The sequence below is a fragment of the Populus trichocarpa genome, chromosome 12 (assembly GCF_000002775.5).
Source record: "Populus trichocarpa isolate Nisqually-1 chromosome 12, P.trichocarpa_v4.1, whole genome shotgun sequence".
Lineage (NCBI taxonomy): Eukaryota > Viridiplantae > Streptophyta > Magnoliopsida > Malpighiales > Salicaceae > Populus > Populus trichocarpa.
In genome coordinates this window covers 4,221,928-4,366,106 of record NC_037296.2, presented here as the reverse complement: position 1 = coordinate 4,366,106, position 144,179 = coordinate 4,221,928, and the positions used below count along the sequence as shown (strand labels likewise).

General features: G+C 31.6%; 9 protein-coding genes, 1 long non-coding RNA gene and 1 other non-coding gene across 27 annotated transcripts; 4 read left to right on the top strand and 7 right to left on the bottom strand.

Annotated features, from left to right (window-relative positions):
• Positions 1-29,446: 29,446 nt before the first annotated feature.
• LOC7486726 (probable auxin efflux carrier component 1c) lies at positions 29,447-33,452 on the bottom strand. The gene is made up of 6 exons (XM_002317838.4): positions 31,715-33,452; positions 31,304-31,556; positions 31,084-31,169; positions 30,574-30,731; positions 29,950-30,026; positions 29,447-29,816 (listed from the first exon to the last, which is right to left on the bottom strand). The coding sequence occupies exons 1-6, from the start codon at positions 32,901-32,903 to the stop codon at positions 29,750-29,752; spliced, it is 1,830 nt and encodes a 609-aa protein (XP_002317874.1). The 5' UTR covers positions 32,904-33,452; the 3' UTR covers positions 29,447-29,749.
• A 28,925-nt stretch (positions 33,453-62,377) lies between these two features.
• LOC7493491 (protein C2-DOMAIN ABA-RELATED 4) lies at positions 62,378-65,751 on the bottom strand. The gene is made up of 3 exons (XM_002317837.4): positions 65,573-65,751; positions 64,516-64,611; positions 62,378-63,030 (listed from the first exon to the last, which is right to left on the bottom strand). The coding sequence occupies exons 1-3, from the start codon at positions 65,681-65,683 to the stop codon at positions 62,740-62,742; spliced, it is 498 nt and encodes a 165-aa protein (XP_002317873.1). The 5' UTR covers positions 65,684-65,751; the 3' UTR covers positions 62,378-62,739.
• A 9,224-nt stretch (positions 65,752-74,975) lies between these two features.
• On the top strand, positions 74,976-78,000 carry LOC7486725 (uncharacterized). Its single transcript, XM_024582270.2, has 7 exons — positions 74,976-75,471; positions 75,549-75,631; positions 75,841-75,903; positions 76,034-76,135; positions 76,336-76,401; positions 77,049-77,133; positions 77,302-78,000. The coding sequence occupies exons 1-7, from the start codon at positions 75,048-75,050 to the stop codon at positions 77,808-77,810; spliced, it is 1,332 nt and encodes a 443-aa protein (XP_024438038.2). The 5' UTR covers positions 74,976-75,047; the 3' UTR covers positions 77,811-78,000.
• A 2,069-nt stretch (positions 78,001-80,069) lies between these two features.
• Positions 80,070-88,742, bottom strand: LOC7486724 (outer envelope protein 64, chloroplastic). Of its 2 annotated transcripts, XM_002317836.4 has the most exons (13): positions 88,114-88,734; positions 87,850-88,002; positions 87,610-87,734; positions 86,932-87,057; positions 85,858-86,040; positions 85,601-85,745; positions 83,742-83,910; positions 82,617-82,751; positions 82,255-82,452; positions 81,160-81,287; positions 81,034-81,085; positions 80,755-80,824; positions 80,070-80,473 (listed from the first exon to the last, which is right to left on the bottom strand). In XM_002317836.4, the coding sequence occupies exons 1-13, from the start codon at positions 88,317-88,319 to the stop codon at positions 80,382-80,384; spliced, it is 1,782 nt and encodes a 593-aa protein (XP_002317872.4). In that variant the 5' UTR covers positions 88,320-88,734; the 3' UTR covers positions 80,070-80,381. The 2 variants fall into 2 exon arrangements, with proteins under 2 accessions (XP_002317872.4, XP_024438567.2); XM_024582799.2 differs by lacking the exons at positions 80,070-80,473; positions 80,755-80,824; positions 81,034-81,085 and having other exon boundaries at positions 81,193-81,341; positions 88,114-88,742.
• Positions 88,743-89,437: 695 nt separating this feature from the next.
• Positions 89,438-94,541, bottom strand: LOC18103688 (uncharacterized). The gene is made up of 3 exons (XM_052446057.1): positions 94,526-94,541; positions 94,336-94,365; positions 89,438-91,738 (listed from the first exon to the last, which is right to left on the bottom strand). Exons 1-3 carry the CDS (start codon positions 94,539-94,541, stop codon positions 90,723-90,725), a joined length of 1,062 nt encoding a protein of 353 aa, XP_052302017.1. The 3' UTR covers positions 89,438-90,722.
• Positions 94,542-95,863: 1,322 nt separating this feature from the next.
• LOC7486723 (uncharacterized) lies at positions 95,864-99,825 on the bottom strand. The gene is made up of 2 exons (XR_008056876.1): positions 99,665-99,825; positions 95,864-96,306 (listed from the first exon to the last, which is right to left on the bottom strand). It is a non-coding gene; the product is annotated as an uncharacterized LOC7486723 (long non-coding RNA).
• A 6,651-nt stretch (positions 99,826-106,476) lies between these two features.
• Positions 106,477-111,915, bottom strand: LOC7493490 (uncharacterized). The gene is made up of 6 exons (XM_002317834.4): positions 111,435-111,915; positions 111,202-111,336; positions 110,973-111,066; positions 108,781-108,875; positions 107,234-107,401; positions 106,477-107,022 (listed from the first exon to the last, which is right to left on the bottom strand). Exons 1-6 carry the CDS (start codon positions 111,763-111,765, stop codon positions 106,862-106,864), a joined length of 984 nt encoding a protein of 327 aa, XP_002317870.1. The 5' UTR covers positions 111,766-111,915; the 3' UTR covers positions 106,477-106,861.
• Positions 111,916-113,306: 1,391 nt separating this feature from the next.
• LOC7493489 (uncharacterized) lies at positions 113,307-119,171 on the top strand. Of its 14 annotated transcripts, none has more exons than XM_052446151.1 (11): positions 113,307-113,826; positions 113,982-114,099; positions 114,234-114,580; positions 115,630-115,746; positions 115,925-116,041; positions 116,222-116,254; positions 116,552-116,635; positions 117,601-117,717; positions 118,410-118,502; positions 118,576-118,668; positions 118,747-119,171. In XM_052446151.1, exons 1-11 carry the CDS (start codon positions 113,321-113,323, stop codon positions 118,856-118,858), a joined length of 1,737 nt encoding a protein of 578 aa, XP_052302111.1. In that variant the 5' UTR covers positions 113,307-113,320; the 3' UTR covers positions 118,859-119,171. The 14 variants fall into 14 exon arrangements, with proteins under 14 accessions (XP_052302111.1, XP_024437709.2, XP_052302108.1 ...); XM_024581941.2 differs by having other exon boundaries at positions 116,222-116,338; positions 116,519-116,635; XM_052446148.1 differs by lacking the exon at positions 115,630-115,746 and having other exon boundaries at positions 116,222-116,338; positions 116,519-116,635.
• Positions 119,172-122,952: 3,781 nt separating this feature from the next.
• Positions 122,953-129,346, top strand: LOC7486722 (protection of telomeres protein 1b). Of its 3 annotated transcripts, XM_024581961.2 has the most exons (11): positions 123,043-123,190; positions 123,291-123,365; positions 123,477-123,613; positions 124,106-124,292; positions 124,955-125,019; positions 125,140-125,228; positions 125,687-125,971; positions 126,093-126,169; positions 126,291-126,349; positions 127,213-127,362; positions 128,926-129,346. In XM_024581961.2, the coding sequence occupies exons 3-11, from the start codon at positions 123,545-123,547 to the stop codon at positions 129,145-129,147; spliced, it is 1,203 nt and encodes a 400-aa protein (XP_024437729.1). In that variant the 5' UTR covers positions 123,043-123,190; positions 123,291-123,365; positions 123,477-123,544; the 3' UTR covers positions 129,148-129,346. The 3 variants fall into 3 exon arrangements, with proteins under 3 accessions (XP_052301804.1, XP_024437727.1, XP_024437729.1); XM_052445844.1 differs by lacking the exon at positions 123,291-123,365 and having other exon boundaries at positions 122,953-123,190; positions 127,213-127,439; positions 128,926-129,051; XM_024581959.2 differs by lacking the exon at positions 123,291-123,365 and having other exon boundaries at positions 122,956-123,190.
• Positions 123,271-123,383, top strand: LOC112323699 (small nucleolar RNA snoR113). The gene has a single exon (XR_002977190.1). It is a non-coding gene; the product is annotated as a small nucleolar RNA snoR113 (small nucleolar RNA).
• Positions 129,347-129,478: 132 nt separating the features above from the next.
• Positions 129,479-134,459, bottom strand: LOC7493488 (ERAD-associated E3 ubiquitin-protein ligase component HRD3A). The gene is made up of 6 exons (XM_002317833.4): positions 133,846-134,459; positions 133,263-133,754; positions 132,309-132,524; positions 131,112-131,435; positions 130,758-131,000; positions 129,479-130,180 (listed from the first exon to the last, which is right to left on the bottom strand). The coding sequence occupies exons 1-6, from the start codon at positions 134,404-134,406 to the stop codon at positions 129,968-129,970; spliced, it is 2,049 nt and encodes a 682-aa protein (XP_002317869.3). The 5' UTR covers positions 134,407-134,459; the 3' UTR covers positions 129,479-129,967.
• Positions 134,460-144,179: the final 9,720 nt, after the last annotated feature.

The window sequence follows — 144,179 nt, the reverse complement described above, 5'->3', positions numbered from 1 at the left end:
TAACTATATATAACCTACATCCATATGGATTATTTCTTAAGTTTTTGATGTGGGATAAATATATTATACTTCACTTTTCTTTTTATAGTTTATATCCACATGAATTATTTATTAACTTTTCAATTTGAGATAATTATACTACAATTCACATTTTTATATATATAGCTTACATCTACATGTATTATTTCAAAACTTTTTCATGTTGGATATTAAAACCTCAAACATATTTTTTTTTCCCAGGTTCCCTAGGTTAACCCATGTAACTTAGTACCTGACCTCTTGGTCGGGTCAATCCTCGGGTCGAGTTTAACAACTATGTGTTTAATGTTAAATCTAACCTGGTTTAAACTCCAGATCAACCTATTTAGATCGAGCTAGATTTAATAATTATTTTTACCACTCATATGTACATCCAACATATTAAATCACAAATCATTCTTACATTTTAGAAATGTGTGTTGTCTTAAGTGTAAGTTTATTATGATTTATTAGAACTCGTGTTTAATTACCTAATATTAATTTCTAAATGTGACACATTGTCTTAATCATAAATTTGACACATTGCTATAACCCTTAGAGCATCCGAAGAGACATGGCCAGAACTATTCCCATCTCGTATCACCATATATATGCAAGGGGAATAATTAAACATATATATACAAGCAATGATGTAAGAATTTTGATTAAGAATGCATGTTATATATTTTCATGGATCCTAATTTTCCAATAATCTTTCGTGTTTTCCTTTTGTGTTCATATTGGTCTCAAGTGCTTGCTAGCCTGAAGTTGACAAAGAGTGCTATATGAACAGTAAAATCATCACCACAAAACCTAACATGATTAAATTCTCTACCTTATTTCATGTTCTTTCATGAAGATGTCTCTGAATGCACATTTACATATTGCCCGAAACCAACTGAAAACATTCATGATTGATAAGTGAATATGTCCCCCACTACCCTGTCTGAATGCTTGATTCTTCTGTGGTTTAAGAAAATGTGAATTAAAAGCTTGATATATATGCATTATGCATCACAAGACCTTATTCACTGAAGATCCAGTGACATGAAGTAAAGCCAACTTCTTGTCGCATGTCCTTTATGTGACCACAAGCTAGTAAACATAAGATTATAATAATTAATGTTCATATTGAATCATTTTACATGTAATCTTTTCCCATTTTACAAAGTGGAGTAGTTTTCTAGCATTCACCATCCTTTCCAGCATGGGTTCTTGTAAAATACTATAAAATATGAATAATAATACTGTTGGAAGTAGTTTTTCAAAGTATTTTGACATGGAAAACACCAAGTTGATTTTTCTTTCCAAATATTTACTAATAATTTTGATAACCTCTCATATTGAAACTATTAAAAAAAGAAAAAAAAATATTTTTCAATCTAAATACATTTTTAAAAACACCTAAACTACAACATCAAATGGAGCTACTGTTTGGAAATACATAAAAGAATATCAAAATATGTACACACACACACACACACACACACACACATTTGCTTTTCTTTGTCACATCTAATCAATTAATGCTTCATATATTAGTAGTCTCGTAGTCTGACTTATTGTTAAAAAAAAAATCAGGCTATCTGCCTAGGTTTTTAGGGCACATAATGAGGAACATTTTAGAGTGGATTTTGTGAAAGATTAATTAATTGATTAAGCAAAATCGCAGTTGGATTATGGGAATGCATCAGCCTAATAGGCATCATCAATCAGGAAACGTATCCCACTTCCAATATTAAATAAAATAAAATAATGGGGCATAAAGTTAACTTTTTCCCTTTATATATATGTGTCTGTGTGTCTCTGTGTGTGTGTGTGTGTGTGTTATGGTGTCTTTTTTAATTGATAGATGCTGGTTGATAATTGGAATGGTTTATTATAGTGTTTAACAATTAGACAACTAAGATATTATTAATGTCTTTCTTGATATATATTTTTTTAAATTTTGGCTGACATCATCAAAAATATCATTCTAGGTTAGTTCTTATGCCATGCATGAATTGAGAGAGCATATTCTTATGCACGATACTATAATTAATTCCATACATTAAAGCAAAATCTCATGTTTACTTGTCCTAAATCTGATTTCATCAAGTGGAAATTATATATGTTTGTGTGTTGTTGATAAGGTTGCATGTCATAGTTCCATTGACAACTTTTAATACATCTCTTCTTTACATATGATCTGTTCGCATGATCTTGGACCGTTGAAGGAGACCTTACTAATTTCTCCTACAGAGGAGAAACTATTGCAAAGAGTATATGATATAATTGTTTCTCATGTTTATATTGATTCGAATGGTGGTATATATTACGGAATAGTATTTTTAACTATTATGTACTAATATAAAGCTAGGATTAAGGCTGACCCATGTATCATGGAGTTTTATTTATAGTAAATACAATCCCTATAAATATTCTCCAATTAACTCCTCTTCCTTAAATTGATGCATAGTTATCTTTAATCTTCAATATCCAACTTGTAAAGTGAGTTTTAGAGGATTTTAGTAGAGACTGTCTTTGATTGTTAATTTATATGCTAGCTAATTGGTTTTTAAATTTTACAATTGAGAACTGGATTATCTTAACTTGAAGTTTTTCCTTAATGAAATGTCGATTCACCTCAACATGTTTTATATGGTCATATTGAACTAGATTATAAGCTAATTCTATGTATGCATTCTTGTTGTAAAAAAGTCACATCCTATCATTTGGTGTGTAACTAATTTTCATGAATACCTCCTTCAACCATAAGAGCTCACAGAATCTCTTGGTCATTTTTTTGAACTCAACTTTTGTACTAGATAATGCTGCTATCTTTTGCTTCTTACTTCTCCATGTAATTAGGTCATTTCCTATAAAGATGAAATAACTTGATATAAATCTCAAGTGATGCTTCCTTCCTAATTTACATCTATATATCCATCAATGTTCAAGTGCTTGTTTTTTTTATAACACAAGCCTTTTAACAAGTGTTGATTTCAAGTATCAGAGAATCTAATCTATTTGTTTGTATGTTTTTTCACTTGAATTATCTATAAACTAACTCATCAGGCTTATAGTATAAGCTATATCCAAAAATGTATGAGATAAGTACATCGGTTTCTAACTAATTGTTAATGCCTTTCTTTATTAGTGAAAGTGAAAACTTGATATGGGTATTCTTTAAGACTATAATTTGTATGATTGGAGTGTCAACTAGTTTACAATCTAGCACCTATTTTGAAACTAAGTCCACCATATACATTCTTTATAATAGGAAGATACCTCTTGCTAATCCAGCTACCTCAATGCCTATAAAATGTTTCAATCTCCTAAGATTCTTTAATTCGAATTTAGTTGCCATTTTTTTTTATTCTCAAAATATCTTCGTATCGTTGACTATAATTATCATATCATCAATATGAATTATCAAGGTCATTACCTTCCCTTTCCTGTTTGAGAAACAAGGTATGATCTAAATTGCTTTGTTTGAATCCATGTTTCTTTATAGTTGAACTAAAGCGTCTAAACCATGCACAAGGTGATTTTTTGAACCTATACATAACTTTTTGCAACTTATACATTAATCTAATTTGTGAGCCTGTAGTGCATCAAGGTGGAATGTACATATAAACTTGTTTTTCTATCTCCATAGAGTAAAGTGTTTTTGACATTGAACTGATGTAATTGGTAATCCAAATTTACTGCTACAAAATATCAAAACCCTGATTGTATTCAATTTCACAATTAGAGATAACTTCTTTTAGTATTTTATGTCATATGTTTGAGTATACTCTTTTATCACGAGTGTTTCTTTGTATATTTTAATATTTCCATCTACCTTATGTTTGGTAAAAAAAAGAACATTTTGCAACCTAGAGGTTTTCTTTTCCCCATGAGGGGGAATAAAAATCCACATTTGATTTTTCTATAATGCCTCCATTTCTACCATTATTGATTTAGTCCATTCTGGTTTCAATAGATCTTCTTGTAGCTTTTTAGGAACCTATATAGATGACAACAAGTGTACAAAAGCTTAAAATAGTTCTAATAGCTTCTATAATGATACATGACAATTGCAAACTTTTATTTTTCTGCCATGTGCCTTTAAGAATATTGATTTGGTGGTTTCTCATTATTATACTTGAAAGGTAATCTATATCCGGTAGAAGTATCTATTTTATTGATAGGTGAAGTGGATTGTATTAACTCAAGAATATTATTAGGAGATTATCTTTTTGGTATTCTTGAAGATATTCATGTATCTTCAACCTATAGTTGGATTGTTACATACCTAAAAAAACTATAAAGAACAACATATGGATCAAATTTTATACGTTGATTTTTATGAATAAAAACAAAAACATCACAATAACAAAATATGATGAGTATATATTAAGATAGATTGTATCGTTATGACTATTTCTTCATTCTAGTAATAGCATAGCATATAATCTTTGATAAGGCATGCTCTAGATGTTTCATAGATATGTTTGTTCTTTCTTTCTATATTTCCATGCTGCTAAGGTGTTTGAATACAAGATGTTTTATGAAGGAAAGCATTTGTCTGAAAGTACTTGTGAAATTCATAGTTATCATACTCTCTTACATTATTAATGTGAATAATTTGAACATTAGTTGCAAATTAATTTTGATCCGTTGTATGAAAAATCTTGAAATTACTAAATTCTTCATGTTTATTTCTCAATAAATAAAGGTGAGGGTCCTCGAATATCAAACTGAATCAAGTAAAATGGTATATTACCTGTATTAAAGCCTAAAGAATACATGTATCACATTTAAAGTCTGAATCTTTCAACAACAAAAAAAAACTAGAAAATAAATGCTTTAAATAGTTAGATGATGGATGCCCTAATCAAAGGTTCCATAACCATATATGTCTCTTCTTGACTCGTGTTAAGTCTTGTATATTTTTGCCTTGCTGGTATTGAAATCATCCACAAAATATAGTGTCTCTCTTTTGATACCTTACAAAACCACCTACACCCAAAACCAGTAGCTCCATGGCAAAACCAACTAGGTTTTAGCCTATTAGAACCCTAGCCAACCCATCTAGAAGACCTAAATTTGCCTATAAAATAAGGGGTTGAATAATATAGAGGGAAGGAGGAAAAACAGAGAAAAATATAGGGAAAGAGGTGAAAGAAAAGAATAAAAGAGAAACTTAGGCTAAGGTGCAAGAGTCCTATCTAGAAAGTTTTTGAAGCTTTAACTCTGATCTAGGAGGTCTGAAAACAAGAAGAAAGGCAGGCAACACCAAGAATTAATTCAGATTTGGATTTTCAAAGCTAAGAAGGTATACACATTCAAACCTAGAAAATAGACTCTATGAGGCTTGTTGGATCCTTCTTTTATGTTCAATATGAAGTCTTGAATGCCTTGATATGCTCTTGCTTGTTTTTCTGCCATTTCATTACATGAAACCTTGGTTTAATGGATGTCAAAGGTGGTAGCAAATAAGAAGGGGCATTTTCTATTAATAAAAGGATAGCCCCTACTTCTAAGTAGTTGGTTCGACCTTTTGAAGTGAAAATGGTCAGATTTTAAAGCTCATTATGTTAAATATTGATTACTATTTTGAGTTAGTAGCATTTAAGATTGAAAATCAATGCTTTTTTTTGAGTTCTTGTGTTGTTTTGTTGTTTCTTTGTCCATAATAATGTTCCTCACTACTAATATGGTCTGTTAGGATAAGAAGGATACGTTTTAGAGGCCAAAAAAGGCTATTCTGGGTGCATTTACTCTTTAGGGTTTCTAGTTTGCTTTTTTATGGGTTTTAGGCAGATTCATTTGTTGAATCTTGCCTTAGGTGCTAGTTTCAAAGCTTGTTTGGTTTTGTTTCTGATTCCCATAGGTTTGCCCATCATCGTTGATAAGTAATCTAGAAGTTTTTTTTTCATCAATAACAACTTTTAATAGATTTAAATTCTAGGGTTTTTGTTTCGAACCGAAACCTATTTTGGCAAAAATAGCGTGATTTTGATGATCATTAGAACAAATGAACTCTTGATTATTGATTTGTGGAGGATTATGAAAAAAAACATCCATTCCTTTGTTCGAAATTTGCTCTAGATTGAGAATTACATTTTGTGAGGAGACAGAACATTCATCTATTTTTTTTTGTCTTTACTATTTTGATCCATTTTGATTGAAATTTTTTTAAGTTTTCATGTTTTTGCCACTTTTGATCTGTTTCGGTTGTGTTTTCTTTTCATCGATTTTTTTTAAGTTGACTCGATCGGGTTAACCCGGCCATTTCAACCAGGCCGAGTCTGCCCGACCCGACTGAAAGAATAAAATAATAAATAAAGGATAAATAAAAAAGAAAAAAAATATAAAATCAAAATTTTCTTTTCTTTTCTTTAGTTTTTTTGGGTTTTAAGATGTGTTTAGGAAAACTCCTTTTAAACTCTCAGGATTGTTTTTTATTTTCAAGAAACCTACAAATAAAAAAAAATTAGTTTGTGTATTGCATATGGTCAAATCTCTCAAAAAAATAAAGTAAAAAACATATTGTTTAGTATCTTCATACGAAAATAGATATGTGTGTGTGTGTGTTTTGACATGCATTTTAGGATTTAATAATTAATTTATTAAATTCATGATAATTTGGCCAGTATTTTAATAAATCACCTTCTTTAATTCATGACAACTAATGGTTAAAAATCTGGGTATAGAACGCTAGACCTACAAGTGAGGTTGATATTTGAAATATCAGGAGTTCACCATAAAATTTTCAAAGTTATCCTAAATATTCACTAATTTTAATTATGAGTATTTTTCACCATAATACACAAATTACGAAGAACCTTTTTTTTTCCTAAGAATTTATTAGGGTACACGAGTCCATAATAAATTCTTAAACACTGGATTTATTCATACGAGTAAATCTTAATCTTAAACCTTTACACCACATCAAACCACACAAAGCAGCTTACCTCAGATAGGTTGTGGTAGGGGTGTTAATACCATTTCTAGCCACAACTAATTTCTTACCCTCGAATCTCTGATAAAACCAGTACACCCGGATTCCCTAATGATCCTGAACCGAACAATTAGGTGGCGACTCCTTCCGCCCCTACTCTCCTTTCACACACGTGGAACAACTTGGATGAAATTATCTATATAATTATTTAAAAAAAATTTACCTATGAATTTACAATCTTACAAAAGTTTTCGTTGTATTTTTCATGTCATGTTTAGAAAAGTGCTTTTGACAAGCTTAATAGATCTCTAAGGATCCACCCTCCTATTTCAATTGATTTACATGATTATTCATACTATATACATGAGATGTGTCATTTTTATTGAAGTAGGTAATTGTAATCATATCCCAAACTACTTTTGTTGTTGGGGTCTGTCTTTGAGAATTTGAATTTTTGTCATCCAAGAATATAACTTTTTTAAAAATAAGGATTAAGTCTTGTCATCAATTTCAGATTTTATATCACTATTTTGGATCATTACAGTATTTATCGTGAATAAAAAACAGACAATAATACAACTTACTTTAAGTAGAATATATAGAGTGGTTATTATGTTACACATTATATAACTATTTTTTTTTTTATCTAAAACCTTTAAAAAACTAATTAGAATTTTTTACTAACTATAAAATTAAATGACGATTGATTTTTCTATTTTTATTCTTTTTACATTGTGATTCACCAAGATGTCTGCTGCAATAATATTATGGAAGGTAAATACAATCTTTATAAATATTTCTCATCCTCTTGACAGGTCACGCTAGCTTATTGGGTAGATGAAGTTTTATTATTTTTAGATCACACTAATAAATATATGATATATAAATAAAACCAAATGATTATCATCTCACGATTTCACTGGCTATATATATCTATCTAGTCATTTCATCAATGCATATAAACATGATCACCTTTGTTGTTTTTCCCGTTCTGGCCATTCTAATTTCTTAATGTTGACTTACAAAAACATCATTCTAGGTTAGGTATTAGTAATCATTCATTTGTGCAATTTTGCCGGTTTAATTAACTTTTTTTAATATAAAAAAAATTCTAAAAATTTCTTGTGTGTTTTGTAATAGAAGAAAATCTAAACCATGCAAGTATTAACTTGATATGGCTTTATCAATTTAATGAATGAAAAAAAAACATAGACAATTAGTGAAATTGTAGTTTAACTATAAAAAAATTTCAAAACAATATTTATTTTTTAAAAAAAATATTGAGACGATAATATATTGGTTTGACCCAAGTCAACCAAGGTTAATATACTAAATTCATGATCTAGATTATGAGACTATGATAATCCTATATAAAAAATCAAAATAAATTCTCCATCAATGTAATGTTAAAGGATGAAATTGAAAAAAAAAATCAATTAAAAAAAAAAGACAAAAAAACAACTCGAGTCAATTCGGTTAACCCACCAAACTCACGACCAAAGTCATCTAATTTCTAATCAACCCAGTTTGAAGTATGAAAATGAAAAAACAATAATTAAAAAAAGAATACAATAAAAAACAATTCAAGTCAACTTAAGTTAACTAATCAAACTTGTGACCAGAGATATGAAACCATGAAATATCATAGAAAGCAAACCTAAACAAATTATGAAACTCATTTCCTAGTCAATTTAATGTTGAAAGATAAAATTAAAAACAAATCAATTAAAATAAAAGAGCAAAAATAATTATGAGAATTTGTTTTCTATAACATCGTATTTTTACATTGATTTTGATTTTTTCCTCGTATTATAATAGATATAATTTTTAATAAATATTTTTTTCTATAATATCACATATTTATTATGAGAATTTGTTTGCTTTTTTGCCTTTGTTTCGATTTTCTTAGGTTTAAATCAGGGTAAAAATGAAATAAAATAAAAAGATTCAATAATAATACATGATATTATATGAAACAAATTTTTAATTTTTTTAAATGCATATACTTATTTAAATCTAATTAACTCATATCTTATGTATAAACCCATTAAAATTGTTTGTTGACCGAATATGATTTGATATGTAGAAACTAATTTAAGAAATTTTTTAAGGACTTATTTTAAGAAAAATAAAATACATCGAGCAAAGTAAATTTTCAGAAGAAGAAAAACTTGCATCATAAGAAATTTCATAGTGTGAGGACATGACGCATGTAAATTTTTAATGATATTAATAACACTAACTAAAGAAGGGGCGTAATGATAACGAAAATGTGATGTACCATATTTATATTAAAAATAAAAATAATAAAGGGACATTTTGAATATAAAATGAGAAACGAGACACTCACATAAGGCAATGACTTGTTACATGCCATATTTCTTGTCGCACGTGCGTGGATGGCACGACGGAAAGTTGGAATTAAAAAGGTCTTATTTAATTGTTTAGTTTAAGGTTATTTGGAGAGCTATGTGAATTAGTTTTTTAAAAAAATTTAAGGATAAAAGGATAAAAAACTGATTATAATTAGGAAAAGTATTAGCATCCTTAACATATCTTACATGAGGTAAGCTTTATTATATAATCTAAATATAGTTTAAAGGTTTTAATGAGTTTCTAGCCGATAGTTTGTCTATGACTCAGAATAATGATTTACTTATTAATAAATTTGGCACTTTGAATTTATTATGAGCTTGTATGCCCAAATAAATTCTTATGGGAAGGGTCTATGTAGATACCCTAACAGGGTTCAGCTATACTGAAGGTAAAAAGATTCTCTACAACTCGTATATTGTGGTAAAAAATACTTTCAATTAAAATTGATGAATATTTAAAATAATCCTAAAAATTTTCTAGTCAACTCCTAGTATTTAAATATCAGTCTAATTATAGGTCCAACTTTTATACTAGAATGTTGACTATTAATTTTCATGAATTAAAGTTTTAGAGTTATTGAAATATTGACCAAATCTTTAAGGAATTTTACAAACTTTTTGTAAATTCCAAAAGATGCAAAGGAAAATCAACACAAGTATATTTCTAAAATCGTGCTAAAAAAAGATTTTTCTCTCCTTTTTACAAATAAAAATGTAATTTTGATAAGGATTGAGTCATATGTAACAAGAAAAAATCATTCTTTTAATTTTTGAAAGAAAGCATTAAGTATTTGACCTGGTTTTGACCCGACTGAGTCTACCAGAAAACACTAGTTCAACCATGAACTAAACAAAAAACCAATGTTTAACCTAGAACTAAACTAGAACATAGATTTAAACCGAAACATTCAAACTCAAACCTAGCAACGTAAACATCAAAATAAACTAGATTTCAAGCAATAAAATGTAATGTTTTGTTTACAATCAAGCATAGATAAAAAAATCACGTATTCATTTGCTTCAATTATTACTCAAACATCAAGATTTTTGTCAAAATGGGTTTCAGTTCAAAACCAAAACCCTATGATTAATACCTACAAAACATGTTATTGATGCACAAAAACCCTAGATTATTTACTAATAATGATATATGAACTTGTAAAAACTAAAATCAAATCAAAATAAAACCTAAAATTGACACTCAAGACAATGTTCTTCGGATGAACATGAAGAACATGAACCCAGGTTGCTTAGAAAATCCAGTATACACTGTCAAACCCAGGAATGTTTTCTTGAAAGTCAAAGGGGACATCTGAGGTTAGACCAACAATTAAGAGAGCTCATACTAGTGGAGAGCCATGTAGGTGCCTGTCATCTAACCTTTTTATTTAAAGATATGTTATTGTTAGAATTTCTTTATACATCTGAAATGAGTTTTGAAATGGATTAAAAAAGGGAAAAAAAATATGTTAAAAAATAGTCTGTCATTTCGACGGATACTAATTATTTATATGTTAAAAGATAATCGACCGTTTGAATGAAAACTAATTATATATATGTTAAAACATAGTCAATCGTTAGGAAGACTAATTAATATATGTTGTATGTTAAAGTTTGTTATTTGAACAAAACCTAATTATTTATATGTTAAAGTCGATCATTTGGACATAGGATAATTATTGATATGTTAAAGTCAGTTATTTGGATGGAGACTAATTATTATATGTTAAAGCCAACCATGTTAGTGGAGACTAAATGTGTTAAATTAAAGTTGGGAGCACTAGCAATGACTAATGGTATAAATGTGAGTTGGTCATGCTGGTGAGGACTAATTATATGGTGTTGAGTTGGCCATAATAGTGAAAATTATGTTAGATAATTGTTATAATCATAATGATGGAGTACAAGTTAAAAAGAAATAATTTGAATGAAATGGAACTATTGTAGTTGTGTTGTGCTAAGGTTTAACACCTTACACATTTGTGTAAGGTATATTTATATATTTTTATTCATTGCCCATATTAATATGTATTTTAGGTTTATCATACATACCACCACAACAATGATCTCATGATTGAGACTGCATAGGTTTTTTATTATTATTATTCTTATAACTTGTAGTTAAATTGATGTATATTTTAAGCCTAATATATTGAAATTGTAAGTAGGTAAAATGCTAGATTATTAATCATTCTAGGTTTCATTGTCATTATATATACATATGATTTCATGTATTTCATTAAATAATGTAAACTCTATTAGTGTATTAATGTGCTAAATAATTGGAATTGATGCAATTGATAGGTTGCATGTATGAGGTTGCTTATAAGCATTGCTTGTATAAATTGAATAAGGTTTGAACTATGGTTGTGTTGTGCAAGTATTAATTACGGGATATAATTTTTGTTAAGGCCTTATATATGAGTAATTCAGCTGAAATTTTGTTAAAATTATATGAATCCTTAAAATTTAAGTGGAAAACCCTTGGCATGTTTGATGGGTATGCATAAGTAAATCTTGCATTTGGTTTATTGATTGGAAATGTCTATGTATAAGGGAGACATTGTCCATTATATATATAAAAAACATGTACCCTAACTTTCACATACATGATAAATTAAAAAAAAAAATTACATGAAAAGGCTAAGGGTGTTATAATCGGTGTGGCTATTGACCATATAATCAAAGGAGAGATTAGTTCATCGATAAGGGAAAGGATCATATGAAAGACCCCTTAAAAGACACAACATTTTATTCATAAGTTGTACCATCAAAGTCATCTTATAGAGGTATGTCATTACCTAAAGGCGTTTTCCTATCATTGCTAGTGGGGAGGGCACGATTAGTTGCTTCCGACATGGCAAGACAATCTAGTAAACCTCTTGTCTATGGTGCCACCAGTAGCACCAATGCCACAACATAATCTAGCATCCCTGAAGCATATTTTAAGGGTTGTTGTGTCTAGTTTGATAGGGGTAGCAAGTGGTACAAGTAAGGAGATGGGATGCGCTCCATTTATAGGGGAAGAAGATGCTAAAGTAGTCTGGCACTGGATCCGAAAGGTAAAAGAGTCCGTCATTTAGATTCCTATGCTTTAGGTGTATGAGTAAATTATATGACATGATTACTTTTAGACAGTGTGCATTTTTAGGGGGTGACTGTTAGGCATAGAAGAACTATAGAGATACTATATTGGATTGATTTCCTGCTAGAATTTGAGACTAGATTCTAGTCCTAGCACACCAAAAGAGTAAAGAGTAGGAGTTTCTTGCTCTTAAGAAGAGGAAATGATGGTACTAGAGTATAAGATATGCGTTCAGGATGTTTTTATCTTCACTTCTACTTTAATGACTACAGACCACATTAGATAGAAAGAATAAGGGATGACTTTAGATAGGAGATCAGGAAGAAATTGATTACTTTTAGGCCAGTAATAGTCTAAGAGCTGGTAAAAGTTACCTAGTTTTTAGAGGCAATTCTGAAAGAGGAACAACAGGAGGTATTAGAATAAATTGATTACTTTTAAGCCAGTGATAACCTAAAAGCTAGTAAAAGTTACCTAGTTTTTAGAGGCAATTCTGAAAGAGGAACAACATGAGGTATTGGAACAAGAACAACAAATGATGTAGAAGAGGAAGAAGTCAACCTTACATGTGGGTATACCACCTCTCCCAAAAAAAGGTTTTGTCGAAGGGCAAGTCAAGTAGGGAGTTCAGCTAGGACTATATCCCATTGAATGTCTTTATTCCCATTGTGTAATTTTTCTAACTGGGAACATTTTGATGATTGTAGATCAATAACTGGAATATGATTTCTTTATAGATAAGAGAGACCGCTAGAGAGATTGTAAACACCTAGAGAGTAGGTGTTATGTGTATGGAAAATAAAGATACCTTAAAAGAGATTGTCTGGATCAAAACCCAATGCAAAGTCAGTAATAATCAGTGACTATTGACAAACCATAGAGAGAGCCAACAAGACCCACTTAGTTTGGAACAAGTGCTGCTAGAGGTCATCCCCGAGTACATAATGAAAGGACCCAAGAAAGGGTCTATAATGTGAATTAAAAGGAATTTTAGGGCCTTACTAGATATGGTGACAAGTATGATAATATTTTTTAATTCTCAAAATATGTATGTTTTATTAGATCTAGGAGCCGCACATTCTTTTATATCTTGTAAATTTATTAGTAAACTAAGTGTGCTAAAGCACAAATTAAATAAAAGTCATAGTATGAAAGTGAACTTACTATCTTTAGAGATATATTATTTTGATATTATACTAGGAATGCATTGGTTAACCAAGCATCGTGCTTTTATGGACTATTTTAAAAGGAAAATGACATTTAAGGTACCGATAGAGAAAGAAATTGAATTTAGGGGTAAGAGATGAGATGTGCCAAATTGCATCATTTTCAACAGTGACTACAAGGAGATTGTTAAGGAACGAATGTGATGCCTACTCGGTTATATTGTAGATACTATGAAAGAAGGCATTGAGTTGTCAAATGCACCAGTTGTGTTGTGCTATTATTTTCCTTCTCTTTTCCTTCCTTCTATCCCTATCATTTTTTATTCTTTCAAAAGCTTGCTAGAACTTTCTATGTTAGGTCTTTAAACCTTCAAAGTAGGCTTTTTTTTACTGAATAAATCCTCATGTTTTTTCTCTCTTCTCACTCTCTTTCTTTCTTTGATTTCTAAAGGTATTTGTAGGGTTTTTCTAAGTTTTTTTTTTTTTTGAATTCCCTCAAAGATTGATGAAAGCTTAGTATTTTGTTCACAATGAGAAAGCTCTGGATAAATGTTAACAGTTGGAACCTTTGCCTTTTAATGGTTTTTAAGGATGATGGTTTTGTCTATGTGGTTTTCTTTTTCTTCGAGACAAATGCATTTCTCACCTTATAATTTCAAATGAAAGATTTATGGTCTTTGAAAAAAACTCTTTGGAAATTTTTAAGTGTGAACACACAAAAATATTAGGTGGTTTTGCACAAATAGGTATCTTAGTCAAGGTTGACTGAGTTGGCTACTTTCGAGGCTTCATCGAAGAAAAACTGATGTAAATATCAAAGAGGAGATGCACACTTTTCATTTGGATTCATCCTTACTCCATTTATAGGTTTATAGCTCTATATTCATTCACTTAAAGGTGCCAACATGACCAGCCTAGAATTTGAAAATGCAGTGATGGCTGATTAGGGATAAGATGTTGGAGACTTCAAAGGAAGAATTGGGATGTAAACATCTAATTTTATGGAATTGACATTGTAGAGGGGATATTCTTCTTCTATTTGCCTAAAAAAACCTCGTGTTATTTGGAGGTCTAGAATTCCACAACGAGCTCTTAGAATGTGCCAACCAGATCATCCAAAACTATCAAGAAATAAGATGAACAATTGGTGAACGACATGTTCTTTAGATTAAACCCCTAGAAATTAGGGTTTTTAATTTGTGATATGGCATATTTCATTTTAGACCTTATTCTTCCAATTACTTTTAATTGCACCCGTAATTACCTCACAAACTCTTAATTTCATGCAATTTCACCCCACCAAACTCAATCATCAGCCCTAAAATTTAGAGTCATTTTCATCTTGATCCTTGGTTTCGGATTTGTGCGCACCATTAAACTTTTAATTTTCTTCAATTTAGCCCTTAATTTGGTCAATTTCAACCCATGAAGTCTCGCGCCTATTACAATTTGGTCATTGGTTTTGAATTCCTTCAATCAAACCCCTAATTGGATATCAAACTTTTTTTTCACAATTAAGCCCCTAATTTGACCAATTATACTTTTCAAAGTCTAATTTCAGTCCTCAAACTTCAATTTCTTCCTATTAACACCTAAATTGACTAAAAAAACTGATTTTCCTTGCAATTAAGTCCTCTTTAAAATTAATTAAGCCTTTCAAAATCCTCATTAAGTCCTTACTCATTCAAATTTGTATTTATTTACCCCAAATAAAAATATATTCACCGAATGGGTCTTTTATCAATTAGAATTGGGTTGCCAATTGGTAAAATCTTATACATTTTAGTCATCCAACTTTTTCACTTGTCATTTGGGTCCTTCACAGTAACTTTGGCAGTCTTCTAAGCTTTCTTCATGTGTATCTTTTTGTTTTTTGGATTTCTTTTTCTATTTTATTTTATTTTATTGTGGGGTCAAAAATGGATAACAACACTTCTATTAACATTTTTTAACGTCTCTCTCTTTATATATGATTTGCTAGCATTCTATTTATTGATTATTGATGCAGATGACTTTAGTTAGTTTTTCAGTATAAACTAATTTTATTATTAGGTTAATAAATATAAGACACATACGTAAAATACTTATAAGAATGTATATATTCAATATGATTTTGAGTATATGCCTTGTAATACAAGATACATGAACAATAATTTTTTACTATAAAGAAACCCTATAGAGACCGTATTCATCCTCGTTGTTGAGAGATTACGACTACTACTACTACTATGACCACTACTGCTACTACTACTGTGACTACTGCTACTACTACTACTTCTGTTGTTACTGTTACTACCGCTACTATTTCTGTTATTGTTATCGCTTCTCCTGCTATTGTTCTTCCTGCTCCTATTTCTCCTGTTACTGCTACTGTTATTACTGCTACTACTGCTACTGCTACTCCTACAACTGTTATTGTTATTACTGCTACTAATACTAATATTATTACCACTATTACAACTACTACTACAACCACTACCACCGTATTCATCCTTATTGTTGTAACATTACTATTACTACTACTATTACTACTACTACTACTACAGCCACTACTATTACTATTGCTATTGTGACTACTACTACTGTTACTACTATTGTTACTGTTATTACTCGTCTTGCTACTGCTACTGTTACTCCTTTTATTGCTACTACTGCTATTGTTACTACTGTTGCTTTTACTACTACTGCTACTGCTACTCCTGCTAGTGTTATAACAACCACCACCACCACCACTATTATAGAAATTTAAAGGTTAATTGTCACTCTCAAATTTACATGGCATACATCGCTATTACCAGGAGTTGTGCCTATTTATCATTCCTTTTATAGAATGGCTTAGTAGAGTTAAAGAAATTAAATATACAACTGCAAGTATTGCTAGACAAAGGATTCATCTAACCTAGCAATTCACTTTAAAAAGCTCTCGTACTATTTATGAAGACTTTTTTACTCTATATTGACCTCAAACATTTGAACAAAGTAACAATGAAAAACAAATATCTTCTTTCATGGATCAATGATTTGTATGATCAACTAAAAGTGGAACAAGTGTTTTTAAAGATTGATTTAAGATTGGAATATCACCAGTTAAGGATGAGGGAGGAAGATGTTCAGAAAATTGCTTATAGAACCTATTATGGGCATTTTGAATTTCTAGTGATGCTTTTTTGGGCTAACAAATGACCAAATAATGTTCATAGATTTGATGAACCGAGTTTTCTTACCATTGTTGGACAAATATGTGGTAGTGTTAATTGATGATGTTTAGTCTACTCTAAAAATCAGACGAATCAAGAACAACATTTAAAAATGGTGTTGAGAGTTTTAAGAGAAATTCGATTGTATACAAAGTTGAACAAGCGTGAGTTTTGGCTAAATAAAGTTATATTCTTGAGGCATGTCATATCTTCAGAAGGTATATATGTGGACCCGAATAAAGTATAAGCGGTGCTAAGATGGGAAAGGCCTATAAATGTAACAAAAATTCATATTTTTCTTATATTGGCAAAGTATTATAAACGATTCTTTAAAGGATTTTTTGTCATATCCACTCTAATGACTTAATTAACTAGAAAATAAGTAAAATTTAAATGGTTAAAAGAGTATGTAGTTAGTTTCCAAGAATTAAAAAAAAATTAACTTTAGCCTTAATGTTTACCCTTCTCGAAGGACAATAAAGGAAGGACAATAGGGGTTTATAGTGTATATCAATATCTCTGGAAAAATCCTTGGATATGTGTTGATGCACTATGAAAAGGTGGTAGCGTATGCTTCAAGACAATCAAAGAAGCATGAAGTAAATTATCTTGTAAATTTTTAAAGCACAATTTCCATATAATTATTAATACAATTAAATGAAATACCAAGGAATTTTTTATATATATAATTATGGCAGGGTTTCCCCTAAAAATTAGTACCAAGTTATCGAAAACACAACTAGTGAGTCATTGTGATCATTATATCTATAAGGTCTAACCATCATGGACTTTATTCATCTCATCATATCACCTGATTAGAATACATATATTCAGACAATTCAAACACTTCTCACACAATTCGAACACTTCTCGTTTTATATGACAATCTCAACAAGATAATAATAATAAAATTAATTAAAATATCAAATTCACAGAAATAGTTATAAAATAAATTCATGCATTCTCAAATCCAATATATATAAAGGTGAATTCATAATATTTTAAAAGTCTAATGAGTCAATACTAATGACAATATTACATGTATAATTAATTATAACATTGTTTACATATCAAAATTATTCTCAAAATTACATTGCAAAATAATTTAACAATACAAGATTACATATTCATTTCCTAAACAAAAGATATACTAAGAACATCTAATGCTACATATGAGGTCGGGACTTACCTGAAAATTTTATAACATGCAATATAAATTAGTTAAATAATTAAATTAGGAGATTCATAGAGTAAATTACTCTTTAATATCATTCATTTAATTCTAATTGAAAGCTTATTTTTCAGAGTTCAGTAGTTCTATATATATATCACCACATTCCTCAAATTAGTTAATTAAGTCGTATATCTCGATCATCAGTCTTGTTGATGTCACTAGTGTCCCTCAGGTTAACTAGTTGATAAAAACCAGGTCGTCAAACAAACTGACATCACTAGTACGACTCAAGTACTAGTCAATAATTCCCCGGTTGTCAGACAAATTACCATCACTAGTACCACTTAGGTACTAATAAATAATTCCTCGATTGTGAGACAAATTGGCACCAATAAATTTCTTGCTCGTCAGACAAACATACCCCATTAGTACCACTACTCAGGTACTAGTCAATAAACTACTTTAACATTATCCCTCTCACGATTGAGATATATACATTCATGTAATTAGGAATACCACATCTAAGAAAGACTACAATTGTTTACACCATTATAAAATTCTATATTTACTAATAAGTAATGGTGCAAAGCACCTATCTGGTATCTATGGTATCTGTGCTGGAGCGATGATCCACTGTTATTGGATGGATTCTCGTGTATCAACAGACATCCAAACATCCACGATATTTTAATAAAAAAAAATTAAACTATTTAAATCCAGGCCTTGGCAGGCTCGACTCCCAAGACTGAGACTTAAAACAGTGTTAGTATCTCCTTAATTAGGCAAATATCTCATTGACCGACTACCGTCTCTTTGACCGAGTAGTGTCGCCATGCCCATGCAATGTCTCTTCCTAATCAACTAGGAAAAAAATATTCTAAGCACCGCAAGCCTTGGAAGAGTTAATAGAGAAGGAAATTTTGTCTGACAGTTTGGCTAAGCAGCGCAAGAGAGCTCTTCGCTTTGTTTTAAATTTCTTTTTATCTCTAAACCATAATGGTTCAAGGCTTTTAAAAATGTTCTTGAGCCATAAAGTAAGATATTTTCCCACTTCCTCCTTAAATTTCTTCCCCATTTACTCATCCATGGAGAAAATCTAGCATTTTATATCAAATTGTTGTATATTGAAAATAATTTTTTAATAGTTAGCCTAGTGATTAAGTATGTGTCTTAAATTATTATTTTTTAATTCAAATTTTATAAGACCGACATCTAGAAAAAAAAATATTTTTTCATCAATGCATCAATTTCATACGGGATACGATTCGAGAATTGTTCTGAAAATAAACCTTCATTAATAGGTAAACTGGTTTTAAAATAGCTCTTATTAGCTACTTGACCCACGCTCTGTTGCGAGTCAGAAATTATTTTTCCTAAAAATAATTATATATACTGACTTTTTCAACATGTTTTTATAAATAAAAAAATTATATAAATCAAAAAACTCATACATATATGCAATCCGATAAATCAAGAACTATATGTGTTAATAAAAGGGGGGGTCTTTAATGATAAATACAAAAAATTAAAAAAATCAAGAGATATATATAAATTAAGATATTTATCCTCGCAAGATGGAATATTTACATGATTATACTTGTTGAACTTGTGTATTAAATTATATTTTTTATTCAATCAAACGATAATAGAAATAGACACACATTAAATTGATTGAATAAAAAAAAATATGTGAAGCTAAACATATTAGAAATATTAGCTGAAGATAAATATTTTTATTTTCAAAAATAAAGTTAATCTATATAAAAAATTAAAAAAATTCATAGATGAATAAGAATAATCTTTTCAAAAACTAAATACACACAACACCTTTAAAACACAATCTCTATCCAAAAGAGGTTAAATAAGGAAAAAAAACACAAAGGAGGGATATTAATTGAAACATAAATTTAAAAATTATTTAATAAAAAAGATATTAAAAAAGATGTCAATTAAAAAAAGCAATATTAGAAAAAAAAATTGTCTGAATGTTGTGACTTAACTCGTCAAACTTATGTTTTGGGTCATGGATTAAACCGGGTTCAATAATTTTTTTAAAAAAAAATTATATTTAACCTTAAATAAAAAGGGCCAAAAAATAGTTCAGGCTCTCACATGACCTAGTGCGCCTGGGCTATTACAAGGAAAAGCCCAGGCATGTGGGAGGGCCTTCAAGCCCAAACCACCCAGTGGTGGCCGGAAAATCAAGGTAGCATCTTTTTTATCCCAAAAAACCCAATTTGTAAGTCATTTTAACCTAACATTGAGGTTCTAAACAACCACCATCAAGTTCCTCTCGTCCTCACGAAACCCGTGGACACCAAAAAAATTCATTTTAGAGGTAAGAGATGGCTTGAATAGTAACCTCTTTCTCATCGCTAGAATTTGACGACCCTTCTCTCTCTGCTCTCTCTAATCAGGGATGTCCCTGGAAAATAGTATAAATAAACATTTATACCAAAAATAATTTTTGAAATCTAAAGGCACCTAAATTTTCTAATTTGTTTTGTTTTTAAAGTTTGAGGACCTAAATGTTTTTTAAAATACTTTTCTGGCACAACACCTATGTTTGGTGTCTTTTTTATTTTGATTTATTTTTTTAATTTTACCCTTGCCAAAACAATCAAAAGCATTTGGTGTTCAATTAGGATTAAAGGACCAAAATAAATTGTTGAAAAATATATAATATGTTTATAATGTTTTGTGTATATATAAAACAGTGCAGTTGAACAATGAAATGAACACGTACTTTAGAGTTTCTTATAATTATAATTTGTCATAATAAAATTATCAATTTAATATACATAAATAATGTAATGCATACAAAGAGGTCATGCTCATATATGTTCTTAAGTCGTAAATAAAAAACAATCATTTCTCTAAAAAAAACGAACAAACAATTATTTTAGTAATTGCAAATCCTCCTTGTGTATAAAGGCATACCTGTCATTAAAGCCATTAATTTACTAAAATATAGGATTTATTGGAGTACAAAAATTGCTTTTAATTTTGTACATGGAAAATGCCAATTCACTTATATATATAAAACATAAGGAAAAACAATGTGCGTGTAATATATATACATAAAATATAGTGCGTGGAGAAAACACCTAGCACTAGAGAGATTATTAGAGAGATTATTTTGGATTATAATATAAAATTAATAATTTTTTTTTCATCAAATTAACCTAAAAACTATATTCAGAGGTAAAATAATATTTTTCACGTGATCCATTTATTATTTTTGTTTTGATTAGAGTTAAAATAATTTATTTTTTTAACAGGAAAATTTTTTAAAGGAAAATAATCAGATAATTAGTCTCCAAGGTTTTTTTTTAGATTTCATATTTTTTACCACAAAGAATTTACTAAAATAACTTTAGTTTCAAAATTTAATTAAGATTTGTTTGGGGGAATTTTTGTATTTTAAATTGGTCTTTTTCTGTTATTATAAAGCTATTTGAGGGGAAAATTAGCACTGTTATTAAACCTGGACCAGCCCGGCAGGTCGACTAGGTGGCTAGACCGGTCCTGGTTTGTTAAAAGACCGGTTGATGCAACAACGCGGCAAAACCTGGTCGATCCGGCGGGTCGACCCATGACCCAGGCGAACCCGAACGAGGCCCTTTTTTTTTTTCAAAGGTGGATTTTCTCCTATACCCCTCTTTTTCATATTTTTTTAGTGAGTTATTAACACTTTTTAAAGTTTATTATATATATATTAGAAAAATATTTTATTTTTTCAACGTGGGATTTGAAACCCTGTAGTATATATATTCTATTTTTCTAAGAAAAAAAGTTATTTTTTCAATATGAGATTTGAAGTCATTTCATTTATATACTCTATGTTCACAAGAAAAAAAGTTATGTATTTTCATTACGGGATAAAAAACTTTTTAGTTTAAATACTTCAACTTAAAAGGATAACATAATATCTTTTCAATGTGGGATTTGAAACTCTTTAATATATATACTCTATGTTCACAAGAAAGAAGATATTTTTTCAATGTCGAATTTGAAGTCCTTTAGTATATATACTTTATGTTCACAAAAAAAATTATATTTTTTCAATGTGGGATAAAAAAAATTTGGTTTAAATACTTCAACTTAAAAGGATAACATAGTATCTTTTCAATGTGGGATAAAAAACTTTTTAAAATATTCTTTTAAATTTCATTATTTACAACATGTATAACATATATTCACATGGTTTTTTTCTTAATTTTTTCATATGAAATATTAAAACTTTAAATATTTTTTTAATTTTTCCGGGTTGACCCATGAAACCCGGAACCTGACCTCTTGGTCAAGTCAACCCCCAGGCCGGGTTTGATAACTATAAAATTAGTCTTTTACAATAATTAAAAAATATTAAAAACAACTTTGCCAGCTACATGGGAGAAGCCACATTGCTTTCACGATGCATGCGCCATCATACCAAGGTTGAAAATATGCTTCCGCAACGTTATTTGATTCATCGCAACGTCATTTTCCTCAATAGACGGTGCATGTTTGGTTTCAATGGACTTATTATTATTGGTGTTGTTTTCTTTTTTCTCTCTCCTTCCTCAAGATTCACACCGGATATTTAATATCTCAGAGCAGTTCCCTTGGTTTGGTATATTTAAATATCACTTCTCAATCTTTTACTATCAATATTTTATCTGTTAGGAATTGGATTTTGTGGTTTTTTCATATTTGGTACTTCTAATCAAATGGATTGGGACATGAGTTTTATGGGTTAACACAGGTTGAAATTATTTTTTTTATTTTTTTATTTATTTTTATCATTTGATTTTTTTTTCTCTTTCGATATTGTTTTTTCTCATTTTGAATATTATTTTTTAAAAAAATAATTTTTATTTGACTTGCAATAAAGCGCAGGTCATATAGGTATCACGTGTATACGTGTATAGAAGCACATGTTTTAATAGAATTGTGTGAAAAGAAAAAAAAAAACAAGAAGAAGAAGAAGAAGAAGCTGCCTTACAAGATAAGTTCATTTTCGCTAGGGGCAGCAAATGATTGAGTTTCATATCAATTCTCTATAGAACGCATCTTTTTCAAAGATTAATAACAACAATAATAAATAAATTAAGAAAAAAGAAGAAATCCAATGATTCACAATAAGATGATAAGATTATGAGTGGTTGTCCAATAAAATTTAATAATTTTTTTTTTTACTATAAAATCTGTTTTTAAACCAGTTTACATGTTAATTTCCTCAGTGAACCATTATAAAAATGCTTTTTGTTTTACTATAAAATCTGTTTTTAAACCTGGTCGATCCGGCGGGTCGACCCATGACCCAGGCGAACCCGAACGAGGCCCTTTTTTTTTTTTTCAAATGTGGATTTTCTCCTATACCCCTCTTTTTCATATTTTTTTAGTGAGTTATTAACACTTTTTAAAGTTTATTATATATATATTAGAAAAATATTTTATTTTTTCAATGTGGGATTTGAAACCCTTTAGTATATATATTCTATTTTCCCAAGAAAAAAAGTTATTTTTTCAATATGAGATTTGAAGTCATTTCATTTATATACTCTATGTTCACAAGAAAAAAAGTTATGTATTTTCATTACGGGATAAAAAACTTTTTAGTTTAAATACTTCAACTTAAAAAGATAACATAATATCTTTTCAATGTGAGATTTGAAACTCTTTAATATATATACTCTATGTTCACAAGAAAGAAAATATTTTTTCAATGTCGAATTTGAAGTCCTTTAGTATATATACTTTATGTTCACAAAAAAAATTATATTTTTTCAATGTGGGATAAAAAAAAATTTGGTTTAAATACTTCAACTTAAAAGGATAACATAGTATCTTTTCAATGTGGGATAAAAAACTTTTTAAAATATTCTTTTAAATTTCATTATTTACAACATGTATAACATATATTCACATGGTTTTTTTCTTAATTTTTTCATATGAAATATTAAAACTTTAAATATTTTTTTAATTTTTCCGGGTTGACCCATGAAACCCGGAACCTGACCTCTTGGTCAAGTCAACCCCCAGGCCGGGTTTGATAACTATAAAATTAGTCTTTTACAATAATTAAAAAATATTAAAAACAACTTTGCCAGCTACATGGGAGAAGCCACATTGCTTTCACGATGCATGCGCCATCATACAAAGGTTGAAAATATGCTTCCGCAACGTTATTTGATTCATCGCAACGTCATTTTCCTCAATAGACGGTGCATATTTGGTTTCAATGGACTTATTATTATTGGTGTTGTTTTCTTTTTTCTCTCTCCTTCCTCAAGATTCACACCGGATATTTAATATCTCAAAGCAGTTCCCTTGGTTTGATATATTTAAATATCACTTCTCAATCTTTTACTATCAATATTTTATCTGTTAGGAATTGGATTTTGTGGTTTTTTCATATTTGGTACTTCTAATCAAATGGATTGGGACATGAGTTTTATGGGTTAACACAGGTTGAAATTATTTTTTTTATTTTTTTATTTATTTTTATCATTTGATTTTTTTTTCTCTTTCGATATTGTTTTTTCTCATTTTGAATATTATTTTTTAAAAAATAATTTTTATTTGACTTGCAATAAAGCGCAGGTCATATAGGTATCACGTGTATATGTGTATAGAAGCACATGTTTTAATAGAATTGTGTGAAAAGAAAAAAAAAACAAGAAGAAGAAGAAGAAGCTGCCTTACAAGATAAGTTCATTTTCGCTAGGGGCAGCAAATGATTGAGTTTCATATCAATTCTCTATAGAACGCATCTTTTTCAAAGATTAATAACAACAATAATAAATAAATTAAGAAAAAAGAAGAAATCCAATGATTCACAATAAGATGATAAGATTATGAGTGGTTGTCCAATAAAATTTAATAATTTTTTTTTTTTTTACTATAAAATCTGTTTTTAAACCAGTTTACATGTTAATTTCCTCAGTGAACCATTATAAAAATGCTTTTTTTTTTACTATAAAATCTGTTTTTAAACCTGGTCGATCCGGCGGGTCGACCCATGACCCAGGCGAACCCGAACGAGGCCCTTTTTTTTTTTATCAAATGTGGATTTTCTCCTATACCCCTCTTTTTCATATTTTTTTAGTGAGTTATTAACACTTTTTAAAGTTCATTATATATATATATTAGAAAAATATTTTATTTTTTCAATGTGGGATTTGAAACCCTTTAGTATATATATTCTATTTTCCCAAGAAAAAAAGTTATTTTTTCAATATGAGATTTGAAGCCATTTCATTTATATACTCTATGTTCACAAGAAAAAAAGTTATGTTTTTTCATTGGGGGATAAAAAACTTTTTGGTTTAAATACTTCAACTTAAAAGGATAACATAATATCTTTTCAATGTGGGATTTGAAACTCTTTAATATATACTTTATGTTCACAAGAAAGAAGTTATTTTTTCAATGTCGAATTTGAAGCCCTTTAGTATATATACTTTATGTTCACAAAAAAAATTATATTTTTTCAATGTGGGATAAAAAAAATTGTGGTTTAAATACTTCAACTTAAAAGGATAACATAGTATCTTTTCAATGTGGGATAAAAAAAAATATTCTTTTAAACTTCATTATTTACAACATGTATAACATATATTCACATGGTTTTTTTCTTAATTTTTTCATATGAAATATTAAAATTTTAAATATTTTTTTAATTTTTCCGGGTTGACCCATGAAACCCGGAACCTGACCCCTTGGTCAAGTCAACCCCCAGGCCGGGTTTGATAACTATAAAATTAGTCTTTTACAATAATTAAAAAATATTAAAAACAACTTTGCCAGCTACATGGGAGAAGCCACATTGCTTTCACGATGCATGCGCCATCATACAAAGGTTGAAAATATGCTTCCGCAACGTTATTTGATTCATCGCAACGTCATTTTCCTCAATAGACGGTGCATGTTTGGTTTCAATGGACTTATTATTATTGGTGTTGTTTTCTTTTTTCTCTCTCCTTCCTCAAGATTCACACCGGATATTTAATATTTCAAAGCAGTTCCCTTGGTTTGGTATATTTAAATATCACTTCTCAATCTTTTACTATCAATATTTTATCTGTTAGGAATTGGATTTTGTGGTTTTTTCATATTTGGTACTTCTAATCAAATGGTTCGGGACATGGGTTTTATGGATTAACACAGGTTGAAATCGTTTTTTTTTATTTTTTTATTTTTTTTCATCATTCGATATTTTTTTTTCTCATTCGATATTGTTTTTTCTCAATTTGAACATTATTTTTTTAAAAAAATAATTTTATTTGACTTGCAATAAAGCAGGTCATATAGGTATCACGTGTATATGTGTATAGAAGCACATGTTTTAATAGAATTGTGTGAAAAGAAAAAAAAAAAACAAGAAGAAGAAGAAGAAGAAGAAGCTGCCTTACAAGATAAGTTCATTTTCGCTAGGGGCAGCAAATGATTGAGTTTCATATCAATTCTCTATCGAACGCATCTTTTTCAAAGATTAATAACAACAATAATAAATAAATTAAGAAAAAAGAAGAAATCCAATGATTCACAATAAGATGATAAGATTATGAGTGGTTGTCCAATAAAATTTAATAATTTTTTTTTATTTGACTATAAAATCTGTTTTTAAACCAGTTTACATGTTTTTAAACCATTATCGGGCATTCAAAGAAATTTAATACATTTTTTTCTGGGTGTTGCTCTTAAGGTTTGAATCCAAAAATTCAATGAAAGGAACTTGTCTTTGTACTCACTAGATCAACTACTTAGAGTTAAATTTAAAAATCTCAAAACACCAACTATTTATAGGGGTGAGTTTTTTTTATATAATTCTAATAAAAATTGTCAATTTTAGTAAATTTTATGATTTTTTTACCTTATTTTTTTTATGTTACTCGAATTCATGAGTAAGAAATTTCGAATCTGATTTGTCCCCACTACCCATTGAGTTTTCTTTTAACCTAAAATATATACTAAGAAAATTATAATTAACTAGTTAAAATTAGACCCAAGAAAAATATTGATTAACATAAATTAGATTCAAGAAAAATTACAAGCTAATAACTAGTTCTAAGAGTTTACAAATAAATAATATAATTTGAATTTTTTTTCCTATTAAATTTAATTAATATGTATATCTAGTTCAAATTGTGTACATCTTGATTAATTTTACATATCTGTCTTGAAATTAAACTCATCCTCAACTTTAACACTATTACATGTTGGTTCATAGAATACATTAAATTGCAAAATCTTAAAATTAACTGGAAAGCATTCTTCAATTATGTTTAAATCAAAAGGTAAACTAATATGCTTATATTGTCATTGTTTCTGTAGCAGTTATCATTAGGAAACAGTTAAATTCTTGGGGAAAGGTTTTTCCTAGTTCGAGGTCATGAAAATGAATGTTCACCAGGATTTTCATCGATAACGATGTATATATATAAAGCAGAAAATATCCTAAAAGGTGAAGCAACAGTCGCTTTCTGGGAGCCGACTACAGCACAGAAAAATGTGGTGAAAACAGCAATGGAGAGCCATCTTGACCTCATTGAATAGAATCTGCAAGTTTCTTCAAGCAGGCCACAGACGAGGGCAAGTGTTCTAAGCCAACGGCTCAATAATTTACTGACAACTGCATAATGCGTATAGTGACATCTTGTTGTGGTGCCACTCTCTCTTCAGGCAAAACCCATGCTATTTATTGGCAGCCGAGTCAGCGAAAGTGAGCGTTGGTCCTTCAACTTATTTATTGAAATTCAAAGCTTCAATTCCCATGTTTAAAAAATGATGTTTAAAAAAAAAATTAAAATTCTAACCGGGTCAATTCCCATGTTTTTTTTAACCATGCGTGTCCAAATAGTTAATTCATATATAATATATTAATATTTGTTTTTTATTAAAAAAAAAAGAAATCTTTGTGTTAATTTCCACTATAAGCTTCCAAAATGTCTTTCTCACGAACACAAATGGATTTTTTAATATGTGATTACAATAATTGAACACCTATATATTAATTAACGAGATGGGACTAATTGCAACTCCAAATTTCATACAGAAAAACTATTACATTTTATAACTATAATGAAGAGATATACCTAAATTTGAAGCATTAATTGAGAAAACGAAGATTTAGGTGACAATCCAATGATTTCAAGAAAAAGAACAGTGATTTTTACACAGTAAATGATTTCATTATTCATGAAGTCCTTTTCTTTTTCCTTCTCGTCCAAATATATATATATATATATATATATATAAGATTGTTTTAATGCAAACCTCATCCAAAAGAGGATTATGATATAGGAAATTGGATGCGCACATGATTTCACAGCAATGATTATGCATGACACCAGCGACATCTATTTCTTTAAGCAGCTAAACTTTACACCTCATGTGGGAGGAAAAACTTGTCTCGAACGTGATCCCTTTTGAAGGTATTTTCATGGGGGAGCTCTTGGGTTTGGGCATTTCATGCTCTAGTTGTGGAAGAATGTAATGATTTGAGGGACGAAAATAAGATGAATTTGGAATGACTGGTGTTCTTACGGTAGCCTTTTTATTCTATTGTATAATTAAGAACACAACATGCTTGTTCAAAATGAATTTATTCGTCGCACTAAGCATAGAGCAAGGATGAAAGGGAAAGGTGTCAAGAAAAAGGTCATGTGTGTAACTAAAGAATTAGGAGGTTGAAGAAGGAGGAGGAGGAGAAACTCTGGATGTGACTGTTGTCTCCCATTATTCCAAGGAGGTCTAAATCAATTTCGAAACCCCATCTTGTAATGGAGGGGCCCTAATTGCACTATCTCTTATACATGCAATCCAAAAGCATGGTCTAAAAAGTATCCCCAAATTATCATCTTAATTTGAGGTCAATAACTAATGTTTCTCTAATCCCTCTTAATCACCTCATCTAGTAACCCATCCACTCTTAATCACCTCATCTAGTAACCCATCCATTTAATCAAGGAAGTATTGGAAGCACGGTTTCTTAAAACCATGTTTCTTAAGAATTTTAATTTTTTTTAATTTTTTTATATTTTTATAACGTTTTGATATGCTGATTTTAAAAATAATTTTTTAAAAATAAAAAATTATTATTTTAATATATTTCCAAATAAAAAACACTTTAATCCTCTATTATACTCTCAAACACTCTCTAGATCAGATGTTCAAACACCCAGATGGAAATAAACGTTTTTTTCCAACTTTACCCGTAAATTACTAGAATTTATTTTGTCTCTGTTTCTTATTTCTTTTCTTCTTGGATTCTCTCTTTTTTTTTTTTTTTGTAAAGGCCTCGAGTTTTGAAGTTTTTCATGTCATAATTAATTTTAAAAAATTGAAAAAAAAACCTCATCATTAAAAATATATAAAATTAGCTATGAAGTTCAAGTCCGAGTCCTCTTAGGGTTACTAAAAGCTTACATAATCGTTAATTTCAGAACTTATATAATTAATCAATATACATGCAAGTTAGCCCGAATATCCATGTTAATTAAAAAAAAAACACTAAGAATGATCCCTTCCCTTCTTTTCATTTGTAATTTGTGTTGCACTTCTAGCATAAATGTCTGGGAACATGGTTAAAGAAAAGCTAATTAACTAGGGCATCATTTTTTTTCATTGATAACCTTACTACAAACATTAATTTTACAACTTCTCGAGGCAAAAGAAGACATTTCGCCAGAAAGATTCACCATGGCTGCTTTTCTCTGTCCTTTAAAATTTTGACTTTCAGTTTTTCCATGCACTAGCTAGTAGCCCAGATGGGGTCTGCATGGATTCCAATATCCGAGGTATTTTTCTTTCCTCTTCATAGCCCCATTAAGATGTAGTACACAAGAGTTATGGGCAATGCAATTAGCATCCCAAATATGACACTGCGATTTCAAAACCCAAAAGCAAGTGATGAGAATAAGAGAAAACAATGGAAAAAGATGGCGAATGAAAAAGAGAAAAAAATATAAATAATGGTGCATAAGCTATGATGCTTTGTTTGAAAAATATACTCACGCTGTACTGAGAATATCAGGATGCACGTTGTACTCCTTGGCAAAGACAAAGGGGACAATTCCTTGTGGTAGAGCTGCCTGTGTTTTTCGTTTGGGAAGGGAAGCACAAAAAGGCAAAGGGACATGTTAGTAAAGGTACAGATACTTGCTGTTCATCAGTAACCCCAAACAAATCCTTAAGGTTTGATTCATTATTGGGCTCGCTGTAATTACTCTTGTTCTTTTTGCTGTCATTCCTTTTTCCAGATCACTTTTAGCTACCTCCAGAATGCTTCAATCTTTTTCCTCAAAATATTAGATACAATACCCGACGAGTACAAACACCCATTTTTTACAAAGTTTTGGAGATGAAAAATATCTGAAAATAGTAAACAATATTTGTTGTTTTATTCATCTGGCAAGATAACAGATTCAATGTTTTCTGCACTAAGAGTCTAATTCCAACATGGGGATAATTTCAACCGAATAAAAAATCTTATCTGGAGATAGCAAACATTGTTTAGGAAGTAATTAAGTTTTTTGGAGCTTCTGTAGTTAAGTAGGATTGGTTGTGTCAGGAGGAGGCAAGAGAACGAGAAACAGCACAGCAGAAAAGAAAACACAGGAGATAGTGTGTTAAAGTGACCTGAACGATGGCAATGTGTAAGAGCGTGCCTCTTAGACCAACAGCAATAGAAGCAGCTGCCATGACAGCTGGACCTGTAAGGAATCTCACAGCCATAGCAAAAGCTGCGACGGAATTCCCACATGCTATGATCCTTGGTTGCAAAGCCATAAACAGACCTGTCAACACATCAAAAGGCAGCAGGCAATAAGAGCATGCTCGTCCACCATTTTTTTGATGTGATACAACTTTCATCATCACTACCACTACTATTCATCAGCACAAACTAGGCAAAAAGCGAGGGATTTGTAATAGAGTGAGAGAGAAAAAAGAAAACCCCAACAACATGATCACCCTCGGACTGTTTGGCACACTTTACTTTGCTAGTCTGCTTGCTTTCTTGGGACATTAATAATGAAAAAGTAGAAAGAGAGAATCAAAAAAGATTTTTAGAGAACAAAATGGTAAGAATAAAGGATTGTAAGCTGTAACGAAAGTAAAAAAAGGAGACGACAAGAGTCTGATACTGACCGAGACTGAACATTGCCATGCCGAGCCCTGCATCTGACAGAATGGAAATGGACTTAGCTATAATCGCAGGCATCTGTACATCCCACCTGTAAGAAACCAGAGATCCAAAGACAATCAATATCCCATTAATCAAAAATAAAAACAAAAAAAATACCCAGATACATTAACTACTGTGCTGTCCAGATACACAGATCTTAATGGATTTAGTGGTGTACCGTACCTGAAAGAAACCAAGGACCAGGTGAGACCAATTAAGCTGGAGTAAGTGTTGGGGTTTCTGATAAGTTTCCTCCAGACCATGATGAGTATAAGCCTTGTCATGACACTTGTTGGGGGCATTGGTTTTGGTTTGCCTGCAGCACCAACTTTCTCACCTTCAGGGTTATTCATTTCTCTGTCCATTCCTCTATTTCCAAAGCTAAAACCATCTCTCTCTAAATTATAGTCTTCCTGATTCTCTGTATGCCCCTCAACTGAAACTCCAAAGCCGACAAAAACAGCAATCAAGAAACGAAATAATAGTAAGTGTAAAGCAGATGAATAAAAGTAGAAAAACAAAGAGAACAATCTAAAATCTGGATTTATTGATAATATTTGCAAACTAATTAAGCAAACTGGAAAAATTAAGCACCTTTTCCAGGAGATACAGCGAGCCTAACATCTTTCTGGTCATGGGCACCATAATCATGACCACCGAAAACATCTGAAACAGGAGAAGCACTTGAACTCCAAACAAACATATGAAGGTCCCTACCATCTTCAGCTTTCTGTTGAGCTTGCCCATTAGGTTTCTTTGCAGCAGCATTATTGGCATTTGCTGCAACACCTTTAGATGCAGTTGTTGGCGAAAACATGCCAGGGTTTGGTGCTGGATAATGAGTTGCACCACCTGGCGCGTGGTAATGGAACCTTGGTTTGTTACTTCCACCATTCTCTTCTTCAAAATTGGATGGCCTCGGTGTTGGGCCCCGAGATGCTGATAGTCCATAAACATCTGAAGCACCAAAATTTGAGTTTCTACCAGCCGCCATCATTGAGTAGAAATCCGTGTGATTGAAACTAGACCCTCTCGGAGTTGGATTTCTTGATGATTGTAAGGAGTAAATCTCAGCATTGGTAAGGTTTGATGGCCTTGGTGTTGTTGATGATAGACCTTGAGACCTTCTAGAGAAAATATCCGATCTTGAAGCATTGGATTTCCTAACAGTGACATGTAACTTTCCATCTTCTTTGATCTCTGCTTCAGTTTCTAGAGGCTGTCTACCATCAAGTGACATGATATCAGAGTCTACATGGATTGACACAATGGAACCAGCAGTGTCTGGAAATTGCTCAGAGATGAGCAGTTTAGCACCCCTATATTCAAACAGAAACAGCATCAAAGTGTACCAAATGATGCATTGAAGGACCACAACTTGCACCATTAAACTACCAGAATAATCACCATACATTCCTTTGAGCAAAGGAATGCCCATAACAAGAGTGTTGGGCAGTGTTGAAAGTGAAAACAATGTAATGGTCCATTCCAAGCAACCCCTTTTACTAAACATAGTCCAAAATGCTAATACTACTAAAACTATGATCTTTTGTAGAGTATCAGCAGCTATGAAGCGAAAGTTCATTTTGTAAGGATCATTAGTAGATATGAAGTGGAAAGAGAGGAGAGGGACAGCAAAAAGCGCCACAAAACGGTTGATGCCCGAGCACTGATCAGGAGTGAAAATCTTCCACCATTTCACCGAGCCATAGGCCAAAATCATGGCCACGTAAAGTGGCACCATTGCAGTCATCACATGGTAGAAATCTAGTAAACTAATCATCTTTGGTTACTATTTGAAAACCCAAAACTTTGGCAGATTAAGTCTTTTGAATGAGAAGAATAGATTGATGTTGTTCAAGATCAAACAAAGTGTGAGCTAGCTAAAAGAGGAAAAAGAAGAAGATGAAGACGAAACTGGTTCTTGAACTGCTGGTGATGGTGATGGTGATGGTTGTGGTGATGATGAGAATGGCAAAGCATGTGGCTCTGGGGTTATGGAGTAGTGGGTGGTAATAAACAGAATTGAGGAATTCTTTTTGAACTATACAATATACAGCTTTGCTTTGAGAGTTGCGAGAGCAAGCTTGCACTTGCAGTCCCCAAAGCACAGGGTCTGCTTTTTTATTTTCTTTGTTTTTTTCCCTTTTGTTTTGAGTTTTGTTTGGATTTGAGAATGAGAGAGATGATGGCCTCGGGCAGTATTTTTATTATAATATAAATAATTATTTGATATATCTTGTTAAATTGGTATCTGGCTCGATCTTCAATGGCCTAAATTGCAGTACAAAAGTGTGTAGTAGAAAAGAAAAAGCATTTTGGTTGGGAGAGGGAGGTGGGTGTGTCTCCAAGTACTCGCTTGGAGAGTCCCCTTTTAAGCATTTGGTAAAAGACCCTCTACCTTTTTCTTTTCTTTTTTCCTCCTTTTCTTCTTGGATTCTCTTTTTTGAGCTCATGGGTTGTAGTAATTGTGTTATTGCTCTGTGTATATGTTTTGTTCTTTTCATTTCATTCTTTATATAAAAAAACCTATGTTTGTACCACTAATAAGATATTGCTGTAGAAATGAGGAACACAATATTCCTTCTCTTCCTAATTAGTGGTAAAACTAGTTTGCTATCCTTGCCGCGCTACAGATCGGACATCGTTGTTAAATCAATTCTATCGAGTTAATCTTTAAATCTCTCGATTTGATTTTTGTCTGGTTTGAGTTTTAAATTAAACCATATGAGAGTTGTCCTAACATGATCCGATCAATTCAATGAGTCTAAATACAATTTAAATGGGCAATAAAAATATGGTTTGACTTTAAAAAAAAAATTCAAAATGATATCTTTTTTTTATTTGAATATTGACAAGACAACATATTAGATTGACTCGAGTTTCGCGGTATAACCTGTCAAACCCGTGACCCAAATCATGGACTCCACTAGGTTTAATAATTTTGTTTCTTTAAACTATTTTTACTTAATTATATGATAACAAAAATAAACGCTCACAAAATCAAGCATCAACCAAATACTAAGACGTTTGTTTGAGACTACAATAACCTTATAAAATTCAAAATAAAACAAATTATAAAAGTCAATTCAAAATCAATAAATTGTTAAATTTAAAATTAAAATAAAATAAAAAAAGAACCTACTTGTACTGTTCATATGAATAGTGTAAGTGTTTATCCCTCAATTCTTTTAGTTTTGTTAGCAATATAAATAGTAATAGTAATTATTATTATTTTATGAAGGGAATAAAAATGTATCGGTAAAATAGTGTGGCCCTAGACTTATTATATTATGGAATGAAACAATATAATGATGATTTTGACCCTTACAAAAAAAAAAAAAAACACTCAAAAAGCTTGTTATTAGAGGTAATATAGTCTTTTTTCCTAGATCCATTGGATATTACTAGATTGATCAGAGTTAAATTAGACTGTTAACTTTTTTAGCATAGTAAATGACTTAATTACTCTTCAAAGCAAAAAAAAAATTATTAGCTTTCATCCAAGTGCTTTTTAACCTTTAGTTTTTTTTCACAATAAAGTTATTGAATTACCCTTGTAGGCAAAAGTTATTAAACTAGCTTTCAGGGTTTTTTTTTTTGCATTTTTATTCTGATTTTTTAGTTATAATCATGTTGGCTTAGGGAAATACGGTACGTTGATAAGTATAAAATATTATTAAAAAGAGGTTGGCACATGGAGCCACTCCGTGCTTTTCTGGAGGCGTGGAGGAACCTTGGCTTCTGCTACGGTCTTGGAAGCGTTGTAACACCTTTTCCTACATAGGGCGACATGTGTGGTGTTTTGGGTGACATTGTGTTGTTAGCGAACTCTCTTTTTTTCATTATTTCTTTTTTTTCCCTCGAAATTCACACTAGCCATTGAAAATTTCCCTCTTATTTACTGATATTTCAAAATTTGCCATCATTTGTTTGATTTCTAATTGTTTTTATTTTTCTTTTTATCAAATTTCAATTTGTTTTCAATTTCATCATTAGAGATCCATAATTGTGTTTTGTTATTTTTTTCAAATATGATCTTCATTCTTTTGATTTTATTTTTTGAATTGCATTATTTTTTCAATTTGATTTTTCTTTTCAATTTTCTCATTCAATTCAAAATTTTAGGTTGTCCTCTCATTTACTTTTTATTTCAAATTAGATCATTATTCTTTTTATTGCTATTTTTGTTTTGAATCCTTTGGTAAAATTGATTTTTTTTTAATTTCATCATTCGAATTTTGATTTGTCGAGAGTTAGGCTTCGTGATTTTTTCAAGTGGGTTCTTTTGGTTTAGTGACTCGAGTCACGAGTTTGAAAAGTTAACAAAAGTTGACATTGTTTTTTTTTAATTTCATCATTTGACAATGTTTATTTTGAAAAATGGGCTTTGTGATTTTTCTCGATTTTCTTTCAATCAGGTTATCATAATCTCATGACTTAGGCATCAGGTTTAGCCCTTTTATTTAGATACTCTTTTTTAGGTTGTTTTTTTTATGTTTTTTTTGTTTCATCCTTTAAAATTAGATTCCTTTAAAAATTAAGCTTTGCTTTTTTCTTGTTTCTTTCTTCTATTAGATTATCTTGTTTGCATGATCACCTCACAAGTTTTATCCATCATACTCGAGATTACAAGTATTTTGTTTTTTTTTTGGGTTTCTTTTAGTTAATTGATTTTTTTAATTTTATCTTTCTACATTTAGATTGTTAGGGATTGACCATTCTTATTTTTTTCAATTTGCTTTATATTTTTTTCTGGTTATCATTATCCTATGCCTTTTAAAATTTTAAAAATGAAATTATGATATATTTAAAGTAGCTTTTATGAAAAAATAAAATAAAAACTCGTCTAATCTTCATTTCCCATGCTTTCCTTATGGTGGAAAACTGGTTAAAAATATCTAGAGACATAAATAAATAAATAATAAATAATTATTTTTATTTTTATAACTAAACATGTTTTTGTTATAGATTTTTTATTCCAAGACAGTATCTAAACACCAACACAATGTAAGTGAGTGATATAGCTCAAGTACGTATCTCGTATATTAAAATAGGCAATGCCGAAGCTAAAATAGATTTAACTAGCTACCTGACCTTGGCTACTTTGCGGGTAGTAGTTAAAGTCTTTTTTTTATTATTAAAAAAAAAACATGTAAGTATCATTAACGTATATTTAAAATATATATATATATATATTAATTATGAATTTAAAATCTAATGTTTATATTAAAAATGTTAAAAAAAGGTGCTAAATGTTTTTACATTGCAAGTTTGAATTATTTGTTTATAGGAATATTTGCTTCTTAAACAATATTCTATAATTATTCTAAAAGCAAGTTTGAATTAAAAAACTATACTATTAATTTTGATGTGATTTTATTAAAAGCCATAAAACATTATACAACACTTGTGTGTTATTGTCGGGAAAATCTTTGTTAATATTGTTATACCAGACTGAGTAGCTAAATTTTAAAAAATTTAACCCTATTCTTTATCTAACTATATTTTTAATCAAATTATGTGGAGGTTAATCTAAAGTTATTGAACAATCCGTAAAAATCTGGTTTGACTTAAAAAAATAAGATAAATTTTTTAATTTTTTTTGAAATAAAGACATCTTGAATCGATTTAAGTTAACTCATCAAATTTATGACTTGACTCGTGAACCTAACTGAGTTTAATAATTTTATTTTAAAAAAAAAAATCTATTTAACAATATGATTTAAAAAAAGTGCTATAGGAAAACTATCAAATGATTTTAAAAAAATTGTAAAAAAATAACTCTTTTTAATATTATTAAAAGATTGCTAAAACTTTATTTGAAAACAAAGTTAAAACTGAATAGAATTTAATACAACAATATCTAAAATTTATTCTTAATTGATTTAAAAATTTATAAAATAATATACAAGATATATTTTAACTTAATGGATTTTAAAGAAATTAAATTGAATATAAGGAAAAATAAAAAATAAAAACAAAGCTAGGTGCACGGTCCTAAGTAGCTCTGCACACCTTGCCCTTTAAAAATAAAATCATGCCCGCTTGGTTGTGCCCTTTTAAAAAAAAAAACATGTCAGCTGTTTAAATATTTTTTTTTAAAGAAAAGCAGATAATTCATTATTTATTATCTAAACACACTTTTATAACCTCAATACATGAATTACTCAAATAAATAAAAATATCAAAATCTATTAAAAAATAAAAAATTAAACTAAAAACAAATTTTTTTCAAATCAACCTTTCTCGACAACAAGAAATATTAAAAACACCTTAATAGCACTCCCCTCGTCAAGTTAAATGCTTTAACACTAAAATTGATTTTTTTTATTAACAAAATCTTGCCAACAAATATTTTATCTTTTCTTCATTATTTTTCGGTGATTTTTTCTCTCCTCTTGCAAACTTGATGTATGATATATAAAGAAAATGAAGTTTTATATTAAAATATATAATTTTTAAATTAAACAAACAAAAACAATTATAAAAAATCTCAAGGCATTTTTTTAAGGAAAGGTATTGACAGCACAATATTTTTTTAAAAAAAGTTGTATATTTCTTTTATTGTTAAATTTGATTTTCAAAATTTTAATTTTTTTAATCAACAAAACCCAATCTAATGCTGAAAACCTTTTTTGACACCTCAATAACTCTATAGTAAGCTAGTTAAAATAAATTATGAATAAAAAAATATTTAATTCAATTTAAAATGATGAAATTTAAAAAAAAATCTATTGATGACTGAAATAAAATAAGATAAAAAACCAAACAAAAAAAAATTGCTTGCACTTTTCCAGTGAAATAGCACACTGAGATTTAGCTTTTATTTATTCATTTTAATTTAATGTTTGATTCAATTCGGATAATTCATTGGTCATCAATTAGCTAAAAGTTTTAGATCAATTATGAAATTTAAAACGCCATAAAAACTTCAGAATATAAATTTACACTCAATTAAAATAATAATATAATACCTGTCCATTAACTTAAAACTTTTGGATTAGCGACTTTTCAAGCATCACAGAATTTGTTAAAGAAAATAAATTCATACTCAATTAGGGAAGCGTTTGAGGGTATTATTTATAAGAAGACATGTATCCACTTGTTTTAAACTTCACCGGAAGGAATTCACCATTCACATTAATTTGGACCATTTGTAAGGAAGTGATCAATTGGTTTAAAATAAGGATAAACTCGAATTAGTTCTTCATTTATTAAAAAAATTTAAATCAATCGTATAGTAGGTGGTTCAATGGCAAGAACTTGATATTAAAGGGTTTGCTCCCTCTGTGGTTGTCAATATGATAGTCATTAGAGGCTTACATGTTCGTTAATTTCAGGACCCGTGGGATTAGTCGAGGTACGCGCAAGTTAACCTGGACACCCATGTTAATAAAAAAACAAAAATTTAAATCATCCCCTAAAAAATCAATTATGTCAATTAGAACACTAAAGATTTACAGAATCTTATATCAAAGTCCTTACATCTGACATCTTAAGATTGTTTGGTTTTTTCTTCAATATGCTCTATGGAGTTGTTGATCCTCATGTTGGGAAAGGGAATGGTGGTGTATTGACAATCTTTCTAATAACATAAAGCTTTGTTTTTCATAAAATAAGTAGTTTATGAAAGATATCATGGAAAATAAATCAGTTTTATATATTTGGTTATGATAATAAAAATCCATAGCTATATATAAAATTATAGTTGTGAATCAAGGTTAATGATTAAGGACAAGGTTTGGGTCATATATTAAAACCAGGTTAATTTCTAAATTTTTTTAAATAAAAAATGTTAGATTATTTTAACTAAAAAACTTTTTTTAAAAAATCAATAGGTTGCGGGTAGAATTTTGACCGGGTCAAGTTTGGAATGATTAAGTCACGGGTCAACCATGATTTTTGACAGGGTTAACTAATTTTTTTTATTATTATTTTTTTTTCAATCCAAGTCGGTTTAGACCTTAAGTTAATTAGGTCCGAGTTGAACTCATGGTAGTCTGAATTTTATAACAGTGTATAAAATCACAAACTCCTTAAAATATTTTCATTTACTATTATACTCTCAATAACTGCTAACAATGTAATTTACTCCAATATATAAATCCAACCCCACCTCTAATTAAGATCAGAGACCAACATGAATAAGATTCTTAAAACAATATTAATTTCAACAAAATAGACCAGTCCTTTTTTTTCCCCCATTTTGTCCTATTTATATACCATATATAACCATAAATAAGCTTCTAATAAAATCACTCCTAACTTAGATGATACTTAACTTTTACCATCAAAACAATAAAAATACTTAAAATAAGAAAATAAAAATGAATAATATTAAAAACCGAAAATACTAAAATTGCATCAAATTAATAAATTTTATTTCTATTTATTTTTATAGAGATTTCTTGTTTTATTGAAATTGTAAATAAAAAAACTTCATTTAATTATAAATTATAAGAATTAGTAATTTTTGAAAAATACAATATTTTAATTTTCAATAAATAATACTTAAAAATTTATTAATATAAAAATAATTCAAACAATCCATTAAGTAGTATAAAAATAGTATAAAATATAATAATTGAATGAAATACTTGAAAATTAACTATGTGTCGAAAAAACTAGTTTTAATTAATAGTTTTTCTGGAGTTTCGTTTGTGTTAAAAAAATAAATGTTGATAAAAGATAAAAACAAAGGTTTGTTGGTGATGGTGGTGGAATCCAGGTTTTCATGACAATAGTGGATTTGTAAGATATTTTTTTCAAGTTGGAAAGCATAAAATATATTTTCTAACTTTTAATTCAACAGATACAAAATTATTCTAGAGATTTGTGTAATAGCTTGAGGTTTAATCTGAGCCCCAAATGAAGACTGAGAGCACGTTTATTATTATTATTATTATTATTATTATTATTATTATTTAAAATATATTAAAATAATATTTTTTATTTAATAATATTTATTTTTCATAACAAAAAATAATATAAAATCATCAAAAATAATAATTAAAAATAAAAAATTAATTTTAAAAAAAAAATTTAAAACACAAAAATAATTAGTCTCTGAAAAAAGTCAACAAACATTTAAAAGATAAATGGAAAAGAAGGAAAAAAAAGGAGCAATTTGCATGAGTGGAGGACCCGGTAAACTCACTCGGTTAATCTTATTTGAGCTCATGAAAAATGTAGTTTAACTTATTAAGTTTTGGATTTGCTCTTTAGAAATTATTAGTTCGAGTTCCATAAATTTCAAGGTCATTGAAAACTTACATGATTATTAATTTTAAAATTTATGGAATTAATCGAGATACGTACAAGCAGTCTCGGACACCTATGATAATTTAAAAAACAAAAAGTAAAATCAGCTACAGTAAAAGAAAGGTGAGTTAGCTTGGGAAGTTGTAAGGAAAGGTTTGGCCAAGATTTTGATGCCTATGGTCTAATATTAAATAGTGCAGACCAATTTTCAAATTTGTCATCAATAGGTAGGAGCCCTAAATTCGTCAATGTTTTCGACTACTTGAGAGGGATCTCTGAAGCTTTTTTCGGGTTTTTTCACCATTTTTATTCCATCATAGGCATGCCATTAATTCAAAATAGTCTAAAGAGCTCTCCTATGCTTGCTTGAGATGTATAATGATTGGAAAAGGGCTTAAATTAATTCGCAAACCTTTTAAGCCGAGTCACAAAAGAAAAAGACATCAAAAAAAATTAAAAAAACAAAGATAAATATTAAAAAAAAATGTTTTTATAATAGTTTTGGCGTGAATTTATATAATTAAAAAAAAATATGTGTTATCTGTTGCCACCGTCTCCTTAATAAAATACTATCTAATTTGTGAAAAGATAACCCTACATGATTTGTGAAATCTTTTAAGCTTCTTTGTGGGGTTATAAATATTTTTTTTACATCAAACTTAGATATTAAATCAAAATATAAGGAATAAATTTATAAATCTTCTAGATGATCGGATTTGAAAGACGGAATTAATTTGTTTTAGTGTTCGAAAATTGGTCCAAGTAAATACCTAACTTTAATGATCTTTTCTTAGAAAAGAAATGTAAGATAAAGTGTTCAAATACGTCCTCCTTGTATAATTAGAAAAGCCGGAATTTTTTTTTTCAATATCATAGTCAGCATTTGCTGACTTATGGGTGCCTATTGTAAATTATGAGACAAAACAATATTCTATTAAAATTAATAGTATCATCCTATTGTAAATTATAAGCCAAAACATTGTCCGTTTGAATAATGTTTTTTTTGTTTTTTTTTTTAATTTTGATCATCATATCCTTTTACATTAGATTATTTTGAAATTGAAATTGAACTGTGATTTTATTTCGGCTAGCTTGGTATTGAATGCCTGCAATGTGAAAAACAAAACCAACTCTTTATTAATGCTTAATTTAACAAAATTTAATGAAATTGAATTGAATTAGAACAATTGAAGTAACGGGGATCAAATTTGAGTAGTTGACAAGTATTGAGCCCTTTTTTTTCATTGCATGCATCATGGACTGAATTGAACATTAAAGGGACACATTCAATCTTTTTTTCTTTTTTTATCCCTCAATTATTTTTTCAATTTGACCCTTTAATATTGAAATTTTTTTAGGTTGAACTTGATATTTTTTTTGTTGCCTTAGATACAGGGATCCCACATTATCGAGGATAAATTATGACACATGCTTGATGCTCGGTTTTTAAAATAAAATACAATTATATCAATCTAAAATACTTAAGGTTTGAGGGATTCAATTTGAAAAAAAAAATCAAAGGACTGAAAAAGATGAGTAGAGCAACTTGGTTGATGCGTGCAAAACACATGTCATCGAGTGGGAAGTGCCCACTGTGTTTAGATAGCATGTGGGTGCCTACCTAACATCCAAACACCATCTTCCTAGATAACATTGGAAGTGTCTCGCCACCCTTTTCTTAGCGATCTAGCACGTGTCAACGGAGGAGAATCGATGGGTCTCTAGCGACTTTTTTCTTCTCCTTCCTTCGGCGGCTTTTTTTTCTTCTTCTCTCTCTTTTCTATGTCATCTTCTCGAGATACGCGCTAGCCTACAAAAAATTATAATGTTTTGTTATTTTGTTATTGTGTCAAATTTGGTTTTCATTCTTTTGATTGTTATTTTTTTATAATCATTTTTTTTTATTGATTTTGTTTTTCAATTTCGCCCTTCAATATTTAGTTTCATTTAATTTTTATATCAAATTTTGTTCTATTTTTTTATTTCTATTTTTTTTAATTATTTTTTAATTTATTTATTTTTTAAAATTTCATCCCTAGGGATTTTGTTTCATTTCATTTTATTTTTATATCAAATCTGATCCTAATTTTTTTTCTAATCCTTTTTTTATTGAATTTGTTTTCAAATTTGTTACATGTGTGTGGCATTGCTGTGATAATCTTTTTGGATCAGGATTTGGGTGTGTGTAAAGAACAAATAATTCTTGTCCTTTTATAGTTTAAAATTATTAAAGTCGTCACCTAGTATTTTAGTCATTAAAAACTCTAATTAGTCTTCAGAGTTTGGATAAGAGAATCGGCTATGTATAAGGAGAACAATATCACCCCTAGTACACTCTATCTAAGGTAAGCTGTATTGCTTATTTGTCTAATTATTTCTAAGGCTTCGTTGTGTGTTTACTATCCATTGGTATGTCTATTGGTCAAAGTAGATTTACTACAGCAAGGTGGATCATGGTTTTATAGGTCAAGTCTAGCTATTTTAAAGCCAAAATTGTTTTTTTGAATTTGTTTCTTTTAATATTGAAAATACATCTTATATATAATTTTGTAATAATTGATATTCAAAATAAACAGATTGATTTTTTGATGTTTTTTAAATTTAAGGCAAGTCGGCATGGCTTTAATAACTATCCTTCTAGAGTTCTGACTTGTTACTGCTCAAAAATCCATCTATTTGTGTCCTGAAAATATTTTTAGGTTTTGGATTTATGATGTTTTGGGTTGTTTGTTATTTCAAAAAAAGAAAAATATTTTTACATAAATGTTTTTTAGGGGCCTAAAATTAGGTTATGATAAATTTCATCTCTCAGTGTTTGATGATTGAGAATTTGATTTCATGATATTTTCGGGTTTCTCTTCTATAAGGTGATCCTAGACTCATTACCTAGGTCATTGATTTGAAAGATTATGTCAAGTTGATTTTGGTCTTTTTCAAAAATTGTATTTTTTTTTAATTTTATTTTTCAACATTAGGTATGTAAAGAAAATATGGATGTTAAGATTTAAACTTTAGATAAGTTGACAAGGGTTTTTGTTGCTCTCTTTTTTAAAATTAATTTTTTTTCTTCAAATTCTCCCTTTAATGTTGGGTTGGTTTGAGAATTAGCTTCATAGTTTTCTCATATTACTTTTTACGAGGTCATCAAAATATCACGATTAGATCGTGGATTTGACAGGCTGACTTGGGTGGAGTCAAGGTCATTTTTTTTTAAAAATGATATGTTTTTCAATTTCTTCCTTCAACATTTAATTCGCTTAGAATTCATTTTTTTTATTGGGTTATTTTTGCTTTGTTATCAAATAAGATCATAGAAACCTTTTAAGATTATTAGGGGATATCTTTCTATGAAATCTCCATAAGTTCATTTATATATATATATATATATATATATATATATATAGCTATTTTTTATGATTTATCTAATGTCGTTATTTTTTTAATTATGTTATTAAATTAGTTAAATTTTTATAAATTTAGCCGAGTCTATAACTTGAGTCGTAAATTTTTTTTCTTATCTAAAATATTTACCATTATTTGTGTATTTTTTTTAACATTAAAAAAAAATCTAATCCAACCTACATAACGTGAGCCACCAATATAGCCATTAACGGAACTAGGTGATGCTAATTTCAAGGTGGTCACAATATCAAAATTATATTGTAGTTAGCTTGCTCTTTGGACCTTGGTTTTTGTTCCTTTTTGTTTTTTTTCCCTAAAAACAAAAGTTTCTACTACCCTTTAGAAGAATTACTATAGTATTGTGAAGGAAAACATGATATATATATATATATATATATATATATATATATATATATGCATGCTGATGTTTCATAATTTCACAGTATTTATTGCTATTTAATATTTTTCAATTTTCCAACCATTTGAAAGCGACTATAAATATAGTATCTTGATATACTATAGGATATTTATATTTCACGGAACAGAGTCCAAGAGGAAATAATGAAGCAAAATACTCTGTGCTCAGATAAATAAATAAATCCATAAATAATTCTCTGGTATTCTATTAGCATCTCGAAAAGAATCAGCGTCTAAAACATATCTTGCAATACAGATAATATATACTTCGTTTTTTAATAAATAAAATAAGGTTAATCACACATGAGGATCTAATTTAATATATTCTTGCTAACTAATGGCAAGGAAAAATAATATAAAAGTTAGGAAACTTAATTGATTTAGTGCCTTGAAGGGATAAAAACACAGAAGCATGCATTTATGCTAATGATGAAAGGGAAGAGAGGGATTATGGGCGGGGAATGAAAAGCAAAACGAGGACAAAGATTGGCGTGTCAGCCCTCATAACTCTCTTTGAAACTCAAAAACCCTAAACACCATGCTTAATTTGCACGCACTGCAATAGGGTTTATGTTTTCTAAAAGGGTATAAGGGGCGTGCAATTTATTAATTTAATTGATCAACTCCTTTTGTTTCCAGTCTTATCTCTTGGTAATCACTACATGTTAGCTATTTTTTTTTTATTATTATGAACGTGGGTGTTCGGTCAGCTTGCGTGTATCTCGACTAATTTTACGGGCCCTGAAGTTAACGACCATGTAAACCTTCAGTGGCCATCATATTAGCAACCACAGGGCTCGAACCTGAGACTATAGAAAAAACAAACATCTTGATTCCAAACTCTTACCACTGACCACCTACTAGATAATTAGACCATCTACCTTTAATGTTTCTAATAGAGAGGTTAATTTCTCTTGTTCACAAAGTTTTAAATTACTTCACATGAAATATTGTTTAATTTCTAGAATATTGAATTTAAATTTCATTATATATATATATATATATCAGTTTCTTCAAGGTCTTTCCCCCCCCCCCCCTAAGGATAAATCTAACGGGTGTCTAAGGGGTACTTGTTAAGTGTTAAGAAGTAGTTAATGGAGCTAACTATTATCCATTGTCATGGAGGTGAGCTTAGGATAATTATTTTTTATTTATTTATTTATTTATTTATTTTTACTTTAATGATAGCATGTAGCATTCATTTTTTGTAGGTTTCAATTTAATTCATCTCCTTGATCTATAGATTTTTTGGAAACTTTTTATCAACATGAAAATCAGTATTCTTTTATTCTTTACTTTTTGCAAAGAAATATAAAGAATAATTAAATGAACAAAGTAATAATAAAAATGTTAGAAATAAGGAAAGTACAATGATTTGTGAGAATAACTTTTAAAAAAAGTGATTTATGCGAAGAAGGATATTTTTATATGGAAAAGGGTACGTTATTAATAAGTTTATATTAAATATTAAAAATACAATTATATTTTTAAAGAGATTAATAGCACTTGTAATTAGTTAAACGTGAAGTACAATAATTAAAGAGATTAATTATATTTGAAAGGTACATTAATTTGTTAGCAAGACCCTTTAGCTAAATATAAAACATATGATACTTGGGAAGGGGCCATGCCCTCAAATTTTGTAATTAAGTTAATATTTTAAATGAAGTATTAATAACCACTCCCAATTAATATCACACATCTCCTTAATTACACTGCCTTGATTATACGAGGCATCCCTTCTCAAATTGCATGCCATGTGCCCTCTCTTGAAATGATGCTGCTAAGCAAAAAAAATTAAAAAACTAATTAAATAGAGAAAACCAGAAAAAAAATAATTGAAAAAATCAAATTATAAAAAAAAAATCGATTAAACCAATTAAAATTTTAAAAAAATCGAACCGAACCCAAACCGGAAAAAAACCGAGCCAAACCGATTTGAACTGGTTTTTGTCCAAAAAACAAAACCGAACCGAACCTAAATCGGTCGGTTTGAACCAGTTTCGATTTTTTTAAAAAAAAATTCGGTTTAATTATTTTTTTGATAAAAACCAAACCGAATAAAAAATAATCACCCTATTGCTAAATCATAAATGCCTCTCCCTGTCCATACCATTTCACTTATGAAATTTTAGAGAAAAAAGAATTCTATTAATAAACATTATGGCTAGCTAGCTAGAGAAAGGAAACATTCGCTTTGAAAAATATCCTTAAAACCTTTTTTTTTTTTTAATGTATATAAAGCACTTGTATCTATAAATCTAGAATTTGTACTTATCTATAAGGCTCTTGTATCTATGATTTAAATTATACAGAAAAAAAATATATAAAGCACCTAATTTATCTCCTCGTTTGTTGTGATTTTTCTACTTTAAATAGTTATTTTTTTATTGGAAGAATAAGATTGATATCTAGGAATTGAAGGTAAATGAAATGCTAAAACTAAATAATTGCCAAATTAGCTTTTCTTTTTTATTTTACTCAGTCCAATGAAAGTGCTAAAAGAGAATGTAAAATAGCTTTTTCCTTTCCCAAAAGCTATTTCTACATGTTTTTTTTTTAGAAAAGCTAAAAAATAGTTGATCTTAGAGATGATTATTTTTGGTTCGGTTCGGTTTTTATTAAAAAAAAATAACCAAATAAAAAAAAATTAAAAAAACTGAAACCAGTTCAAACCGATGAATTTCGGTTCGGTTCGGTTTTTTGGATAAAAACTGGTTCAAATTGGTTTGGCTTGATTTGGCTTGGTTTTTTTTGATTTGGCTCGGTTTTTTTGGTTTTGGCTTGGTTTTTTTCGGTTTGGGTTCGGTTTGGTTTTTTCGATTTCAGGCTTACCGAAACTGAACCGGTCGGTTTTTCAAAATTTTAATTGGTTTACTCTGTTGTTTTTCACGGTTTGGTTTTTTCAGTTATTTTTTTTTCCGGTTTTCTTGGTTTAATCGGTTTTCAGTTTTTTTACTCTTATTGTACTTAAATTTTGGGTTTTAAATGCACAAGTTTATTATTTTTTAGCTTTGAGTTTTCAAAATTTTGGGTTAAAATACCATATTAACAATTAAACTTTTCTAAATAGTTTATACCATTAAATTGTATACAAGAATAAAAATCATATTTAAACTATTTAAAATGCTACACGGACAATTTAGCTCTTCAAAATGATTTTTTTAATTGAAGATGCTTTTAATGGAGGTTTTTGATTTTCTAAATAATTGAAGTGATAAGTTGTCTGAAAAACCATTTGATATTGTTGATTATTTTTTTCAAACAATTTATAATTTCTCTAGATATAATGTGAAAGAAGTAATTTATCTCTACTTTATTTAACATTAATAAAATTATTATTTTCCCTTATAAAAAATATATGAAACTACTACAAGGGATTCAGTTTTTTTCATATGAATGACTTGTTCTGAAAAAATCGGATAAATGGATTTTAATTATTACATAATGAATATTTACTTCAATATACATCTCTTGAATTTTCATATGAAACTACTACAAGGGATTCAGTTTTTTCATATGAATTTTTTTTTTAATTCATTAATTTATAGCCAAGTGATACCTAGAGGTGAATCCATATACATCTCTTGAAGTAAATATTCAAAGAGATCAAAGAACATTTCGATGGCATGAGTCATTTTCTCTGCTTTTCTTTTTCTTTTTCTTTTTTTTTTTATTTTTTTTTTCTCACACTAGGTGAACGAGTAACTCTAATGATTTGAAAGGTGAATAGAACAGTGGGGAAAACCGGGTTTTTTTTATAGTAAAATATTTATACAAGCACTCATGGAAAAAAGGTAATTTAAAGCCATCATTGTTTGTCTTTTGATTAAAGTTGTGTTTGCTTTGAAGTTAAAAAAGTTGGGGTTAACTGTTAATTGTTAAAATATTAATTATATAAAAAAAATGATTGAAGAATAGAATCTTATAGATATTTGATAGATGTATTTTCATAACTCAATCTTTATCTTTTTTATAATATATTTTGAAAATAAAAATTTTAGAAAAGAAAAACAAAGGGGCCAAAAATAAAATTTAGACCCATTTTTCAAATAATCAGGATTTAAATTTTTTTTAAAAAATAAATTTTAAAAAAAAAGTGAATTTCAAATGTAGAAGATAGAAGAATTTAAAATTAGAGATCAAGAAAAAAAATCAGAAGATAAAAAGTTGTTGTAACCCTTTATATTTTCTTGGAGGGTGGACGATTCGCCGCGATACCACACACATGTGATAAAAATTTAAGAAAAAAATCAAACTGAAAAATAAATACTATAAATAAAGAGATCACAATAAAAATAAAAAAAAAACACCATGAGAACATAAAACACAATGAGAACCCCCCTTTCCACCAAAAAAAAAAAAAAACAGTGAGAGAGAGATAAAAAAACGAAAAACCGTAAAATAATTGTGTGTGTGTGTGTGTGTGTGTGTGTGTGAAGTCTCTAGCCTTTTCTTTCTTTCATATCCCTTCCATCAAAACTACCACGATTTCCCTTACTCAAGCCAACCACCACACACCTCCATAGCCAACAAAACCTCCACAACCACGGTTCCATCTCTCTTCCATGCATTGTCAAAAGTAATCAAATCTCCTCCTCTTTGCCACTGTCATTTTTTTTTTCTGAGCAAACCAACCCACTACAGTCGCCTTCTTCTCCTCCACCACAGATCCACCAAGAACCATAAAACACAACCTCCTTCAGCCATAGCCCTTAGCCTCTAACAACCTGATCTCCTTCATTGAACCCGAACCAAGACAACCATTTATCTCCTTCCAACAACAGTAATCAAATTTTGCTATTTTCTTATAATAAAATTAAAAAATATTTTTTTTTTATTTATGTTAAACCCAAGGTAAGACGATCACTCGAAGAATTTTGCTTTTTGAAATTTAAAAAATCATTTGTTTTCGAAGTTATATATATGAATTTGATTTATGAGCTGAAAATCTCTTTTCATTCACATTTTTTTTCATATAATAAATTGTTATTTTATCGGCAATGTTGCTCTTATGGTGATAACATTTGTTTTCTTAAAAAAAAAATACCATATTAATTTTATTTTTTTTGTAAATACTTTTTGTTTTTATTGTGTCATCAATGTGTGCAAATTTTTTTTAAAATTTATCATGTGCGAGTATATGACACCATCATTACAAGTGAATTCAGGTTAGGTCAACGCGACTCCAAAAGACCTTAGGCATGACTCATCAAGCAAAATCAAAGTCTAATTCGTAAGTCTAACACCCATCATTTTCTTTTAAAAAGTAATTATGCTTTGTTGTTAGACTCAAGTCTCAAATCATTATCCTAAGTTTAGCGATCTTTTCATAAGAATACACCTACTATTTTAGGCTAAATTTAGCACAAGTACAATATGTATTTTATTATTAAAAACAACTCCAATGCAACTTACTTAAAATTTGATGTTTTAAGATGATGTTTATTTTCTCTTTTGCATAATCAGTTTTTTATCTAAAATTTTAAAGACTAGTTAAGGTTTTTAGTTATCATAAAACTAGATGATTACTTTTTATTTTTATTTTTACCTTTTTAATTTGCCTCGATGTCTCATGTATTTGTGTTACAAACGTTACTACAACAATTGTCTTTAAATAAAAATATGTCTTATCTATAACTATCATCTTCAAAAAACTATTACATTTGGTAAAAAGAAACATTGATAAATATCTAAATATAACATACACATACACTAACACATATATAAATAGATTTTGTAGAATGATAATAAGATATATATATATATATATATATATATATATATATATATATATATATTCTCTTTTGAATAAAATATCAAGTTTAATTGGATGGCTCTTAATCTAATGATGGAATATTATAAATAAATTAATGTTTTCTTTTTACTAGAGATGAGGAATTATTGGATTTTTTTTTACTTAGAGCACTTATCTTAAACACTACCAGAATTTTATATTTTGTTGATGGATTATTCCATCAGTATTTAGACACTGATTTTGTTGGAAAAACTTTTAATGATGAAATCGCAGATGGTTACTGTTAATCAAAAAAAATTTATCGTTGGTGATTTTTATTTTTTGAGACATTCCGTCGATGATATTATCACTGATAGAATTATAGATGGACAAAGCATGTCAAACAAAAAAAAGTTGTTGGTATCATTCCGTCGGTAATACCATCGGTGAGTATGTCATATCACCGATAGAAGTACTATTTGTAATTCCATCGACGAGTACATGTTGTCAATGGAATTTATTGTACTTTTTTTCAAACTTTCTGTAATTTTTTCGAGGGATTTATTCCATAGGTGTTATATGTTTTCTAAAAAAATAAAAAAGAACACGTCAACAAATTCTTAAAAAATAACTTAATAAAAAACATTGTTGAAATCTAACTTACCATGAACTTCAAAGCTCAGTTATCAATGAGTTGTTATACCCCTTTCAACGGTAAGCATTTCGCATGTGAGTTTCTATAAAAAAAATTTCATTGGTCTTGGTTCGTGTCTAAAAGTCATAGCCTGCAAAAAGAAACTATTGTTAGTTAAATATTTTTATATAAAATAACAATTTTTTTTAAAAAAATGGATATAATAAAAAAGAATATTATTATCCACTTCACATGTAAACACAAACAGAAAGGATCCATCAGTATGAGTGGTAATTGAACCATGAATTTCCTTGTTTTGGGTCTCAACACAAGACTACGAGTGTCGCACGAAACGCATGGACATCACGTGCTGGGTTTTATCTGCCCATATAGCCTCCGGGACGTGTGGTGGTCTGAAACCCCTCCAAACCACCACGTCTCTCCAACCTGTAAGACCTTTTTCTTTAGCATTTTTTTTTGCGTTTTATACCAAAAATCACGCAACCTATAAGGTAGAAATGAATTATCGGTTAAGATATGAAAAATGAATTTTAATATTTAAATAAAATAAATTAACAAATTAAATTCAATCTTACCTAATTACATTGTGATTCTCCTAAACCCTCTTAGCAACATCGTTGTCAGCCCTATCCTAGCAAAACTTTTCCTTGAACGTCAAATTTGTAAACAAATTAGTTCATTAAAATTAATAAACTAACCAAATTAACATAAAAAATTACTTTAGTATATGCTAACCTTGAACTTTACAAACCAAACTTCGATCATGAGTTTTCATTAAAGATTTTTTAAAACATGATTTCATTGAAAAAATGGCACTTTCATTAATGATTTCATCACGAACATTGTTGTGTGGGTAGCCTCAACATTTGTAAACCTAAAATTAAATTCGTTAATTGAAATTTATTTTTTAAAAAATATTAACTATTCTTTATTTTCTAATCTTGCAGGAAATGAAAACAAACATTAAATGGTTAGACTTCCACTGGGCAACGTACTCCCAGCTTATACATCCCGCTATGAATGGACCCCTCTCAACGAGGCAACATCGCAATCAACAAGTTTGCATTGAGAGAGGTTGCTTATGCCCCAAGGACATTTTTATGATTTTTATGATCAACACCTAATAACTCATGGTGGCTAGAAACACTACTAAAAGAACTAGTACAACTCTTGTCCATATGACTCACAACTAATTTTTTTCCTTGGCATCTACTCAAATTAAATGATTAAAAATAATAATAACATTCCTATTTTAAAAACAATTCGGCAGCATCTTTCCTATATAAGAGACTACCTATAATTTAACAACCTGCAAACACGCATCAATAATATGTAACCATAAACCAATTGATTTTATTTACGACAAGTCCTTGTTCCTATCGATTACCAAATAAAAAAAAGAACCCCATAAAAATGTGAGCAATCAACAATGGTATTAGATTTGCTAACAATTTGGTTAATTTCTAAAATTTCCTAAAATTATATAAGCTAACAATTCGGCCAATTTTAACAAGCTTTTAATAATTTTATCATAACTCCATCACAAAAATTATATTTTGTATATTAATATATTTTTCCACAAGCGCATTGCATAGCAAGCAACTTGCGATTATTTTCTATTGAATTTCATTACAGTTTTAAAATAAAATTAATTTTATACGAGTAATTTTAAATTATTTTTAAAATAAACATGTTTTCTACCAACAAATTATTTGTATAATTAATTAATTTTACAAAAATATATAAATTACCATTTTAACCAAAAATAAATTACACAGCTAACATAAATTCAATTCACAAAATAACATATATAATTAAAATTTTATATTAATGAAAAAAAATTAACCTAAATTACTCACTGTAACAAATAAAATACATATAACCTCAAATAAAATTTTACTTAATTTAAAACCAATTTCTCTTTTACCCAAAATGCACTTCCATCCCTTTCCCTTTTCTCATCTAGGATTAAAATCTACTATAATAGGTTAGCATCTTGCCAAAACTCCATAAAAAATAACAATGAAAAATGATAATTAATTATACAAAATATCTCATATTAAAAAAAATTATGAAAATCAACTAAGATATTTGATTACTTGACTTATAAGTTTGGCCACAAAAATTATATTCCATAAAAACACAATGACAATTTTTTTAAGAAAACAAAAGAGAGGAAGAAAAAGGAGATTAACTTGGAAGTTTTCTCCTTGTTGGGGTAAAGGACCTTGATGGTGTGAGAGGGGAAGATGTTGAGAGTGAAAAAAAAAAAAAATTAATTAACCCATTAACCTTGACAAAAAAAGAAGGAAGAATAAAGAGATATGCCTGGTGTGGAGGGTTCTCACGTGAGGGTGGAGTGAGAGACGAAGAGAATGAGAGGGAATAAGAAGAGGAAAATAATGGTGACAAAAAGAGAAGAAAGGGAGAAGTTGTAAAGATACTTTAAGAGGAAGAGATAAGATGAGTTGGTATTCCAAAGTTAAGGATTTTGCTCTTTTAATTAGGCCTTTTTACTGACAGACATTAAAAAAATATTATTTTTTTAATTTTCATCTGTAATTCCATTTGTAATTAAGAATTAAACTTTCAATTTAGCCTAAAATTTTTAAGAAACCCCTCCTAAAATCATCAATGCATTTTCAGTTTATCGGTGATTTAGTCGGTAGTTGTTAATGGCATATGAGTGTAATTTTTTTCCACCTCTCTGAAACTTTTTGATGGAGTTAATCCGTCGATGATTCCATATGTAATGGTCGATGATTCCATATGTAATGGTCGATGGCATGGCGGTGCAATGTTTTTAACTCTGTAGAACTTTATGATGGAGTTAATATGTCGGTCATTCCATCTATAATAGTCAATGGCATGAAGGTGTAATGTTTTTCCAACTCTTTGGAACATACCAATAAAGTTAATCCGTTGGTGGTTCCATCTATAATGAACAACTGTCAGTGATTCCATCGGTATAAAAAAATTGTTTTTCTTGAATTGTTGTATTTCATATCTATTCATCCTGCATATACAGTAAAATCACAATACAATAACACCATTTATGTTTGTAATAATAAAATCATAAAAATGATTATTTCATTGTCATGTAATAATAAATCCATGTCTTTGTAAAGGAACAACCAAGATATATTACATTAAAATCTGTTTATAAGGCATTGATGTTTGACAAATTAACTCGAATTGTATTCTTCTTCTTCTTCTTCTTTATTTTCATCATCGTCATGTCCACCATAATCTTCTATATTGAATTGCTGCTCGTCAATATCATCATCTTCATCGACTTTTGTATGTCTGTTGGTTATCAATATATCATTCAACTCCTTAGCATCAATATCAACAAAAGTATTATTAGTGACGTGAAAATTTGAATTTTCTTCTAAGTCAATAGACAAAGCAACTCGATATGGATCAACTAACTTATCAAGTTAAAAGACATCATCTCTCATAGTGACTTCATCGTTACCATCCTAAACAAATTGAACACGAACCCTAGGTTTGGTTTTCACTACAGACAACCAATCAACCTTAGAACGATTATTTCTAAAGGAAAGAATGTATGTGTAATAAACTTGTTGGCATTATTTGGCGAAAACAAAGACATCATCAACATTACAAAGTCCAGTCTTTATACTAATTTCGACCAAACCATGATAGGGATCTACTCTAATCCCTCTATCAATTGTATCAAACCAATATCATTTGAATAAAAAGACTCTATCAAACCAAACTTGTTAGCATTGCAATTCAATCACCTCTTCTAGCTTCCCATAATAGTCAACTTCAAACTCATTAGAAGTCAATCCCTTAACATAAACTCCATTGTTATATGTCTTTCTACTCTGATCATGCTTTTTAATATGAAAAGACATGTCTATTGATAAAATACATGTTATAACACTTAATCTTTCTTTTGGGACCTAGACATATTAAATTCAAAATACCGCTGGCATTCCTTTCCAATTGATAAACCTGGTACATGATTATAACCATTAACAAGCTAAACAAAAAGGTGTAATGAAATTAAATATTACAAGAGATAAGAATAATTAAGGAGCGCTTACATGTGTTCTAAAGCATATGACAAATTATTCATCTTGTAATTGAAAAATTTGAGATTCAGTCTGATGTGAATTTTGAAATAGTAAAAATTGATGATGTTTTCTACGATGAATTATTCAATCTGTCAGTTTATGAGAGTATAAGAGAAAAATTGTTAGAAAATAACATGTTAATTATTGTACTTACTGAATAAAATATCTCAATTTATCGCAATCAAATAGCACATAATTATATACATGTTTGAATTTAGTTTTTGTCAAATATCTTCTCCTCAATGTATTTTTTGGTACAGATCATCTAAAATGAGAAAATATTGAAAAGTTCTCACTCAAAGGCATTTCTCCATCGTCACCATGTCTTGGAACACGATGCATTCTTGTTCTCAAATGAGGCTCGAAATAGTACGAGATAAATGTTGAGATCTTTTCAACAATATAAGCCTCGCATATCAAAATCTTAACATGCGTCTTGTTTTTTTAATTTTCTCTTAAGGTTAAATAAGTAACTATATGAAATTAAATAAATTTTTTTAATATTTTTAAAAAAGACAATAGAAATTTAATTAGGATGCATGTTTAATCCCTAACCTCTTGAATGGATACATCCATCTATACTGGACAAGGCCTCCAACTTTTGTCTTAAATGATAAATGTATGGATAAATGCTCTATTGAGTCAGAGAAAGATGGAGGGAATATTATCTCAAGTTTGCATATTATTTGGATGATATTTGTTTCAAGTCTCTTCATGTGTTGGATATGTAACTTGTTAAAGCATATATCTTTAAAAAAGTGACAGATCTCCGTGAGTGCATCTTATATCTCCTTTAGCAATAAATCTCGATAAGCAAGTGGAATGAATGTTTGTATAAACACGTGGTAATCATGACTCTTCATTCCATACAATCTGCAATCCTTAAAATTCACCAATCTAAACATGTTTAAAGCATGTCTATCAGGAGAACATAGACTCTGAAGCTATTGGTAGACAAGTAACTATGCATTCATGTCTAAGACGAAACTGAATTTGGGCTTTGTGACCTATGACCCATCATAAAACCAAATTTATATTCTTACATTGACAAAACAAATGTATATTCATTTCAGCCTTCATATTGTCCTTTATCTTCTCTTTCACATCCATAACTTTGTTAAAAATATTTTTAAACAAGTTTTTTTTTAATATGCATGACATTAAGATTATGGCAGAGGAGATTAGTTTTCCAATAAAAAAGCTCCTACAAAATACTTTGCTTTACCCAAATATAGGTCACACCAAAATCAAGAAACTTCTGCTTACTGAATTGAAAACCAAACACAATGTCATCGTACTACAATACCATATTATATAATTCTTCACCCGATGGTACCAGTGATGCAACATCACTTTTAGCTCTACTAACAAAGAAGTCCTTTCTGATCTTTTTGTACTAGTGATCGGTTGACAAGAACTTCTAGTAGTAATAAAAGAAACGCTTTACCATTATTTTTTAAGGTGAAAGCCTTGTTATTTTCCATACAATATAGACACATTAATTTTCCATGCATGCTCTAATCATTCTATACTCAGGAAAATCATTGATAGTTCGCATCAAAGTTACCTTCATCTTAAAATTTTGTTTCCTCGAGACATCATAAGTTAAAGTCTCAGATGATTACAATTGCTTCAATTTATCAATCAACAATAATAAAAAAAAAACATCTATATTTCAACTCGAACTATTAGAATCGGGTATGACCGTAGATAAAAACATGAACTCCGACCTCATACACATCTCTAATGGAGTGATTAGGAAGTATCTAAACTTTTTATGTGCGACAAGTCATTTCCTTGCCAGTTCTAGGTTAATAACGAGCATGCCCACAGGTTCTGCACTCGGTTAAATCTGCATTTTCAAGATAGTACAACATGCAGAAGTTTGGACACATGCTAATTTTCTGGTATCCTAGGCCAAGAGGTTTCATCATGGATTTAGTAGTATAGAAGTTCTCTTTCAGCTTATTCCTTTTAGGTAAAATGTTTCTTGTGCATTCGACAATTCTGTCATAACCGATCTCACCCAACCCATGCTCTAACTTGATGGTGAACACCTGTACAATAACTGATAATTTGTTGTGATTTGTGAACCCTTCCTATAATGGTTTATCGAATTCTTTTAAAATATCAAAAAATCTAACCACATTTGTGTTTGGTTCTTTCATATAAGTAACTATGATTCATTCATATTGCATCTATAACTATATTCTTATAAGGATTACTATTGTCATCTTTAACTCCATGCATGTTGCTAGAACTAGAAGTTGACTGAGTCATCCTTTCTATCATGATCTTGTAAGGAACATATGGTTCTCATGTGCAAACCAACATAAGTATTTCTCCATGAATCCTTTTTGTAAAAGATGCATCGTTACAACATCTGGATTGAAAATTTTTTTATTCTTACACCTCTTACATAGACATCTAATATCGTCTCCACTAATTTCTTAGATAGATAATGCATAATTAATAAAACCCTCAACCACATTACAATAATCCATTCTACACAGCCCTTCAGGTGAAACTGAACACATCCAAGAATGATCATCCATTACTTATATATATATAGAATATTGATGACAACATGTATTAATTAATTATGTGAATTAAATAAATTAGCTAATATTGGTTTAACTCAAACTTATTCAATGTATTATAATAATACTCTTAAATCATTATCAATTTTCTACAAAAATTCAAATTCCCTCACATTTACTGAAATCTTCAACTCAACAATAAAATTGACAAAATATAAAATGTAACCATTAAATAAGTCATTATTTATTTCATTACAAAAAACCTAAGTCACAAAATCAAAATCGATTTCATCAAATTACAAACAAATATAATTTTTTAAGATCTAAAACAAACCCTAACATGTACAAATCATACATTTATATAACAAATTTATATAAGAAAAGGCTATAAAACAAGTAAACACACAAACAAACTACATATGCTACCTTAAAATGCCATTAAAATTAACATTTTAAAATTGATTTCAAACAAAAAATGGGTAGTTTTGCTTACTTAATGTGAGGAATTCTAAAAAAAAAATTGAACTAGAACAAGGATGTTGATAGACTGACTGTTGGGGTGGTCGGATTTATGGTGATGGTAGTTTGATTTGTGATAAAATAGGGGGGTTCTACTGTTATTTGCATAGAAAAATGGAGGAAGAAAAAGAAATGGGAGAGGGGGGCCGCTGCTAGTTCATAACTTAAATATTACCGATGGATAGTAGCGATAAGTTTATTTCGTCAATATTTTATTTTGTAAGCTTGATACATCATTTTCTTTTTCTTTTTCATTCCTTCTTTTCTCATTGTAACTCCACTAGTATACACCGACAAAAAAAATTCATCGGTGTAAACTGAGGGACATTGCAAGAAAATATTTTGTCGATAAATTTCACCATAATTTACCGATAAAAAAAATTCCATCAATATTATTACCATTTGTATTTCCTAATTTTCTGGCATTGAAAGTAGGTTTACAAGTGCCCATGTCAAAATATGATTTCCAAATTAAATTCTAAATTAATAGATGTTGTCACATAAAATGATAATGTCATCCAAAAAAAAAAAAAAAAAAAAGAGACTTGTAGAATGACGAAGGCAAATAATAAGCTCGTTTTGTACATACAAGGGAAAGTCTTTTCTATAAATTATTGGATCATGTAAAAAATGATAATGATTTAGGATTAAAAAATAAGATTTTATTTTTTATTTAAATATATAAATATCAACATATGATATATTAACAGGTTATTTATTTTCTCCTTGTAGAAAAAGTAACAGGTGATTTTCCATTTTTAACTTGTATAGTGGTTTTTTCCATTGTGATTTGATTCAAATAAAGGCATCATGATTTATCACTCTATCATTATCAAAGTTGATTCATGATTAAATTGATGTACATTTCATTAATTCCTCCTAAATCAATATAAATTCATTTAGAAATATATTAGAAGTAATTAAATATATAGAGACATATTAGAGACACTTCTAGAATAATTACATTTTTAGCTATTTTCTCCTCAATTATACTTTTTTTTTTCCTTTCATAAGCCTCGCATATGACACATTGTGAGAATCGATACATAAATTATAGTGAAAATTCAATGAATTCATCATTTGCAACATATAATTGGTGTAGGTAGTATAATTAAATTTGCAAAATGAACCTATTAATTGTCCTAGATTAGAATTTATCACTTTTGCAGGACATTTTATTTTTCAATAGTGGCTCATTTCTTTTACATATTTTTTTTTTCACAATCGAATATATAACCCAAGAAAGTGGTTTATAACTGTGAAATTTTTTATAATTAGCAGAGTTTCTTAAAATATTTTGTAGAATAACACCATTTAAGAAAGATTTAGGGAAATATCATATTTTTATGTTGTTGTGCTTCAAAATAGCAACGTATAATAAATGTCGTACTTCTAAAGCACAATAAGGTGAAACTCTAACTATTTGGCTCAATTGGGTGACCGGTTGGATCTAGTTGTATGAAACAGTGATCGTCTCACTTAAAAACCATAATTTAATAAACTTTTTCTTCCAAATATATTTTGAGTCAAATTATATATCTTTGTTCAACTTGTAAACTCAAAAAGTTAATGTTAACATAGAAGTTGTCTTTTATTTTTCAATGTCAATGATGTAGTTGAGTTTGCGATAATAGGTGATTCTAAGCAATCAGGTGTGAGTCTGTTATAACTAAATGAGGATCTGACCCAAATAAATTATGTGGATGGCCTGGTAGATGCATTTATGAACCAGTGAAACAGGTCTAAGCTCAAAAGGAGATTTGGCCGCACCAGACTAGAAGAACGACTCAAAATGTCATAACTTTTGATCCAACTGTTGAATTGCGTTCAAGTTTTTACAAGAGTTTTTGGAGGCTGTTTTCCCTATTATATCAATTGTGTTGCTATGCGAACTGTTAGATCTTTAGATATTAAAAATCTCGCTAAGGCCTTTAATTTTAGTAGTTTTGATATTTTTCTTGTTATTTTCAGAACCGGTCAACTGATTTTACTAGCCATTATAAATCGGTCAACCAGTTGAACCATATAATTTAAGTTTTATCTTGTTGCGGTTCAGAAGCGTGACATTTACTAAATGTTGATATTCTAAAGCGCAACAATTATCTTGTAATACTTAGGAATAGTTTACATTTAGGCCATGTTTGTTTCCTGGAATTCACTTTCCGGAAAACCACTTTCCAAACTTTCGTGTGTTTGTTTGCCATCAGGAAAGTTGGTCAACGTAAAACATTTTCCGGTCAACGGAAAACATTTTCCAGTTAAAGAAAAATTTGGTTTGGTTTTCAGGAAAGTGTTTTCCCTTTTGGCTGTGTTTGTTTTCCGGAAAGTGGTTTCCGGGAAACCACTTTCCAAATTTTCCTGTGTTTGTTTGCCATTAGAAAAGTTGGTCAACGGAAAACACTTTCCAGTCAAAGGAAAATTTGGCTTGGTTTTCAGAAAAGTGTTTTCCTGGAAAATTTGGGCGGAAAACACTTTCCGGAAGTTGTGAAAAATTTAGAAATGTCATTATTTGCTGATTATATCAAATTTGATCCTCAAACTTTTGATTGTTGTATATAATTTGTTTTGAATATTTATTTTTCTATTCCATCTCTTAAAATTTAATTTTTATATTAATTTTGGTCCTTATTTTTATAATTGCTATTTACTTTTTCCTTATCATTTTTTTATTGAAATTTTTTATCTATCAAATTTGGTCCTCATTCTTTTGATTGTTACTTATTTTATTTGAAATAATTTATGAAATGTTAATTATTATTATTTTAATTTCTTCACCTTTTATTTTTTTTAATTTTTTAGATTTGATCTCTATTATTTTGATTATTATTTATTTTATTTGAGATAATTTATAAAATTATATTTTTTTTTCAATTTCATTCTCATTCAGCTTTTTAATTTGTAAGATTTGTTCCTCATTATTTTAATAAACTTGAGAAAAATAAAATATTAATAAGTTATTTTCCAGCTCATTTTCCATGACATAACCAAACACTGGAAAATATTTTCCAACTTATTTTTCATTACAATACCAAACATCGGAAAATACTTTCCCGGAATTCACTTTACAAAAAAAAACTACTTTCTAGCAAAACAAACGGGGCCTTAGTAAATATCGTGTTTCTGAAGCGCGATAAGATGAAAATATACTATTTGTAAAAATATTTTGCTCCTATGTCAATTCGCCAATTGTTTTGATTTTGTGTGCTAATTCCCCAATTTTCTATATAAATGGATAAGAGAGAGGAGAGGAGAAGAGAAGTGGACAAGAAAGATGCTACATTATTTGGCAGGTAATTAGACAGACAAAGAGGCAAAAGCACATTGAGTAGGGTGAAGGAAATCTGCACACACATGCTCAACTTGAATGAACACTCCCCATGTATTGTTTTTTTCTTGGAACAAAAGGCAAACTTCAGCTATAAAGTTGCTTTAATGTAAGCAAAGGATCTGCAGATATTGGTCTTGGTATTGTTTCTCATGGATAGCCGGCAAAGGTCGCTAGCTAGTTGCCTTGTTGGAGAATGGGACGTTTCTTTTCTGCAAGGATTCCCATGGAATTTCAAAAATAATATATTGACCTTACCATGGAAATTAGGAGAGGATGGGGCTGTGTGAAGGATAAACTAAACTAAATTATCTAGTGGATTTCGTATACATAAATATAATATGTAAGCATGCACACGTGTGGTCAAGTTATTTGTGGTTGTTCCTTCAAGTTTATATATATATATATATATATATATATATATATATATATATATATATAAACTCGAAGGATGGTTGCTTGCTTTTTTTTTAAAAAAAATAATAATTTACAAATTAAAGTAGTGAGAGTTGAGAACATGGACACGAAAGCTTTTCATATTACATAGGTTTTCGAAAAAGTTACACAAATAAAAAATTATTTTTCTTTATCAACATTATGAGGAGGTAACAAATAATTTATAAAAAAATATTGTTGATAAGTAGGGTGTTTTTTTTTTACGTTCTCTCTCGTTAAGTAACAAATCCTACTGTGTAAAATAATTTATAAAAATATATATATAATTTACTGATCAAAATATAAATAAATTATTTAATATCCAATCATGAAGAAGCCTAATTTCGATATAGAGAAATTAATTCAAAGAATATATTGTTAGGTCATATTTGAGCTACTGCAAAACTAACTCAACCTATATTGAAAGTGTTTCCAGAATGAAGTTGGTATTTTTGAATTATTTTAATATATTAATATTAAAAATAAATTTTAAAAAATAAAAAATATTATTTAAATATATTTAAATAAAAAACATTTTAAATATCAACCCCCAACCATAATATTAAACATGAACTCAAAAAGGCCCAAATTGGTGCGTGCAAGTGTTGATAGGCTTACAGACAGGCAATCAAAAACTGAGTTAAGCCCATATTTCGAAAGCCCACCTACAAAACAAGCCCGTCTGAGTGGAAGCATACGATCCTGCACAATAAGGGGCGTCCACCGATCCTCAACGTCAGGATAGCTAAATAACAACACCAATATGGTGGTACGGTGGGATTGTAAGAGTGCTCAGGATATAAGCATGTAAGAAGCAAGTAGTGCGGCACATTATGCAGCCAAAACTGCACCAAAAATACATATAACGCAAGCTTCCTTCTTTTGTATAAAGTACTGTCAAACACGTTCCAGTAATGAATAAACATGCTTCGGCCTATCTACTTGTCATCATGCTTTCAACAGGTAAACTCGCGAAGTTCAGAAATTTCCAGCACAAAGCGTATTTACAGATTTAGATACATATCAAGAACAAGAACCATAAACTGCTCAATCCTCTATCGTGAGCTAAGAACCTGATCCGAACACAGGTAATAGAAGTACATAAAAGGTTAGTTTGTGAGGCAAATCAGTGGATAGATCTCCACACAGGTGGTAGAAGCTTGAAAGCAACCTGTCCATATCATGTGATTGGAAGCAAATAAAGGAACAGTCATAAACTTTAAAAGCCCCTCGAGCTAGGGAAGGTAATCCATTGGAGTTGGATTTCCAATTCACCACATTCCACATTTTTTAATCTGAGGTAGAGATCTTGAACAACCTTGCCATCACTATAAATAATGCAGCTATCCTCAGATAAGCAATTTTGCCGGCTCGGTTGTATTCTTGTGATGACAGTGCCACTTGAAACCCCTGCCAAGTTCATCTTCAAGGTCTCTATGAATGGCCTAATATCAAACTCTGCCTCTCCCATTTTATCGTCTTTGGTAAACAAGTCATGGTCGTAGACGATCTGAAATCACAAACAAACATGAATATGAATCTGGGAATATTAGGAAAGCATGATACATAGCAAAAACATACAAGATGATATTTTCTGCATGCATTAGGTGATCCTATAAATATAGGTCGAGGAAGTAGAAAGCCTTCAACATAAAAGGGTACTACTCTATGCCCATTTGGGTTCTTGAAGTTAGTAATTCCTTGACTGCCTCCTAATTTTCAGGTTCTTGTGTTTGGATTAAGTGATTGTTTTGACTTTTACAAGTTCATGGAGCAAGACATCATGCATGCAGCTGTCCCTTCACAATATACTGCATGCTCCACATCTGTTACGAGGAGTCAGTTGTACGAAAACTGTTTGAGTTCTCACATCCAATATGTTGTATTTAGCTTAATTTCAGTTTCCAGAGTAACAACTGCTTAGGCAACGCTGCATCCAGATCATTGTCACTTGTAAAAGCAAGTAGGTGGAGAGGTCCGAGTACTATGTAAAGCCATAGCAATCTCTATCAACCATCATAAAAGCACTTAGCATATGCCTCAAATACAAGCTCAACAGAAGCACATTTAACATTATAATGAGAACAACAATAACAAAGTGCCATGGTCCAGGAACAATAATGAAAAGCATGTGAGGTTACACAACAATGATGAAAAATGATGGTTGGTTTTGATACAAAATCGGAGTATCCAGATTAAAAGGTACAAGCATTGGAGAGGCCCATGCATTCTGTGGGGACATTACAAATACTGTGCGGCACCAACGTGGGATTACTCAGCAAATTGATGACAAATTTTCTCAACAGGAAAAAAGGCACATTCCCAATTTGATTCTGCAAGTCTCTCGAGTAAATAAAGGTTGACATAATGAAGCATTACTGGCCAGTGTTGTTTATTGGTGAATATAGAGGTTCTGTGACAATCTTCATCATAATGGAAGATTGGTGATTTTACAATTGGAGTTGCACCTTTCAATGAAGTGCCAGTTTAGAATTTGAAGGACTCGCCTTAAGTAATCCTACTGAGCCACAGGCAATGAAAATATTGTTGTTCCTACCAACTAAAAAGAAAGAAAAAAGATAATGGCGATGAAACCGACTGAAAAAATGAAATGAATTTGAGATGTATTTTATAATGAAGTTTCACTCTGTTTCCTTCTTGTCTCTTTCCCATTAGGGGGTCTTAGGAGGAGGATAGGGGTGTCAAGGGTTGCAGTATTGAGCACTGATGATTCAGGTTAAACCACATCCTCTGTAATGTTAACTAAAAGTTTTCAACATAACTCATTTTTTTTTAAAAGCACCTTCCATCAGTTAGGCTTTTTGAATTCAGAAAGATTGTTATAATACTCATTTTGGAAATAGATTTGCTGTTGGACAAAGAGCACTGAAGAGAAGGCAATCATAATAGTTCTTTTCTGCACAATAAACATGTGCATGCATGTCCCTTGCTGAAATAGCTCTTATGTCCTAATGTGACAAGACATTAAACTTACCAGCTTGACTGGAAGATTAGGATCTGTAACAGAAAGAGTTAAATCTTCATTCCAGTGTGGGTTAACGTCCTTCTTGATCACACGAGTTTTCAGTTTCTGCAGCAAATGTTTACAATCATAAAATTAGCAGACGTAATGTAGTGACTAAAAAGGCCTAAAAGAAGAAAAACATATACTCCAAGTAAATATGAAATACTACAACATTTGCATCCTACCGTACTATAAGCAATAAAATCTTGACAGGAAATTAGATGGTTACAAATTAAATAAATGTAAAAAAAAAAGAAAAAAGCGTGAAAAGCGATAGAAAGTTATAATCTATGCACTTGAATGTGGTTCTCATCCTAAGTTAAACTTGCTAGCACAGCATGCTGAACTGTCAAGATTAATGAGAAGATGTCGAAGAAATTGTACCATCCTATGTTGCAGGAGGAATTGTACAGACATCGCTCATACAGAAATTGGAGACATCGAAGAAATTATTTTGGACTAGGATTACAGCACAAAATGAGAAAAGATTGGCATCCAGATTTTCTTACCAAAACAACTAGGCAGTAGCCAACTAGCTTTATACCCTTTTTTTTATGCTAACCTTGCTAATTCTGGGTTTTCCCTTACTAAAATTTAAGACTAACATCCAAAAATAATATGTTCTCTTACAGAATTTCTGGCTTCTGATTATCAATTCATCCAATACATCATAACTCATCAATCTTCAATTTATTACCACAATAAGTTGTAATTTGGTTGAGAGCATAAGAACATCATAGACCTAAAACGATACTTTCTCAACAAGAGAAACATTTAAACATATCAGATCAAAGCATCTAAGAAATACTTGAGACTTGAAGTTCTTGGGGTTTTCCTTAAAAGAATTGAGAATCTAGATTAAAAAATACAACCCAAGATTAACAAGTTCTTTCTTATTTCGAAATTTTCCGATCTCGGAGAAGAAACAGCACCAAAAGAAAGCAAAGAACAAACGAAGGAAAAATAAGAAGAAAGAACACAAAACTGCATGAGAGATGAGAAAAAAGAAAAAAAAGGAGAAACCAACCTGATTGCCCATCCTGATGACAACATAAGGATCGCTGCTACGAACATCACGTACAGCAAGGTTTATACCACGTTTGACACGAATTCTGAGCAAACCCAAAATGCTCTCCATTAGCCACAAAGCTTCTCCTCCTTGATGTGTTTGAGTTAAAAATGATTCTTTTATTTTTTAAATCTTTGATCACCTTCCCTCTTTTATATTACTGCATTTTCAACAAGCCCCACCAATGACGTGACAGACAGGAGTTTCCAGGTAAAAAAAAAATACAAAACTGTTTATGTTACCAAATTCCATCAAATTTTAACTAAGTCAACACAATTTGATTTTTTGTACAACGTGTTACAACTGTCTATAATATTTCTTTAAAATATATATATATTTTATATATATATAAAAAAAAAACAGAGAGGCCCATCTGCGTTGCCAAGTCCGTTCTAGAGGCGTTGTTTTTTCCTTCTGGCCAGGTAAAAGAATTGTGCGTGAGTTTGAGAGGGAGGAAGATGAAAGATGGTGAATTGGGTGAGGCTGGCATGAGATGGTGAATTGGGTGGTTTTGTCTTTGAATAGACAGACAGCTAGCTGACCACCTCGGCTGTAAGGAAGCCTGTAACAACGGCAATCATGATATGGTTCGAGACCGTTTGTTCGTCGTGGTTTTTAAGAATTTTACCGTATTATAATACTAAAAAAATACTTTCAAAAACCACAGTAAATCAGGATAAAGATAACAAGTACGCGTGGTCGTAGTTCAATACACAAAGACAAGACATCTTCTTCTTCTTCTTCTTCTTCTTTTTGTCTCTTGTCCCACGTTTCATGTCGGCTAACTTAGCAGGGTGACAAAATTCATTGACCAAAGAGTACAGGGCGTCCAAATAGAGGAAGCAGCAGCAGCAGCTTGAAGAAGGCATCCTCGTATGGATTGCCATCTGGCTCGTTTGGACGCGTATTTATAATATATTTTGAACAATTGGGTGCTATCTTTATCTAGACTGGTTCCACAAACAAAAATATATTATCCAGAAGTTCAACTCTTCTCTTGTTTTTGTCCAAAAGTCTATTTGCTTTCAAAACCAAACCCTATTTGATTTGATTTTTTTATCTAATTCGATTCAATTTTTGTATTTTTTAAGAATTGAAAGTACCCAACATTAAAGAACCAGAAAACTACCTTCTTATTAGTTAAAATCTTTTTATCCCTTTTTTTTTTTTGGATTGATTGATAGGTAAATTGTATTTTTATATTTATGTATTATTTATTTGTCTTGGATATTTAAATCCTTAGTTTCTACAACACATGGTAGAAATGTTGTTTACGGAACCAAAATCATAAAATCATTTTCTATGTTAAAATAAGAAAGAAGAGAGTTTTAGTTTTTCGCAACAAAAAAAAAATGAATGAAAGACCAAATTTTTTGCTTCAAAAAACCAAAAATCCAATCACATTTCGATTAGGTTTTGATTTTGATTTTGATTTTGATTTTTGAAGGTTTGATTAACCTAAACTAAATCGAAGTTATCAACTGAATGCTCACCCTTAATTATATTAGCTCAACTTACCGTGATCATATTCTTATTTTAAATAAATATATAGGTTCCAACAAATTTTAAATGATTAGCTACATTTCTAATTTGATTATTAGTTGAATCCTTGGTTTCAAATTTTCTTCCTTTTAGTCAAAAATATATATATATCGTTTTGGGTTCTCGAATATCATACACACAGCAAAAATAATAAAATAAAATTATTTGGGAGTTCCTAGAATCTCGTCAGACAGATCTAGAGTTGTTTAGGGGTTTATTTTCTAAAGATCTGATTTTTTTCAACTTTAAATAATTCTTTAAAGACTGAGTTATCGCAGACCACAAGTTATCAAATTGTCCCGTCTCCAACGGTAATTCACACGAACCATTGGTGAGAAATCTTATAAATCCCTATTTAGGAAATAAAAAAAAAAGATTGCTATGCCTACAATGCTAGCTCTCTTTTATATAACTTGAATAGTTTTTCTATTTAACAAACAACCCCTAAAAAATAAGAGGCATAGCTTATTATTTGTAGAGAAATCTAAAAAACACTATAAACTGGAAAAATATCAATTTGTCATCTGAATAATATCCATATATTAATTTAGAATAATTTTAGAAATTAACTCAATCAGGCCCTTACTTGATTTCTCGAGGTCTAGAAATATAATCTCTATATTAATTATATTTTATTCCTTAATTTCTAAAATATATTTTAATCAAGTCATACTTAAGTAAATCATCATAATTTAATTTCTGACTAATGGTTCTTAATGTGTGTGACCCATTAGATTTCTAATATGTTGATTCAAATATAAATTTTAATTTTAATTAAATAGAATTAAATAAATTAAACAATTTAATTTATTATCAATTCAATAATTGATTAATTTATATTTGAAAATCAAGTGTATCGTCTAACAACGTGTCATGATCCCTCAAATATTAGAAAAGTCATTAGTAGTTTGACTTAACTTTTCAGTGACTGGTTTCTCAATATAATTAATATTCTTTCACCAATAATGTTCTGATTTAACATTAAAGCATGAAGTATGTCTGTCATGTTAAATTATGTTTGTTCTCTACATAATAGTCATTGATCGTTTGAATAAGATTTGAATTTTTTTAAAAACCTCATTCCACATTGGTCAATGATTTCTTAGTCAATACTATTTGAGAATAAATAAAATATTTTTTTCTAATTCACCTAGGATGATGAATCATCTCTTGATCACTCAAGTATCTTCAAATAGTTCATGTTATACTCAATATTTACTCCTTTGTTACCTCGATTAAGATAACATATAATAAGATCAGAACATAACATTTTTTATATAAGATAATTTAGTGATCGTAAGTCTAAGAATCACTTACATAGTTGTCATGTAAGTTTTTCCATAGATATATGTGATCTCTCTCCATATACAATTCTCATGCAGGTCAGTTTAGTGTACATGTCTTATGACGAGCACCTACATATTAGTTCTAAGTATTCATTATACCTTAACTTATGAGAACAATTGTTTCCTTCCATAAAGAAAAGAACATAATATGTAGCAGTCTCTACAGCTCTAATAAATGTCTAGTATTTAAGAGAGCATCGATCAGGAACATTTTAAGAATAATGCTTTGATGCAATAGGAATCTCATAATTATAACAACTTTATAATTTCATTTGCAAAGTATTTTTATCCCATGAACTTTATCTTTACTACAGATTTACAAATCAAATATTAAATTTATTAATCTAATAGTATATGACTATTAAAGATAAATAAAGCCTTAATTAATAATAAATATGTATTTACATGAATACAATAATGTCACGTATAACCAACCGATTGGTTACAAGGTATATTAAATTAACAATCGCTACTTTTATATTTTATTTTTGATAAAATAGACAGAATTGTTGATAAGTCTTAAAAGTAAATATATATATATATATATATATATATATATATATATATATATATATATATATATATATATTTGTGTGTGTGTGTGAGAGAGAGAGAGAAGTACTTTTAGTTTAGCTATTTTCTTTTTACTTTTTTTTTTGTTTAGGTACAAAATTTTATTTTTATTTTTTCAGTTTCAATCCTTGAATTTGAGGGGGAGAGAGAGAAAGTTAACTAAAAATGATAGGTTGGCCACATTCTAGAAATAATAATAATAATAATAATAATTTTGGTGTCAAAAAATTATATTTGATAAGAAGAGTGTTATTTAAGTTTTTTAATCCTTCATCATGCAAAAATAAAAGATAGATCCGGACTCGATTAATTTGGATTCGAGTTAATATTTTATTTTCTTAACCAAGTTTAAAATAGATTTATTGAGGTCTTAGGGATTTTTTTTACAAGTTTTCACATGAAAAATAAATGTTGCAAATGGGTTTTTTTGGATCATATAGGACGGACTTCACTTTTCATATTTCTAAGATTGTTGAAATTTTACCAATAAATTATGTGTCATCTACTTATTTTATTAAAAAAAAATTAGGATAACTACTAATCATCCACCCAATTTATCCTTATTTCAAAGCGTTCAAAATGTTTTTAATATTTATTATAATTACTTTCAGCTTTTGTTAAATAAACAACATAACTTATAAAGCTATATTTTTTGTTAAAAAAATATATTAATAAGAAAAGAAAAGATTATAATATATAATTATTTTGTTTTAATGGAATTTAAATTATTACTATTTATATATAAAAAAAAATTATTGCCATATAATTAGAGGAAAAAAAATTTAAAGAGCTTCATATATGACGAGATAAGATATCTTAATTAGCATTTATCTTTTATCTTACCGACTTAGTTTTAGTTAGCATTGAGGACTCTTTTTGACATTTATTGACGTATATAATTCTTAGTTTTTTTTATTAAACATATACATCAACTTTTCAGTTCACAATTAAAATTTTCTTAATGCCAAAAGATGGTTTGACAATGTTTGCATCTATCTTTCATTTAATTTTTTTATCTAATCCATCACAGAGCACGGGTCACTAGCTAGTATATATATAAAACTAACAGAGAAGGTATTTTATGCCCTATAAGACCAAAGGATTAAAAAAAAACATTGAATTAAATTAATTTCATAATCAAGAAAATTATGATTGGCCAATTAAGATTCAACTACCCATTCTTACCGACAATACAAAAAGAAAAAAGGTTTGGTCTAGACTTGACAGTCCAGACATGGGCTGCAAGTATCCCTCAAATAGGTTGTATGTAGCTCACTCAAAGTTTGTACATACAACCCCCACCGAGTCCATACTGCCTCAGACCGAGTTGTCATGTGCAGTCTTGTGGACCGAGCTATTGTGTAACTCAATGGGGCTGATTATTTTAGCCTAGCCGATCTATATGGTATCTCGGTATGGGCTAATTGTTTTCAGCCTAGTCGAGCTACCTTGTACTATTGGACCAAATTGCAAAGCACAACAAGTTCACCACCATTTCTCTCTCTTCTCTTTGTATCCTTTATTATTATTATTATTATTATCTATGTTGACTCTCTGATGTTGAGTTGTACTAGTTACATATAGCAAGCTACTCTTGATATGAGTGAGCTATAAAATACAACTGTCACTTTATGGTTCACGAATGTAGATTTTTTTTCAAGATAAGCTATATATTCTCAGGTTTAGTGAGAGAAAAGGGGAGGATATTTTTTCATCTAAAAAACACAAGGATAACACATAGAGTTTTTCTACACACAACTTAATAATATTTTTCATCTTATTAATTTTTTACATGCTTGTCACATGATCAACCAAACTCAAATATTAACTAGACATCAAAGTGTCCTTCTATCTATAAGGAACTTGTTTCCTACTCGGGCCCAGAACTAAGCTAGGGAAAGTTTATTTATGTATGAAGCTTTTTTACAACATCATTAATGGCGTCGTGCGTGAAAAACTATACAAAAACCAGTTCATTTCATTTTAACTTCTAAAAGAAAATCCATGGCTAATGAGTCTCTAATATATGGGAGAGTAATTGATCTCCTCAAAGAGACTCCAGTTTCTTCAGGAATTTAACAACTCTTCCAATAAGTGCAAGTACTCAACAATGTTATTCTAGCCATACAGGAACAACTTCACTCTTTTTAGTACAATCAATAAAAAAATCAACCCACAACACTAGGTGCACAAAGATAACTATAATTTTAAAAAAAAAAACTAGATAAAACAACAAGTCAAGTAAGTACCATATTCCAACTCTTGAAATAAGCCAGCACTCCCTAGCAAATCCAAACCACAAACGTGGCTATCTCCATCAATTTTTTTCTGAATCTCGGTCTTTTTATTTATATGCTCCTCAACTAAAAAAACTAGACACAACATGTATAAGACCATACTAACCCTAACTTTTGCACACCACTCCCACCAAATGGAAAAGTCTTCACCTAGTCACATAGTGTTACACATTCACCTTTCTAAGGATTGTGTCGCTGTTAAAGTCAATCTAAACAACTATAATGGCCTTACAGATTCTAAAAAACATATACAAAATGTCAAAATGTCAAAATATTTTTCACTTGAAAATACAAAGTTGAGACTCTCTAGGACTAGCTTGAAATCTAGTACATAGACAAATGTTAAACGTAATATCAGGTCTAGTAACAATTAAATAAAGCAAGCTACCAATCATACCTTGATATTTCTTCATGTCCACCAATTTTCCATGTTCATTTTTGTCGAGTTTGGTGGTTGTGAGTATTGGAGTAGGACTTAAACTTATAGAGTCCAAATCAAATTTCTTGAGTAGCTCATTGGTATATTTCGCTTGATTTATGAATATGTCATCTTTATCTTACTTGATTTATAGTCTGAGAAAGAAGATCAACTCACCATCATGCTCATCTTAAATTCTTTATGCATATAATTTTCAAATTCCTTGCACAAAGATTCAATAGTAGTACCAAATAGGATATCATTAACATAAATATATATAATAATTAAATCATGTTCTTTGTATTTCATAAATAATGTAGAATTGATTTTTTTCTATGTTAAAGCATTTTAAAGTAATAATAAAAAATGCTTAGTTTCTCATACCAAGCTCTAAGAGCTTGCTTAAGACTATACAAAACCTAAAACCATGATTTAGAAAATTATGGCTTTCAAAACCAAGAGGTTCCTCAACATTAACTTCTTCTTGAATGTAACCATTTAAAAATTCACTTTTTACATCCATTTGAGAATTTCTAAAATTCTTAAAGCATACAAATGCAAGTAACTTTCAAATTAATTTTATCCTAGCTAATGGGGCATAAGTTCCATCATAATATTTGTCTTCTTCTTAATTGTATCATTGGGTCAAGCTTTGTTCCAAATAACTTCTTCAAATTCATCAAGTTTATTGTGAAAGACCTATTTGGTTCTAATAATGAAACAATCTTTTGGCCTAGGAACTAATTAGTATACTTGATTTCTTTCAATCAAACTCTTCTTGCAATAAAAGTATCCAATACTCATTACATAAGGTTTCATCACTATTCTTAGGTTTAAGTTTAGAGATAAAAACAACATTACCGACTTGATTTATCATAGAGGATCTTATTCTTACTCCTTAAGTGGTCACCAATTATAGCGTCTTGTGAAAGTCCTCTTAGTCGTTGAATTTCTTTAGGAAGACATTGTGAAAGTTCCTTTTACTCATGTTGATTATATTGTATGGTCGTCACTAAAGGATCTTTTTTTTTTTTTTTTTTACCAAAATCTAATATTGTGTCTTCTAGATCTTAATTTAGGTTTAACCTATAAAAATAACATTTACACCAACATCTTTTTCCCTTTTAGGATCAAAAGGGTTAGGCTCATTAAATATAACATGCATAGACCCTTCAACTATTAGAGTTTTATGATTATATATTTTATATGCTTTGATAGTAGATGAATAACAAAAAAAAATACCTTCATCAAATTTAGCATCAAACTTTCCCAAATTGTATTTTGTATTTAAAATAAAATATTTTGATCCAAATACATAAAAATATAAAATATTAGGTTTTCATTAAAACCAAAGCTCATATGGAGTTATACGTAAAATTGGTATAAGAAAAACTTGGTTTGAAACATAATAAGAGGTATATGAGTTCAACCTAAAATATTAAGCAAACTATACTCATTTAACATAGTTCTTCCCATTTCTTGAAGTACACTATTTTTCCTCTCACCAACTATGTTTTGTTATGGAGTTTTAGAAGTTGAAAATTCATGCTTAAAATCATTTTCTTCACATAAATTCTCAAGTTCTCCATCATAATCACTTCTAATTTTGGAAATCAAACATCTTTTCATTTTGAATTCTTTTACAAAGTTTTGAAGAAGCTTTAAAGTGCCTTGTCTTTGTGCGCAAGAAATAAAAGTCATGTAAACCTAGTATAGTCATCTACTATAACAAAATGTAAATTTCTTACCACCGAGACTTGAAACATGCATAAGACTGAGTAGATCCATATAAAGAAGTTATAGTGCTTGATTTGTGAAGACTTGATTCTTGGATTTGAAGGAGCTTTTGACTTGCTTTTTATATTAGAAAGCATCACAAATCACTTCCTTTTGTACTCAAGTTGTGGAAGTCCTTTCATAGCCTCTTTTTTTATATACAACTTTTAAATTAATCTCATATTGGCATGTCCAAGTCTTCTATGACAAATACAAAACAAGTCTACTAAAGAACTAAAACACTTAACTTCATAATCAATATCATTCAAGTTAATCACATAAGAGTTTCCAAGTCTTTTCCCTATGAAAAATATTTTGTTATCAATAATATGTGTCATAACTTATTTTCAGGTTTTTCCTAAAACTTTACCCTTTTTTCCTTATAAAAATAATAAAAAAAAAAAGGTTGGCAACATAGCAAAAACAAGCTGAGAGGGTTCAAATACATAGAAAAGAATCAAGCTAAAGCTTTGGACAAAATTGAAAGCCTAATCATACCTCATTGTACCCAAGACTGAAGAGACAATGTGAATTTAAGGTCAAATTAATTGATTATTGAACGAATTTGTATAAAAATTAAGCCTAGAGATATAATCAAATTTTTAATAGGCTAATTTGATTTAATCATAGAGCAAATTAAAATTAAAATTATATTTAGGATTAATTTTGGTCAAATTGAAAGATTTAACTAGGTGCAATGACTAAATTATATTTATAATAGGTCAAATTAATTCTATTAGGGACTTAATTGGTGAAAAATTAAGTTTGGAGCCCAATTTTGGACTTAATTGAGAAAATTAGAATTTAGAAAACCAAAGTTAATATTTACAAAGTCAATTGATTGAAAACAGAGGTAAAATTGCAAGAAAATCCAAATTTAGAGTCAATTAAGGGTTAAATTAAAAAAATTCATAACCAAAAATTATAAATGGTCATTGGGCTGAGTTAGTGAGCATGTAAGCTAGGATGGACCTGTTTCAACCCCACCTCTATTGTTGAGCTAGTTCCTGCCCAATATATATATTAAAAAAAAAAGATTGTTGGGTTGTTAGTTGACCCAACCCAATTTGATCGGGCCAGGCTTGGACTTCAAGCCTAGTTTAGCCTATTTATTAAAAAAATAATAATGATAAAATAATAAAATAATAGATCTATAAGTTTGATATTAATTATTCTATTCTTGTATCTTTGGTTTTGTTTGATTTAATAATAGATTTAAGTATAGTTATTGCACTCCATCCAGAATGACTTACGGTAAATTTTAAGTCACGAGTCATTTTTTTTTATAAAAAATAAAAAATATATAATTTTAAAAAAAAATATTAACAGTTTTTTACTGAATTTTCTGTAGACTAATCAGAGTACGGGTTGAGGTTTTTAACTTGTTCACACCACTTAAATTTTCCCTATAGTTAACAAACCTTTCCTGAATACTAATCCTTCCCGCGCTTTCACAAAACCCCGAAAAAAGAAACCAGGAAATGGACACTCCGTGGGAAGAGGCACTAGACCTAAAAGACTCGTCGGACTCAGACTCAGACCTCCCTCCTCTCCGCCCTCTCAAACGCCATCAGAATTTCACCCCCTCCACCGCCACTACCGGTGGAACTGGTGGACCTAACCACACTCTCTCCCAACCATTTCTTGGCCGCTGCTCTCAGAACACCCAAAACAACCCACCACCACCAACAACCACTTACTCCAAAATCCCGGGCCCTGCTGGAACCGTACAAGCTGCCATGCACCGCCGCAAGAGTCAAATTAATGAACATCTGATGGAAGAAGAAGAACCAATCCCTACTCAAGAGTACATTAGAAGGGCTGTGGAGGATAGTGGTTGTGCTGAAGATGACGATTTTACGCGTGATGCTTGGCTCTCTGCCGTTGATTTTGTTCGTCATCAAGGTTCTTGATATTTTCATTTTCATTTGATGTTTGGGTTTTTCTTTCTGTCTTTTATTCATTTGGGTTATGCAATTTAGGTTTGGTGGTGGATGGTGATGGTGCAATTGGGATCCCTTTGAGTGTGATAAAGAGATGGGCTAGTTTTGATAGAGTGGCTCAGGTATCTATTCCTAATTATGAATCTTATGTGTTTAATTTAGAAGACAAAATTAGAAGATTATTTGGGCTACGTTTGGTTCCTGAGAAAGTAAGGGAAAGTAACAGAAATGCGCATGTTTCCTAATTTTAGGATAGCTGAATGTATTATTAATTTTATTGTCAACGATTTTTTTGTGAATCTTATTTTCTATGTTTAAAAAATGTGATTAGGTTGTTGCCATTGTTAAATCATGTAGACCAAATGGCCTTGGTGATATGATGGTGACTCTAAAGGTATGTTTACTAGAGTTCTGATTTTGTTGATAAAAAAAAGGGTTTTGATATCGAATGCAGATAAATTTCTTGTTGTCTTCTTTTGGAATTGTGCATGTATTTGGTATAACGGAAGTGGGTTTTGATTTAGGATCCCACGGGTACAATTGATGCTAGCATTCATCACAAAGTCCTCGCTGAGGGAGATTTTGGAAAGGACATATCTATTGGAGCTGTGATGATAGTCCAAAAGGTTCACTATTATTCTTCCCCTGAAACCATGTTCATGATAAATGTTCCTAGACCATGGCTTTTCTTATCACATTTTGAATAAGAGGAGTGTTATTGTCTCTAAATATGGACGGTTGGGACTTTGGTAAAACTTTTGTCTCAAATTGGAGTCAATGAGATAGTTTCTGCTTTGAGAGATTGATCAAAGAATGCTGTTTACAGGTTGCAGTTTTTTGTCCTACACGTTTAGCACGTTATCTCAACATAACACTTAGTAACATGGTCAAGGTATGTGTTCTTTCTGGTGTATGCAATTTTCCAAGTTATCAGTGAAGAAAATCTCTCACCACCCACTTCTATGAGCTTATAGAAATGTCCCATTGCTATGTTCATTCAAAAGGAGTTCTAATACTCTTTAATTTTTATGATTTTAACTTTCTGGCTGGGGGTATATGCTGAGCCAATCTGAAGTTTTTGCTCTATACATCAGATAAACACATCTGCTCATACTAAAGAATTTGTGAAGGTTAACATCATTTAGTTGATTTTCCTTTGAGAATGATCAATAATAAAAACAGGCAGTGAAGAAGTATAGTCAGGTTCTTGATGCAATGGAGTCAGGATCTCGATGCGGAACTATAAATGGTTCCCATCTGAACATCCTCTATATTAGTGTAGTTACTGATTTTGCATGGTAGGATCTATAAATTCCTGTTAGTTTCCATATTTTCAAATTCTAAAACATGCAAATACTGATCTCTTAATAGAAAAGTGATTTCTGATGTCTGAAATCAAAGCAACTTATTTGAGTTTGTGGTCCTGGATTATAAGAAACGCTTAGATGCTTCATGTCAATTGATATTCATGTATAAAAATGTGTGCAATCATGCAAGTGTTTATATGGTTGATGACAATATAATACCAACCTTTTTCAGGTCATCACTAAGGATGGCAGAGCTTCACCAGAACAAAATTGTTCTGCTCGTGATTTAACAGTAAAAAATGCTGCTGTAGTTTCTGGTAGGACACAAAGACTTTGCACTTAGTTTTCTTTCTGCCTTCAGAAATCTAAAAACACTTTTTCTTTGGATTATATGCTTGCTCTCCTTGTAAGAGTAGTTAATACTTTTGTTGGTGTTACATTTTTCAGAAAGAAATGCCTAATACAAATGCTTATGATCCCCTTAGATATCACAGGACAGGGTGAAAGATCACAGATGACACAAAATCTATCGTTGTCACAAGGAAGAACTGAAGGAATCATGAATAGTCTGAGACAACATGCTATGGCAGTTGCGTGCATTGATGAACAGATGGAAGAAGATGCACCGATAAGAAGCAGATGTCATAGCATTGGAAACAACAGAAATGAAAATGCTCTTCCAATGGAAGATCATTTATTGGCGAGACAGGATTTGGATAGTGGCAGAAGAGAAAGGGCTGTTGAACCAGACACCAGTGACAATGACAAGGGATCTGTGACAAGTGAGAAGCTAAACAATTACAGCAAAGCAGGCATAGACCATATATTGGAAGGTACTGAATATGGTACTGCTGCAGCAGACTCAGTTGGTGCCCTTGACCACCAAGAAAAGAGGAATTATAACGGAACTGAAGATGGACAACCACCAACTTCAAGAGCCGCACTACCGCAATGGACAGATGAACAGCTGGAGGAGCTTTTTGCATTTGATTGAGTTGCTTTTGCTCCAATTCTGACTAATATTTTGATCACGTTTAGGATTAACTGAAGTCAAATTCGAAGTTTAAAGATGTATGTATATCTCATGTTTGTGTCCTTTTCTTCTTCTTTTTCTTTTTTTAAGAAAATGGACTCTTCTACACTGATGAATATGCTTTAATCTAGTGATAGTTGCGCACGCTGAATGGCCTAAAAGTTGGAACAGATTGTTTCCTTGGCGTTTCTTTGTTACCTTTTTGCAGGAAAAGGAAGTGATTGAACCCACAATTATCTGATTATGTGCATGGTATTTCTCTGTATATTCATCCCTTCGTTTTTCCTTTTTAAGAAAATCTAGACACTTAATGAAGATCTAATACTGGAAAATAGCTTGCTTGGAGCAGAGCTCCTTATTTCTTTCTCGCCTTCTTACGCTGTCAATGGACATGCAGTAATGAAATAGTTGGCATATCACTGAAAATCTAATCTTAAAAAAAATACCCACTTATGGCATAAAAGCAATCGAACAAAGCAGAAAGGGCGTGGAAGGCGAAAAAGACTGGTTCATATATGTTCCTTTTGCGGAGAGGAGGCCAAGGCACACAACTCAATCAAGAAAGAAAGCCAATATGATAGCCATTTGCAGGCTTTAGATTAATTCAAAAAAGAAAAGCTTAGAGCACAATGTAACGTGGGGAAATTTCTTCAGTATTATTTCTAGAAATTACTGTAGGATACTAATTGGGAGCTTTCTTGATTATTTTTTCTTCACTATTAGTAGATGAAATGTCTACAAGTAAAGTAGTAGTTACATAAGTATTGTTGTTGTCACTCTCGTAATGTTGAAAATATCTACTTTTAAAAGACAACACTCCTCCATATTCTTTTTCCTTGCTATTTAGAAGGTTGAACAAAAGACTAATAATAACAATATAATTGATTGTCTATCCAATATAAAATCTTTTTGTAATCATATTGTATAAATTTTAAAATTAATTATTGTCTCAAATCTTGCTATGATGGAATTAAAGGCATACAAATATGATTTCTAAAATCAAAAAATTCAAACCATTATTTTCTAGCACCATAAAACAATTTGTATGCAACAAGTTCTATCTTTTAATGATAAAGAACTTTGATAAAAAAAATAAGCTTACAACTCTGTCAACTAATTTATAAATTTTTTCTTCGAAAATCTTACATAATAGAATTTTATCAAAATCAAGAATATGTCTTGGGTTTGGCTTGCCTCAAATCTTGCTAAAATAGAATTAAAAGCATACCAATACAATTTCTAAAAATTCAAATCATCATTTCCTAGCACTATAAAAAAATTTATGTGCGACAAATCCTACTTTTTTATAATAAAGAACCTTGATAAAAAAAATAAACTTTTAACTCTGCTAATTAATTCATAAATCTTTTCTTTGAAAATCTCATATCATATAATAGAATCTTATCAAATTCAGGAATAGATATTAGGTATAACATGTCTCGAACGTAAATCTCTAGACAAGTTCCTTTTCTCTTCACAATTTCTATTTTTATCTCTTATTAGCCGATCTTTTATGGTTTACTTCAAACAATCAAACATTTGTTCCCAACTATCTAGTTTTTGCTCTAGAAGCCCTGTAATATCATGAAAGACCTCAACACCTCCTGCATCACAAAGTGAGTTGTTATCACCCTCTTTGATCAAATAGGTCATCATACTTTGATACCAATTAATACAATATATTTAGTGGATAAAAATAAAAGTTTTCAAGCCCTAAAATTACAACCCTAAACACTTTTGAGAAATAGAGAAAAACTCACATATTTTATTAAAAATCAAAATCTTCTCAAAATAAACCAGACATTCTTGTTTATATTATTCTAGTTCTAAATTTAATATTCTTTATATGAAAGAATTCTTAATTAAAACTTATAGCATTAGAATACTGATTAAATTCAAAGTTACACTAAGTAGAAAAAAAATTCAAATACAATAAAACAAACAAAACGAATCCCTCATGATAACTTTTGAACCATATTTAAATGAAATTTTCATTTCCAATCATCATAAAATTTTATCCAATAAAAAAACAGAGTATTTATAATCTTCTATTAAAATTATAAAAATGTTAAGCTAATTTTATCAAACTAATGCATAATCTTCTTAAAACCCCTCAAGATATAAAAACCTTATCCGTTAATGAAACAATGCAATAAGCAGAAGTTTCCCCACGTCACAATGAAGCAAAGATTTTTCAAGCATAAGGGATCACCTCAAAACTAGAAATAAAAGCCTGACGTGGATATTTAAACAACAAAATTGGAATATAATTACAAGTTTTGACAACAATTTTTCCACCGCTCCAAAATGTCCTATCGGATCAAATAATAAATTTCGCCTGACCTCTATTACCTCCACATGAAGGATTCTCTCTACCCACAAAAAACACCCCATAAAAATATCAAGCATAAAATTGCATCTATCAAGTATCATTACTTAACTGGGGTCATCGGCTTTGAGTCACCAACCAAAGCTTTGCTGTATGAAACTAAATTCAAAACTTCTCCCGTCCCAGAAACTTTTGTTTTTGCTTCAATAACCTACTGGAAAAACTTTCCTTAATCTCTCAGCAGAAAGGGATGCTCTTTTATTAGTTGGCTCAAGGACCAGGGCATATTTGAAATCTGCAAGAACAAGAGGTTTCATTAGTCCACGGGGTTGGGGCAATAAGATTAGAAATAACTAAAGGAGGTGCGTTAGAAGAATTCCAAGATCAACAGATATTTAGCATATTCTCAGTCTCAACAAGCAGCTACAACAAAATAGCTCAATAATTGACTACCGATCGTTTTCTGTAGACATCACCTGATTGGCTAAAGCCAGGGAGCAGGTAACTAACAGATGACAAGATGAAACAAAGAAAGAACCTATTCAAAGAAGGATGTAATGTGATGAAATGACTTACCTTCAATTGCATCCTTGTAATAACCAAGCATCTCTCTTGCTGTCCCTCTTCGCAAATAGGCCTTTACATTCTAAAAATGAAATAAAAAATAGGAACCAATGTTATAGCAGCCTGAATACAGCTACAGGACAGTCCTATAAATCTCCAGAAACAACTGATGTTACAGCTGTATTCTGCAAACCTTATCAAATTGGCAGGTTTCAAAGAGAGTTTCATCATAGTTGATGAAAAATAGTGAAGCAATCTGTAACAAAGCTAATCAAAATAGCAAGAAATCACCTTTTTATCAAGGTTGATAGCCTTTGAACAATCTGCTTCAGCTTGATGGAAACTGAAAGAAAAAGAAATTTGTCAGCCAAGTACAATAAGATACCAATACAACAACATTCAAGAATCAAAAAATACCTTCCCAGTTCAAGATATGCTGCAGCTCTGTTACTGTAATATGTTGCATTCTTGTCGTTAAGTTTGATAGCTTCATTATAATAGCTAATAGCCTTCTTCCACTGCTTCTCCTTAAATGCTTGATTGCCCTTCATCATAGAAATGGGTGGCAAGGAAGTTCAGCCTCTAAAGAGATTCATTAACTAGTATAGCACAAAACATTTGCAAATTATATATAGGACAATGAAACAATATGGAACTAATTAATCTTTTGCGTGAAATCAGACATTGATAGTCATAAAGCTGACTAATAACATAATTTCCAAACTATGAGAATCACAAGTCTTCCATCTCATGGATTCCTAGATAAGTTGAAATGAAAATGCATGTTTATAGAATGTGAGTAAATTTAAATACAAACATGCATTGATTTGGCAGCATCACCCAGCTTATGTTCAGGTGTTGTTGGTCTGTAATCTTCCCTTATGCATCTTCCTTTTAACATCTTGTCATTTATTTATTGAAGCTATTTAACACCATTTTAAAAAAAGGTGGAAAGAGCAACAAACAAGATGCCAATTTTCTCAAAAAGAACTATTAATGGTTATAATGATCACAGATAATTGTAGTTGCCATCCTAATCATCACTACAAGTGTACACCCATCAGTACTATATTTTTTAATCAAAATAAAATAAAATAATTTAATTCAAACTTATCATATAAACCATTGAAAATTAGCAGTATCATTGACAATATGAAATAGAAGCAAATACATTTAGAAAAATTCAGTGGTTTTCCTTTTCTCTATTATTGATATTGAAACAAGACAGGCACCAGAGCCAACATTAAAGTCTATTTAATTTATCTAAACATTGTGCAAAAGGTGTACAATGAACAACTCTTTAATTATGACAGTAAATCAATCAGCACAACTCAGTGTAAGGCCCAGTATCTCTTTTAATGCTCGCTCAACTTCTGAGGTGGATATGGGAATTGATTTAAAGTGGCATTAAAGTCATCAAATGAAAGATCAAGATTAGCATGCTATGTGCAATCAAATTCAATCCAAAATACAGTTTTGACAGGATAGACACATTAAAGATGCGTAATTTACCTTTTCTTTAGCCATCTCAGCAGAATTTTCCCCGCTGTCTGTGTTCCTTGATTTAGATTTCACATGTGTCTCTGCCTGTTCTTGCAGAGATGCATACATGGTCTGCAGTGTATCTAGTAAAAAGCGATCATTTCCATGCCTGGCTATCAAGGACACTGAAACAGGACACTTGTCGTAATATCCTAATGGCACAGTGACCTGAAACATGAATAAGAGAAATAAATAAATTTAAGTGATAAAACTTTGCATTATAAAAGGAAACAGGAATTTATTGCCACATCTAATTGCCATTTGCACATGCATGTGTGTGTGTGTGTGTGTGTGTGTGTGAGTGAGAGAGAGAGAGAGAGAGAGAGCTTCACCTGACAGCAACCTGATAGGCTAGCAATGCTCAAAAGACTAAATGAAGAGCTCTTATATTCTTCAGATAAAATCTCCTTCCCATCAAGTTTTGGAGGAAGATAAGCCATTGTAGGGACCACCAGTATCCCATCATCCTGGATTGCCACAGGAATTAAAAGAACAAAAAAGATGAGGTATTTAGGCACCATCAATATAGCCATTCTGAATAAACAAATCAAAATAAGATAATCAAGAAGGTTGCACCATGAATGGTATTCTCTATTTGGAAAAGCAAACAAAAAATGTTGCTTCAAGCTCCAAAACCCTGACTCAAACCAATTACATAAATTAATTGGTTGCTCCAAGCAAACAAAAAATATTGTTGTTGTTGTTGTTTCAATTCTGTTCTTTTCCCCAAGACTTAAGTTTGTTTATTTGGGCAAAAATAAAGCCATCGTAATAAAACTCTAAACTTTTCCCCAAGACTTAAGTTTGTTTATTTGGTAAAAAATAAAGCCATGTATTAAAACTCTAAATGACTACTTCTTGTCCTTTAGTTGTATTCATTAATGCATCCATTAAGAGTTGATTGAAGGTTATGCAGAGAAAAATCTATTATGCTTGTTTGGCACTGCGGTAGCTTCTTGCTTTTCGCCTAAAAAGGCATCAAATTGAATTTTTTTTTTTATGTGCTTTTTGAAGGTTTTGATGTGCTGATATCAAAAATAAAAAAAAATTCTAGAAAAAAAAATCATTTTGATGCATTTTCAATTAAAAAGCACACTGCACCACATTACCAAACACATGTTGGTTTGGGAGTGTGGTAGAAGTTGTTTTTCAAAGTTCTTTTCTCTTGAAAATGCATTAAAATAATGTTTTTTCATATTTTTTTATTTTTGACATCAGCACATCAAAATGATCAAAAAACACTTAAACAAATATTAATTTGAAGCTTTTTCAACAAAAAAAATCAAAAATTTGGAAAAGTGTGGTCCAACCGCACTCCCAAACAGCCTCTAAGTCAATGTCAGTTTGTGATTAACAAAAACATGTCATTTAATTTTCAGCAAAGGATATTTTGGTTTATAAACACTATTGCTGACTTAATATTTAAATTCAAAGTGTACCATTTTAAGAAAGAATACCTTCAATAGAGAGTTGATAGCCAAACGCATTTCTTCTCTAATTGACTTGCAGAGTTCAATCTCTGCCTCTGATATCTTCATTATTTCATTCATCTGTGCTGAGAAATCAGGTTCAAGAATTGGCTTTTCTGTGTTAATCCATTCCTCATGATTGCTTCTGAACTCATATCTATTACAAGATAGAGGCAAAATTCATATTTTCCTAAACATATTATAGGTAAATATCAAAATAAAAGGTATAATAAATTGAAGCATCCAACATTACACATCACACATCATGTTTCACTTGCTCATCATGAATGTGAATCACAGAATACTATCATCCTCCACAAGGTCAATAAATGCATATAATTAAGTATAAGAACACCTGGATCTGTCCAAAAAGCAGAGAATAACAATTATTTGGTTTGCCCATTGTAACTTGTGACAGATTTTCACCCCAGAATAAATGGATCATAGATCAGTTGATGCAGCACGAGAAAAGTTCACATGTTATTGCAATCAAGGCTTACATGGCCTTAACATTATAACAAAAACATGGTCTTTGTTTGGGTCTTATAGGTCTGCAGCAGAAGTCCAAAGCATATAAAGAGTTTGACTTTGATTCCAGAGAGCAGCTACTTTATACAGAAGGTTATCTGTTTGAAAATTATAGCAATGACCTCAAGTTGGTAGGAAGATGACTAAGTAATGGCCTTTCTTGGAAAGTTTAGGTGCTCTTCTAACATTGGTATCTTAGTAGCCAAGCCTAATGCATTGAAAAACATACATAATTTGGTTGAGAACCCATGTTCAGCAAGTCCATCTACATTGGTCTTCTAGATCTAGACCAGATTATCTTTATCAAGATGAAGCCTTATTTCTTGTAGGATGAGCGGAAATAGCAGATTCAATATGTACCTTTAGCTCCACAGAATATGAGACTTCTATTAACAGTATATTCAGAGTATTGATCATAATTTGAAGTTAGAAACAATTTATATTTCCGTTACTTCTTGGCTTTCCATATACTTCTCTTTTATCGTATATATTCTTTAGAGCTGTTATTTATTATATATGACCATATACAAGAATCACTACTGCTGACCATTAGAACCTGCTTTCACAACCCGCACACCTCTTCCATATCTAATCATCTCTCAGCAGTCAATATTACTGTCCTACATAAATTCCTTTCGCATAAATTGGATTCACAAACTACTTGCTTGAATTCAGTCATTTCTAGTAATGTTTTTCCATCTAAATACTAGCTACACCTGATTAGAAACCATAAATACATTTTATAAGCCACAAGCAACTGTTGGTCAATATCCCAAAGTTCTCCTAGCTCAGAAGTGGAGAGACCTAACCTAACCATCTGATAATTTCTCTCTTTTTTATCTGATAATTTCTCTCGTTAACTACAAACCCAAATCAAAGTATGTTGAATTCATTGTTGGAGACAACTATCAGAAAAAAAGTTAAAGAGTTCCAAAACTGATATTGAAATTTGAACACACAGAAGGTATTAGTATACACTTCTCACAAGGACCATGTACATAAATATGATCTATAATGATACCACATCCATATGCATATGCATACATATGATTTATAACGATACCACCTCCACCCTAAGGAACCAAAAGATAGGATGAAAAAAGCTATTCAGAAACTAATTTAGATTGGTTTTCCCATCAAATAACAGAAAGCAGAAGAAAGAGCAAAGTCCTATGATGATGCAATTACAAACAGTAGAAGAACTGTCACTATGCCTTCAAAGGAGATTTTGACTAAAAGCACATCCTTTTCTCAGCTTTTCCACTAAACGATCCATCATACATTCATACTTGATTAACATCTGAAAGAAGAAAGCTTACCTATGAAGAAGCTGCATGACATATGCAAGCAATCTTATTGAAGAAGTTTTAACATCACCATTTTTTTTCTTGTTATGGAACTCTTTCAAGCTTGGAACTTTAGAATTCAGATACACGTCAAGAATTTCATGCTTCAAAACTTGTCCTGAAGAAGCTTATCAAGGTATAATTTAGAGAAATTCCACCAGAGGAAAGCAAATATTTGTGAATTATAACGGAAACAATTTACAACTCATGGTCAGAAGATCAGGACATACTTCCGAAATGCTTTTCAGTTGAGTTAACCACCACCTGAGCAACTCTATCAACAGGAATCTTTAGTAATTGAAAACAGTCCTCTGCCATTATAATTTGCCTAGGACTACGTTGACCTCCAAAAGCAGGTTGAAGAAGAACATGACCAACACGTCGTAGAATATTAGGATCCTTAGCAAACCAACCTGCAGGAGTTGTTTCAGAAGTTGATCAAATTCAGTATTCATCAGGGAAACTGGAGAGCACCAAAAGGAATCTCATCAATACAAAGTAATATTCAATCAATGGCTAGACGAGAGAATAAAAATGATCTCTGCATCAGAGATGATGTTACACACATGCTCAAAACATAATAAATTACAAATAAAGTGGTGTGAAAATAAAGAGGCAATCTCAACTTCAGCACAAAGTTTTGATTGGTTTTATTTTATTTTGATCTCATTCAAGAAGCTTATTAAACCGACAAAATCAGCTTAGGACATTCCAAAAGCTTGGATTAAGTTGAAGTTTGCTCTCCCCAAACAACAAACAATGAAATGATATCTGTCAGTTGGAGCTACTTCATAACAGATCAGTTGTACAGGTACTACAAAGCTTAAAACTTCAGCTCATTAAATAGATGAGCAATGAAAAGGCTAAACTTCACTGTTCACATTAAAGAGAATTGATATCATTCAATCAAGAAGTAAAATTACACAATACATAATTATATGATCAACCCTGACTTAAACATTTGCGTGATTGATTCTTTTCTTGAAGAGGTAAAACCACCATCAGTGAAAAATAGAGCTAAACCATAACTTGTGCCCCAACTATATCTTGTTAAAGTTAAACATGTGGAGCAAATTGAAATGCACATGCATCAATCACATTTCCACTTGAAATGATTGTGAGAGAAAATGTTCAATCAGAAAAAAACTATCTTGATTTGAAATGGAGAACAACATAGAACATTTAATAAACTGCAATAAAGAAAAATATAGGAAATTCAACAACATTATGTCTTTGCTTAACCAGGACCAAAATCAACAAGAGAATCCAAAACAAGATAAATTCCAAAATGTTACGATACATACCAACAGTGTCAAGACTGGCCGAAACAGGTAAGACTCCTGTCTTTGAAATAGCTCCATATGAGGGTCGAAATCCTATGACACCACAAAATCCAGCAGGAACTCTCACACCACCGACAGTATCAACACCTGCCATAAAATATTTGTATCAAATGCATATTCCAAAATTTACTAGTGTTCCATAGAAATTAAATTGTAGTCCAGAAAACTAAAATTTTAGTAACGAGTGATCCAAAAATGCCTAAAGTACACAGCAAACTTGCACAATCTAAAGAAGTTTAACAGCAGAAAGACCTGACCAACAAGCATCCTATATTACATAAACCAATAACAGCAAACAAGGAATAATGCATCCCATTTACAGAATAGCTTAGAACCAGGTTCCATTTCTATTTGAGGAACCACAGAGCACAGCACAGCACTATAACTTGCACAATATGTAAATCAACTTCAATTACACCATGGTAATGTACTTTAGGTTTCCATAACAATTATTATCAATCAAGATGTAAGTTAGAGATATAAAATAACACAATTGCAAAACATTTTTGAATTGCTAAAACATTTGCATGAAAGCAATTCAAAAGTTTCTTAAATCAAACCCCGCGATCATCACAAATCACCTGGTGGTCTAAAAGCCAAGAAATCACAAGCATGCCAAAGAGGCAATACGAAGCTCACCCAAAGAAAAGTCAACCAGATTAGCAGCCACAGCCACAGCAGCTCCACTACAGGATCCACCAGGTACTCGTGCAGGCACAACAGGATTGATAGGTGTACCATAATGCTTATTTTCTCCATGAATACTGAAAGCAAACATCATCATCATCACCATACTAAAAGAAGAACAAGTGGAGAGTATGCATGCCCTAAGTTTGCATTGCAGTTTGTGTCGAAAGAAATTCCAAAACAACAACATACCTATAAGCAAGTTCATCAATAACAGTTTTACCGACGCAAGTAGCACCTCCGTCAACAAGAGTTGACACTACAAGAGAGGTTCGTGAAGCTGCCTGGTGTGTCTTCGCCCACTCTGGATGACCGAATCCACTCACATATCCTTCTATCTCAAATCTGACAATCCAAATATATTACTTTCAAGAAATTAAAAAGAAGAAATATGAGTTATAAAACCCTAACTTTCTAGGAAAAAAAGAATTTACGAAGGGAAGTGGAGGGAGATACAAGTCGGAGACGGCGAAGGTGAGGGCGGTGAGAGGGTGAGGAGCTTTAGGAGGAGGGGGCTGCGGCGGAGGAACTAGCAGAAGCTTCTCGATAAAAGCGCCAAAATCTTGTCTAATAATAGATTTCTTAAACTTTTTAGTCATTAACAAAATCCCAGCCAGTCCTAATCCTAATAACACCCATAGATTTGCAGAATTCGACGCCATCTCTCTCTCTCTCTCTCTACTTACTGCTGCTGCTGTTTTCTTTTTATTTTTTTTATTTTAGTTTTAGAGTAAATAAGGAAAAGGAAAAAACCCTAGACTAGAGGGCACAGAAGAAGAGGAGCCAAAAGGAACACTCCTCCTCCTGGACATGATGGAAGGGATAGATAAGAGAGTGACATTTTTTTGTTTGTGTAACGTGGAGACGGAATTTAGAAATCTGCTTCTAATTTTTTGTTATTCTGTTTTTTGGTCCATCCATTTTTTGATATTCCTCATCTGGGTCCTTTCGCTCATTCGGCAATGGCAGGTGCGAGTGGGATTTTGAATTCTGATTACATAGACAAGGTGGGTTCTAGGCTTCTAGCTAGTGCAAGCAAGCTTTACCTTTATTATAAGCAAGAAGCTCTCACTGTGGTTTTCGTTAAAGCTTGTGCCAGAAATCTCATTCAACAGCCACAGTCACGCATCAGGCCACTTATTCGCTTTCTTCCTCTGACTTTATGCTGGTATTTGAATGCGTGGTATTAATTATTTTTTAAAAATATTTTTTATTTAAGAATATATTAAAATAATATTTTTTATTTTTAAAAAAATATTTTTATATTAATCTATCAAAATAATCTAAAAATATAAAAACATAATAAATTTAAATAAAAAAAATCAAAATTATGTGGAACGTGGTTTCACCACATTCCAACGTTCCCATACAGTATCTTTGGATGACAACAGACCTCAGTATAACTCTCTCTTTTATTTAAAAAATAAATGAAGTTAATTTCGTTATCAAAAGAAACTTATTACGCAGAATAGATTCTGGGATTTCCAGAAGCTTTATGCACAATTTCAGAGATATTTAAAAGTGTAATAATAATTATTTTTTAAAATATATTTATGAATGATTGGCACCACCTGTGTTTTATGCAAAAGTCGTGATGAAACCAGGGATCATTTCGATTTTGATTATGCGTTCTCCAAGGCAGTGTGGCTGCTTAGTGTTAGGTTCCATGGCGACGACAGTAGTAAAATATATACTTTATTGGGAGAGGACTTTACCATTATAATCCCACCACATTCTTAGTTGATCCCGAAAGATTTTTGGCCACCATCATTTAAGAAGATATTCAATTCAGATACATCTGAAATTTCATCACTAATACCACCACAATACTGGTAATGATTTTTAAGATCCAAATAATGAACACAGCTTCAAGATTCTTCATCGATGGTTCAGAGGATCAGAAATCGTTTCTTTCTTCGGAGTTGTACTACAAGAAGGTGATACAGAAATTCCTAATGTACAGATCAAGGTTATGAATTCAAATCCTTGTAAGCTTCCCTACAGTATTGTCCATTAATATCATGTGCCCCTCCCCAGTTCTCCACCAACCGAAACTCAAATGGGCTGACGGACGGGTCTTAAGACTCCAAATACAGCAACAAATCTTAGAGTAGCTTTGCTACCATCAATAAGAGCAGAGAAATATCAGATTAAGATTTAAAATCTTATATGACACCACATCAAATGATATTTAATCTTCAACCTTGAGCAGAGAAGCTGTGCCACAAAGAGCTCAACATGCAACAATCATCAGGAGAAAAAGGAAAAGAACAATAGAAAGAAATAAACCGGGGATTTTTTATAAGCATTGTTAATGAGGTCGGTAAGAAAGCTGAGGGTGGAGGGTTCCATGAAAATAAGAATAGAACAATCAATGGCGCCAAGTATATTCCGAAAAAGTGGTGGAGACTGATGCAATAAGTTGAACTTCAAAATAAAACGGATACACAAAAATGAGCAGGAGCATCAGCCTGCATGCATGCGAACAGAGAGAGCCAGGGCTCTAGTTTTCTGTACCTTAAACATCTGACATCCTGAGGAAATTACTGCCATGCTTCCTAGGCTGATGCAAATGCTAATGAGAATGATGAGATTGAGTTTAGATGTGGAACCATGAATTCAAAATCCTTAATCTATCTACATTCTAGCATATGGACTTCCAATCATGTCATGATTACAACATCAAAATCCCACATACTGGAACATCATTCAAAAACATCAATTTCACTACTCTAGCATGACTTTGATAAATGAAATAGAAAAGGAAGATAGCTACACCATTAATGGATCCACAAATCTTCTCAAGAAGACACCAAAGAATGGAAACCATCATTTTTTTCCTTCGTGCTGGTGAACAAAGATACTTACAGCAGACACCAAAATTAATGTAGTAGCAGGGTTGCAAAATAGAACAAGGAGATACAACATTGCGTAGATCTCGATATTCAATGGAGAAAATGAAGACTTGCAGAGCCAAAAAAAATTAGTTTGACTTACCCTTGGAGTTGCATTACAGTATCCAAGGAAATCTGGGGGAAATTTCACAAAACGATTCCATTTCCATGTCATTTTGCAAGATCTGATTGATCTCTATATAGCTTTAATAGCTGGGGGGCTTCATCAAAACAATTCACGAACTTCTCAAGGAACAACTTCTCAGAATACACAAACAAAGTATTCAAGTTAGGCTTCTTGTCAATCAACTTATTCCTTAACAGAAAATGAAGAACCAAAGCCCTTGGTATGAGTCTCTTCTCCAAGCTATACATCAAAAGATTTGGGTGTTTTGCAAGATATAAAGACTCACAATCCATTTTCTCAACGAAAAATTTCATCACTGCCATAATCTTACTCTCCGATGTCATCAAGCTCCACGGGTTCTTTCTGAAAGCAACAAGAATGTCTTTCTCAGACCAACCCCAACTCTTATAAACAACAGCCTTTCTTTCCCACCCAGATTTTCCCAATTGACTCAATACCACCACTGCTCTAATAAACTCTGCACTAGAAGGATCATAACCCTTTTCTCTAACTTCCTCGACGCACTTTCTGAAATGATTTAGGCATACACCGATAGACCTAGGCCAGTTGCAAATTAAGGACGCAATCTGTGTTCTGGGAACTCCATGATCTTGCAAAAGGTTGATAAAAGGTTTCAAATATCTGTCACCGTGACGAAATAGAATAAACGGGTCGTTTCTGGCAGCAGAAATGACTTTGTTGTCGGATAGAAGCAGATCACTAAGTAAATTGAAATTAGGAGTTACATGATTTTGCAAGCTTCTGCCTAAAAGAAGAGGGCATCCGCATAAAATGTGGGCAATATCAGTGTTTGACATGCCTTTAGAATAAAAAAACTCGAGTCTTGGCAAGAGGGTTTTGTCAGGATTGCACGAAAGGACTCGTGGATATCTTTTAATTAGTCTAAAGATATCGGCATCACAAAAACCATAGCGCTTGAACATGTGAATCACTGCGTCAGGTTGATCTGGGATTTCAAAAGTGAGACGTTTAGAAGCTGATAGAGCAGATCCTAGAGAGAACCCACATTTATTTATGAGGTAAGAGACTGGGAATGATTGTTGATTTGGATTTGCATCACTGGAGACACATCTGGCATTCATAAACAGGTTTTGAAGCAAATAATGTTTGTGTTTTAGCATGAGTGTAGTAGCCGTAGTTTGTCTCCCACTCCCATGGTGGAGAATGGTTTTGCAGAGAAAATAAAACATTGGAAATCGAATCAAATGAAATGAGATTCAGTTCCAAGTAGCATCAGAAGAAGGATAAGAGAAAACTAACCTCTTTCTCGAGAGAAAAGATAAAGAAGAAAATGGGAATTGGACCAAACCCTTCTGTTTTCGGAGAAGACCAAGAGCAGAACCCTAGAGGACTTGGACAACCAAAATAATTTTGCAAAACGCCTCGTTTCGTTGCTTACAAATTTCACTAATATTTTTAAAACATAAAAACTGTTGCTTTGCTTTGGATTTTGATCCTCCTCAGATGTGGGCATTGGAAAAGTAATTAGAGTATGATCTTAATTCTTTTTTTCCTAATTAATCCTGTTTGTCAAATCAATGTATTTTTGTGATATATTAGCAGCACTCACCCTACCTATATTGATTGAGTTAGAGATGTTTTTTAGATTATTTTAATATATTGATGAAAAAAATAAATTTTAAAAAATAAAAATATTATTTTAATATAATTTCAAGTAAAAAATATTTTAAAATCAATTTTTATAATCCTCACCTATCCTAAAACTATACCTTAATCCTTTTGAATTTATTAAAAATAGACATCTCATTTACTTATTTTTTTTACATCAAATATACCATGCTATATCCCTTCTTTGCTCCATGTAAATTAATCAAAATAAATCTAATTCAAAATATTACAATTTATTTTTATGTCAATATATTTAAATTTTAATTAATAAAATTTAGACACCCATTAAAACATAGTAAACACATCAAAAACGTCCCTAAAAATCCTCCTTCCAAAGCCTAGTAACGTTAATTCAAAGTTCCAAATTAATGTTTTTTTTATTCTTTTTTAATGGGATTTAAAGTTCTCAAGGGATTGTTTTTCCAAGCTATTGAAGGAGTGTTTGGTGGGAGATATGGTGGTTTTTTCAATGAAAAGTAGATATTTTTTATATTTTTAGGAGGTGTAATTTATACTTTAAAATGATTATATTTTTTAAAAAAAAATCACCACACCTCCCACCAAAATACACTGTATTGTTGCAGAATTTAACCATTTTTTTTCCTGTTAGATTTTATATTTGTAATTTCTTCCCAAAAAAAAATTTTCCAACCACCTATTTTTTTTTAATAGGGTTGAAACCATGTTTTTTTAAAAAAATTAAAAATAAATAAATTTTTTTATATATTTTCATATCTTTTTAATATACTGGTATTAAAAATAATTTTTAAAAAATAAAAAATATATTATTTTAATATAATTCTATAAAAAAATCGTAACCGCTCAAACGCCCCTTTCATGAGCTTTTGCAAAATGTAGTTTCATTGACGTGTAAGAAATGACTCATAAAGTTATTATTCAAGAAATCTTCTTGCTATTTCTTTTATATTTTAAATCCAAATATTGTGTGTTTATTAGTGTAACTGGATAATTTAATATTGGTTATGTTAAAGAACGTATTTGGATAGGAAGAAGATTTTAATTTAATTTCTTTATTTTTTTATCATGGATTTAAAAATAAAAAAATATAATATAATAAAAATATCTATCATATCTTGAAACATTCCAAATGTCCAAGAAAAAAAATTATCTTTGAGACATTTGTTACAAGAGTTCTAAAAATATTAAGAATATTACTTAACACCTCTAAAATTCTTATTAATTAAAAAGAGGTGGAGTTTTTACCGCATCTCCTCATGAATTATTATTCACTTTGATAATGCTTTGTCTTTTTGTAAATCTTTTTATTTTTAATTTTAATTCTATCTTTTAACAATATTTTTTATTGAGTTTGATTATTTATTTTGATTTATTTTTTATAAGGTTATTTCAATCTTATAATCTAGATCGCGAGATTGGCAGATTAACCCGGTTAACTTGGAGTTTTTTTTTTTTTTTATTGATTTTTTTTCAATTTTATCCTTCAATATTTTACTGATTGTGATTAGGCTTCATAATTTTTTTTACTTTGATTAGCTTTCTATGAGGTAATTCTGGTTTCATGTCTTGAGTCATGTGTTTAATGAGTTAACTCGAGTTTACTCGGGTCATACTTTTAGTTTTTTTTTTCAATTTCATCATTCAATATGGAATTAATTGGAAATTATGTTTCATAATTTATCTCAATTTTTTTTCTATAGATTATCTCAACCTCATGATTAGATCATGAGTTTCTTGGTTAACTCAGGTTGTCTTGGATCTTTTTTATATGATTTCTATGAGATTATCTTTGTCTCATGATTTAGGTTATGAATTTAACATATTAACCCGGGTTGATTCTAGATTTTTTTTATGTACTTTTTAAATTGTATTTTTGTTCAATTTCATCCTTTAACATTGAGTTAATTAAAAATTAATTTATATAATTTATTTCAATTTACTTTCTAAGAAGTTAGCTTGGTCTCATAACTTGGGTTACAGATTTGGTAGATTCACTCTGGTTATTCTCTAGGTTTTTTTTTCATTGATTTTTTTTAATTTCATCTTTTAACACTAAATCTTTTAACACTAAATTGATTAAGAGCTAAATTTCATAATTTTTTTTGAATTGATTTTTGCCACTAATTATCCAGTTTTATTTCAATAGAAAAAAAAGTCTTGGTCTATGAAAACTTTTTAAATTTATTTAATTAATATTTATCAAATAAAAAAAAAATACCAAGTGTCTTTAACATAACTAGTTTTTATGTCAGCGAGAAAAAAGATTGGGCATTTTTTTTTAGATGTTTTGGTATTAGCATGTATGTTTTTTTTTCTTTTTTTTACATTCTCAAGTTTGTAAATTCGAAACACAAATTACTTATAAACACATAACAAAAGAGATCTAATAGGGCTTTGTGGATCACTGGGCAACCATAAATTTGTTAACAAACCCTAATCCAAACTGCAAACCCTTTCCACATTATGATTTTGTTCACTTGTTGCTCTCAACCTACATTGTGATTTATTTTTGCTTTCAGACTATCCTGGACAGCAGCAAGTATAAGGGAAATAAATCTCATTATTTGCTTTAGTATCTATATCATTATAAACACTTTAAATGTGGCATGAACATCACATACCAACACGCAAGATGTTGTCTCGGCTATGGCTTACGGTAATGTTTGTGATTTGTGATTGTGGTAGTGATTGTTTTTTCAAGTATTTTTTATTTGGAAATGTATTAAAATAATATTTTTTATTTTTTTAAAAAAATTATTTTTAACATCAGCACATCAAAACAATCCAAAAATATAAAAGTATAATAATTTAAGTAAAAAAATAAAAAATCTTCAAAAGCACTTTTTAATTGCAAAAATAAACGGCTGTTTGTTTTTGCGATTGAAACAATATTTTGTAATTTTTTAAAAAAAATTTCTTGAAATTATTTTTCTTTGCACTTTTAAATCGTTTTGATATGTAAATATTAAAAATAATTTTTTTTTTAAAAAAACATTACTTTCATGTATTTTCGAGCGAAAAGTATTTACAGCTATTACATTTCGAAACACTACCTAAACATAAATAACATCTCACACTCGAAATAACATCAAGTATCTCGGGCCAAGCTAGGTTACAAAGGACGAACATTGTTTGGCATGGGTGTGCTTGGAATTGTAGTAGCGGTGGCGGTTTAAAGTGTTTTTCGCTTAGAAATGTATTAAAATAAAGTTTTTTCATTTTTTAAAAATCATTTTTGACATCAACACATCAAAACGATCTGAAAACATAAAAAAATATTTTTTAAAACAATTTTTTTTTTTTCAAAATTTAAAGAAACACGGTGCAACACACCTCCTAGTTCAAGACTGGCAGTTTCAAAACCAAAAGCATACTGCTTGGCAGTAGTCAAAGAGCTGGTCTACACGCTGTAGATTCCTTGAATAATAACTTGCATTATCTGTATAAATCCATGCAAGGTTATGTCTGCTGTGTGCATGCTGTTTCTTAGGATCAAGATATCTGTGTATGCAAGTGAAATGTCTACCTATCTTCAAGCATGCAGGCAGCATCAATAAAACCTAATTTCAGATTTTATCAAAGGCCAGTTCACAAACAAACTGGTATAAGAATCCAGCTTAATCATATCAAGATGTATGTATTGCCCAAGGAAACAAGAAATTTCTAGGAACTTGCATGCTGTAGTGAAAAAAATTTCTTTTCTCTTTTCAACGCAGAGAGCATTCCATTAATGGGAAATCAAAGATTTCACCTCATGGGAAAAAAGAAGAAGAAACGGACGATTCAGCTTCCAATGGAACATCCTCCATTGTAACCGATGCCATGGTCCTCTGCTAGTGCTCTAAACCATATACAACATCCCTGCTTGAAACCATATTACGGGGAGCAGAGAAAACAAGGCTCTTCTGGCTCATCGTGGAAACAAAATAGATGCCTTCTTAACATTCTTCAAACAGCACAACGCTAAAATTACACCTCCATGCACACCACATCTACATCCTACAACAGCGAGGGCACAAGTAGGAACAGACATGTTAAAACACAAACCATGAGCCACACAAGTAAGAACCCCAATCTTTCTAAAAAAAAAAAGAGAAAAAAGGATGTTCTAATGAACTTCCATTTTTAATATCAATATCTAAACTAGGTGAAGAATTTGTGAGCAAAATTTAAAACAGCGTTTTATTTATGGACCAGTGAATTCAGCGTCCAGTTCTTCCTCCAGCATATAGATCTGTTTATCAGGCCTGCTTCAACGAATTTAAGCTTACACCAACTCTTTTTTAATCATCAATTTCCACTATACTAGCTCACATCCAGTATACTCAAAGAGAAGCTAAAACCAACATTAAATGGATCGATACGACTTATGTCAGGGAATCGAAAATCACTTGCGATAGAAAAAAATGAAAAAACATAGTAGAATTGCATACAAGACAAGGACACAAGCGTAGCAATGGTCGTGCTCAAGCTTCAGTGAAGAACAAGGAAATTAGAGAAGCCAAAGAAAAAATGTGAATCAATCATGAGATTTAGATGCATTACTCTAAGAAGCGCATGATTACTATCACAGTACAGAAGAGACAAAGACACTGGAAATATAGGAAATAAGACGAAAAGAAAATGGAGACACAATTGTATTTGGTAGCCAACTATACGATAAAATAATTGTTTTTGTACGCGGTTTAGTTATAATGTAAAAGATATAATAAAATATAAAAAAAATTAATTTACCTTTAATATATATTGTTCTCAAACTTATATATTTTAAAAAAATAATTACATATTTTGTTTTTTTATTTTATTTTAGTTTATATTGAATGTTAAAAACTTAAAATTAATAATATTATAATAATCCTAGTTATAAAATTAGGACTGACTTGACGGACTGACCCGAGGTCTGAACTGGTCCGAGTTTAAGAAAAAATTGTGAAAGAATTGACTTAACCTGACCCGATAAAAAAACCATGTCAACCCGTGATAAAACACGGGTAAAAAACCTATTGATTTTTTAAAAAAAATTAGTCAAAACAAGATTATTTTGATTATTTTAAAAAATAAATTAGGTAAGCCGAGATAACCCTCCTGCCCCATGACTTGAATTTTGTCTCTAGTCAACTCTCGAGTCAGGTATTAAAACTATTATAATAATTATTTTTATCTATACATTGACTCGGGTCAACCCGTGTTGACCCTCCTGAATTGTGACATGGGTCTTGCCCTAGTTGGCCCCAAGTTAAGTTTTAAAACTATGATAATAAAAAATTTTATCCTTACATTAATCCGGGTTGACTCTCCTGATCGGTGACCTGAGTTTTGCCCCGAATTGACTCCCAAATCAAAAATTTTAACTATAATAATAATTATTTTTATTTTATGTTAACTCGGGTCAACCTTGGTTGACCCTCTTGCCACTTGACCTAGGCTTTACCCCAGGTAAACCCTCAAATCATGTTTTAAAACTATGATAATAACCATTTTTGTTCTTACTTTGACCAGGATCAACTGTTAACTCTACTCGTGACTCGAATCTTGCCCCAAGTCAACCCCCAAATCGAGTTTTAAAACTATGATAATTATCATTTTTATTCTTACGCTAACTTAGGTCAACCTGTGTTAACCCGATCCATGACCTGAGTTTTGTATCAGATCGACCCCTGAATCGGGTTTTAAAACTATAATAATAATTATTTTATTCTTATATGTCTTAGTTGAACAATTTTAAATTTGAGAGTTTTTTACAATGATATATTGATAATAAAATGTAATAAATATAGTTTCTAAAGACGCATTACTTTTATACCTCTTGGTTTGGAATTACAGAAAATCACTCCCGAGTTATCTCCGAAAGATATTTATCTATATATCTCACTCTTTTTCTCTAAATACATTGATGCAAATTTATGTCTCTATAGTCTTTGATTTTTTATCTTATAATAATAACTCTTTTATCTTAGAATAATAACTAAACAGTTTTTGTTTTTTTTTTTCTTAGAATAACAATTCTTTTATCTTAGAATAATAACTAAACGATTCCAAAGGTAAAAACGTACATCCCAGTATCCAAAGTAATCAAATAAAACAACAAATCAGAAAGAGTGCAAACCATAATGTGACATTTATCCCTATTAAGTTTCCATGTCATTTTGAAAGATTCAGTTTTTCCCTGTATAGTTTTAATAGCTGAGGAGCTTCATCAAAACCATCCACGAACTTATGAAGAAATGACTTCTCCGAATACTTAAACAAAGTGGCCAAGTTAGGCTTTTCATCAATCAACTTATTTGATTGTAGGAATTGAAGGACAGAAGCCCTTGGTATAAGTCTCTTCTCCAAGCTCAGCAACAAAAGAATTGGATGTTCGGCAACATAAGAAGACTCACAGCCCATATTGTTAACCAAAAAGTCCATCACTGCCATAATCTTATCCTCGGAACTCATCATACACCACGGATTCCTTTTGAAAGCAGCCAGAACCTCTTCGTCTGACCAACCCCATCTCTTATAAACACCAACCTTCTTTTCCCATCCAGATTTACTCTGCGCAGACCGTGCCAGCACTGCTAGAGTAAACACTAACTTGGAAGGGTCAAAACCCATTTCTTTTACCGTTTCAACAGTATTTCTAAAACGAATTGGACACGCTCTCACAGTCCTAGGCCACTTATAAATTAAGGAAGCAATATGTGATTTGGGAATTCCATTTTCTCTCAAAATGCTGACGTAAGGTTGCAAATAGCTCTCAGGACGATGATAGATAATAAACGGATAGGTTTTGGCAACAGTAATTGCCTTGTCATTGGATTGAAGCAAATCACTAAGGAAGTTAAAAGTAGGAGTTATAATGTTTTCCAAGCTTCTATGCAAAAGAGGAGGAATTATGCAGAAAAGGGTGGCAAGTTCAGTGCTTGACATGCCTCTGGAGAGAAAAAAATCCAGTCTAGGCAAAAGGGTTTTCTCAGGATTACAGGAAAGCACCTTCGGGAATTTCTTAACGAGTTTAAAGATTTTGTCTTCGGGGAAACCATAGCGCCTGAATGTGTCGATGACTGAGTCAGGTTTATCTGGGGTTTCGAATTTGAGATGCTTGGAAGCTGATAGAGCAGATTCTGGAGAGAACCCACATTTTTTTATGAGATAAGAGGCTGCAAATGAGTGTTGATTTGGATTTGCAGTGCTTGAGATGCATCTGGTAAATGGTAACAAGAATAATTGGTGGCTGTTGGCTTCAATAAAATGGGTTGGTGAGAGTCTCAAGTAGTGTATTCCATGATGATGGAGAATTGTTTTGCAAAAACAATAAGACATCGGAGATCAAAGGAAATGAAATTCAAGTAGCAAGAGCAGAGGGACTGACCTCTTTGTGCAAAGGGAATCCGCAGCCGACAATCGAGAAGTGAGCTAAACAATTCAACCTCGCCCCCGCGGCTCCTATTTGATACGCAAAGCGGCCTCTTCACGCTTAACTAGGGATACCAATGGCTTATCCATCCCAATGTTTTACACGTGAGTTCGGACTCTATCTAACGACTGTATATTACATTAAGGGTAAGACATTATATTTAATTTATTTATTTTTAAAAAAAAATGTAGTAAAATAATATTTTATTTTATTTTTAAAATTTTATTTTTAACATCTGCAATTTAAAACAATTTAAAACAAAATTTTAAAACAAAAAAATAAAAATTTAAAAATTATTACTCAACCACAACACCAAACACCTCCTAAATTAAAAGAAACTGAAAGATTTATTTATTGAATCCTATCACGTAATATTGTTTTGCATTTTTTTTATTCCTTGAAATTTTTAATTTAATCACCAAACTTTTTTTAAATTTTATTCTTACACATCTTTATTTTAGTTTTTGACCTAATAATTTGTTTTGATTAACTTATCATAAGGTTCTCGGGATATCAACATTTAGTTAAAATTTAATTTTGCAAAAAAAAATTGACTTTATTAATTGAAAGTATTGAAAATATAAGGATTTGTAAACTTCGTGTAAAGTAGCTTAATTTACCAAAAAAAAACTATAAATTAAAAGAAAAATCTTTATGACTGTGAGTGAAATTTCTAGTTGATTAATGTAAAAACTCGGATGAAATAAAAATTTAAATCGGTATGTGAAAAGTGATGGTAATCAAAGATTGGAAAGAAATACCATGCAAGATTTAAAATGAGTGGCACTATTATAATAATAGAGAAAAATCCTTATCATCTCCCATAAAAAGTCGTCACTCATAGGTTTAGAGAGAAGTTTGTAAAATTTTGCCTTTTTTTTTTTTTTTGTCTCTCAGTCTCCTTAGATTATAGGGCATGGAATATGATTAAGTGTTTGTTATCGAGTATAACAAACCAAATTAGAGAAAATTGGAGAGAAAGAGGGGTTGAAAGTTTGTTGTCAAATGGGAGAAAATGTCAAAAGAAGAGGATTGCTTGGAATTGGTTGCAAAGACTCATTAATTTTGGGTTAATTAGTAAGGGTAAGATGTTCTTTTACTAGTAATTTCACTTTTGCTCTTGTTTTTGTTAGGGGATTGAAATGGAAAAGTTAGGGTTTATGATATTTTTGTATTGAAATGTTAATTAGGTTGATTATTATTGATGTTGGGTTATGAAGAGTGCATAATAATAGTTTAATTTAGATCAATTACATGAGGAATTGTTTAATATGCAACATTTTTATAATAAAATAAAATGAAATGAAAAATGAAATAATAGAAAATAAAAATGGAAATGAACATGTTTTACAGGATTAACTTTATTAAAAAAATATCATGAACTCCACTATCAATGACAATTTACTTTCTAACATATTTTTCATAAAATACCAACTTTAAACAATTATTTTCAAGTGATCTTCATCAAAATAACCAAACTTGAACCCATTTAAAGTCCTTTTTCGCATGAAAAATAGAGGGAATCAAACATAACTTCCAAACACAATTCTATTGTTTATGCGAAATAGGAGGAGATTGATATGATTCTTCAATGGCCTGTCATGATTGGAAGTTGCACACGTTGAAGAGTAGAGGTGGAGCACATGTTGAAAAGCAGAGGTGGAGAGCAAAGCTTTGATATTTCCTTTTTGTTTTATTTAATTGCAATTGAAATAGTCAATGAATAATTAGTTGTACTCAGGAGAGTTGTTGAAAGCTTTCCTAGTATATTTAATTCCACTAATTGAGTTCGTATTATTATGGGAGATATTGTAACGTTGTGGCCTATTCAGGCTCACTTATTCTATTGAATGAGGCATTGCAGAATAATACAAACACACTCTTCCAAGCCTCTGTTCTTTTTCTTCTTCTTCTGATTCCTTTCCCAAATTATGTTTTTATCAGTTGTGTTAGAGCGGTTCGGTTCATGGATAAACACAGTAAAACCAACGTGGAGTTTCGTAACGAGGTCAATGAAGCCCTTGCCTGTCACGATACCAACTTCGAGGAATTAAACCACAATTTTGGTCGAGTCAGTACTGCCCTACAAAGAGCCATGACTGAGCTGCAGGCAATGCGAATTGCCCAATCTAATCATTCCAGACCGGAAAACATCTGGAAAAAAAGTTAATCCATTCGCAGCAGGATAAACTTCCCACCACAAGCCTTCTGCATCAACCACCTCCATTCCAGACCGGAATCACACTCACCTTAAGTTGAACTTTCCAACATTTGCAGGCGAAGATGAGGATTGCACAGGTTGGGTTGGTATACAAAAAATAGGGGTCCATTGCATTGGGACGAGTTCACCTAAGCCCTCCTCCACCATTTTAGACCAACGAAATTATGATGATCCATTAGAAGCATTGTCTTATCTTAGACAAATGACAACAATTAATGCTTACCAAGAGGCATTCAAAAAATTATCCCACAAGGTAGATGATATTTTAGAAAAAAATTTGGTTGGTTGTTTTATTAAAGGATTGAAAGATGATAATCAATTGGATGTACGTGTTAAGCATGAAAATGCTATCCGAAACGACTAGTGTAGCTCACCTCATTGAAGAATGAAACCAATTTCAGCGAAAACCTGGTAATCAAATTCTACCAATAACCCCCTCCTACTAACCCCGACCTCAGCAGAGTACCACGGTAGGACTGTTTGGACCTTCCCCCTCTCGACGACCACCTTAAGCGTCTGGAAATCTCAATAGACATGTTTGGTGACTTACGGGACACAAAGCTAGGGAGAGATATGAAAAAGGATTATGTTTCTATTATGATGATAAGTACATGCAGGGACACCGTTGTACATGTCCACAAATGTTTATGATGGTTGATGGGTAGATGGAAGAGGAGATAATTGATATAGATATGGACATAGAGCCATCAGAAGAAGCCACTCCTGAAATATCGTTTCATGCCTTGGTTAGAACTGCACATCCATAACCTTTCAGGTTATTGGGAAAGTCAGAAACAAAGAATTGATAGTGCTCATTGATGGGGGCAGCACCTATAATTTCATCGAACAATTTGTAGTTACCAAGTTTGGATTACAAGTGGTCCGTGGCAAAACAATTCAGGTAACAGTTGGAAACAAAGCAATTATTGAGTGCACTGGATGTTGTATGAGACTTTCCCTCTCAATTCAAGGATTCATAGTATGAGCTGATTTCTATGTACTTATTGTGGCTGTCTGTCAAACCGTTCTGAGAGTGCAATGGTTAGAGACATTGAGTCCAATTCAAACGGATTACAAGGAACTCAGTATGACCTTCACATAATCTGGTCGGACTCATGTATTATAAAGGATGAGAAGTTTTGAGCTCGCTCTTATGAGTGAAAAAGAATTGTTGCATTTATCAGGTATGGGGTTTTTTGTTCATGATATTATAGATGAAACAACAATTCAAGAGACCAAAATACCACTGGATCTTAATAAAATACTATCAAAATTTTCACATCTGTTTGAGGAACCTGTTGGGTTGCCGCCTATACGCAGCCATGACCATTGAATTTTGTTGCTATCGAACCAGCCATCAGTTAACGCAAGACCTTACAGGTATCCTCACTACTAGAAAACTAAGATAAAAAATTTGGTCAAAGAATTCCTCAAAACTAGAATCATTTGGCCTAGCCGGAGCCCTTTTTGTCACCAATTTTGCTAATAAAAAAGTCAGAAGGGTCTTAGCATTTTTGTGTAGATTACAAGGCACTCAATAAGATCACGGTAAATGATAAATTTCCAATACTAGTCATTGACGAGTTGTTTAATGAGTTACATGGCGCGAAATGTTTTTCAAAGCTAGACTTGCATTTTAGGTACCACCAGACCCGCGTCCAGCAAGAAGACATTCACAAAACCACCTTTTGAACTCATGATGGGCACTATAAATTTCTAGTGATGCCTTTCAGTTTGATGAACGCCCTGACCTCTTTTTAGAGTCTCATGAACAACATTTTCGACCATATTTACGAAGGTTTATTCTTGTTTTTTATGATATTCTGATGTATAATCGGTCTTAGGCGGATCATCTGCAGCACCTAAAACAAGTGCTTCAAATTCTTTATGAGCACCAGTTATATGTCAAGTCCTCCAAGTGTTAGTTTGGAGTGATGGCAGTAAGGTATTTGGGTCACCCAATTGCTTTCGACGACTTAGCAGTAGATCCAATTAAAATACAATCAGTCCTAACTTGGTCTGTACCGATCTCACCTAAAAGGGTTCATGGTTTCCTTGGGTTGGTTGGTTGCTATCGCAAATTTATTAGGGGGCTTGGTGTGATTGTTGTTTCCTTAACAAGGTTTCTAACCAAAGAAGGATTTCACTAGACCGAATAATCTCTCTTTGCCATTAATCAATTGAAGTATGCTTTTACATCACCTCTGATATTGCGGCTACCAAACTTTACATAGCAGTTCATGATGAAATGTGATATATGTGAAGATGGTTTAGGTGTTATATTGTCTCAATAGAACCAACTAATAGCTTATTTTAGTGAAGCCTTAAAAGGGAAGGCTACATTACTGTCAACCTACGACAAAGAAATGCTAGTTGTGGTGAAGGCTATTTAAAAATGGCGACCATATCTCTTGGGGAAGCCGTTTGTCATCAAAACAGACCATCGAAGTCTAAAATATCTCCTAGAGTAGAGAATTACTACGCCTTCACAAGCAAGATGGCTATAAAAAATTATGGATTCGATTACTCTATTTAGTACAAGAAAGGCAAAGAAAATCAAGGCGTGAACGCTCTCACTCGCATTGTCGCTTTCTAATTTCAGGCCTTGTCAATTCTAGTTGTCAACTGGTGGTCAACCCTTCAACAAGAGGTACTACACCATCCTTAATATGCTTCTTTGTGTAATAATCATTCTTTAAATTGTGTTCAAATGGATGGTGTATGGATGCAAAATGGAAAAATCCACTTAAGCCCCACTTCATCGATGCTACTAGCTGTTTTGGCCGATACCCATTCTTCTCTAGCGGGTAGACATTTCAGTTACTTAAAGACACTTAGCCAAATTTCTGTTACCTTTGTTTAGCCTGGCATCCACACCTCTGTTAAGCAATTCATTCAGAATTATGATGTGTGTCAACGTTGTAAGAATTAGACTCCTTTGTTAAATTGCTTGTTGAAGGATTGCCAACGCCACAAGGCCACAATGTGATCGTGGTTGTTGTTGATCGCCTTTTAAAGTATACGTATTTTATGCCATTAAAGCACCCTTGCACAACAACATCAGTAGCTAACAGTTTTGTCAATAATGTTGTGCATTTGCATGGTGTGCCTCTTTCCATTATCAACGATCATGACAAAATAATTCTTAGTACTTTATGGAAATCTGTGTTCAAACTGTCTTGGACATCATTGTGTTTCATTTTCAGTTCCAATTATCACCCACAATCCGAAGGCCAAACCGAGGTGGTGAATTGCACCCTTGAGCAATATTTTTGTTGCTTCACTTTTGACCAACCCAAAATATGGATGGAATAGCTCTCGTGGGTGGAATATGGATATAATACTACCATCCATTCATCCACTAAATTATCTCTTTTTGAAGTTGTTTATGGTGTTCCTCCTCCCTCTCCAATATCTTACATTCCGGGAACAACAAAAGTCCAAGCATTGAACGGCTTGTTGCTTACAAGGAAGGTCATTCTTTATGAACTACGACATAATTTGTTAGAATCACAAGTTCGCATGAAGGCACATGCATACTTGCATCGCCGTGAGGTCACTTTTGAGATAGGCGACTACGTATTCTTACGGCTGCAACGTTACCGCCAAAAATCAGTGGCTTTCTGAAGATCGTTGAAATTGTCACCTAGATTTTTTAGACCTTTCAAATTTCTTGCCTAAATAGGAATGGTGGCGTACAAACTAGCCCTTCCAACAGAGGCACAAATACATGATGTTTTTCACGTCAGTTTGCTCAAGAAAAAAGAGGGACTAATCTCTAATACCACTATAGTTACCCTTCCTCGTGTCTCAACAAATGCATCCTTGTTACCAGAACCTGAGTTCATTTTGGACCATCGTGTTATTCAGAAGGAAAAATACCGTTTGAAAACGAAAATTTTGTTTCAATTAAAAGAAACTTTCCCAGAAGATGTTACAAACTTATCTAAAGTTCAGCCTTGAGGACAAGGCCCTCTTAAAGGGATGAATTGATATGATTCTTCAATGGCATGTCATGATTGAAGTTGCACACATTGAAGAGCAAAGATGGAGAATAGAGCTTAGATATTTCCGTTGAGTTTCTATTATTTCACTAGTTGAGTTTTTATTATCATGAGAGATATTGTAACATTGTAGCTTATTTAGGCTCATTTATTCTATTGAATGAGGCATTTATTCTATAGAATTAGGCATTGCAGAACAATAGAAACACGATCTTCCAAACCTCTGTTCTTCTTCTGATTCCTTTCCAAAAATTATGTTCTTATCAAAGAAGCATAGGGAATTATGCATGTAAAGGCAATCAAAAGGGACAAATCAGTACAAGGTATCCGACGCAGATTATACTGCCGTAATTAAGCATCTCCCAAACACGGGCAATGGAATTGAGCTTCAATTTGCTATTCAGTCTTCTTCTTTCTTTTTCCCAGTGCTGAACAGATAACAGATTAACCTTTATCAGGGACAAGCTCCAGCAGCAACTGAATTTAGCAGATTGTACACTCAATAATCCAGGCTAAAATATTAACTTGCACAACAAACGGAGGAATCATAATAGCATTTTCACTAGGCAAGAAAAAATGGCCAGTTCCAATAACATCCCATCCTCACACGGGAATTACAATCCAGAGAAGTTTTTGTCGACCAATAGTCAAATTGAAATAATGGTAGCTATGTAATGTACCAGTGGAACAAATATCACTATCCATGGGTAGTTTGACAATCCACACGTAAATTTTCTTTATTTTTTCACCATTTATACGTATAATAATCATTATTTTACCTCCTAAAAATGAGCTTCAATTTTGAATTCTTAAATCACAAAATTGTTCATATGATCAAATCGTTGTAAAATATTTTGGTTCCTGTATTTCACAATACAGTGGTTGTGGAAGCTGGAAGCTAAACGAGTAGCGCATAATAAATCCACTCTAAGCCTTTATCCTTGCGGATTCCCCCACAGCGTTCTCCATTCTTGTATACCAATCTCCTATTCGAGTTTGCTCCACCATATCTCTACCAGACCTCAGATAGCGGATGGGTCTCAACACCCCAAAAACAGCAAGGTCAGCTAAATTAGGCTTTGACCCCCCTGTGGCATAAAAGAACATCCCATAAATATCTGTCACATGGCAACTTTGAAAGGTTGTGCAAGGCTAAAATCAGAATCTCAAGCTGAGTCATTTGTCACAACCATGTAATAAAATTTTCTGCTTAAAATGGGTTTACGCATGGGTCATATATACGAACAATCATATATATATATAAAAAAAAACGTAAAGTATATAAAGAGAGATGCATACCAAGAAACTCTCGGCCATTCAGAGCATCCACCCATGTTTCCGCAGCTTCATACAGGGCAGCACGTTCATCAGTAATGTTATATTTCTTCTTCAATTTCTTTGACACAAAATACATTGCAGCAGCTCCAGCATACTTGACGGTGATTTTCTCTGTAAAGCTAAAATTACCTGCATTTACAGGAGAAGTTTACAAGGAAATCAAGATAATTGGATAAAATATATGCCATCTCACAGAATTTGGACAAAATAATTATAACAGTGTGGTCCTTAAAAGCATTATTCTATGAACATTAACAACTTGGAATAAGTAAACCTAGAACCTATATGAGATGAGTTCAGGATGAAGTAATCATGAAAGAAACGATAGCTGTGACTTGCAAACAAATGAAAGGGATGGCTATAAGAAGTTATTGTGTAAATGTGATCCCTGGATGAAACAATTATATACAATTATGAATTTCCTCATCTTAAAAGGTTCCTTGAAACAGCATACTCACACTATTACATGAGAAGAGAGATGGTATACAGAGAGTGAAACCAGAATAGCACAATTAAAGCTTGATGGAATCATAGACCATTCCTAGAACATTAAAGACAGGCCAATGGGATCAATTATCTGATGACCAGAAGCATAACAATGTAGAAATTCCCAATGAAACAGGGGTGTCAAGTCATTTTGTTTCTAATATCCTGACACAATATTCTATACCAGCAACATCAATGTTTCCCTCAAAATAAGATTGCTCTCAAGAACAAAAAAAGTTCTCTCACTTTGCTCTTACTGGGAAAATGTCCCGAGAAACAAGTTTGTCATTATCAATTGTTCTAGGACACAAATGAAGGCCAACTCTAACATTGTAAGGAATAGAAAATGAGGTGAAACTGCCCCAGAGCTTGGTCACCTTATCATTAACATGATGAATGTCAACTCAGAAAAATTTGGACACTATTAACCTAACCAAAAACCTTAAATTATACACTTCCTATGAAATACGGTGCATTTAGTACATGCAGGTGACAGGCTGTAACTCTTAACTGTCAAACTTTGCACGTCAGTCTTTTTGTAGATCAAATAACTTATATGATCATTGCTTTGCAATGTTTTATGGAAAATGTTGAGTTATCTTGTCCATCAATTTACATAGTGTCATATTCTCAAGCATATCATGTTTTTCACCATAATCATCAACGCAACAAAGTTAGAGTAATCTACAAACAATAGTTTTGCAAATGCACATGAATATAAATATGCACAAGAATAGGGACTAGGTATGTAGTTAAGTACTATGTTTCCCAAAAATTGTCAAATATTTTTCCAAGGCATCACAAGTATATGAAGAGAATGCTATAAGAAGAAACATGCCAGACTTTCCTAGTTTAATGATTGAGAAAAAACAGAATCATATACTAAGAGGTACATATTAATCATGGCACAGAGTCATAAATGGAAAAAAGCAGAAAGTGAACCAAAGAGATTGTTCCAATAAGAGTTAGCCATAGGAAAACTACAGTTTCATTCAGGTATTCTTATCCATGGATCATCTTACCATTGCTTGTGATATAGTCGAAGGATTCAAGAGCCTCAGAAGTATTGCGATAAATGTTTGGAGACAAGACATGTACCAAGTGATTGTCAACCCACCTAAATAAGCAAAAAATAGTATGTTAAATTTGAGCATTGGCATGCCAGAATCAACTAGAAGTTAATTAGTATTGTGCTTAAAAAGAAAGAAAAGAAACAAAAACATGACAAGTTGATAGCTGTTTTATGATCATCAACAAAAAAATGGCATAAAAATGTCAGACCAAATTATCTAAGCATCGCAAGTGCAAGAGTATGAGAGTGTTGATTTTCAGACATAGGCAATCATGCATGCATCAGATCACAAGCATGCATGTCGCCAAACACAATTCTACAAATGATACATAACTTCATCTATATGCATAAGCAAAATTTAAGGAAATAACTGAAATAGTTAGGCAGCTTTTTTAGAATTTTTCAGTGCTCTTTTTTTTTTTTTGTCAATCCAGCAAGTTTATTTGCACATTTAAAATCTTCGATTTAAGTCCAGAATGAGAAGTTTGTTAGGAAAAAAACCTGATTTAGCTAGTAAACGGTGGCATAGATGTCAAGGTGTACAGAGTTACAGTAGGTGAGATGCACCAGTTAAGTAGGACAACCATGAATTAGGGAGAATACGAAAAATATTGCTTTTCTATTTGAATTTAAAAACACATAAAATGACTGAAAGATTTTGAAAGGAAAAGGAACAAAAAGAAAGAAACAATGCGGACCTTTGACCCAATGAATTGATGCCATAATCAGTGAGAGAATCTCTCCCTAGTCTTAGGAATTCAATGCTTGCAATTGGCTTATGGTCTGCATATGGGATGAGAATGTTTGAGCTACACAATTTTCTAACACCTATTTTAAGATGTCACTGACTCAAGAGAGATTAATGAACTCATGGTTAAGTGAGAGAGTGTTGGTGGTTCAAACCAAACACAGAGAATTCAGTGAACAACCTACCCAACTGCAATCAAATTAACACATGGCTAAGTTTTCATCCAACAAGGCAGACATAACTAAATCATCAAGATTGAGCAAGTTCTCACTCCATAGCTTCTGCATGATTAGATTTCACAATAAGATACAATAATGAAGAACCATTCGAAAACTGATAGATTACCGATTATGAAACTTTGAAAGGGAGATCCAAGGCTGAAATGTAAATGTGTAGGTTTTGACTCAAGGACAGAGGAACTGATACAGGGCACCCATATAAATCTAAGAGATAAATTGGATTAAAAAAGAAATTTGAGAAAGATATATAGACTCACATTGAAAAAGAGAAGATTTCCTAAGCTGGGTTCATGAAAATCATGGAAAACTAATCTTCATTACTAATTGGTCAGAAAACCATACGCATATAGATCTTTTCTTTCGACCATGTACGCATTTACAAATTGGCTGCCATGAAACGACCACAATATCATTCCCCTAACAAATACATTTAATGTTAAAGTTTTCAATTGTTCAGATAGTTGATTGAAAAAAAAAACAAAAGAAATAGGATTCCAAGGGAATTTTAAGAGTTAAGGCACTACTCCCTGCATCATATATCCTTTTTTGTTTATTTTATACAGCATACAGTTTCTTATTTTTCACATCCATGGATAAGTAGGTTATCGCTCATGTAGCTACATGTACAGTTAAATTCCATGGATGATGACAAGAATAAGAAACTTTTTTTGACACTTTAGTATTACTAGACACTTAGATTATTAACTTTCCCATGGTAGATAGGTAGCCTAATTAAGTACAAAGCCAACCAAAACTCATATTAGCAATCCATTTCTTCCCATGTGACAAGAGCCTAAGTCCAAGCATTACCAATTCATTCAAAACTCTTAAGAATATCCATCTGAGCACATTGAGCTCCTTAAAAGCTAAGGTTCAAAACTACTTTTTACGTGCTATTCCAAGAACACCAATCCAAAACATAAAGAATTTTTATTTTTTTTCACCAAAAGAAAAGAAAAGGCTTACCGAGGTTAAGGCATTGTCAGGAAAATTAATTTGCACTCAATTTAAACATTCCCATTTTATATGATAATAATAAATAAAAATAATATTCCCTATTTATGACACCACTAATGCAACTGTCTCCATTGAAACCCCAGAAACCAAAATGAGCGAAAAAGAAAACTAAGCCACAGAGCAAAAGAGCGGCCATACCTCCGCCACTTTATCTCTTCATCATCATCCTTATCAGAAGCAGATTCTACAATTTCCTTACCATGTATCTTGTTTCTCAACTTATCAATGATGGCTGCTCACATTCAATTCAAAAAAATCAATAATTAACATTTACACCACCAAAATAGAATCTGTCAACACAATTCAAAACCCAAACAATATAACTAACAAAAACCCTTTTAAAATAAAATCACAATAAAAAAGAAACCTGAAGAGTCGACAAGCTGTTCTCCATCCACCGTCAATATAGGAACCTTCTTATAATCAGACCATTTGATCTCTTTCTTACTAATTGGATTCACTTCCACTACTTTGTATGGTATATCATAGTAATCCAAATAAGCTGAAAATTTACCCCAAAAAAATCAACAAATTTTAATATAACACTAAAAAAGCTCTAAATTCATAAAATTATTTCATAATTGCATACAAAGACGAGACCTTTAACTTTATTGCAAAAAGGACAGGCCTCGTACTGATATAGAACAACTTCCTTAGGCACGAGCTCGGCCCGTGGTGGCTCCTTGGCGAGGACGTCTTGAGAGAGAGATGCAGCGGCAGCGGCGGAGACTAAGGCCCCGGCGACACCGAGAGACGAGGAGAATGGGTTGAAGATCCGGCGACTGTGGGAACTGCCGGTATTGCTGGTGGTGCTGTAGAGTGCAACAAGGAGGAAACGGTGGTTGATGGTGGAGAGGGCACCGCCTTCGTGGAGGGTGGGGGTGAGGGTCCGAGAGAGGACGGAAGAGGCGAGAGTGGACGCTCTTCTCATGACCGTGAACAGAAAGCAGAGATCTGTGAAGAACAGAGGAGGTTTATGTGGGGTTTTTTATTTTTTGAGATTTTTGTTTTAAGAAATGTGGGTTTTCCCGTTTGTGGGGATGATGGCGTTACTGGCTGGTGACCCAGCTGTCTCATCATACCTTCTTTATTGTTCCATTTTTTACTTTTCAAGTTTTGACTCCAAAAATACAAAAAATGAAAGGAAAAAAAAAATATACATATATAAAATAGTGTTTTCTATTTTTTTCCATTTTGATCCCTTGATTTTCTCTTTATTTTGATTGGATCCTTTAAAGTTGCATTTATTTGAAATTACACTTGTTCCCTAAAAAGAGACTTGTTGAAAAAAATTAAATTAAAGTTCTAATTTTTAATTTTTAAGTTAACAGTTCTTGAATTTTATTTTAAAGTTTCATTTACTTCAACATCAAATGTAAATAATAAAAATTTAAAAAAACAAAACAAGGTTGGTTGTTTTAAGTTTATTAAGATATTTTTTATTCGAGTTTAATAAATTTATTATAAAGTTTAAATATGCAACATTTATTATTTAAAATAAAAAAAAAACTAAAATAAATTTTTTTTTTATTATTGGATGCTAACACATGTAAAAAAAAACATTTCTATATTATTATTAATAATGAATGAATATTTTTTAAACTCAATGAATAATAGATATAGCATAAATATTGTTAGATTCAACCCAAAAGCTGTCTATACATAACCTGAAATATATATATATATATATATTTAGAATATTTAATTTTTTTAATATAATATGATACATGCACATATTAATATTGACACACACACACACAGTGTGTATATTAGATACCCAGAATTTTATAAATAATTTATAAATTTATAAATTTTTAACCGACAAATAATAAATAAAGTATTGATAACAAGAGATATAATCCGTATCTACCATTATTATCCCTGTTCTAGAATGGATTCAATTTCAAGGGTTTAAATCGTGATTATGTACATCATAATTACAATTACAATTAGCATGTTGGAGCACATGTTTCTTGTGTTTTTACGCCGTCAATAGGATTAATTGGAATTGAAAATTAAGCTTGGAGATCAAACGAGAGTCAACTGTTTATGCTCTTGTTTTAATGTCTAGAAAATCTGTAGAATTAAGGAGCAAAATGACGATGTTTGCTTTGAATATTCAAAAACATGTTCTTCCCTCTTCCACGTGAAACAATGTCGTTTTTTTCCTCGATTTGAATTAGATTTTCTCATTGATTTGGTTTATCTTCAAGACAGTACGCCTATTTTAGTGTATTTTGCAGTAAAATAAACTGCAGAGTTGCTCCTCATATTACCAGTGTTCTTCACCTAATTTTTTCCTTTTAATTTAACTCTTAAATAAAAAAAATCAATTGAACTTCTATTTTATTTAATGGTATAAAAAAGTTTAAAAACAAAATTAATTTTTTCCAGAAATTTCATAATTAAAATTTAAAGTGAAATATACTACAATAAAAAAAAAAAAAAAGTCACAAAAGAGAGACACACGCTTGTAGGTTATCCCTATGACACAAGTATCAGCCGCGTGTGTACCGCAGGTCATCTTCATTCTTCAGTGCTTGCTTGCTGCCATTTTGCCTATCCGAAAACTCTGCGAAACACCAGTCTCCTTTTTCTATCTTCCACCAATGTCATCAGCGTCTAAATTCGTAAACTTTGGCACTTCGCTCTTCCTTCGTACAACTAATAATGGCCATCCCCACAAAACCATCTCCTTTAAACCCCTCCCTTCCCTCCAATTCCACCTCTACTGTTCTTCCTCCACTGCAGCCACAGCCACAGCCACAGCCACCACAGATGATGATATCATGGAAACCTTGAACTCCCTTCAACAAGAAAATAAACAAAAACAACATCCATGGCCTGAGTGGGTAACTTTTGTTGATAAATTGAAGACCAGGGGTTACTTCATGGAAACTTCAGAGGATGAAAATATTATTGCTTACACTGATATGAATCAGTTAAGGGATGGTTGTCTTAGCTTTGCTCGTGACAGATATGATGTTCTCAAGTAAGCTACCTTTTTTCTCCAGTTGGATTTGAAATTTGATTAGTGGTATGAAATGAAGGGAAGATTAAAAGATTGAGAATTTAGGTTCTCAGATATTTGAGAATCAAGAAATGTTTATTGAGTCTTGAATTTTTTTTTTTTTTACACTTATGCAGATCATTGTCTATACCTGATATTCAAACAGTTGTGGAGAGTGGATGTCCTAATATTCTTCGAAAAGTTGTAAATTCAGCTAAAAGAATGAGAGCTTACGTGCAAAAGGATGAAGGGGATGTATGTTTCTTTTGCTTCTCTTTTTATACTTTGTTCCTGAATTGTTTGTGATTGAAAAAATGCATTCTTTAGAAATTTTCAAGTGTCAGAAGGCCGTGTTTTGTATACTGTTAAAAACTCTTGCTTGCTTGCAGGCTTGTAGTGCTTGTATTCATCGGGGTTGTTGTGATAGAGCTTATGTGGTACTAAAGAGTAATGAAGCAGAGGGTCGTACCATAGACATAGTGCGGGTCTTAATGTTCCATGCACTGGATCCCCTTGTTATTTCAGAAGGAGAGAAATCTCCTGGTAGTGAGCTTATTGAAGCGTCTGCAAGGAAGCTGCTTTCTGAGTTGGTTGAATTGAGTGAGACACCCCATGATCCTGCACTACCAAAGCGTACTCCCAAAACCCCCGATAAGAAGGAGCGAGTTGTGAATTTCACGGGTGGCATACTGCGTGAAAATGTTGAAATGAAGAAAGGAGATTGGATATGTACCAAGTAAGTTACAATAGGAAAATAATTAAATTTAGCTCTTCAAGTTTTTTCCCATATAACTTGATAACTCTGCATATTCTTGAATAATGTAATCAGAGGAGAATCTTTCCTTCATGCAAAAGTGGTCAAAGTTTGGATGACCAATCCAACTTGATGCTCCTTAATAGCTTATGTAGATGCATGACCTCATTAGGAATTGAATTTTTTTGGTGTGCACATTAGAATTCCATTATCTTTTTTTTTCTTTTTCTTTTTTAATTTTCGTGGGATTTTTCATTAATACCACCAAAGAATTATGAAGACTGTTTTGGAATTCAGGTAAAGGTTCCTTTGTTCTCAGATCTTTTTTGTAACCCCAACCTTGACCAATTAGTTTGGTTTATAACAGTTTTTGGATGATATACTCATGTTGCGTCCATTTTGGATAGCACTGCAGTTAAAACATGTAGGCTACAGGGGTGGTGCATTCGTGCTCGAATGTGTGTGCTAGAGCTTTCTCCATTTGCACAAGGAAATACTTGCATGTGGATGGCAATATGTTTCTGAAGCCAGAACTTATTATATAAGTGTTGAAATGCGAAGTACATCACCAAAACATTAGTAATTTGAATCAGAAGTTATGACAAACTATTCTGTGTTTTCTTTTCTTGGTAAGGTGATTGGTGCTGGGAAAATAGACATGTAGGTTACAGGGGTGGTGCATTCATGCTCGAATGTGTGTGCTAGAGCTTTCTCCATTTGCACAAGGAAATACTTGCATGTGGATGGCAATATGTTTCTGAAGCCAGAACTTATTATATAAGTGTTGAAATGCGAAGTACATCACCAAAACATTAGTAATATGAATCAGAAGTTATGACAAACTATTCTGTGTTTTCTTTTCTTGGTAAGGTGATTGGTGCTGGGAAAATAGATGTTGCACTATATCAATGCCACATTTTCTCTTGCTTTTAATTGAGTGTTTATATGCATCTATAGACACCAGACATGGTGTGACAATCCACTTAAAAAAATTGCATTTTTTTATTGACATCCTTGATATGTTTTTGCAGATGCAACTTTATGAACTTCACTAAAAATAAAAGATGCCGAAAATGTGGTGAACAAAGTGCAAAGAAGGATGGTGATGACTCTATTGAAGTTAAGAAAGGAGATTGGATATGCTCCGAGTAAGCTACCTTTAATCTTATTTTCTTTACCGTGTGATAGATTGTTGCACTTCATCAATGCCACATTTTCTCTTGCTTTTAATTGTGTTTATATGCATCTACAGACACCAGACATGGTGTGACAATCCACTTAAAAAAATTGCATATTTTTATTGACATCCTTGATATGTTTTTGCAGATGCAACTTTATGAACTTCGCTAAAAATAAAAGATGCCGAAAATGTGGTGAACAAAGTTCAAAGAAGGATGGTGTTGACTCTTTTGAAGTTAAGAAAGGAGATTGGATATGCTCCGAGTAAGCTACCTTTAATCTTATTTTCTTTACCTTGTGATAGATTGTTGCACTTTATCAATGTCACATTTTCTCTTGCTTTTAATTGAGTGTTTATATGCATCTACAAACACCAGACATGGTGTGACAATCCATTTAAAAAAATTGCATATTTTTATTGACATCGTTGATATGTTTTTGCAGATGCAACTTTATGAACTTCGCTAAAAATAAAAGGTGCCGAAAATGTGGTGAACAAAGTGCAAAGAAGGATGGTGATGACTCTATTGAAGTTAAGAAAGGAGATTGGATATGCTCCGAGTAAGCTACCTTTAATCTTATTTTCTTTACCTTGTGATAGATTGTTGCACTTTATCAATGCCACATTTTCTCTTGCTTTTAATTGAGTGTTTATATGCATCTACAGACACCAGACATGGTGTAACAATCCACTTAAAAAAATTGCATATTTTTATTGACATCCTTGATATGTTTTTGCAGATGCAACTTTACGAACTTCTCTAAAAATACAAGATGCCGAAAATGTGGTGAACAAAGTGCAAAGAAGGATGGTGATGACTCTATTGAAGTTAAGAAAGGAGATTGGATATGCTCCGAGTAAGCTACCTTTAATCTTATTTTCTTTACCTTGTGATAGATCTTTTTCAGTTTTTCTTCTTTTTTTTGCGTTCTTGATAGTATCAGAGGAAATGAACAAATGTTTGAACCATGATTGATTTTACTATCATAGCCATTAAATGATCTGTGCTGTTCTTTGTTGGTCCAGTTTCATTATGCCTTTGGAGTTCCTTTACCATATTTAGGAACCCATTTATTCATCTAGAAGTTTTTTTGGTACGATTTTTGTCTCCATTAAAGCCGTTTTCGGTTTAAAGAATTCCAAGGGGCATTTGGTTTTCTTATAAATCTTCATGCGACTTTAATGATCTTTTGATTTTTTATGACTTTTCTGTTCTTTTTAATCATTTCGAGTAAAAAAATTGATTTGTTAATTCAGGAACCTATAATGTTGTTCAATATGGATGTGTAAATCTCACAGTATCATGAGATCTAGGGGCCTCCTCTTAGTTCAACAATCTCAATGGCTATCCCATGTTTGAGTTGTAAAGATGGAAGACTAAGAAGAGGCATGGTGTGGACCAAATGAAGCAATTTGTAAACCTACTTGTCAGGTTATAGAAACTAGAGGGAGGTATTTGTAATTATATTACACTGCAGGGAGGTCAATGGTAAACCAAATTTAAGGAAAAAAATTGCTAGGAGGCCAATGAAGTTACCCTCTAGTTATTACATGTTTAGCATTTCTTACCTGTTGGCTGCATTTATGCGAATAACCCTCTCCGTTTATATCCGATCCCCCAAGGAATTCCAATTGATGCTTTTATTTTGAATTGTAGCGTAATAATATATAAACTCCATTTTATGTAGTGGAGTCAATGTTACTATTGTCACAGATGATGGTCTAACATACTCTTCTCTACAGTGTTGTAAACCTATTGCGTCTCTTATCACATCCCTTGTCTAATTCAATCCATTAACTGGTATGTTCCACTTTGTTGCAGGTGTGAATTCTTGAATTTTTCTAGAAATATAAAATGCCTAAAGTGCAAAGCAGATGGCCCAGAGAGGGTCGCCGTAGATAATGTGGAAATGAAGAGGGGGGATTGGAATTGTACCAAGTATGTTAGCCTTGTTCTTTGTCCTACTGATAAGTGCAATGTACATATATACAATTGACATTGTGATTCTAGCATACGAGGAGAAATTATTGTGTTCTTCACCCTAATGAGATTGTTTTAATACTTTTGAAAGCATGAAAGCCTGGTACTTTTAAAGAGGTGGTTGTGAATGTTGTGGCAGGGCAGTTCTTTCTACCTTTTATCTTAAACACAAGATGTGCCTGTCTTTTATATTGGTAGCATATTACTGCCCCAGTGAAATCGTTTTTGTCTCCCTGTTGTGAGGCTTCTTGATTTATGACATACCAGCATAATCTCATAGATAGTTTTGTCATTAATAATGCTAACTAAGTATTTTTTTTTTTTTGAGTGGATGGTTAAAGAAAATTTATCTTATGAAAGAATGCACAAATACATTTAAAAACAATTTAATAAATGGTATATTCTCCCTACAAACCACTACCATTTAAATCCCTTGTCTACAGTAAGTGTTATGTAAATAAAAAAAAATGCATGGAAAAATAAAAGAAAAACCTTTGAAAGATGTGTTCCAGCTTTAATATCATCTTTGTTTGTCTATCTTGAAAGTTATCAACTTTTCCTGGGATTTTAATTTGTTACTTTTTTTTTCCATTTTATTGATTGTACTTCTGAAAATTCTTCTGTTCATGTCACTTGGTTTCTGTTTGCAGGTGTGGGTTCATGAATTTTGCTAGCAATAAGACATGCTTGCGTTGTCTAGATCCACGCCCTGAAAGAGACACTGGAGAGTGGAACTGCCCATCGTGAGTCCTGCTCTTTCATGACTGAGTTTGTTTTCCAGGATAAGATCTAACTCTCTGGTTTCTGTTTCTGCAGGTGTGACTTCTTAAATTTCACTAAGAATAAAGTCTGCTTAAAGTGCAATTGTGACCGCCCCAAAAGAATGGGTGGAGAGTGGCACTGCCCATCGTGAGTCTTCCCCGCTCTCATCATTGGGTGTCTTTCTGGAAAAGATCTTTTGAACTATTTTGCTTTCTGTTTCTGCAGGTGTGACTTCATGAATTTCAGTAGGAATGCAGTCTGCCTAAAGTGCGATTGTAAGCGTCCCAGAGAAGCGATGACCGAGTATGAAGAACAGATTTGGAAGAGCCCTTATTAAGTTATTAGTAGATAGAGTCATTGCATGGTACAATAATTACTCGATCCTAACATTCAGGGTGTCATGTTTGCAAAATTCAGTGTCTTTTGGAAGAGGAAGCAGCAGCAAGAGGAAGGATTTGGCAGTTGCCGGCTACTTAAGATTGTATAACTTGGGAGGTTTTTATCATGTTAGCGTATTTAATGCATTTCATTTTGGTACCTTGGGTCCTTTTTCTTTTTCTCCCCTTCATAGAACATTCTGATTTAACTTCACCTTTTGAGAATCATCTTCAAGTGTAGCTCAGTGTATCAAAGTTGGAGTTTACTTGGAAGGTTTGCATGATGTTGAGTTTAATTCTGATTGTTTGGAACTGATAAAGCAGATTAACCATGGCGGTCCTGTGGGATGGGGTATATTGGCTGCAGCGTGGCATCTTCCAATTCAGGCAGAGAAAACGCCTTTAAAATCATCTAGGAATGGAATTTAATCTCGATTGATGTTCAAGCTGACTCGAGAATAGATATCATTTGCTAAATTGTGAGATATTATATCTCAAAATCTAAATCCTAATTTCTTTTTAAAAATAGTTCAGAATCTTTACAATGCAACTTGAAATCCATACAATGAAATGTAGCAGTTTTGAGTTATTTTATTTTAGTGAAGCTAATTGGTGCCTTTATACAGTAATTAGCTGGTAGTAATAATAATAAGAAGAAGAAGAGGAGGAGGAAGAAGAAGAGGAAGAAAATATTGCAGCAATGAAAGGTAAGAAGAAGAGGAAGAAAATATTGCAGCAATGAAAGGTCTCTTCGCTTTTCATGGACTCTTTTCCTTCATTCATTTTTACTGTTAAGCTCAGAATAATGTGAAGAAAATATGGGTGTATTCAGTGAAAAAAATAAAAAAAATAAAAAAAGAAGCTATTTTTCTTCTTTTTTATAGTTTTTTTTTCCAATGAAAAATTATAAAAAAAAACATGTTAATTTCTTCAAAATCAAGACAAGATTTTTCATTTTCAAAAATAAGAAATACATCAAGATTACAACTAATTTTCATACAAAAATCAAAACCATAATTTATACAAATCACTTAATATTTTATATTTATGATAATTTAATTGTAGAATATTAATTTTATTTCATTCAAATTAAAAATTATCATGGAATAGTTATATTATCAACTCAAAAAATATTTATATTAGATTTAAATAAAATATAAATTTATGACACTAACTAGATATGAAAATATCTAGTTATGCCTTGACCCTTCACAGCATACTTTTTATTTTATTTTATTTTATTTTTTCATCATGTGACTTCACCGTTTGTTTAATCATCAGTATTAAAGGAGAATTTTCTCTCCTCTCAAACAATTTATAGTTTTACGTATGTCTTCTGTCTTATATCCTTAATTTGAAATGAGATATTTAACTCATATTTTTTTTACTTATATTTAAAATAATTTTTCAATTATAATAATAATTTCTCAATAATAATAACCATATATAAAAAGATTCACTCAAAAGAATTCATTTGACGTGAATATTATATAGGATAAATTGAATTTCTTGAATTTAACTTGATGCAATATTTAAATCCAATCATCTTGAAATCAAGTATTTTATAGACTAGGAATTGTTTTTATGCCACCATCTTCAACCTTATATTTTCTATCCAAAGTTTTTCATAATACTCTCACATTAGTAATAAAACCATAGCTTTTAGACTCGGCTCAGTCTAAGGCTAGGATTCCGGGTTTTGACCGGGTCGCCCGGGTCAATTTATTTATTTTTAAATCGAAATGACATCGTTTTAATAAAAAAAAACAAAAGTCAACAGGTTATAACTGTTTTTAACCGTGTCTTGCCGGGTCATACCGGGTTTTTCCTTTAAATCGAAACGACATCATTTTAGTATAAAAAAAACAAAAGTCAACAGGTTGTAACTGTTTTTGACCGGTCTTGCCGGTCATACCGGGTTTTTCCTTTCTTTGTTTTTTCTTCAATCCGGTCCGGTTTCAGCCCCAGGTCGGCCGGGTTTTAAAACTATGGATGAAACTATACATATTTCAATTTTGCACTTAAAATCGATATGCTTTTATACATTGCTATTTTTAATAACAATAAAAAATACTTTAATTACTTTTAGTTTAATACGTGCAAAAAAATATATTAATTCAATGAAAAATATATATTGCATGCAACTAAGCAATTAATATGGGATATTAGCTTGAGATTGTTGTTCAAATTAATTGTTTGGTGTAATACAATATTTGCATAATAACAAAATCACTACTCTCACCTGTGTAATTTTTGTTTTAGAAGAGTTGCGAATTTAAAGTATTATTGCAATTATTATCAATATTGCATGTCTGTTTAAAATGTAATTGCGGTTGCTTTTTAAGTGCTTTTAACTTGAAAATGCATTAAAATAATATTTTTTTATTTTTAAAAAATTATTTTTGATATTAACGCATTAAAATGATATGAAAACACCAAAAAATATTAATTTAAAATTAAAAAAAATAAAATAAAAATTAAATTTTTTCAAATAGTCACGACTGTGATTCTTCATTGCATATGTAAAAATGATTGTGTTTTTTTTAGGCAAACCTTTTAAATTAATATTGTTTATAGCTCTTAAATTTTTATTTTAAAAAAGAAAAATCATGTTTTGTTATATTAAATGAAATAAATTATACAATTTAACGTTTTTATGTTGTCTTGTGAACAATCATGCTCAGGCGTGTATCAAAATGCAACATACTTTTTCATTAGAATTACAAATATAAACTACTTCAACAATTATCAAATATTACAACTCTACTCCACTAATAATCACCACTTTCACACTTATTGCACAATTACAGAGATTTCATCGTCAAATCTCATCTTTTAAATTAATTATTTATAAATGATTTCCTTTTCATATTTTTCATGGTAAGTTTGATTTGATTTTAATATTATAAAAAGCCCTAGTTATATAATTATTTTCAGGCTTCTAAAAGTTTTTTCAATTAGTATATTATTAACTATTTGACCCGTGTTTTGTTGTGGGTTAAATAGTTTTTTCGGTAAAGAAAAATATGTAGGCTTTTCCAATGCATTGTTTTTACAAAAAAAAATCATAATCATAAATAAAAACATATGCATATATTTAATTCAATAAATTAAGAAGTATTGTGCCAATAAATGCAAAAAATAGTTTTAAAGAGTTTATTCAACTCGTCTTGCTATAGGCCAAAAAAATTCTTTTCTAACGCAAAAAAACAAGTGTAAATGTTATCGATATGTTTTTTGATATTAAGTAAAATTTATAATTGTGAATAAAAAAACTAATATATATAATAAAATAAAGTGAACATAATATATGTTAATAAAAATATATAAGATCTTAAGTTAATTTTTAATGTAGTAGAAAAATTAAATAATATTGTAATTGTTTCAGTGAAACACGATTTTTTTTAGTCTTTGTACAATAATTGATCAAAAACAAATGTAAGGAAAAAAAAGAAAAAATTACAAAATAATGAAGATAAAAATAAAAAGAATGATATAAATAGAATAAAGTGTAAGGTGATAAATATTTCAAGTGTAAATAATAAAAAATAATATTTTTTTTCAAAAAAGATCTAAAGAAAAAAAACTATTTATTTTATAAAAAATTGAAGACAAGAAAAAAAAATGATGCATCCGTTACAATAAAAAAATGAATAAGAAAAGTATAAAGTAATAAATACACAATATATATATATATATATTTTTTTTTTATAATGCAATTAAAAAAAATACTAAATTAATAATTTTAAATATTTTTAATGATTTTTTATTTTAAAAACAACTTAAACCAAAATGCCAGAACAATGAATATAAGTTGATTGGTTAGTGTTATAGGAGAAAAAAAAAGGCGCTTCGTTAGAATAATAATATAAAATAATTTTATAAATTATTTATAAAATAAATTTTATCATTTTAAAACAAATGAAAAAATAATTTTATAAATTATTTATAAAATCAATTTTTATCATTTTATAACAAACGAATGACATGTATCCTCCTCTATCTCCACTTTTTTTCATACGGACTCTTAACGAGGATAAAAATGTAAAACATCCTTCAAATTGAATCCTCATCAGAAAATTGCGTCTCCCTCCATCCACAAAAACCCTAAAAATATAGAGGGAGCACATAACAAGCACGATAGGGAGTGTGTGAGAGAGAGGAAGAAATGGGAGAGAGAGACGACTACAAGTTTCTGAAAATAAAAGACGCCATTTCTGCAATCAACCAGAAAGTCAATCTAATCGGCGTTGTTATCGAGCTCGGTTTCCCCAAAACCACCAGAGGAACCGGTACGGCCACCTTTTTTTTCTTTACAAAATCTCCTAATTCAGTTTTTCTTCATTTAATTAAAAAAAAAACTGATTTTGAGTGGCGATGATGATAATAAAGGCCGGACTTACGGCCGCTACCAGAAAATTATTGTTTTCATGGTTGGCGGGAGATTGATGAACTTCTCAAGTTAAGGTGTCTGTTCTGAGCCACTTTTTTTTTCCTTTCAATTTTTACAAATTCTTGTTCATATTATGGACTTTTTATTTCCAGTACACATGTTTACAAATTGGTTACTGCTTGCAGATTTTTTTTGTTCAGTGAAAATAGTTGATGAATCATACCCGAAGCCTGGAATTCCGGTCAACTTTTTCATGGCACATATGGAAAATCTGCCTACTGTTGGGTCGCCTGGAGATATAATTCAACTTTCTCGTGTCGTGGTAGACATATATGATCTTATGTAGTATAAAAATACTCCAATGTTATTTTTTTTTATTTGCATTAGGATTACGGATATGCCTAAGTCTTTCCGCTGCAGATCTACGACCACGGAAAGCTTAGAGGAAAAACTGAAACTTTTACCATCTCGTTTCCCATCCTAAGCTTAGAGGAACCTGCAGATCTAGCATGGAATTTCATGTGAAGTGTTACATTATCGATTTGGTTTGGTGAATAATATTTAGTTGAATTTGTTTTGAGGGAATTGAAGCTGCTTTTGTTTTATTTTTTGATAGATACTCCATGTTGTAATAGGGTGAACACCTATCATTTGGCTTTGGTTTCTGATAATTTAAATGAAATTCTTGTCTTTTTCTAGATTTTTGTTGTCTTTTAGGTTAAAACTGGTGTTATTCATACTTGTAGGACCTCTTATGAACTTAATGGTGTTTAACTTCTAGCATGCTGAAATATATGGCATTTTGTTTTGGCAGATGAAAACTCACAACGATGGTGTCTATGCTCTTTTCAATAAAAAATTTTCTTCTTTTGCGTTATATGAAGGAAAAAATGGTGAAGACTTCCTACCTTATCAATGTTCATTATTTCGTCCAAGAGACCATGACTCGAAGTTTATAGCAGGCATGAGAAAATGGTTGGTTGACTTTCATGTTGATGAAGGTACACTCGGGAGTACACTTTACTGATGAGAAAAAAAATCATTTTTGGAATATCCATATTTGCATCAATAAATTGCACTTAACTGGTATCCTGTGTTTTGTTGAGAACCAAAATTAAGTGTGCTGATTCTCATTAAGATTAATGTTTGTAATCATGAGATTATTGGAAAAGATGTGGTTTTGGATTTTGAGGATTTCTAAACAAGTAAAAAAGTGCATGTTCTATGATTCATGAAAGAAATGAGGTCAAGGAGTAAATCATTGAGGGTTGATGTTCATGTGCATGTCAGCCCTCTAACTCCAATGACTAAGGTGATGTATAAGGTCAAAAGCATTCACCAAAATTTAGTGGACTGGGCATGAGTCTAACCTTAATTCGATATGACAAACTCTTGGGTCACTGTTTTATTTGCATTCTGATGTCAGCATTGTTTTTCTACATATCCCAGCATCTTTTTAATTGGAATCATAACTGAGATGCTTGACTTGGAAGCACCGATGTATTTAGTGTGTGTGTGTGTGTGTTGGGGGGGGGGGGGGGGGTGTTGAATTTGTTGAGTATTCATGCATATGGAAGCCATCCATCCTTCTGCCAGAATGCTTTGCTTCAAATCATGCCTGTTATCATCGTAAAAAGCTTTTTTAATGTTTTGTTTTTGATAGGAGTAAATACGTTCTCCTTCCTGAGAGAGATGAGGGAAGGACAGCATGCTAATTTGGTTTGCAAGGTGAGCCTAGGATTTTTTGTATCCTTTTAGTACATATGAGTAACCAGAGTGGACCTTAATTTTTCTCCGCAATCCTTTTCATTATTCCTACTGCTGATAAATGGTTCTCACCTTGTTAAGATACTTCATGTTTGTGAGATTGCCAAGAATGAGTGGATGGCGCTTGTTTGGGATGGAACAGATTCTCCACCAATCAGCATTAATACAAAGTGAGTTGATATGAGCTAACATGTTAGAGCTGTGGATATTTACTTTATTGATTAGTTATTTCAGAGCACAGCTATTGCCATTGGATTCTTTATTCCATCTGGGTTTTGTTAAATTATCATTATAATAAAAAAACATGGGTTTGTTCACTGCTTGTTCTCCAACTCTATTTACATTTTTTCTTTCTCTTTCATGCCCTTTGATCATTTTGGGCTTGATTTTGAGTCTGAACTTTGGATTTTGGGTGTTTTTGGACATCGGGATTTGGTTTGGGTTTTGGACTTTGAGATTTTTTGATTTTTCACTTGGGCTTTTCTGTTTGTGTTCTGTTATTTTAATATACTGATATGGTTCTTATCCAGATATGATTATTTTTTCATGTTCTTTTTGTATATTTGTCATTATTCCCTGATAGTCATTATAAGAATTGCTGATGTAGTTATTCTGAATTGAATCACAGTCCAGAGCACAAAATGGATGAACAACTTCCTTTACAGTTGGAACCCTCGCCTCCTTTGTCTAGAGATTTATTACGTACATTTCCTACTGTTGGAACAATATTACGGGTAATCATCGACAAAGTCAATCAGAAGCATGTTCTCCACCTGCTCAATACAGGTGAATGGGTAAAGTTCATCAGCATACTCTGTGAAGTGCATGCAGGACTGTGGTGTGGTGTGTTGACACCTTTCACAAAGCTTAGATATTTGTCAAATGAAGACCATTTCGTCTTAGCGTGCCAAAGGTATTTATATGTTTGTTTATATAATACATATTTCAAATATAAGTGCAATTGAACATTGCATGTTTTTAATGGAGAATTCAAAATTGATATTGCTTCTCCTTTATGTATCCATGTAAGTAAGGTCATACAATGAGCGTTTGTCGCTGAAATTAGGGCGCATCCCATATTGGTGCTTTCCATGGTGTTCACAAATTACAGGTTTGACATTGTTGACTTCTTATATGATTTCCGTGTTTGCTTCATTTTCTCATTTTCTCTATGCTTAGAAGCTCTATGATGGTGATGATTTATTCACACTTGTCCTTCCCCCCCTATTCAGAGGTTGACTATGACCACATGCCATTTGTTACGTTAATGGATGTTCTCACCTATTCAGAGGTAGGATATTTGTCTGTATGCTAACCAGTTCATTTTCATGTTTTCAGATGATGTCTATTAATCTTAACTTTCACAAACAATAGTATCCCTCCCCACTGTTTGTTGGACTGTTCATCCTCAGCCAGGGGATTGTTTAGTGGTCACTCTCCTGTAAGAGAATTAGTACCATAATAAAATAGCAGGGGCCATGACCATGGCCATGTTTAAACTGCAGTTAATTGCATTTTTAAACTGTTCATAGCAGGGGCCATGACCATGGCCATGTTCCAGTGCAATGTTAAAACTTCCAGCCTTTATAGTCTCACGTGAAAAAAAGAGGAAGGTATGTTACCGAGGTTCTCCCCATCCATCCTTCTGGCTTAAAACAGGATGTTTTGGGGAGTTTTAATTGAAGTCTTGTCTGTACTACATGAACTATGCTGCCCTGGCCTTTTTTTTGTTTTGTTCTTCTTTTTTCCTTTCAGGATAATATTTACTGGAATTAAAATTAGCCTGCAAAAGTTGGCACTTCAGATTAAATATTAATCCTAAAAACCAAAGTAGGTGATTCTAGAAATTTTTGGAGATGCACCTGGCTCTTGGTGTTTTAGGCAGTGGCAAGAGTGTTCTCTGTTTGTATTTTTCATGTTTAGGCTGTCAGCTGTTGCAATTTTGTGAAGCATTAGGCTGGCATCTCAACACATTAGAAAACACTTCTAGCACAAGATAGTTCTTTTGCGTGATGACAGTGAGCCAACCATACATTCCTGTAAATGATAAATTCCATTTTGATGGAAAATAGAAGCTGGCTCAGGGAACACAAAAAAGGGAATATGTGGGCTACAGACAGCTTGACACCACTTGCTTGACTTTAAACCTTGCAGGCAACTGCTAGATTCAAGTGCATAATTAGAGTAGTGGCTGCATTTCCATGGCGTGCTGAGGACTTCTCTCATCATGGGACGTACAGAATTAGACTAACCATAGAGGATCCAACTGCCAGAATTCATGCTTTCATCTATGCTGAAGATGGGGTACAGACATTCTCTTACTACTACTCAACCTGCTATTATCTTGACAATATTGGCATATTATTCATGTAATCATGCATGTGAGTATAATACCTTGATATATCATCTATATTTCTCAATTGATATATGATGTCCCATTTTTGTTGTCTGTTAATCTAAACAATACAAGTTTTAATTTATCTTTTAAATTAAATGAATATAAAATTAAGCACTCATTGAAAATAAATAATCTAAAACTTTAACATAAAACTTTTAATTTTTTGCAATTTAGAAAAAACGATTAAAATTTTGGTTGTTTTGCATAATGGACAAAAAGTATGAGATTGGGTCTATTGTAGTGAATTTTTCTTTTTGTGCACATTGATCAGGATAAATTACCGGGTCAGATTGTCCGGGGACATGTTTGTTAGCCCCCTTTATTTGATAGGATAAAGCACCTTTTTCACTACCTTTTTAATATATAAGATCTGTGGGTAGAAAGAATATGTACATTTCAACTAGTAACTTTTGGACTAATGCATTTTGGTCCCACTATTGTGTATTCTCTCTCCAGTTTCTCTCTTGCTTTACATGTCTTCTCAGTCTCGATTAAGTTAAACTTCTACCGTAACACAAGCAGCAGGCCATTTCAGAATGGCCTGCAAGGTCATCTTCAGGCCATTTTGTGATGTAGGCAAAAATGTTCTCACAATCTAGGTCCTGATCATGTTGGTATTTCTTTGCCAACAAAGTTACCTACTGTAACACAAGCAGCAGGCTTTGATTTCAGAATGGTCTGCAAACTAACTTTCAGGCCATTTTGTGATGTATACAAAAATGCTTTCAGAATCTAGATCCTGATTATGTTGGTATTTCTTTGTGAACAGTGTTATGCAAAATTCCCATGTTTCTTTTAAGGTTTAGAGGTGAATCTTTTTAAGGGAAGTCCTTCAGCCTCATTTATTTTTGGTCTCTTGATGTACCATTGAGGAAGACTGCAAGAATGACCGACTGAAGTTTCAAGGGAGAGAAGAGAGTGGAGTAGCTGACTTGAAATAGAAAAAACCTGAGTGGAAGTGATAGAGTGATTCAATGTCATAACAACTTATAAAGTGTTTAGCTTCTAACAAAACTGGAGGAATGATCCATGTAGCTAACTCTAATTGGTTTAGGATGGGGGCACGGGTAAGTATTTTTTTCTGCATGTGATTGTGGGCAAGTTAAGTTGAGCTGGAGTCGAGAACTGGGTTTCTTTCCTTGTAGAGCCTATAGGTTTACCTTAATTTGTTTTGGTAGAAACTACAGTTTATTGCAAAATGCAAATAATTCTTGATTGAAATATGTGAAAGTAACATGTTTGTTAAAAAATGGGTAAAAGAAGACTCCTTCAAGAGCCTCAACGATATATGCTCCTGTATCATCTGTTCCTCATTTCATCCCACGGAGCAGACATATGACTATTTTCTAATGAATGATTTAAAATTCTTTAATGTGCTGGTCAAAACTGGTTTAATGTTCTATACTCTACAGTGGTTTTTGCTCCTCATGTGACCAAGCTTTATATTTTGCCATCTTCATCCTTGGTAGGAGAAATTTTTTGATGGTAACCCGTCGATTGATGTGTTGACAAGGAAGCGAGACAAATTGCTTGGAGTGGCTGCAAATAATGATGGCAAGGGAACCAATCCTGCGTCCAGAAATCCACCATGGGTGCAGTGTTGCTTGAAATCCTATTACCTAGACAAAAATGACATTTGGGGAAGTAGGCAATATAGAATTTTCGGTACCAAGCTTGCGGAAGGAGCTTAACAGAGGGTCAGCTACTGGTTGATACGCTGGCATTTTTTTTATTTATGTGTACTTAGGATTTTAACACTGTATTGAGCTATCTGTATTTGTAAATAGTTTGGTAGCGGTATCATCACATACTCTGCTTAGGGCTTGTAGTGTTGGGTGGAGCTACTCCGAGCCAGTGAAGTTTTATGTATAATATAAAATTTCCTTGTAATACAGTGGTGTTATTATATTCATAGTTTTGTAAGGGAGGTTCAAAATCAATAGAAGGGGAATCATGCGCGCACTGTAGAGAAAGCTTGCTGATGAAATAACAAAGAGAATGACCACAGCTTGTCCAGAGAGATGGGGAAACCAGTCAGCTTGATATTCATTTTGCAGCCAGGAGAAAAAAAGGACACTAAGATCAGTTTTGGCTATTCGTTGCACAACATTACCCCGAAATCCTTGCTCATAACAAGCAGAATTCTTGTATGAAACAATGTATCTGTAGTGTAAACGAATGTTGCACGTAGCACAACAAACATGCCTGTCTGCCTATTAAATATGGCGTCAGATAATCCTGTGATGAATACAATGTTGCCTGAAACAAAGCATGTCTTTCCACATGCGAGACAGAGCATGTCTTATTTCTGCTCTTCCGTCTCTGTATGGTACAATGTTTGCCTGAAACAAGGCATCTGTTTTGATAGAGATCTAAACCCCTGTACATAACATTGCAATGTGAATTTTGGCCTCTCCCCAGGTGACAACACAACTGCAATATGAACTTTAGCTTTCCACAGATGAGCACTAACAAAACCTTGCGTTTCTGAAGATCATGGCGAGCTGCCGACTAATTGAGCGCAGCAGGTGCATGATGGATATGTTGGCCTTGTATGCCAACCTCAACAGCAGCATTCCTTCGTTGCCGTTCACGAAAATAGAGAACCGTAAGCAGACAGACAAAAAGAGTAAGTATTGCTGCGTTTCCTTCTTCCAGGATAATATTCTCCACCCATGCTTTGATTTTTGGATAGACTCCAGGCAATGAATCAATTACATGTACCTAATATAGAGACAAAGAATCCTTGGATCAGTTAGTCAAAGTATTATAACAAAATTCCAAAACTCAACCCTGACAACCAAACTAATTATGATTGACTACAAGGATCATCTTCTGCCCATGCCCTCCAATAGAAAGCATTATGTCCAAACCTCATTTTCATTGGATGAAATATTTTCATAGTGATTCTTACCAAACCACAAGAGACCCAAGGGGTGGGGAGTTTCTGATCAGCAACAAAAACATGCTATTTCAAGCAGTAAACTACATGATTTTAATGATTGAATAAAAATGCATATCAGGTCCTCATTATTCATTTCTTAACTTTTGTGAAAGATGCATGTCCCAACAAGCTTTAGCAAGTTAGGACTAGATTTTCCAGTGGTTATAATACTCAGAGCATCAAAACAATCACTGGCTGAAACATTTAATAGGGCAATAGTGGAGGAACATGCCCAGCTCATGTATGCATAGGAATTCTAATCAATTGATAGAAGCAGATGTCTAATTTGCACCATCATCTAATTTTCACTTCTATGCTTAAAGAAGACAAGCATGAAAAGCAGATAAATAAACTGACCATGAAACTGTCTGCATAGTTCTTTCTTATCCACAAGCTTGCGAGGGCTAGTGTGACAGGTAACTTTGCTGCAGGATCGATCTCAAGAGCTTGGTCATAGTAACGCTTAGCAAGATGAAGGTCGAGTGGAAGTCCTTGACCATGTTCATGCATGTAACCAAGATTGAACATAGCTTGCGCATTAGATTGCGATTTGGCATGCATGTAAGCCTCTGCCGCTCGTTCATAATCCCTCTCAGTACCCTAAGAAAAGGAGGAAAGAGTTAAGGAAAGTTTTAGGATGAAAAAACTAATCAGAAAATGAACCAAAAAAGCAACAAAAAACTTCGAAATTGTGAAAGACAGGACACGTACCCTACCATAGTAATACGCATCGCCAATAAGCAAAGCAGCATGTTCATTGCCCTGTTCTGAAGCTTGCCACCACAAAAAATGGGCACGCTGGTGTCTTTCCGAGTCTGTACAAAACCCAGATTCCCCCATACACATGCTACCCTCTGCATATTTGTCAAGAATCCATGCAGCATTACTTTGTGCAATTTCATAGCCCAGCTCAGCCATCCTTGAATACAACAGGAATGCTTTGCCCACATCACCTTTTAGGTATGACTCCAATGCCCATCTAGACAAGGAGTTCCACGGGCCCCGTTCTGCTACTAGTTTGTATAATGCAGTAGCCTGGAAAAAAGTAAAACTTTCTTGTAAAATGAATGGATACAAGTGTTGGTTGGCACATTTCAAAACTGTTTGCAACATACACCAATAGATAGAAGTGCAGGGTCAAAAGGCATACATACATTTCACAAAGATAAAAAAAAAATCTGATCCCACAATCTCACTTCATCAGTAGGAAGGTGGTGGGATAACATGCAAATTGACCTCAAATTAAAAGGAGCTGAGAAACATAAAAGAATTCAATGAACAGAAACCAACGACCTACTGTTCAAATTGTATTGGGGAGCTTCCCAAGTTACACAAGTGAGATGATTTAGAGATTAAAGCTTAAAACAAACTCATCCACTTTTGACAGTTCTCCAAAATACTAGATCCCATAGGTCCCAAAAAAACTACCTTGGCAATATACATTATATACTTCGATTGAACTTATTAGGTATTCAATGTCTTCAGAATGTGGCTCGAATACACATTTATGGGGGATCTGCAAGGAATATGATCAATAACCTGACCTATTAACAAATTAGCAACTAGACTCGCAATAGCTTGCATGGAGATATTGTTTTGAACTTGGTATTATGTCGCTAAATTTTCCTAATATAAGTGCTTTAATGAACCTAGCAATTATCGACAAAGACAATGCCCATCAGAAGCAAGGATTCAGAAAGCAGTGAGAAAATAACCGAACAGACACTAAAGCAATCTGGTTGATCCTTCACTAATTGACAGTGGAAGTCTGACACCAACAAAAAAATTTATTAATAAGATATAGAGCTATGGAGGCAAAAGGAAAAAGAGAAAGCACACAAAAAGTTCTTACACATTGTAATAAGGAGCTTGGGTAGGAAGATTGAAAGGTAAAGAAATTGAATTTACCATAAGAAGATTCTTTTTAAGCCCCACCCCCATATGAAACATCTTTGCCAGCTGGTAAAATGCCTTTGGTTGACCTGCGTTAGCAGCTACTATAAAATACTGGCATGCCAAACGTACATCTCTCTTTACTCCAATCCCTTTAAGATGCATTACTCCAAGGTTATAGTGCCCACCAGCATCTTCATGGTCAGCAGCCCTCTCAAAGTATTCTTTTGCCTGTAACAAAAAAGAAAAGAAAAAAAGAATAGGTTTGATGCATATTCTGAAACTATCCAATAAAAGAACATTTACCACATGCAGGCAAATACAAAGAAGATACATTAGAGATTTGAGATGAGCATACAGTACACATACACTGCATTGATACAGAATGTTCAGAGGCTACTCAATCATCACCCCAAAAGAGAATTTGGGGACAGACCCTTCAGCATTTTTTCTTACAATGACTCCTCTCAAAACTCAAACTTGCACCCTTGTGGTTGCAAGGTCAAGACTTTAATCATTTCATGGAAAAATGGCCACTTAAGGTACAAAAGCTCCCATGCATGAATATAAAACAGCTAAAGAAAACCATATCAGGCCCCTAACCTCAACAAATTCTTGATGTAATTGGTGCCAAAATATATCTAGTCAACTAAATCTTAACACAATTATTTAGATATCAAAGTAATCCAAGCTAAGCTATATAAAACAGATTGAGGATTTAAATAAAAAAATTTCAATGTAAGAGGGGAAGAATAAATTCGCAACTTAATTAGCTGGATCCGAAACTGCAAGCTTGGCCTATCAACCAAATTCAATTGACTAAGGGAATGGCCATATCAAAGAGGAAACCATGCACGACACGAGTAGACCAAATCAGGCAAGCATGCAATCCAGTCTTCTATTCACAAAATATTAACAAAGAAAGCTACATTCAGCAGTATGATGAAAAGGGAAACAGAATTAACTTACTTTACTGTAGTTCTTCTTTTGCACTCCATAACCCTTGACATACAAATACCCCATGCCATTATAAGCCGAATAAAGCTGCTGTTGTGCAGCAAGTGTAAGCCATTCAAGCGCTTTAGTATAGTTCCTCTCAACTCCAGCTCCCCGGGCATATATTTCACCAAGAAGTTCCATTGACCTGGGTTCCCCTTTCTCTACAGCCTTTGAAAACCATGCCAAAGCTTTGGCATGATCACGCCTCAATCCTCTCAATCCAAAGTAGTGAAAATACCCAATTTTAAACATTGCTCCCGCATTCCCCTTTTGAGCTTGATATTCCAAAATCTGGAACACATCGTCATCCTCCCCTCGTGATTTCCTCAAAGCCTCTTTATTCTCCTCGGCCCCATTATGTATCCTAACCGGTTCAATCACCGGGGAATCCTTCGAAATCAAAAAACTATTTACTGCTACTTCTGCTAATTCCGCATATAATTTAACCGCATTTTCATACATCTGAAAACCAAACAACAATACAAACCATTATAAAAAAGCAAATAAACAGTAAATAATCCATTATCAAATCAAGCAAGTTAAATTAGCTCACCTGCTGCCGGTAATACGTGTAGGCAAGAGCTGATTTAGACTGCAAACTGCCTCCATCGGCTGCAAAGTGATGATACAAAAAAGCCTTAGCTTTATCCCTCTCTTTAATTTGCCCTAATCCATACAAAAACCCTAAAACCGATTGGGCATGGGAATTCCCCTTCACCGTCGCCAATTCCTCAATTTCCGCCACTGCTTCCTCCACAACCTTAACCTCACTGTCACTCACAGCCGAAAACATCTTCTCCACGGCGGAGTAGTACTGCTCCATCTCCGGATCGAGTTTCGATGCAGAGGTGGAGGATGTGGTGGCGTCGGGTTCGAAGATCGGGCGCCAGGAGCCAGGGTCGAGTTCGTGTTCGGGTTTGGAGTCAGAGTCGCCGAACTCGTCCCACTCGGGTGGAGACTCATTGGGGTCCACATCGGAGGAGGTAGTGGTTGGGGAGGAAGGGATGTCTTTGAGGTCTTCTTGAGAGAGGATGAGAAAGTACTGGCGGGCGTGGAGAGAGAGTGGGAGGAGAGAGAAAATTAGAAGAGAGAGTGTGAGTTTGTGTCTCTGCATTTTTATTTTATTTTATTTTATTTTCTATTTCGATTTTTGATTCACAAAGAGAGAGGGAGGGAGACAAGAAGGTGTTTCTCGCTATGTATAGTTTTGCTAGGCAGTTGCCACGTCAACTCTTGTTGGATAGCCAATGACTACATGCCACGTTAGCAGTATGCTCTTGCTAAAATTATATGAATTACACTAGATATACGCCCTTTTTTTTATGAAAAAATAAAAAAAAAAATTAAGATCTAAAAGTGTTAGGTATTTCTGTAAAACTATATTTAAAAATTTTGGATTTGACTGTAATGTCTGATCTAAAAGTAATATTTATAATATTAATAATAACATTAAATTTGCCTGACCTAAATTTAAGTGAGTTTAGCTGGAATACCAGACTCAATAGCCTTGGATGTGAGTCTGGCTGCAAGGTCGTGTCATAAAATATGATAATTAAATAGATTAATGAAAAAAAAACCAAAGAAAAAAAAACAATAGGAAGAAAAAAAACTAATGAAGAAAAAGAAAAAAATATGAATTAACTGGGTTAACCCTTCAAACCAAGTTAACTCGTCAAGCCTGGGATTCACGTCTTGAAAGTTTGATAACTAAATATATAAAAACAATTGATGGGTTAACTAAGTTAAACCGTTAAACTAGGTTAACCTGTCAAGCCCGAAATACATGTCATGAAAGTCTGATAATTAAATAGAAAAAAAATTAATATTAACAAATAAACTAAATGAAAAAAATTAATTAAAAAGAAAAATAGCAAAAAAAAAAAATTCTGAGTTAACCCGTCAAACTTGGAATCCGTGTCATGAAAATCTGATAACTAAATAAAACAAATTAACATTAACAAACTAAATTAAAAAAAAATTATTAAAAGAAAAAACACAAAGAAAAAGGCAAAAAAAAAACCCATAAAGGCATAAAATACAAAAAAAAAACCACAAAAAAAACCACAAAAAAATTAAAAAGAAAAAAAATAGCTCAGAGTATTTTAGTATATGTTATTATTATTATATTATTATAATTATAATTATAATATATAAGTACAGGCGTGGTAAAAACTACAGTATTTTCCCCACGTTTTTTAAAATATTGTTAATAGTTATAAGACCATGCGTGTATAACAGCCCCTTCTCGCATATTGGGCAAGTAAATTAAAATATTATTATTTTAAAATGTTTTTTAAAATTATAATAATTTTAATTTAATATTTTTAAGAAAAACTGGATTTTTTAAAAATGATTAATGCAAAGGATAAATTAAAGCCAACCATTTAATTGACTAAATCAATTTTCATTAAGTTTAATAAAAGAACTCAATTTAAATTAAAAAAATCTAAAAGAATTTTTTTTTTTTTTTGGCATGTGAGGAGAAACGTATGGATTCAAGTAAGACATTAACTATTTTATCTGCTGCGGCAATATAATTGTCTTTTCTAGAAAATTAAAATATCATTTTTCAATTGATCATTATAATTTAATAAATTTATGTTTTTTATATATATTAAAATTACTTTGTCACCCTTAAAAGTTAAGAAAATACATCTTTTGTTCGAGAACTTTTTTGTATTTTCAATTTTATTTATACAGTTAAAGAATGATAATATCCTTGAAAGATAAAAAAATTAGTCCCTGTAGAGAGGTTTTTTTTGTGTGTATTTTTTCTACAGTAAAATGATATGTCTAATCTTTAATTTTTAAAAATCTAAGCTTGGCAAGGAGGATGTTTTTGTCTTCACCACATGTTTTTTTTTTGTAACAATAGGATGGCCCCAAGGTTTTTTTTAGTAAAAACACGGGTTGTGTTGAATATTTTTTGTTTTTGATGGATCTATCTATTTTAAAATGAGTTTTTTAAATTAGATTAAATTAATTTATTAAATTTGTTTTATATAGAGATTGTTAGTTGAATCTAAGTTTGAAATTTAACATTTGATGACTTTAAGAGATTAACTTGGGCTTAGAAGGTTCACCTATATTTACTTGGTTTTTTCTCTTTTTTTTTGTTTATTTTTTCAGTTTCATCCTCAGAACTTTTTCTTAATTTTTTTTCCCAATTCTTATGAGATTTTTCATTCGTTTTGAAAAAAACACAAGTTACCTAGAGTCTTTTTTTCAGGCTTTGTTCAATTTAGTTTTTTTTTTATTGGGATTATTGCTTTTGAATTAAATATAAACATTAAATGTTTTTCGTGCCTTATTCCAATTACTTTTGAGACCTAGGCCGGCCTAAGTCCTGGGTCTCCTGGGTCATGAGTTAACACGTTAGGTCGAGCATTTTGAGCATCAAAATGGTGTATTTTGATTTTTTGATTTTTTTGATTTTTTTTAATTTGGTCCCCAGTCATTTGATTTTTATTTTTGTTTTGGATTCTTTTATGAATTTGTGGAATTAGAAATTTTTAATTTGGCCATTCAATTCAATATTTGATGATATTTTAGGTTTCGGCCCTCAATATTTTGGTTTTAAATTTTTATTCTTGGCACCTTTATCAAATTTTAATTTATTTTTGATTTCATCATTGAATCCATAATCTTGATTTTTTTTTTAATTTCATCACTCGAGTTTGCTAGTATTGTTTTTACTCTTTTTATTCATTGAATATTTTTCCCGATTTTATCTTTCATCATTTGGATTTATGAGGATTGACTATTGATATTTTTCTTCTGTGTTTCTTTCTATGGTTTGGAATCATTATTATTTTTTTTTCATTTTTAAAATACACTCACAATGTTTAGTCATTGTTTTTTTTATGCTTTTAAAAAATCAGGTCGGCCCACAACGAATCGCGACCAACTATCTAGTTAGATGTAAATTGATGGTTAATAACTTAATTTGTTAGGTCAAACTGTATTAATTACACTAATTATTATTTTGGCATTTGGCCATGAAGTTTTCAAATTGGTTTTTTTAAGGGTTTTATTTCATCATCATTAAATAATTATTTTACAATACAATAAGTGAATTTATTTAGTAGTTTGTAATTGCTTGCTTATATACTAATTTAAATGCCTTCAAGTAATAAATTAATAATTAATTTTATTTATTATATAATAATAACTTATTTTATCATTTAGTAATTCAATTAGATTATTTACCTACAATATGCTTCTTGTTGGATTATATTTTTTAAACGTTCAAAAAAATATTCAAGCATTACTCACGTGTTTTCAAGAAAAAAAATCTAATCGTGTAGAGAATAACCTGATGTAACCCAATCAACTTGGAAAGTTCAAAGACACTCTGGACAATTCAAAAAATCATAGTTTGACTAAAAAAATAAATTCAAGATAATATTTTTTAAAATAATATAGAAATGATAATATATTGAATTGAATCGGGTCAACCTAGTTTAATATGTAAAATCCACAACTCAGATCATGAGACTGTGATAACCTAATAACAAGCAAATAAAAAATATTTTGAAACTTGATTCCCAATCAACTCAATATTGAAGAATAAAATTGAAAAGAAAAACCAGATTCAACCCGGTTAACTTGCCAAACCTGGATCATGAGATCAAGGTAACCCAATAGAAATAAAATTAAAATAAATTATGAAGCCCAATTCCTAATAAAAAAAATTATGAAGCCTAATTTCCAATCAATTAAAAAAGAGAATAAGAAAAAATCTCGAGTTAACCCTTTAAACTTGTAACTTGGTCCATAAGACTGTGATAACCTTATAAAAAACAAACCAAAATAAACTATGAAGCTTAATTCCCAATCAGCCATGAAATTAAAAAATAACCAATTATAAAAAAGGATAAAAAATAACTTGAGTCAACCAGGTTAACCCATAAAAACCGAGACTTGTGTCATAAGATTAAAATAATTCTATAGAAAATAAATCAAAATAAATTATGAAACTTAATTTTCAATAAATCTAATGTTAGAGGATGAAATTCTAAATTTTTTTTTTTGTTCCAATAAACACTACTTTACAAATAAAAAAACAGTAATTTCCCCTCCTCAATCAATTTTTACTAATAACAAGCCGGGGATACAATTAGTTTCAAGTTGGACTTATAATTAATAAAACCTAGTATTTTAATTTGAAAAGTAAACTATTTAATATTTTGTTAATGTAATATAAGCAAATGTGTTTCATATGCAAGGTATGGAGTTTTTGCACATAAAATGCATATATAAGTTTGATTAGTGTTTTAGGATAAAAAAAATACATGAGACATATAAATGTATTTGGTTGAAGAGAAAAATAAAATAAAAACATCTAATAAATTTGTCTTTTGAACAATTTTGATATAAATTCTTATATTTTTAAAATATAAAATTTAAGAAAATGTATTCTCTTTATTTCTACTGTCTCCATTTTTTATTTTAATATAATAACAAAACATTAATTAAAGGTACAAACTTTTCATTAGGAATCAAGGACATGTGATAGGATATAAATGTATTTTATTATTTTTAGAAATAGATACATAATAAGTACCACATAAGCACTAATATAAAAACACAATAAATTGATTTGAAAAAATAAAAAAAAATATTGATTAATTAGTTAGAATAAAGATTTTTATGGTGTTTAAAGAGTAACTAATAGGATATCATTAATTACTCACTGAGCTCATTTTAAAAACAAAAAACGAAGTAGGAAATATAAATTCCAGGTTAATATATTTTTATATTTATTGGCGAGTTATGAGTTTTACTTTTTTTTTGTGTTTATATTTTTTTAAGATAAACTCAATAATTAAATATTATTAATTATTTTCTAAGCACCATAAAACTTTCCAGTTAGAATAGGTCATTTGATTTTCTTTGATAATACATTATGTATAATTTTGTTGAACAAAACTAAAGTAAAAATTATAAAAATGAACTCATGTAATAAATTATTTTAAAAAATCTGTAATAATATTTATATTTTTTTATTAAATTATGATATGTTTATACACACACACACACAATATAACACAATGCAATAATTTAAGTACACAAATATCATAACAAATATTAAATAGAATGTGTAAAACTCTTAATTATTTTATTCACGATAATATTCACAATATATGAGTTGAAATTACTAATAAAATAGTGTTTGTTATATGATTGTTGAGACTTTGAAAAAGTTTTGGGTTGAAAGTAAAATATTTATTTTGATTGAAAAGCAAAATAAAAATACCATGATGTTTTATATAATATAACTTTTATATATCCAAATTAATTTATATTGAAAAATATAATATAACAAATCCAATTCCTCTGATTATGTCCTGCTCCTGCCTACAAGACAGCCTTCTTTATACCTCTCTCACTGAGGAATGCATGGCTGCAGTTGTTAATGGCACTACTGCTCGTGATGCTTGGCTGTCTCTTGAAACATCATTTTCTCGCAGTTCAAAGACCAGAGAACTCCAACTGAAAGATGAACTCCAGCTGAAGCAACGTTAACGACGTGGCTTTCGTGGTTTTGCTGAATATGCACGTTCTTTTCGATCATTCTGCGATCAACTTAAAATTTCTCCACCTTTTTGTTGTCACGTTTGCCACTGCATGCCCTCCTTACTAATTAATTTGGTCTCGAAAGCTCTCAACCATGAGCTTTTTAATTTCTTGGTCAATCCCTGGGGATTCCTCTTCTCATTCGGCTATGGGTGTCCAACGTGGTTCCTTCTCTGGTCGTTCCAAACCAACTCCTCCCTTGCCAGCATCAAGACAATCTTATAAAACCTCTGGCATCACTTGTCAATGGTGTAACAAAGATCAACACACTACCAAGAAATGCCATAAACTCGGTAAAGTATTGAAGAAAGCTAAGGCTGGAGGTTTGATCGAAAGCATTTGCTTCCACTTCACTTAAAGATTCTTCTGATACTGGGTGGTGCACGGACACGGGTGCAACTTCTCACATGACTAATGATACTACTGTTCTTGATGAATTTTCCCCTTACAATGGTAATCAAAGGGTCTTTATGGGTAACGGTCAACCTTTATCTATTCCTCGCACTGGTTCTACCTCCTCTCTCATTGCATCTAAATCTTTAAAAATATATGATGCTCTTCTTGTTCCTTGCATCACTAAAAAGCTCTTTTCCACCAGTAAGTTAACTCGTGAGAATAATTGCATAATGTTCTGGTTTTATCATACAGGATCGATCTGGCAACAAGAATGGTTGGGAATCAGGCACTGTGAGAAAGGGCTCTATATTATTGACTGTGGCCACACAAGTTTCATGTCAAGTATTTCTCTAGGTTGAGTCCTTCTCCACGACATGCTATCTCATCAATCGTCTCCCCTCACTAGTTCTTGATGGCAACTCCTGATCATGAGATTCTATATGGTAAAATTCCATCTTATTCTTTACGTACTTCCTACATTTGGTTGTTTTTTATTTCCTTGTTTACATGATTATATGCCCCATAAATAATCACCTTGATCTCTTCCTTGTGTTTTTATTGGATATAGTCGTAAGGGTTTTCGTTGCTTGGATAAGAAAACCAACCGAGTTTTTGTGTCTCGCCATGTTCAGTTTTTTGAGAATTATTTCCCCTATGATAACTCCTCTATTTCTTCTTTGATTGACACTGATTACTGACTCATGTGACAGTTTTGTTCCTACTGACAGTTCTTTTCCTATAAGTGTGACCCCATCTCTTAGTTCAGCCTCCACTTCTTGTGTTCCTTGTGCTGATTCCATTCCTTTAAATCGCACTCTTTCAGCCTTCTTCGTCTGAACTACCCTTGGAAATTCCTTCACCTGCTTCTTCTGTCACTGCCCAACCGCTTACCTCTACTCACCCCATGATTACCTGTGCTCGAGATGGTATATTATTAATAAAACCCACATTATTAATTCATTATGTGCTTTCACTGCCCCGCTGTGGTGTCAGGTTCATCTTGCGGTTAAAGAGCCTCGTGGCTTTAAATCAGCTGTCAAGCATACAACATGGCTTTCAGCAGTGGATGATGAAATTATCACTCTCAAGCATAAGAACACATGGCAACTAGTTCCTCGTCCAGCTAATCATAATGTTATGGGTGGTAGATGAATTTTTAAGACCAAGCTTCATGCCGACGACGGATCCATTCAGCATTCACAAAGCTCGTCTAATGCAAGGATTTTCTCAAAAGCATGGCACTGATTTTGACAAAAATAGTTTGTTAAAGCAATCTAAATTAACACAAAAAAATATAAACATAAAAGAAAAGAAAATTAGGGTTTATCTTGATTCAGAATTTTTTATTTTAACCTAAATATAAATACAAAAAATTATATATAAGTTAAACTAAAAATACTATTTTACATTTAACAAATAAAATAAAATAAAATAAATATATTTCTTAACACAGCTAACGAAACAGCTAACTTTCGTTGACTTGATCCTATGTGGATAACTATTTTGGATCAGCAAAGATTGTCTAACCGGTCACCGAGCTTCTGCCACTTTTTCGGGTAAAGTATTCTTGGAAGTTTTTGCACCTCCATATTGCAGCCCATGTTAATGGTTAGTGCCATACTCCGGAAAGGACATGGTCTTTGATTCTCAAATCTCTTTCTATACGAGCTGTAAGCCTATAATGCCTATAAATACTAGAGCACAAGCATCATCACTCTTCATTCCAAACAATGGCTATTCCCCCTAGCTCTGCAGTAGCTGTAGTATCAGTACTATCCATTTTTGTCTTCTCTTTTCCTGCTACTGTTCTCTCAGAAACCTTCAGACAAATTTTCTTGCCCCCACCTGCCTTCGGTCCTGAGTCCATTGCCTTTGAATCTCCTGGCGGAGCATTCTATACTGGTGTTAGTGACGGTCGTATTTTTAAATATCAACCACTTACTGGGTGGACAGTTTTTGCCTTTACCTCTCCAAACCGGTACACTCCCACGTCAAATACACCTAATTAATTGGTCACAAGTCTGAAATTTTATTGATCAATCTTTCTTGAATATTATAGCACTAATATTTATTTCATTTAAAAAAAAAATCTTGGAACAAATGCTTATTAAGTGTTATTTAATTCTGCAGGTCTGTAGCGTTTTGTGATGGCACGACCGATCCCAATAAAGGACCTATCTGCGGAAGGCCTTTCGGTTTGGCATACAATAGTTTCACAAGATTGCTCTACATAGCTGATGCATATTATGGACTCCTAGTTGCTGATTCAAATGGAAGGCTTGCTAAACAAATTGCCACTAGTGCTGAAGGGCAACCCTTCGTCTTTCTTAATGCCATAGATATCGACCTAGTAACAGGAAATGTCTATTTTACAGATGCCAGTGCGGTCTATGATCTGAGGTCAATCTGTTAATCTAAACTATAGTGTAGCAGTGTTAATTCCTTTTGTTTTTTCTGCGTGCGTTCCTTTTGTTAATCCCTGAAATGAATTAGAAATCATGACCAAAACAGAAAGGAAGTTTTAATCCGCATCTCGATATTATTCTGCAGGAATTCGTCGAAAGCTGCTCAGGTTAAACACTCAACAGCAAGGTCATTGAAATATGACCCGAGAACGAGTCAAGTCACCGTGTTATTGAGAAATCTTTCAAGGGCAGTGGGGCTTGCAGTCAGTCCTGACGGTTCATTTCTCCTTGTCTCAGAGGCTATTGGTAATAGGATTCGAAGATACTGGCTGACAGGACCCAGAGCCAATACTGCAGAAATTTTCTTAAGCAACATTAATGTTGTGAGGCCACAAAACATCAAGAGGACCCCGTCGGGTAGTTTTTGGATAGCAGCTGCAAGTGTTAAGCAAGATTCACAAACATTAGTGTCCATAAGAATTAGGGTTGATGGATCAGGCAGAATTACGGAAATGGCGTCTCTTGAGGGACAATATGGCAGTTGTCACAGGGATAATTTTTCGTCGCAATCTTAATCCCCGTGCGGCAATTTAGTCCCGTTACTAGACTCAGCCTTCCTCCCAAAACACTTGTGTTTGCCTAAAGTCTAAGTGTTTCACACACTCAGAGGTTTTCCCCACAACTCTTACCAATTTCGGCAGTCAAGAACACAAGCCAAGGATCAACACAGCACAATAATCACACCAGCAATTTACAGGAAACAACCCAACCTTTATTAATCTATCAACAAAGGAAATACACAATAACAATGTAAGTGTGCTATGCACAATCCGATCTGCATGCTACACTTGTTTAGGTCCTATGTGATACACATACATACAATGGAAGTTACACATAAAACTCCCTCTAGACAGCCCACTACAAAGACAACCAACTTCCTCGTAACTGCTCACAAGTAACTTCCTTGGTTTGCCACCCAACAAACCAAACCGCCCAAACTGATTTTCCCAACTGCCAGTCCTCACATGCAACTCAAGATGTCTTAGACAGTCCATCGTCTAAGTCCAGCATGGTGCGAAGCATGAACCCGCTGTTCACACGCACCCGTTATACTCGCTGCTGAAATCTGCACTGCTCATGCATACTGCCCCGCACTTCCGTGATGCCACTGCCTAGCAGCGACTCGTTGGCACGCCCTCGCGCCTAAGGCTGTGACAATAGTACTTTTATAAACGAAGTTCAAGAGTCCGGTTTGTCACTATATGTCAGTTCAAGAAATGCAAGTTTTATTGGTGTTTATGGTCCTTAATAACAAGGCCCTTCCTCGTATAATTAACACCAGCTAATTGATAAGAGCATGCATACACGCTAAGTGATAATGCAGATATCAGTCTATCTATCTTCTAGCTGTGTACTGTACGTATTGTTGTTTTTATAATAAAAGCAAACCAATAATAAATATATTGGTTTTCACTTCTTGTTGAATGGTGCTTAATTTCTACTAATA

Bases quoted from the DNA above. Each gene is read 5' to 3' on its own strand.
- LOC7486726 (XM_002317838.4), bottom strand. From the start codon at position 32,903: ATGATTAGTTTACTAGATTTCTACCATGTGATGACTGCAATGGTGCCA. The intron at 31,557-31,714 runs GTGCTTAATTTT...TTGGAGTTTCAG, and splicing joins CGCTGTATCTCCTGGAAAAG to TTGAGGGGCATACAGAGAAT. The intron at 30,732-31,083 runs GTCAGTATCAGA...ATGTGTTGACAG, and splicing joins CATGGCAATGTTCAGTCTCG to GTCTGTTTATGGCTTTGCAA.
- LOC7493491 (XM_002317837.4), bottom strand. From the start codon at position 65,683: ATGGAGAGCATTTTGGGTTTGCTCAGAATTCGTGTCAAACGTGGTATA. The intron at 64,612-65,572 runs GTTGGTTTCTCC...CATTTGCTGCAG, and splicing joins TCATCAGGATGGGCAATCAG to AAACTGAAAACTCGTGTGAT. The intron at 63,031-64,515 runs GTAAGTTTAATG...TTGTGATTTCAG, and splicing joins CTAATCTTCCAGTCAAGCTG to ATCGTCTACGACCATGACTT.
- LOC7486725 (XM_024582270.2), top strand. From the start codon at position 75,048: ATGGACACTCCGTGGGAAGAGGCACTAGACCTAAAAGACTCGTCGGAC. The intron at 75,632-75,840 runs GTATCTATTCCT...AAATGTGATTAG, and splicing joins GTTTTGATAGAGTGGCTCAG to GTTGTTGCCATTGTTAAATC. The intron at 77,134-77,301 runs GTAGGACACAAA...TGATCCCCTTAG, and splicing joins AAATGCTGCTGTAGTTTCTG to ATATCACAGGACAGGGTGAA.
- LOC7486724 (XM_002317836.4), bottom strand. From the start codon at position 88,319: ATGGCGTCGAATTCTGCAAATCTATGGGTGTTATTAGGATTAGGACTG. The intron at 82,752-83,741 runs GTATTCTTTCTT...GTGGCAATCCAG, and splicing joins CTATCAACTCTCTATTGAAG to GATGATGGGATACTGGTGGT. The intron at 81,288-82,254 runs GTAAATTACGCA...TCTATGATGAAG, and splicing joins CTGAGATGGCTAAAGAAAAG to GGCAATCAAGCATTTAAGGA.
- LOC18103688 (XM_052446057.1), bottom strand. The intron at 91,739-94,335 runs ATCAATGAAAAA...ATCCAAATCAAC, and splicing joins AAAAGATGAAATTAAAAAAA to AATCATTCCCAGTCTCTTAC.
- LOC7493490 (XM_002317834.4), bottom strand. From the start codon at position 111,765: ATGAGAAGAGCGTCCACTCTCGCCTCTTCCGTCCTCTCTCGGACCCTC. The intron at 108,876-110,972 runs GTATGGCCGCTC...TTGCTTATTTAG, and splicing joins GAAGAGATAAAGTGGCGGAG to GTGGGTTGACAATCACTTGG. The intron at 107,402-108,780 runs GTAAGATGATCC...CTGTAAATGCAG, and splicing joins CGACTATATCACAAGCAATG to GTAATTTTAGCTTTACAGAG.
- LOC7493489 (XM_024581941.2), top strand. From the start codon at position 113,321: ATGACACAAGTATCAGCCGCGTGTGTACCGCAGGTCATCTTCATTCTT. The intron at 116,339-116,518 runs GTAAGCTACCTT...ATGTTTTTGCAG, and splicing joins GGAGATTGGATATGCTCCGA to ATGCAACTTTACGAACTTCT. The intron at 117,718-118,409 runs GTATGTTAGCCT...TTCTGTTTGCAG, and splicing joins GGGGATTGGAATTGTACCAA to GTGTGGGTTCATGAATTTTG.
- LOC7486722 (XM_024581959.2), top strand. From the start codon at position 123,067: ATGGGAGAGAGAGACGACTACAAGTTTCTGAAAATAAAAGACGCCATT. The intron at 124,293-124,954 runs GTACACTCGGGA...TGTTTTTGATAG, and splicing joins TGACTTTCATGTTGATGAAG to GAGTAAATACGTTCTCCTTC. The intron at 125,020-125,139 runs GTGAGCCTAGGA...CACCTTGTTAAG, and splicing joins ATGCTAATTTGGTTTGCAAG to ATACTTCATGTTTGTGAGAT.
- LOC7493488 (XM_002317833.4), bottom strand. From the start codon at position 134,406: ATGCAGAGACACAAACTCACACTCTCTCTTCTAATTTTCTCTCTCCTC. The intron at 132,525-133,262 runs GTAAGTTAATTC...TTTTTGTTACAG, and splicing joins AAAAGAAGAACTACAGTAAA to GCAAAAGAATACTTTGAGAG. The intron at 130,181-130,757 runs GTCAGTTTATTT...TCTCTATATTAG, and splicing joins ACTATGCAGACAGTTTCATG to GTACATGTAATTGATTCATT.